This window comes from Varanus komodoensis, unplaced genomic scaffold (genome assembly GCF_004798865.1).
Source record: "Varanus komodoensis strain SLA01 unplaced genomic scaffold, ASM479886v1 scaffold15, whole genome shotgun sequence".
Lineage (NCBI taxonomy): Eukaryota > Metazoa > Chordata > Lepidosauria > Squamata > Varanidae > Varanus > Varanus komodoensis.
Window position 1 is genome coordinate 20,366,196 of NW_025335440.1, and position 144,179 is coordinate 20,510,374.

The window sequence follows — 144,179 nt, forward strand, 5'->3', positions numbered from 1 at the left end:
CAAGGAAAAATGTTTTGGATCTGATTTCTAGCTCTGCTGGCAGGTTGGAGATGACACGTCAAGTCCTTCCACTGTTTTATTGCCAGAATTTGGCAGGAACAGAGTTGCTAAATTATACCTTTAGGAAAAGCAGACAGATTTAACAGTCCGTGGTTTCCTGGCTCCCAGCCCAGCATGCCTTCCTCTCGCTCGAAGGGCACAGCTCTGTCTGTACGAAGGCACCATGCAAACTGAGAGAAGAGCTGGCAAGTGCAAAGTCAGCCTACTGAAGCTTTTCAAAATAAGACCATTACAAGCTACTCGCCAGTCAGATAAAGGCCTGGACATGCTTGGAATAGATATTTCATTTAGATCAGCATACCCATCACCTGAGTGGCATTGAAAATCAGTTTGATATTTTTCCTCTCTTCCAAAAGAGATTCAAGCAGAAAAATGTGTGTCTTAAGATGAGAGTGAGCAGTCAGAAAAGCAAGTAGGAATCGTATTGCAAGAGTCCCTCTGTTTGATGCTAGTTTACTACATGCAGCAGAGATGAGGAAGCTCAGGCCCATGGACCTGACGTGGCCCACAGGATTTGCCCATCCAGCCAACCAGCTTCCTTGGCTTAATCACCTTGGCTTAATCTCCCTGTGCCTCCATCAAGGAATTTAAAAAGCATCCAATGGTTCCAGAGGGGTTTTTCCCAGGCCTCGTTGCAGCAAGACTGGCATTTTCGGGGGAGCAGCTAACCCTCCCTAGAAGGCCCCTCGGGGTTGGACTCAGTGGCCTTACTGTCCCCTTCAAGCTCTTTTATTCTATGATTCTCTGAATACATACATTGATCTTTAAGAAGTCACAAGATTGTTTACTAGTGTTGCTGCCACAAACTGGTGCCTCTCGGGGATTTGCTGCTACGAAAGGAAATACGTTACCTTGACAGAAATCAGTCCTTTGAAAGTGCACTCTTTCTATCCGAGACAAGCTGGTATGAACCCATTTTGAGGAATTTTTAAAGTAGTAACCTGATATTGAGAGCCAATCTTCCAATAATAAACAATGAGCAGATTTCATCTAGCATCAAGATATTGGTACCCAGGGTGACAGTATTTGGCTCAGGATCTGAGCTCAATCTGATACTTCTAACATGCCATGGAAGAACAGTTTCTAGTTGTTTCCTTTAACTTCAGACCAACAGCATTTGTTGACATCTTTAGATAGCATCTGACATCACAATACTTTTTAAAGATCGTGGCTTGTGGGCCAGGCCATTCTCACTTGATTCGGGCAATTCAGTGGATGTTTTGATTTCATTTGATTTGATCAGGTTAAGAAGAGATCACCACGCCACTTAGCAACACTGGCTCGAAGCCCTTCTCTCTGCACAGTGATCTTCACCTCTTATATTCTCTAAAGTGCTTTCTTGAAATTGCAAGCATAAAAGATATAATACCCTACATTGTATCTCTGTTGGTTAAAACACCAGGAGATGGGGTTGGAGGGGTGCCTTTCAAGTGTCAGATGAGTTCCGGAGTGATGGCTATGCATCCATTGTTGAAATACAAGGAATTTATAAACAATTCCTTGGCAAATTTGTACTTGTCCAGAGCATCAGAAGTCAGCCATGGTCTATGAATTGAATCTGCACCCCAGAGCAGACTGGCTCCCATTGGCTTTACTAAAGTGAAATAAAGGTGAGAAATTTTGCTTTCATTTTCAGGTTTTAGACTTAGCCATATTCTGAGTAAACCCATTTAACTTAGTGGGACTTAAGCTGACTAAGGTACTGGGAACTTAAGCTGCATGGATCTCAGTGGGTTGAAGGCACTGCCAATCTTTTGGCTGAAGGAAAATTTCAAGAAAGGTATCTTTCTATCAATTCCACTTTGTCCCCAAATGACAACCAATTGCCTTGATCAACCCATGTGCTCTACATACAGCTTGAGCATGCGCTCTGATTTCTGATTTCTGGGTAAGAAAAGGCTTCCCAAAGAAATTGCTCTGATATGCATGCGCAATATATCATTCTCAAATGAATACCACAGGGACTCTTTATTGCTTGAACACTTCTTTTTATGATAAGAAGGCAGGGGGAAGTTGTGACCTACTTAAGGCTTTAGATCATGGGCCAATTTTATCTTTATCAAAGAATACATGTCTCTCCATCAGCTGCTGCTTCTTTGTCACAGCCCAGTGCAAACATTTCCTATGATTAGTTGTGAATGCAGATGCTTTATTATGGAAGCAGTTACTTATTGCAGACTGCATGGGTTAGAATAAGGACACATCTGTGCATTGCTAAGAGTTTATTCTAAAGCTTTGCTTTAAGTCTTTGTCACAAAAGACAACTTATGTTTGCAACAAGTTATTAGAAATTGAGATGGTTTTTCTTAAATTTCTACTATTACAAAAGTAGAGCAGAAGAGACTGTTCTGAGCCATCATCAAAAAGCAGACCATTTTTTTTGTATATAAACTGTACACCCAAAAAAAGAAAAAAAAACCAAGGCACTATACATTTTTGGGATATCAAAGTTAGATTTGGAGGGTTTCCCAAGAAACCCATGTGATAATGCTTTGTTCAGTTTAGCACCTGAAGCAGCAAAGAGACCAATTCATTGCCTATTAAAAAAAGAAACCATTCAGAATGAGAGAGAGAGAGAGAGAGAGAAACCGTGCACATATTGGTGGTTTAACTAGTCCAGAACAAGCAACCACACTGTCCAGCTACTTTCCTGAAACTTTCTTGACAGGAGTCTTGAAAGTGAATAATACATATTTGCACTGTTAAATACATCCTTGTCCTATGTGTTTCATATAAATATAAATTCTTTTTGAAAATCCACAGCTTTAACAAAATAACACTTTACAATGGGGAACTTCTTCCAGACCCAAATGGCAAATAGTGTACGTAGCCAAAATATCAGTTACAGCAGCGGTACAAGAACCTGCTGCGAAAAATACAAAGAAGAACACAATTCATCAACATGATCCACCCTCCAAGCCCTGTCCCACAGAGTAAGAGTTTGCCAGAGTTCTCTCACACATTTACAATATTATATAACTTTAGTACAGATGGTGATTTGCTTTTTGAAAATGGATGCGCACCAGTTTATCCTGCTGTTGTTCGTTTGAGAGGTGTTAAAAATGATGATTGATCCTGCTCCAGCTTTCGCCTTGATTACTTCCATCATGCTACTTAGAAAAGCCCTTTTGCCTTTTTGAGGTTCACCTGCTTCCAGGAAGGCAGTGCATTATATTCTTCTCTGGTCATCTGTAATGCAGACTGACATAAAACAGAAGGAATGGATGGCAATTATTAAAGGTGAAGCTGTAAGACTTTATGACTGCAAGGGAGAGAGACAGCTGGAAGCTCTTGCTTTCCATTTACCTCAAAGTCCTCGTCCGAAAGGTATATTTCCAGATTTAGTGGATCTACACCCTCAGGGAGGGGCCTCGCCAGGAGATCAGCCAGTGGGTACAGCTTTTTGCACAGTTTGGCCAGCACATCTTCCACAAGGATTATCTGATTAGAAGCTTCAGCATCCTAGAAGAAAGTAATTCAAGACAGGCCAATTTATTATTATTATTATTATTATTATTATTATTATTATTATTATAACACTTCTATGCCACCCCTTGCCGAAGCCTCGGGGCGGCTTACAACACAATAAAATACACTGAGATACAATAGAGCATAATAAATTACCAGAAAATACAAAAATACCAAAAAATACATTGAGTCACAAACATCATAATATAAAATTAAAATTATCAGTATAAAATAAGTAAATAAATAATATAGGAGGGGAAAAGAGAAGGAAGAAGAAGAATTTAGGGGTGAGTTTGCTGGGCTTGAACATGTCGACTGGTTTGGAACATGGGTAATAGCTAGGATGCCAACGCAAGTTTTCTACAGAGACATCAAAGTATGGACCTGCCCTTTTCACTGGGCACAGAATTTTCTTCTGGCACTTCTCTTGGTGGCTGGCAGCCACTATCCGCCCTGCAACCCACCCCCGGAATTCCTCTTGGGATGATGCTACTTGGTGAGATCCCATCGCTCCGAGGCAAGCATCGGCCCTGCAGCGCCTTTACTTCACTGGCCACATTTGCACACACAGCTTGTTTGTACTGCCTGCCTTATTCTGCTGCATCACAGATGAAACCACTGGGTGGAAACCCCCAAGCAAGCATCCAGCCCCATAGCCAGCCCAGGCCACGCGCTCCAGCAGGCATCGTGTGTGTCCATGTATTGCATGCTGGTGCTGCCCTACCGCAGTGTTTGTTCAGGTGGGCATCAGGCCTGGTGTGGCAACAGCAGACGTGGAATATGGGAGGGCAGAGCTGGGCTGCCACACGTGGCCCACCATGTATGATTTCAGCTGGCTGGGCTGGGAGTTGGAGGCACCGCTCCCACCTGACCAGCTGATTCCAGAAGGTGTCGCTGGGGGCAGCATTATGCCATGCAGTGCCGCGGGGTCCCATCCTGTCCCCCATGCTGTTCAACGTCTACATGATCACTGGGAGGGGTCATCTAGAGGTTTGGGCTGAGATGAAATCAGCACACTGATGACACCCAGCGCCTCCTCTCATTGACATCTACGCCAGGTGAGGCAGTGACTACTCTGAAGCAGTGCCTGGCTGGGGTGAGGGACTGGATGAGGGCTAACGAATTGAAGCTTAATCCAGGCACGATGGAGGTGCTATTGATGGGAGACCCTCCGTCCAGGAGGAGGATACCTGCCCTGTCCTGGAAGGGGTTGCAGTCCCCCTAAACGACAGAGTCCAGAGCTTGGGGGTGCTCCTGGACCCAGACTTGTCCCTGGAGTTCCAGGTGACTTCTATGACCAGGAGCACTTTCCATCAACTTCAGTTGATACATCAGCTGCGTCCCTATTTGGATAGGCAGAACCTAGCCATGGGAATCCATGCTCTTCTAACCTCACCTTTGAACTACTGTAATGCACTGCATAGGTTTGCCCTTGAAAGCTCAGCCCATCTGTTGACAAGGATGTGCAGATATGAACCTGTAAGCCCAGGGCTTAACCATCAGCACTGCTTACCAACTGAGGTCCAAGCTTGCTAGCTGTCCTCAGAAGATGATACCGTCCCATTACCCACACTGAAGTAAAACTCTACTGCCTGTCTCCATGAGTGTCTCCAGGGGTTTCATGTTGTCACCTGAAGTTTTACTGTGCCCTTTGCAAGTGATTTGTGACTCAGGTGATCTGCTGTGTTTTGTGGAAGCTGGAATTACCAAAACCCTGGCCTCTCACAAAGCAGGCTTCTAATACAGGCATGTAGCATCCAGCGTCCCAGTATCCAGTAGTAACGACACATCTTTCAGCTAGCTCTGCTTGAGCCCTGGAAGATTTATGCTGAATCAGTATTAAAACCTGAATCAGAATCTATCCCTTTGCATTGTTTAAAGCCCCACTCTCACAAGATGCTTCCTATGCAGGTCAATGCCCTGGGTGTTGGTGCTGCCCACTGCAATGCCCCAGCATTTCTAATGGTGCAGGAAAACTTGTGGAAGACGATGAGAAAGGTTCATTTACCATTTCGGTGATCTCAGCAATGTCTTCCCTGTGTTCCCAACTGGGAAACATATTGGTGAATGTCAGAGGCTCCAGACCAGCGTGAATTAGGTAAGATTTAGGGGGTTTCTTCACATTTTTTCCTACACATAAAAAGAAACAAAAGAAAGGTTTGCAATAGAAAGCTTTTTCTCAGCAGTGAGTAATTCACAAAAGAAGAGATAAGGAGGGTCAATTGTTTTGAGCTTAAATATGATTGCTCGCAAATTAAATTAAGGGAAGCAGAACCTAGTTCATTTTAATATCATAGCACACATTTGAAAGTATGATGGTGTCCTTCCGTGAAAGCAGCTTGAACTTGTTATGTACCATCAATTCAGGTTCAACTTATGGCTATCCTTTAAGTGAAAGCCTTCCAAAATGTCCTGCCCACAGCAGGCCAGTTCAGCTCTTCTGTATTCAAGGCTGTGCCTTCCTTTGTGGGTTCAGTCCATCTCACATTTGGTCTTCCCTTTCATCTTCTCCCTTCGACTTTCCTTAACATGACTGTCTTCTCCAGTGAATCTTGCCATCTCATGATGTGTCCAAAGTATGACAATCTCAGCTTTGCTATTTTAGCTTCTAGGAAAGTTCTGGCTTGGTTTGATCCAGGACCTCCTTGTTTATCTTTCTGACAGCCCAGGGTAATTGCAAAGCTCTTCTCCAGCACCATGTTTTGAATGTATCAGGTTTCTTTCTGTCAGTTTCTCTACTGCCCTGCTTTCTCATCCAGACACAGTGATCAGGAATACAATGGTGTGAACGAACCGGGCCTTGGTCTCCAGTGAAGCATCCTTACACTTGGAGATCTTTTCTTGTTCCTTCACTGTTGTCCTTTCAAGTCGGTCTTCTTCAAATTTCTTGGCTGCAGTCTTCCTTTGAATTGATGATCAAACCGAGGTATGTGAAATAGTTCACAATTTCAGTTTCTCCATTGTTAACAGAAAAGCTCCGTAATTCTGTAGTCACCGCTTGGACTTGCCACCAGCTTTTGGACACAAATCCAAGCTTGGCAAATATGCAAGCCTGAACAGAGGACCCCCTTCCCCTCCCCACAGCTCTCCCATGCTCCTTCAGGGTTTGCAGTTCTACAGGGGTTTGGCCCACAGACTGGCCACCAGTGAGGGTTGGGGACATTGGCAAGCTTAGCTTGTGCTGCCACTGCTCCCAAGTGCCGTGCTTTGCCCTTTTCCCTTGTAAGGTAATTGCTCAGCCGATACGTGCAGCTCAGCCAGTGCTGGCGCAAGTTCTGGAGGGACCTCTGAGGTCCCCATACCTGCCTCATTGCCAGTTGCCCCTCCTCATCTGCATTGCTCGGGACAGAGTTGGCTGATGGGTCGCGGCTACTCATGCCCACCCTCCTGCTGCCCCCTGCCATTCATTGCACCCCTCCGTATCTAAAGGGAAAGAACAGGTGGGCAGGTGAAGAATGGTGGCGGAAGAGGCCAGGTGGACTTGACAGCACCCTCTCCAGAGGAAGGTCTTGACAGGTGCTTGACCCTCTCAGCCCTACACTCTGCATTACTGGGCAAGGGCTGAGTAATCTTCTTAACCCTACAGGGCTCCATTATGGAAAATCAAGCTTACTCCCATTTGTCTGACTCCACTCGCTTTCATTAAATGCATAAACTACATAAGGGTTCAGAAGCTGCTGAAGGAAAAGGCAACAAGGTAGGGCTTGTTAAAGGCAACAGAGAGGCAGAATCGCATTGCGGCCAGAAGAGTACAGTTCATAATCTAAATCTGCATCTGTTGAAAGAAATGACAAATTCTAAGTGACAGCTGTTAACAGCAACTGTGGATAATTGCTTTTTCTGCTAAGGGAATCACCCATAATCCTTATTTAAACCAGGAGATAGAGTGCCACATTTGTTAATGAACTCTAGCCCTGAAGCTTCTCATTATGAGTTGCCTCACACTATTTTTTTAAGTAAATCAATCACTATGTTCTGTGTTTGACATGAAGTTAAAGAAACAGAAGGACATTTTAATCTCGCTTAGATCATCTCACTTTGACTTTATGGGCCACTAAAGAGGAGAAAGAGTTTTAGGAGACTCCTGGAACCAGTTTAAACATAATTAGGGCCACATGTGACTACGAGGGTCCAGGTTTATGTAGATATTCCAGAAAAGGCTGAAAAGGTATAATTTTGACCTCACAAGTATAGGCAAAGCCCAGCAGCCACCTGAATTCTCCTGAGAGGAGACAAGAGACAAGGAAAGGTTGAAGAACGTTGTCTCAGAGGGACCGTAATACCCAACAGGGCCTAGGACAGTGATGGCGAACCTTTTAGAGACCGAGTGCCCAAACAGCAAACCAAACCCCACATATTTATCACAAAGTGCCAACACTGCAATAAAACCTGAAAACTGAGGTTTTAGTTAAGAAGAAACAACTCACAGCCAGTCCAAGCAAATCCCTGGCAGCGCACTGACCAGCCATGTGAAAGCTCGGATGAGTTGCGGCTAATGAGTTGTGGCTTGTGACATCATTGCCTGGCACCGCTACTCTTTTCCGAGCATGCACATGGCCCCTATGAGCACTGCTATCTGACGCTTGGCTGCTGGGGTGACTTGGCTCACGTGCTGACAGAGAGGGCTCTGTGCGCCCGCTGTGGCACGCATGCCATAGGTTTACCACCACTACCCTAACACTTCCCTGGTGCACTCCCCTAACCCTAATATAGGGCTAAGGTTCCATTGAAAAGAGGGAGGTTTTGAAAAAGCCTTCCTTGAGTCGCTTTTTTTGTTCAGCTCAACATTTCTGCCCATTCTCAACACATCCCAACCATCAAAATCATGCCAGGACACCTCGTTTTGCTAACCCGAGCCCTACCCTGGTGCACACCCCTAACCCTAATATGAGGCTAAAGTTCCACTGAACAGAGGGCGATTTTGAAACAACCTTCCTTGTGTAGCTTTTCCCGCACTTTCCGAGTTCCTTTCCTAGCACGCGCATGGCCCCTGTGTGCGCTGTTATCCGATGCTCGGCTGTTGGGGCGATGCGGGGGCGACTTGACTCGCGTGCTGACAGAGAGGGCTCTGTGTGCCCGCTGTGGCACGCATGCCATAGGTTGACCACTATTCGCCCGGGATGTCTTCTGCCCTAACTTAGGAGGCCTAGCTCTTAAATCCTGAGGCTTAAGCAAGTCGTCGCCATCCAGTCTCAGTCTGTAGATCCTCAGTAATTCAAACGAGGGTGTTGTGTGCAAGACACGAGGGCAGTAGAACACCTACATCGTTCAAGAGCTACGGAAGATGATGGTGAGAGCAACCATCGCTGTCATCCTAACATCCATCAAACGCAGCACAATCCCAGCTCCAACAAAGTCCAGCTGCACTTACACCTGAATTGGGATCTCGGGTATACTAGCAGAAGGGCTGCTGTATCAGAGCTATTGACAAGGACGTAATTTAACGTTCAATGAAAGAGGGACCTCGTGCCCAAAAGGGCAACCCCATGTCTGGTTCTCCACCCACTCCCATAACTTTTAGTAAACTAACCCCATGCTCTCCAGTAATTTCCCCATGCATTTCCTGTCCCTGCTCTGTATCATGGGCTACTGGGTGTGAGAACCGGGAAAAGCACCAAGGAGTGAAAAGCAGAGGAAATTCCTGCACAGGAATGCCTCCCCCGCCACCTCTCTGCTATGCTCCGCTCTCTCTCTGGGATGCAAATGGACCCCTTTGTGGAAAGAAGTATTAAGGTCCTATGAGAACCAGTGTTCATCTGTTGTTACCTTTGCAGTACTGGAGGACAGTCTCCATGGCACATTTTCGGTCTGAAGCCCATCGGATCCGGGCAGATCCTGCTACTTTGTTCTCCACGGGCCACCAGCCTTGCCAGAGGTACACTTCATGGTGATTGTCAACAAGGAAGAGGGCTGCACAGGGTAAATACAAGAGTCAAATGCTACAGTTGTTCGACACACTATATACTCTCTCTGCGTGTGTCAAATATCCCCACAGTTTGAAATATCCTCACAATTCGTTCCAAGAAGTCTTCATAAACAGCTTGGCACAAAGTAGGATACTACAGACTTTGAGAGAGAATGAACAGGAAAGTACAGTGCAGACAGACCTTTTGTGCACAGGTGTGTCATGAGGCCCAAAAAGCCAGTGGATGGTTGCGTTAGTAGGGATTCTTGTTCTGGTGGGATGGAAGGCCGAACAACATCGTGATATCACGGGAGCTTTTGAGGCCATGCAGCCTTGGCCATCTCAGGCAAGGCAAAAGGGACCCAACAGGCCTTGTACTGACTGTGTCACTAGGAGGTTTCCTGTCTAATTATGAGTTACTTCCAATCAAGTAGGCAATAGGCAATCTGGTCCCTCCAATGTTTTGCACTGCAACTCCCAAAAGCCCCAGCCAGCATTACCAATGGTCAGGGAACAAAGGAATAGTAGTCTAAATCATTGGGAGGGCACTCGTTTGTCTGTCCTTGATTCACCTCACTGCAAACGAGCAAGGTCAGAGGATTGCCCTTTACACTCAAAGTGGAATATTAATCTTCTCTCACCCAGCTGTGCATTCAGGGCATAACCGTTTGGTTTTGGGTCTAATTCTCACCTCTGCAGTAAATCCAGTGACTCAGTTTCCAGTGCACAAACAACACAGACTACTGTGGCTTGTTTAAACACACCAAGTGGCAGCATGTGTTAGCTGGGCAGGTTCTGAGCACGGCTATGGCCTGTCATGTCACCTGAACCAGGTGTGGGTGTGTGTGTGGGGGGGGGTTGGGCAGTGTGAGAGTTAGATAACCTTTACATAACCCTAGAAGGCTGTGGGTTGTACGTGGGCTCTTTAGTGTCTTTGTTCTTCCTTGCACAACCCCGGGTACCTTGATTTGGATAAAACAGCAACCCATGGTTTTAATATGCATTACTTGATTATGTGAACCAGCCCAGCACACGGCTGTTGATGCGAAGCCCTTCAGGTGGTGGAAGCATCTGTCCCTCCACCCCACCACAATTTGATGAGAGAATCCCAGGAAGAAGATTGTAAAGCACTTTCAAAGCTGCTACTGGTTTGGGCTGTTGATTCTACAGCACTTAGGTTTTGCAAAATGTTGCTAGACCTTTACAATCCTGCTTTGTGCATCCATTTGCAGTTTTGGGTGGGACATAAACAAGTAACTGTGTTTGGCAGAGTCCAAGTTCACAGCAAGTCCTTCTAGAAGACCAGGCATTTCATGTGCAGAGGGTCATATTGCTATGGATCCTGCACATTGCTGCGTTGACTTACCTGGCTGGGGAGCTGTGTAGAGGTCTTCCTGCAGGAATGGCATAGAATTCACCACAGAGGGGTCTCTTGCTGGGTATATGTATTCAGTGGCTGAGAATTCCCCTGATGAACTACCAAGGATGAACAAGCGGGGTGTGAAATTAAACTTCCCTGGATCTTTTAAGAAGAGCAACAAAAGTAACTCAGTTAGCATTTTAGAAACCAACACACCTTACCTTTTTACAATAAGTATGCTAAGAAATTTATTTATTTAAAATATTTATATGCCACCTATTCCACCAACGACATCCCATTGAATTGGTGACAGATGACCTGGCTAAATAAGATAGAAAGCAGGGCAAATATCCATTGATTTCATATATACCAGTATATAAGACAACTCTTGAAACTGCAAATAGTGAAGCAAATATTGGAGGTCACTTATATGCCAGATGGAAATATTTCATCATATTATATTCATCATTTTAAAAAAGGTTAGATAATATAGACAATTGTATTTACAAGCCCATTTTTATTAATAATCCTTAAAAACATTTCTTACTGGCACCAGGGGAGCTTGTCCTATGTTGCATTGGGTTGTGAGCCTTGTGCGTGGCCACTGGCTCATTTCCAAGTCTGACACCCACCCCACTCTTGCTGGGGGGAGGGGGCAGAGTGGCATTCTGGGCTGGTGGCGGCAGCAGCTGGGAAGGGGAGCACTCTCCATGCAGTTCTCTCTGCAGAAACACAGTGCTGCCCAGGTGGGCCTCCTCTCCCTGGCGCCTGTCCATGGTACTGGCACTGGCTGTCCTCCCGACTGCTCCCAGCCAGCCAGCCGCCTTGCAGACCACCATTGGCCTCCAACTTTGCAAAAACCTTCCTGAGTGAAATTGGAGAGGGAATGTGACTATTAGGCAGAATATGGTAATGTGACATCATGCCAAGTCTAGAAGCTTTGACTGACAAATACCTATATGTACTGGAGTGTAAGAGCCAAAATATTGATCTCATCTTATATGCGAGTTGCCTTATATGCTGGTATATACGGTGTTTCCTGTTGTCTCTTGAAATCAGACATTTCATAACGTTTTCTTGCCAGTGAGTTAATGTACTAAGAGTTTCCTCCAGTTTTTATACAAGCCCTTTCTTTGGTGCAGTGCACTAGATGAGTGTTCTGAATGACCGAAGAAAGCGGCACGGATGGAACAAGCAATGCCATACCTTGCAACATGCAATCGTAGGCTTTCCGGTCTCTCCTTCCTAAGGCGTCCCAGAATCCCATTGGCTCTGACCCTTCATCACATTCATGTATTGTCACTTTGCTACTGCTGTGCAATCCTGCTTCCAATGGACATCTGGAAAGCAATATCCACCCATCAGCATCACTGTTGTGAAAATGCGAACTGACACTTTGTGTACCGACACTTGCCAAGCTGTAGCTCCTTGCCCACGCTCTTAACCGCTATGCACTGTGAATGAATTGTTCTCATCAACCTGGGTTCATATCCCTGCATCAGCATTGTCATGCATTCCGTGCTGCTTCCCAAGTTAAGAGCAAAAGCCCTGCTGGATCAGGCCCCAGGTCCACCCAGCCCAGCAGCCTGCTTCTCGCAGTAGTCATTCAGATGTGCTAATGCAGCCCGGAAGCAGGGTCAGAAAGAAACAGGCAGCCTATCATGCCCCAGTGGCTGGAATTCAGCACATGCTGCTCTCAGTGCTGATGTTCCACAGAACCAGGAGTGAAGAATGTCAAGCTGGGGGCCAATCCAGCACTCCAGCACTCTACAGAAGGACATGTCCTCTGCCCTGGCTTTTGTAGCTTTTTGGCTTTTGTGCAGTCCTTTCCCCATTCTAAAATATGGAAATAACATTCCTCAGTTACTGCCTGTAGGAGCTTTAAGTTGCACTATGCTGGTGGGTTTTTTCACGCGCTTTGGTCCTACCCCTTTGCTTTCAGCATCGCTTCCCACAGGAATGTGTTCCCTTGTGACAGTGCATGACATAAATTAATTAGGGGTTTTGTAAAGATGTAGTTTCTTGCATTTGTCTAGTCCTGCTATTGCACTCATGCCCGAATTGCTGGTTTCCCACATGCAACTGATTGGTCACTGTGAGAAAAGGATCCTGGACTAGATAGACCTCTGGTCTGATCCTGTATGGTTATTCTGCCAATCTATTTCATTGCAAGAGAGAGGGTTTTCTTTTTGGGAGGGAGGGAGGGATCACAGAATAGCAGAGTTGGAAGGGGCCATGAAGGCCATGGGGTCCAACCCCCTGCTGTTGCAGGACAACATGTTACACCTTCCCACTCAGATGGCTGCCCAGTTTTTGAATGTCTCTAGTATGGGAGAGCCCACCACCTCTCTAGGCAGCTGGTTCCACTGTTGTATTGCTCTGACAGTGGGGAAGCTTTTCCTGATGTGCAGCCTGAATCTGGGTTGTCACAACCTGACTTGATTATTCCATGTCCTACACTCTGGTATCAGCAAGAAGAGAGCTTGACTTTGCTCTTTGTGACAGCCTTTGAGGTATTTACAGAGGGAAATCATGTGCCCCACCCCCCGTCTTCTCAAAGCTGAACATGCCCAGTTCTCTCAGTCTCTCCTCATAGAGCAGTGTTTCCAAACCCTGGATCATTTTTGTTGCCCTTTTCTGGACCCTTTCTAACTTTTCTGCATCTTTCTTAAATCGAGGTGCTCAGAACTGGACACAGTATTCCAAGTATAGGGGAACTACTGCTTCTCATGATTTGGAAGTTATACTTCTATTAATGCATCTCAAAATAGCATTTGCCCTTTTTGTGGCTACATTGGACTGTTGACTTATATTTAGCCTGTTACCCACAATTAGTCCAAGGTCTTTTTCTTTTTCAGTTCTGCTGAGCCACATATTCCCCATCTTGTATCAATGCATTTGGTTTCTTTTTCCTGCTTGGAGATGGAGGACTTGGCATTTGTCCCTAATGAATCTCATTCTGTTGCTTTCAGCCTAGCATTCAAGCTTATAAAGATTGCTCTGGACCTTCATTCTGTTTTCTAGGGTGTTCGCTATTCCACCCAGTTCTGTATTGTTTGGAAATTTGATTATTGTTCCTTGAACTCCGTAATCTAAATCGTCAATAAAGATGTTGAAGAGCACTGGGCCTAGGACTGAACCCAGCGGCACCCCACTATTTACCTTCCTCGCGTATGAGAAGGTGATGTTGATGACCACTCTGTGTACAATTTAGCAGACAATTTTGGATCCACCTAACAGTTTTTCTATCTAGTCCACTTTTTGCAAATATACTTATCAGAATATAAGTAAATTATATTTTGACTATTGTGTTATTATACCATGTATGCTGCTTTGGAAAAAAGATGGGTTGCTAGACAGCCTGGAACTCTCTTACACAAATAAAATAAACAATATTAATTCTTAATAAACTTCTGCCGTGCTCCCTCAGTCATTTTTCATCTGTTCTCGGCACTTTGGTAAGAGTTCCAGACAGGTGGTAGACTGTATTCAAATGAGCAGAAAACAATAGCTTTGCAACTTACTGTTCTTTTATTTTATTGGCTGCTGTTCTTCCTACTTCCTTAGTGTGTGCTTGGGCTTTGCAGCCATGCCATAAGTAAATCAGGGCTTTGTTGATGTTGAGAACGATTGTGGAAGTCCTGGACCTCAGGCTGCTGCAATGGCAGGCCACCTCAAGCAAGTTTCCTTCAAGAGAAACTTCTCCTCTTACACAATACAGCCGCCAGTCACCTGAAATGGGAACGGATGACACAGATTCATTACACAGTCGCCAAAGCTGCTTTTAAGTTAAGCGCCAGTGTGGTGTCGTGGTTAAGAGCATGGGACTGGGACTCAGGTGATCTGGGTTCAAATCCCTGCTCAGCTATGGAGCCCACTGGGTGACTCTGGGCCAGTCACAGACTCTCCGCCCAGCCTCCCTCACAGGGTGGTTGTTGTGGGGACAAGAATGAGAGCAGCAGGTGGAGACTTATGTAAACTGCTTTCGGTAGTTATAAGAAAAAAGTGGGGTATAAATCTAAATAAATAAGAGACACGCCCAGGCTGGGCAAGATAAAACTAGCCTGAGCTATGTAAAGCCCAAGGCCTGAGAGGGGCAGGTATATCAAATCATGATTCCTGACACCTGCAGCCGATTTCTCAACTGCCCCTCCTGATCCACAGTGCTGACCACAAAGCTCAGTACCGCAGCCTCACTTCACTTGCACAATACAGCAGTTAATACTCCGGTCTCCCTCTTGCACTGTGTTACCTATTACTTTGCCTTTCTCCCTCTTTCTCCTTATGCCAAATTGATACCAAATAGTACCGTCAACATCACAGGCACCTACAGTGAGGTGTGACTCATAGGTACTGCTAATTTAGGGAGGGAAGAATGAGAATTACTACAGATGTTGTTTGTATAACAGAATCCGCATCAATTATATTTTTAGATACCCTCCTCAACAAAAAGTACCAAGGCAACAAAAAAACTTCACACTCACTCACTTGTATTCACTAGTACTATTTTCATTTCTCAGGACATTCCAAACAAATAATGTTGTAAAAGTATCGCACAGTTAAAAGTCTCCCTTCCCTCTACAGTGAGCAGAAAAATAGTAATAAGAAGCTATTTTACTCTGCGTATTTTCTTCTTCCTCTTCTCTTCTCCCAGCGTGAACAATCATTCCACCCTGAAAACACTGGAGGAAACATGGTGGTTCCTTTCCTTGAAGAACTTGCACCTGAAAAGCAGTAATTCTATATGAATCGTGCAAAATAAGTTTCATGTAAGGCCACTTTAAATATTATATAAGCATTTTGATGAACTGTTTGGATTGAAGGAACCACCTGGTACCATATGAACTACCCTTATCAGATTAGCCTTCTCTAATATCAGATTCCTGGGACATGGACAAGAGATAAGGAAGACTGAGTGTCTTCACTGGTAGAATTCTTGCTCCAAGGAAGCCTGCCAGGCTATCTGACGTGCAGAAAGCTGATAAAACCATTTGGAACACAGTATGGGAATTCTTGCCATAAGTAGCAGTGACTTTAAGCCTCCTCTGAAAGGCCTACCTTCAGGCATGAAGAAGATGATGCCATCTAATGTAGCATCTCCAAATTGCTCCCTTTGTCTTTAGCAGTGGCATCATGCTCAACTGGATCGCTTCTCTATTTAGTTCCAGATGACTGACAGTCCACCGAGCAGCTCTAGGGGGTTTCAGACAGAAGCCTTTCCTAACTCGACCAGTAATGTTATATTACTGATATAAATTGGGGGGCAGGGGAGGACTCCTTCCAGCCAAGAAATAAGCCAAAGTACCCTTGCAGCTGCCCTTGAATTCTCTTTGATGGTGCAGAAGATCAACAGTATTATTTATTTATTTATTTAGAGAACTTCTATGCCGCCCCATTTGCCAAAGCCTCGGGGCGGCTCACAATCATAAATAAATAAACACAATATAAAACAGTATAATTTAAGTTGCCCTGGCCAAAGAATAAAATAAATAAATAGTATTAACAATTAAAATAACGTTTGAATAAAAAGGTCTTTGCCTGGTGCCGAAAAACAAATAATGTACTGAGCAACGTGGCTCGTGTCTACAGAGGTTTTGCACAGAAGCGAGTGGTGTTCTGTTATTCCAGAGCAAAGCCCAGTGTGCTCCCTTTCTGCGAGTGAACATTGTTAATTTGGCAACATCTGCCCCCTCTAAACATCTGGACTGTACTAAGAAGAGGAAGAACCCCAAAGTCCTCACCTGAGCACCTCTCTCTTCATCCAGTTCCACGGTCATAAGCGCAGATGTTCCTTTCTCACTGACAGTGGAATGCCTCCCTTGCCAGAAGAAGTACACACACTTCTCTTTGCCAACAACCCTGGTCTGCAAGTCCCCCTTTTGTCTGCTTCCAACTGCAAAACAAATCCGAAAGAGGCTTGCTAATGCTGTGTCTCCAGAACACCTGCCCAGTTCAAACCTCCCCTCTGAGGTTAAGCTAACAACCAAACCAAAACAGTAAAAATAGATCCTACAAAGAAATAGCATCTAAATGATCTGGCTGGCAAAAATATGTGCAAATAAACCTCATCAGATTGGCCAGCAGCCTATACTTACTGAATCACTAGAATAAATAGCATTGCTTGAAAGAAATGAAGAAAATTGCAGTATGCATGTGATAATAAGAATCCTTATCGTGCTGCCACATTAAAATAAGCATCCTGCATCATTTGCTCTTTGACAGTTATGATTTTGTTTTGGAGGCTGAGCATCCAATATTGCTGGACGATACTGGAAGGAATTGCAGGTGGGCAGCAAAAGAATGTATGAAGTGCAAAACTCTATTGGAAAACCCTGTCCCCTCTGCAAAACCCTATTGGAAGGGAACTACTGAAAAGGTTTCCAAAATACAGAGATATGTGCTGTAACACCACATGTACTGTTTTTCCAAGTGGTCTCTCAGTTCATTATTTGTATAAAGCACTCAAGTCAGATAATGCAGAGGAGGAGAATGTTTCAGTGGCTCTGTTTTTGTAATGGCCTAATTTTAAAATGGCAGCTTCAGGCCCTCCATCGGAGCCATTTTAAGAGGTGATAAACAGACATCTTCTGAAACCTCTACAATGCTATGAAGGATTGTTTAGCACCACAGATAAACACTTATTTATAATCCTATCTTATCCTCCTTCTCAGAAGCAAGAAATTAATATCCTAAAAGCAAAAATCAATTGCTGATGTGCTTGAGTAATTCAAGTGCTTCACCAGCTGCGCAGATCAATTTTACCTGATTCAAGCATATCAATACTTCATTATAGAGAATTTGGATTTTTACTAACCTGAGGTGCTTACTAGATACTTCCATTTCACAACATACGTGTCCCCTTCATGAAACTGTCCAATGCTTTGTTTAGGGAGCCTGCTATAGTCAAATTCCAAGATATGCCAGACATCCACAGAGACAGTGATAATCTCAAATTGTCTCCCGTCATCTCCCTCAATGAATCCGTAGCCACGGCCAATATTCATTCCATCCAAGACTGTGCCAACTGTTGTCTCGGGCACTGGGACCATTCGCATGGCATCATATGGTTTCGCATCAGCCTTGGTTTCTTCCTGAAACAAGACACCAATCAGTTTTCATCTTCTACAGCAGTTTCAGAAAACCCATTAAACACATTAATATCTAAAGTCAGAGCAGGCAGCCAGATTTAGAGCACTTCTCAGAAGATTAAAAGCATACAAAAGCTTATCAATGATTCACTTAGGTTACCAATCATAAATTTAACTCCCAAAGACATGAGGAGTAGGCCCAGGTGCCAAGAGGAAGGGCTGCTATGTTTGTAGTGATAAAATGCAGTCTCAGCAAGGCAAATTTCAATTCCTTGTTTCTAAGCACCTATAAGGAATGCTATAATCATTAAGGACACACTCTGAACTTGGAGGATTACATGCATGCAATGGAGGGTGGGGGAAACACAGCGCCTATGTTGATTTCCACCCCACAAAGCACTTTGGAGGGGAAGGAAAGCCACTGCCAGGTGCCTAGTCTTGGGGCAGCACCCCCCTCTCCCCACACGCTCACCAAATCCCATGTTAGCAACCTCAGAGAAGCAGCGTGCGGTTCCTTCCATGCCGGCTGCATGGTGGGGAAAGGCTGCTCCCAGTCCCAACCCTAATATCTGAGTGAACTGAGAGTCAGTGCGGTGCTGTGGTTAAGAGGGTGGGACTGGGACCCATGCAGCCCACTGGGTGTCTCTGGGCCACTCACAGACTCTCAGCCCAGCCTCTCTCGCAGAGTTGTTGTTGTGGGAATAAGACTGAGAGCAGCAGGAGGAGATGGGTGTAAGCTGCTTTTAAAAAAGAAAAGGGTGGGATATGAATCAAATAAATAAATAACATATCTGAGGTATCCAACAATCCCATGGCTGTCTAGGGCACTCGCAGCTACAGGATTGCCCTGCCTGTCTGAGCTGGGATACTCTGGTGGCTCCAGTGTCACTTGGATGCAATGCCTATCCATCAATTCCCTAGGTAAGCACAAGGGCAGACTGATCTCTGGAGGCACAATCTTATGCATCCTTTGGGCACAAAAAGGATTACACTTCTCAATATGAGCTGTAGGCTTTTTTCACCTTCCTCTTAGATTTTTCCTCTGCAAAATCAACACAATGTAATGTCATCTCTTACAGCCGGGGAGAGCAACTCGTGCTCCTTCAGTTATTGTTGGGGCAGCTGGTTCTGTCATTCCTCACAATGGGCTATGCTGGCTGGGGCTGATAGGAGATGTAGTCCAGAAGGGCCTTTAGGAGGACCACAGACTGCTGGCCCTTGCATTTCAGCAATTAGGTCACTTCACATGCCATGATCTGCCTTGCATCTATTAACATAAATATCATTACTATACTTAAGCAAAAAGCTCTGTCACCTTCTGTGGAGATTCCCCAGAATTCTTCTCGGCAGGTTTCTTTAGTTCAGACCAATCAAGAAACTTTTCTTTAAATAGTATTGTCTCATTGTGCTCAGTGAGTCTGCCAAAAATAGCCCAGTCTGGTCGTCCTTGTCCTTTTCTATGTTATAGAAAAAACAGTACAGAAGATGCCTCTACATCAATTAACTTCATATAACCCAATAAAACAGAGCTAAAAAGAAAATTGTGTTGCATGTCTTGCTCAGCTCAACTCCCAAACCCACAATTCTTGATTTCTGAAAATTGCATGAACTTGAGATTCACATGTGAAGCATTTTATTGTCCTGATTAAGGACTGTAAATGTAAATAAAGCACTAGAGCAACAGGATGCAGGTTCATTTCCAATATTCTAAAACATCTGAAATGTTTATTTTTCCTAACCCATTTTCTGTCTCTCTTAAACTGACACAAGCCTGGTGTATGAGGCTTATGCAGTAAGAGGGGTATGCCAGGAAGAAAGCAGAACCTGTTTCCTTCCACAAGCACTTTAGAAATGGCAATTTAAGGGAATCCTTCAATCTACAAGCCATTTAAACCCTTAAAGGCTGAATGCTGCTTGTCATGGAGGTACAGCTGGGAGAGCAAATTCAGCACTGGGAGCCAGAGGGCTTCATACCTTGGAATAAGGGGGTTGCATTCACCAGGGTCCAGAGGGTTGATGTCACAGTTCGCATAGTCAAAGGTACCATTCCACAAGTGTTTGGCCAACTGGAACGCCACTTTTCTTTGTGCAAGGGTGACCTCTTTCCCATGCCAAACATACACCTCGCTCCCAAAATCAAACACCAACACCTGAAGGACAACGAAAAGGGAAGCAATGTGGATTCATTCAACCAGCAAAGGAGTGGGGTAGAAGCAGAAACACCAAGCTCTTTTACTGAGTAACAAGTACTAAGGCTGAGTATAAGAACATATAACAAATGGCAAAGCTAAAGCAAGTAAATGAACTCCTGGGATGTCGAAGGTTTCAATTCTGGGCAGTGCTTTTGCATCCTTATGCAGTGTACTTCTCTGTGACTGGTCAAGCACCCAGTGCATCAGCTACATTATGAGGCTTGTGTGCGGCCCAATCAATAAGATTTGCATGTTCTGTATGACAATTATTTGGTGTTAATGCGGGATCTAAATAAAATAAAATCCAGATTCTACATAAACGAAATCCAAACGGTGGGTGAACACACACCTGGGAAAGCACTCCACACTCAGTATTGGCTGCAAAGTTAACAAGCAAGGGAAGCTTGTACGCAGCTGGGCTGAGCTGGCTGACAACTTTAAATGCAATTGCTTGCATATCTCCTGGGGTGAGTGCATTCCAGTAAGACAGAATGCTCCCTGGCTATCTTGTCTTGAAATGTAGCATCCTAGTTTTAACTTCAAACTTCAAGAAATGCAGAGATGTGTGGGCACAGCAACCGGTAACAGGTGTGATGCTGGTCCATTCACATTTCCACGCATACGAATGTTCCTTGCTCTTCAGTGCCTTAAAACTTAAAGCACATCACGCATTTTTCATCTGCATGTTTGCAGGGAGACAGGATCCCCACAACAGTCTGGTTTGCGTCATGTGGCCTTTTAGCATTCAACTCTCTTTCTTTTGCCATGTTTTTAAGATTCTCTGGTGAGCTTCATTTTTGCTGCCGGTGCTATTTTAAAGTTTTAAAATTGTTTTAAAGTTGTCAGATTGTTCTACTGTCATTTAAATGTTTTAAATTGCTGCAAGTCTTAACTGTTAAGACCAAATGAAATGGCTCTCTAATCACACATAGCAAAGCAATGCACAATAGTTTTATTTAACTTCATGTAAGTGTATCCATCTATGATTTGAATTGGGACCATTCTGGTCTGGGACAGAGGGTTAAACCTGACCCCTACCCATTTCCATCCTGAACTGTCACTCTCCAAGAGGAGGAGGTCAAAAAAGAAAAAGAAATGTCTTATTGAAATCAATGGAGACCCCCAACACTACCCCATCTTTTTTTAAGCATTCTTAACCCCTTGTGGGAATATATGTGGAGTTTTGGGATGAAAACAGGTAGAGGGAAGGTTTAAACCTCATGAACACCTTCCAGAGCATTATGCTCCCAATCCAAGTTGTATTCACACACTTATGCAAAAATAACTAAAACATTTTGTTCCATCCTAAGTTGCCTTGTGGGCCTTATTTGGACCAAAAGACAATCCATATATTGCTAAGTAAAATGCATTTAAAAATAAAGGTCTTCTTGGCTGCCTTTTGCACAGTTGCGTGTTTACAAGTGGATGAATTCACTGAAAAACCATGAGACTGATTCATTTTTTAAACTGTCTCCAGATGATAATTCTTTAACACATGTAGCTCCGTTCTTAGCACATGCAATAGGCATCTACTGAAGGGATGCTTCTAGGTCAATTCTGACTCTGTTGGGCCATAATGAGAAAGGAGCTTAGGAAAGAGCTTGCACGCACATCTCCAGGAGCACTATAAATCTGCCGTTGAACACTGGAATGCCACTTACTATACCTCTTTTGAATTTAACAGGGTACACTTTGGCATTTTTCCCCAGTAGTCATCATCTGGAATAAGCTTATCATCAATGAGGCGGTAAATGCAGTTTGTTTCTATTATTGCTGCTTCATACATTTCATCTTCTTCTGGTCTTCCAGCAGCTGGAAGTGGCAGAGAGAAACATTACCAAAGCAGCAGAGGCATTTTAACATGGAAGAAGCCATCCAAGGTCTTCTTACAACAGGGGAGTGGCACCGAGATGGAGAAACCAAAGGTTCCTTACACTGGTAGCTTGTCTGGCCACCAAGGAGCTTCCAGAAGTCTTTGGCTGCATGGGTATGCGTGTTGATTCCTTCCTCTATTGTTTGCACATAAGTAGCTCTGCAGCCAAGTTCTCGCTTTGTCTGGATTAAAGTTGCTAGTTCTGAAGCCTAAGAAATTAAACGTGAGTTGAATAGATTAGTGGGACAACAATTCAGTTCAGGGGAGAGAGAAAGACTGGGTGTTTTCTACTATTTTCACTGAGCAAACAATGCTGCACACAGAAACTGTGCCAGATACCTATAGGTTCCCTTGTTCCCATTTAAATGTGACTATATTCCGTTTAATTTCAGAAGCCAGAAAGGACATCCTGCTATTTAAATCCACTTTTTGTGTGAATGTAGGCATTTCCTCCCAAATGATTTCCTGTGCCCAGAAAGGAAATTTTACTATTTTCTATCACATTGGCTTTAGGAAAGAAGGAATTTATAAGAGGGAGGAGAAAAAATTACTCAATTCACACAATATTTTACATGTTAGGAACAGTCATTAACTTCTGTTTTCCAACTTACGTTATTCTGTGTCTTGTCCACAGCTGATCTGCCCCAGAAGCAAATTACAGAAAAGGAAAAACAGAGCTGGGATATATTAGAGCACTAACCTTTGCTTTTTCAATGACATTTGCAAACTCCCCAGCCCAAAGAAAGCAGTAATGAGGAGTAAGTAATAGGAAACAGTCACCACTGTTAAGCGATGAAGCTCTTGGCTCCACTAATCTCGTTTGAACATGTCTTCTTCCTACACGGAGAGAAAACCCCAGACTAATTATATTCCCACAAATAAGTATTGTAAACAACTTCCAGGTTTCATCACTCCTAAATGAAAACCATTGTCTCAGATATTCCATTCTATTTTCCCAATGTCTTTTATGTAAGAAAAACTTAATGAGTAGTGGATGATTCATGTACAGGAAGAATAAGGCTATTTGACAGCTCAGCTATGAAGAAAAGTTGCAATGATTGGAGCTTTTTTAATTTGGAAAAAATGTGAGTAAAAGGAGACCATGATGGAGAGGTACACAACTATGCATGGTGTGGAGCTACAAGACTAGAACCCAGGATCCTCTGATGTCTCTCTGCTTGGTGGGAAATTCAGGACAGGCAAAAGGAAATACCGCTTCCTATACTGCATAGCTGGGACACCTCAAGGACGTTGGATGGGTTTGTGCAACCGCATCTGTAATGGATCCTCGCACTTCTTAGTATCCAGCAGAAAAGGAACAGCCAACTGGGATGGTGGGGGGGCATTGATGCTCCCTTATAAGAGGCTGTGGTGGTGATGATTACTAATTTGGAAAGCTTAAAAGGGCAATACATTAATTAATAATGGATAAGGCTAATCACTGGCTACTATAGTCAAGACAGCTATGTGTACTACCTTAAGGACACCAGCCATCTCTAATCTTCTATCTTGCTTTTGGGCTTTCTACAGGCATGATCACAGAATACTAGACTAGGTAACCTTGTTTCGATTCAGCAGGGCTCTTTCCTATGGGTTCTATCCAATATTCATTTTATTGGTTTTTTCCATTTCAATGGGCCAACTCTAAGGGTTAAGATATAACCTTATGTTCTTATGCATGTCTCTGATGTTTTGCCCTTGTTGCTTTGCTTTCGTGCTGCACTTCAAATAAAAACACAATGAAAATAAAATGCAGTGAAAGCTGTTCCCTGCCCCAACAGATGCCTCTTTACAAATTTACGTTAATTTCCACAACTCAGGTAAGTGGTACATTTTAGACATTTCAACTCACTAATACTAACAAACATTTGCTTTGACTCCTTTGACAGTTTGTTCTGGCCATGGGATTCATACATGTAGATGTTCCTTCCTGGAGGAACTGTGTGACATAAGTAGCAAATTAAATGATTCATTCATCTTTCCTTGTATGATTTATTGCTGTTTGGCACTGCTTTCTGGGAACAATATTAGACTCCTCCATTCACAGTATGGTCAATGCAAAGAAAGCCCTGGTCTAGACTGAAGAATCTAGATCCATCAACATTTAGTTTTGGAACCTCTCTCGGTATATGGATATCATTGCTGTTCAGCACGGTGAGAGGCTGGTGGAGCGAAGAAAGCTGAGTCTCTTTTCTCCATCTGTCCTGTGTTTCTACCCAGAACAAATGAAGCATCAGTCTGTGTGTGCGTGCACATGCATGTTTGTAAATTGTATCTTAAATTAATTTGATGGTATCTAAGAGCTTATTCACATACCTTTAATTTGCAAGAGCATCAGCTTCTTGTATGGCACAGCACTGTTGTTTGAGTTCTGCTCTGTTAGATTGACACTACGAAGACTAACATTGCTGAAATTCTCCTTACTTGCTAAGCCAGCAAGTGCTACTTCTGAGAAATTTGAGTTTGCAGACACTTAAAACAGATGATGTAACAAAAGACAGAAAGAAAAAGAAAAGAGAAAAGAAAAAGAAAGCCACACACAAAAAAACAACAAAGAAACTACATTATGTTTCATTTCCATATTTTATTTAGTGTGTTTTCATGCATGGCTCATTTCCAACTTTGTTTTGTTGTTGCTCCTGAAAGAGACAACAAAAAAAAGGTTGAGCTCAAATTACTCACTAATCTGAAGATCCTTACAATTTCCAGGTGGAACATTTCAAGGTAATGGTGAAAAATGGAAGCAACTCTTATATATGAAATAGCTAGTTCAACTGTCTACAAGCATCATTTCAAGCATTTTTAGTGACACATTATTTACTCAAATGGGATCCAGATATGCTTGTGATTATGTTACAGGAAAAAACATTACTTTTTCCTTAACTCACATCATAATACTTTATTAGTCAAAAAATGAAGAATTTCTCTTCATTCCTGGCTAAGCACCTGATGATGACAATAAAGCTATGGGCTCCTATTACATAGCTGCAATAGCACCCCTGGAGATAACTGACAACTCGTTTCCCTTGATTGCACCATTCCATTAATTGTTTAAAAATATGCTGTTAGGCACTGCCTGTTAAAGCCCCACAAATCTGCAAAGTCTATTCCAGGCATAACAAACTCAACCACTGAAAACAAATCTTGTGTCCTCATGCTCACACCTTGCGTCTCTCCATGCAAATCTGGCTTTGGCATGGATAGTGCAACTTTAAACAGTGTTTAAGCCCCAGTATCCCATTACATCTGAACTGGGAAGCTGTGAGTAAGACAAGCCATGGTATCAGCATCACAGTCCAGTGGCGTGAAGGGCAGAGCAAGGATGGAAGTGCCTGCACCTGGCTCGCTCCCAGTTCTGCATGACTGAAGTGGGCCCATGGTAGGTTTTTCATGGGGAAACACACGGCCAGCATGGTTACTCCTTGGAGTTAAACCACGAATTGCAAGAAAGTTGCCTTCAGGTATCTGTTGGCAGCAGCACGGGAGGGAGCCCCGGGATGCTAAACTTACTTTTTTCAACTTTCATCCGCTTGGACTCCATGAAAGCCACGTTGAGCCTTTGCTCTGTGTACTCATGCAGAATGTCCTCTCTTGCTGCCAGCATTTTCAAAGGGTTCCTGGATGCCTGGACTCTGCGCATGGGCCTCACTGCACGCTTGTGCTCCGCTACCGAGGAAATTAACCTGAGAAGCAAAAGACCCCCATGGATAAGCTCAAAGCCATTCAAGGGCTAACAAAGGTAAGCCCTTACAGACTACGCTAGTAATCAAGTGCAGGGAGAGGCAGTTCTTTCCGTATGGCAAAAAACTGCATAGATGACTGACGGGTGGAAGGGAGTGAGGCCAGGAAGCAAGCACTGCCATCTGGAGGGCACAACTGGAAGGGGACATCAAGCAGGCCCTATCCCTGTCCTAGAAGTTCCCTCGGTGAGCCTTGTTCAAAGTGCTATCTCACTTTGCCAAGTTTCTAGCTCTTCACACTCTATCCCATCAACACAGCCAAATGCTACTGATGAATAGGTAACATCCCACTGGCCACATAAGTCAGAAAAGAATCCCTGATGGAATGCACAGAGTTTGCTACATCACTGATAACTGCTTTGACATATTTCTTAGCTTCCCAACAGCAGAATGTTGCTAATACTACAGGATTCCCCCTAGACAATACGAAACGGATACATCTGCCAGCAGCTGGGCTGTATCGAGGAGGAGGAGGAGGAGGAGGAAAATCCTTAGCATTTAGAAAGAAAAAATGCCAGTGTTTGATCACAGCCAGTGTTTGATCACAGATACACAGATGAGATAACAATACAACTGATGATCCAAGCTGGTAGACGAATTATCTACACTAGGACCCTCTTGATGGATTAATGCTACATGTAGCAAAGGAGAAAGAAAGAGAATCTCAGAACTGAGATAGGATTACTCTCCTCTCCCAAAATGCTTTTAGGACTTTGAAAACAAAAGTACTCACTTTGGTGCATCTGGATCAAATATGGCATCAAAGTCCTCATCCATCTCCAAAGGTAAGGAAGAAGTGGGGTAATTCATGCAACGATAAAATTTTGAAAATGTTTCATCGTCATCCAGTTTCATCACTTCTTTCACAGATCTTCCAGTGACCGTCAGCACCGTTTCTTGCATTCCACCAACTACCCAATAAAAAGAGAAAAGGTTATCTGGAGCAGTCCTGACTCCCATTGGAATACCTAAATGTCAGCTTCTATTCTTGAGAAGCCATTTGTGGGGCTGAAATGCCCACATATAGCTGGGGCACATTTTCATTCTATATTTTGGACTTTTGCTGTACATCATGACTTCGTACTGCCTTTCTTTTTGCTACATGGGTGGGAAAACCAAGTGAGTCATATTTTTGCTGCCGCATACTGTAAAATCAGGCCTTTCCTGGGATCATGGCCCACCTGTACATTACTGAAGTTCTGATTAGGAGATAACAGGGAGGATCTGTGGCGTGGCCTTGAAGACACATACCTTGCCTTGATGGGAGACTACCTGAAAACATCAGGTTTGTCACTCCGAGCTCAAAAATGGAAGGATGCAGAATATCAATAAGAGCTGCAATTGTACTTTACATATATTGGCAAGCAAAGTGATTCAGCCCATGTCCCGAACTAAGCAAAAGCTTTGCTACAATAGAAGTAGGAAGCAATAGAAGTAGGAAGGTAAATGAAAACATGGACTGCCTTCTTAAAATAGTGCGTACCTTTGTTGTTCAGCCTTCCCAAGAAAGACTCCAGTTTATCTAACTTCATGTCTGATTCTAATTGCATATCCGGCTTAGCTTCAATCTCTAATCAAAGTAAGAATTGAAATAGTTATTGTGTGTGCTTTTTAAAAAGATTGGTAAGTGTTCTCATTAAACATCACACTTCTTATGGCTCACCTTCCAGAGGTTTTGAAATAGGTGTTGTTGACTTCAGTCTGTTGCAGAAAGGGGATGCCACTGGGGTTATGGCTGTAGGTGATGCTAAGCCTGCAGGATAAGGAGGTTTTTAGTTTTACATTACGTGACATATGTTGCAACATTTACCAAATTAATGTGCCTAAACAGTTTACCCAGAAAGTTGTCTGTCTGTACTACTCCCACATTAATATATGCATGGAACATACTGGGTAGTCACAAAGGATTGGTGCTTAAGCCCATATTTTGCAGAGGAACAAAATTTTCTGTCAAGTCCCTTCTCTATCCACATCTTACATTTCTTGCCAACTTCCAGTTCTGCATCACCTACATACAATTATTAGCTAACCTGGGTAAATTCTGCAGAGATGGTTGGAGGGGGAGTTTCAGGGAAAGGAGGCAATGGACAGACCTCAAGCAAAGCAAATCCTTTTTGTCAATCACAAAAGATCTAGGTCAAAAGATGAGGAAGTCCGAGAGGGAGTATTTGAGAAACCTTCAGAAACAAATTAATGGCCCTGCCATTGTCCTGGGACAATGTATCAGTGTGATCCTACATGTGTGATCCTGTGCTTTTCAAACATTCTTCCTTCAGGGAACAGTTTCCTTATCAAGAGTCTGACAAGAGTGCTCCATCTAAATAGTGAAACACTGAAACACGTGGCAAGAGGCGGTACTTCAGCCTCGCCTCAATCTTTCACGGCATCCATCACCCGCTACTTGTGGAAGGCTACTGTCCGAAGAGAAGGGTCAGCCTCTTCTATACAGGCTAACCCTTTGCATGAAGCCGAATGCAGGAAAAGCCTCCCAAGGTACATGAGGCTTTCCTCTTCAGAGTGTCTCTTTCCATGATTCAGTCTTCAAGGGCTCACCCCATCCAGGTACAGAATACCTGGGCAATCCCCACATATTTGGCCTAGAATCCCAGACCATTCGTCTTCAGGCATGTTCAATTGTTTCACTTGAAGAACCTAATTCACCACCCCGGTGTTGCATTACTTCATAGACTGAGGGCAGTTAACTATGGCAGGGGTGGGTAGAAGGTAGATCTCTAGATATTCTGGGCTCACCTCCAAGATGCCAGCATGGCCATTGGTCAGAATTGCTGGTAGCTAAAGGCCCATCTGCAAATCTACTTTCTGCCCACCCTGAGCTGGTGTGTACAAAGTGAAATGCTTAATGTATCAACTTTTTTTGGAGAAAAATAGCCATTGCTCTAATTCAATAGGCAAAGGGTTGACTTTATAAAATAATTGTTACCTCCATATTTACGGGACCAGAGTTTTAAAACTGAGTTTTCATAGAAAGCTGGGCTCTCAGTTCCCTCCCTGCTCCACATTCACAGCTAGGCCCACATGAGCGCATGCATCATTCCTACCTCCCACTGTTTCTTTGCTCTAAATAGAATATTTTATTTATTTATTTGATTTCCAAAACACCCAATAGCTGAAGCTCTCTGGGCAGTGTACAACAACACATTAAAATAAAGTATAAAATATACCACTTTATGAAAGGCTGTCATACAAAATTTAAAACCAAATTTAAGAAACATATAAAAATATGCTGTCCAGAGTCTTTCAGTATTGGGACGGCATATAAAAACTTTAAATAAATACATACATACAATAACTTAACGAGGTAAATTTTAAGATTTGTTTAAGCAACTAACAAAGCCCTAGTAAAATAATTAAATGCCCTGCAGCAGGGGACAGTCTTAACCTGGCACTGAAAAGACAGTAATGTTAGTGCCAAGCAGGCCTCAGTGAGAAGCTTGTTCTGCTACTGAGGAGCCACCACTGAAAAGGCCCTTCTTATTGCCACCAGCCAAAACTCCCCCTGAGGTGGCAGTTGGAGGCAGGCTCCAGATCTTGATCTTGGTGTCTGAGCAGATGGGAAGATGTTCTGCCAGGTATTGTAGTTCCAAGCCAAGAGCAGAATAGTTCATCTTAAATGTGTCTAAGATGGGAAATCACGATACAGCAGTCAGAAAGCATGTGCTTCCTGTGAACAAGATGGATATTCATTATTAAGGATCCCAACAAGATGTGATCAGAGGAGAGTTTGGCTGCGCAGTTCTTAGAGAGTTTACAAGGCAATTTGATTGCGTAGACCAAGGAAATAACAGGCTGTCAGATTCAGAAGGCACAGCTTGCTGTCGCTGCTCTATTGTCCTGCTGAGCTTTCAATATAATTGAAATGCCTCTACGAATAATGTTGGGGAAAACAAAAACGAGCAGCTTCCCGATATTAAAGTAACCGAACGGTTTTTGGCAATCCTCCCACATTTGCTTTTCATCAACAGATTTTTTAGAGCAAAGCACAAGGGACAGATAAAAGACTGACCTTTCTTTACCATTCTGCCAGCAACAGTGAACTGGGTGGAGTCGTTTGCTGCTCCTTTACCCCTCGCCTTCCAAGCTTCTTCTCGAACACTTATCAATTGCTTTCTTTCCTCAATTGTCATTTGACTTTCCCAGGGCAGGTTATCTGACATCCTCTGCTTTTTCAAACACAATGAGAGGATAATGAATAGAGGCATCTCCCCAATGGACCCCTTACAGTTCCCAAGGACCCACAGGTGCTCCTTGGGTCCTTTCAATAGCACTGATGCCACTTCTGTACATGGTGCGCCTCTGACCAACTCTTGCTTGTTTCTGTTGCAGAATTCATACAGTGCGGAATATTTTCTGTAGCCTTTTCTGCAGGCTTGTTGACAGGGCCCTACATGTTGGAAATTATTTCTTCAATATTCTTGCAAATTGTGCCAGTTGATATTTAACACTATTGACATTCAGAAGGAAGATCATTTTGTGATTTAAAAAAAAAAAGGACAAACAAGCAAATTTTCTGTCTATATAAACACAGGAAGCATAAATGTGGTATACTGGCATTTTAAGTGCTCCTCCCCAACACAGGTGATCACATTATGTTGTCAACCATCCAACTCTTGTGTTTTTGCTTTCAAAAGCTGCAAAGAGAAGCAGCTGAAAGCCAGAAACATCTAAGCACAACACACTGATCCACTTTGCACATAATGGCAACAAGCTGCAAGTAACTTAAAGTGGAAGCATGTCACTGTCTCTTTAAATATGTAACCTCTGATCAGTCTAACTGTAGCTTGTTCTGTCACATACAAATGCAGACACAGTGGCTTGTCTGTCAGTGAAACACCCCAAAGTCAACCTATGATTAGCTGCTAATTAACCCACAGGACTGCCTGCCCACTGAATCCTTGCCGTGTTATTTCATGTGTGTGCAAGCACAAGTGGTAAATGTATAGATGCACTGGCAAACTTTACTATCTGCTCACACCGCCTGATTATTGTATATGAACAATAACCATAACAAGGTATGTCCAGCACTGTCGATTTTAGTGCTCTGTGAGATAAATGAAGGCCCCTTACCAAGTGGTAACATTGCCATTTGCATTCATGATCCTTTGGGTAATCATTCTCCAAAGGTGTTTTGCCCATGTTGTGATAATTTTGCTCCCCACCCACACACATTTTTCTGACTTTCCCACTCACAACAGTGTGGCATGGGAGAACCCTCCTTGCAAAACGAACAGTTGACCCCGTCAACCGCCTTCCCATAAATTGTACGCACAATGTGCAAAGTTACTACTCTGTGAACCGTTATCTATAATTCATCTAAAGTAACCTCAAGATTTCTACAGCAGCATGACATACAGGCTAAGAAAAGGTTTGGCAACAGAGCAGGTATTCTTCTGCTTCTGCAGCTGCTAATATCGCTTTCTGTTCAAGCCAGCCAATAACTATGTTTAGCAAGTCCTGCCTTGCACAGGTGAGCTGCTGTCGACTGATTTGCGGCTATCAGGAGACATTTATCCCCCAAGGCATTTGGAATGGTAATACGAATGGCCCTGAGGGGGTGGTGACTTTAGATTTTCTGGACTGAATACACAGAGCAAATCCTAACGCGGTGCAGATTTTTAGCATAAAGCTGGTGTCTCCTGAGTAAATTAAAGCAACCCAGAGCAATTTTGAGAAGGTCCAGTAGAACAGCTTTTGCTTTCCTTTCTTGTATACACATATGACACTGCTCTGTCATGAATACAAGTGTATTCATGCTTGTGCAGTCTATCTGAATGTAAGGTAATGCTAAAAAATCAAATGTATAAAAATAAAAATGTGCTGTGGATTTCTGCAAGAGCTAAAACAGCAGAACTCTGGTTCTAACAGCTCTCTTTTACGGACTGCTGAAGGAGTGATGGGATTCGCACAACAATATTAGTGCAACAATAAATCATTAATGAAGCCCAAAGGAAAACAGACCACCAATCAGGTAAACGCATACTATTGCAACAATAGGGGAATCTGTGCAAATATGAAACATCAAACATAGCAGTACAACGAGTGCTATGGAGCATACGGTGGCTGTGGACCATTAATTTGGAAAACAAGTATGCCTCCCATTTGCTCACCGACCTGAACGCACTCAAGGCTCATTCCACCTCTACTGAACAAACCACAGCCCAGCAATAATCACAGGGACTGAAACAACTCAATGAAATCTACCTAAACTAAAGGCAAAACACAGCATACAGCACAAACCTATTGTTCTTTTTCTTTCTTATTGTTAAGTCTATGCATCTTTCCCAATCTGTTCCTTGAAGAGAGCAATATGCACTTTTACTTCATTTTGATTAATTTCTATTATCATCCTCATCAAGCCATCATCAAACAGTTCAACACAAAAAAGACATCTTTGAACATTTGGTTCAGAACTAAACCAAAGGCAGGCAAAGTCTTCTATGAAGAAAAGCTCACTGTAAGACCTGATGGGCAGGCAAAACAACTGTTCTACTATAACCAACTAAATACCTGAAGGCGACAACACAGTGGCAAGACGCTTAGCAGAATACATAGAGAACAAAGATAACAGTTTTTAGAGCTAGCAGCACATTATATAAAGGTTAATGGAAAAGTGCAGAACAAAAGTGAAAATAAATCATAGATTGATGTCTGCTTTCATGGTTACTTTCAGTATACACATATTATGGCAGTATTTCCACCCATTTAGGGAAGTTTATGTGACACCTAAGTGCAAAAATGCTTACTTAGCGCAACTCTGCAAATCTGCCAGCTAAATATGCACTTTTGCATTCTGACAAACGCCCCAAATACAATTATCACTTAAATACATTGCCTTAACAATGTGTTTCAAACCTAGATTCAGCTCGTTTCTCAGTAAGTTAAAGAAACAGGCAGAAAAGGGGGTATTTCACCTTCCATCTCCAGGGGTGACGCTCAAAGGCCAGGGGGCTTGGCTCTTTCACACTAGCACTACTGACCTTCAGGAAAAAGAAACAGAAATTCAGAAAGAGAGACAAAGCAGAGAAGCAGAAACAAGCGAGGACCTTGCCCCCATTTTCCTACCTGAATTACTAAAGAAAAACCGAACTGGACTTGTGGAAACCCCGTATTATCCAGCAATGGTTTCTTTTTGTGAAAGAGACCTCTTGAACCACCACATTGGAACTGAACTTCCCCAGGGCAGAGCAAAGCACAGCCTGGGCATCAAACCACCAAACCAGAAGTTTGCTTTGGAAAGTGACTGTCATTTATGCCACTTTCGTCTACTGCTTCACATGCTCTTCCTGGGTTTATATTTTAGATAAAAGCATGCAAGGAATGTCTAAATTGATTTAAAAAAACCTGACAGGTGAAAAATAGTGTTTACATTCCATCAAGCTGTAGCACATGCAGAGACAGCAAGCTGGGTCACTTAATTAGCTCTGCTGAAAGGGCAGCTTAATTTCACTTTTCCTTCCATTCACTTGTTCCCATTTCAGATGATGACTGAATCCTTATTTGCATTGGCCACAAGCCTTAGCCCACCAAATAAAAATATACTTTTTTAAAGGTGCATTTAAAAACTCCCTTATTGCATTCTAAATTTATATTAAGTACAAATGCCAAAATTAATACATAATCTTTTACACATAAGTGGGATAAATAGAACTTCTGCTCTATTGGAAGGTTTCAAAAGTATGGCTCTAGTAAAATAACTTTTTAATAACATTAGCTAAAAGTTCACTTTTTTTTTTTTGCATTAATGTGTTTATTTTGATTTACAAGAAGGAAGGGCACATAAACAGAAGCTGAGTGCCCTGGAATTGTTAAAAATAGTGAAGCAATCACCTCTTTTCTTAGACCTTCACAGAAAATACAAAATAATAATGCATGAGCTACTGTTTCAATACTGCTATCTCCACATGGACATAATCGATTTCTCAATAGAATTCTTTTAAATCTGCCCTCGAATATAGCTGAGGGCTGTATATGCAATCTTGCATAAATAAAAGCCCATCTATATTTTAAGATTGCCAAGTTTTTCAGATAAGATGCCAGTGTATCAGAAGATCTAAATGGGAAATAGTTGTCCCGCAGGCAGAATTTTCTTTTAATAGTGAAATGATTCTGTCCTTCAATAGCTATAAGCACTGTCTAATTCAGTCTTTTGCTTTGGTGAAGCCTAATATTAATAGTTGCTGCAGTCACAGACCCAAGGAATGATGCTTGGAAATTATGTGCTTCATCCAAGCATTCTCCTGGGAGTCCTGCAGAACCAAGGACAGTAGATCAGTGTGAATTAAGCACAGAGGGAGCCAATCATTAAGTGTCCTATACCAGCCCTGGAACAAAGCACAACATGGCACAGAAAAAAGTTGCCTTAACAACTTAGACTGAACAACTTCCACAGTTCTGGAAAAACCATCCACTCAAATGTGGGCACCATAAAATAATTGTGCTAATGATGTGGCTCTAAAAACATCAAGTGCTGACAGTCTCATTCATGCTGGTCTTTACACGAAATTTGTAACTTCTAAGAGCTGATGCCAGAGTTACTAGTTTTCCCCTTCCTTCCTTCCTTCCTTCCTTCCTTCCTTCCTTCCTTCCTTCCTTCCTTCCTTCCCTCCCTCCCTCCCTCCCATTTCCATTTTGTTTCATTTTGTTTCTTCAGATCTTAAGCCTGAGGTCAGGAGTTGCCTTGGTTGCTGTTGATCTTACAGAAGCCACTGCGGGAACTTTTTTTGCGTGAGGAGCCCATGAAATGGTGTAAATAACTGATACATACATTTCACTATGTCTAGCTTCTGTCCTTGCCTCCAGTTTCATAAAGGGATGGAAAACAGAATGAAGCCAAATGAACTGATTCACAGCACAGTGGAACCATGACCGTTTCCACACAGAAACCCCTTTATCTAAGCACAGAGGGAAGTGCAGAATGAAGCAGTAGCTATCCTAGGAGACATACAGGAAGGGGAAAACTGCAAAATACTGAAGTGTCTCACTTATTCCTCAACAATAAATGTAAAGTGCTTCATGACTAGCTGACTCTTTGCACTTCTATGGAACTCTCACAAATGATACTGACAAGGCCTTTTTCATCCTCTTGCATATTGCAAAACCAAAGCATGACCGATGCATCAAGGTCCTAGGAATTAGAGATTCTGCAAATGTCAGTCTCTGAATGGAGCTGGTTACCCTGATTCTCAGAATGGAGAATCATGATGAAGTGCATTAATGTTTTCTGATTGACATAATTACCGTACAAAAGCAAAGTACTCAGGCTCCCCTCCTATGAAGGCTGGCCGCCATGGCCTCTCCTACATTAGAGTACAGTGAGCATTTTGAGAAACAAAAAATATAGCCATTATAATGTGTATAACAGATTTCTATTGTAAATTGAAGGTCAGTTTTGGAAAGAACCTTAGGGTATCGAGTAAATTTTTAGGGGTTTGGTTTAGCTGAGGCACTTAGATTTGAGGATATTTAGGAAGAAACAAAGTTGTCTGTGTTAAAGAAAGTATATAGCTGAAATATGGATAGAGGGTATAAACAAGGAAGGGAAAGCTTGAACTCTGTTTTTCTACATAAGCTGGAGAATAATCCATGGGTTGCTTGGATGAGCAATACATCAATAACTTTCTGAAGTTAAGAACAAAAATAACACATTTTGCTATGGATTTTATGAAGTTCTTATTGCTGTATTTTAGGAAAGGAAACAGTTTTGTTTCATAGGAAAAAGCAGTTCTTATCTAAGGAATGTATTTGGGAAAAGGAGTTTTAAGACAATTATTCTGGGTGCTCATCCAAAGAAGCTGAAGGCTGTTAGACTCTAAAACAAAAACTACCCTAGCTTTTGGACACTGGTAAAATTCGGTACTCTTCCTGTTGAACATTAATAACCTTCTTACCATTCTTCCAGCAGAAACTCTTCAGTAGCGATAATAAAAAGATTATATTGCATATAGCATAAGAGCGCAACCCTGTGCAGGTTTGCATAGGATTGTGCTTTTAATCATTCTCTCACCCACACCCACCCACTTTGGCTGGTGGACAACTACTGACAAACAATGTTTTGTTATATATTGGAAGAGATTACCTAACAGCATCCAACATTTCTGTACTGCTGATTTCTAGGCATATATGACAGTGAAAGAGAAAATATATATATGAGAGAGAGAGAGAGAGAGAGAGAGAGAGAGAGAGAGAGAGAGAGAGAGAGAGAGAGAGAGAGAGAGAGAGAGAGAGAGAGGGAATGATAACTATGGGTATAAAATGGAGGCATGACGAGAGAAGGATACATCGTCTACATGAACAAGAGCTCCACAAATCGTTGCAAGACCTGTGTGCAAGATTTGCTCACCTGATTAATAGGTACAAAGGGTTGAAGTGTATGGGCAGCAGCTATAGCAGGAGAATAAGTAGAAGCATAGACAGGTTCCTATGGACAGGGGCAGAAGCATATGAAAGAATTAGAAATGGAAATAATGGGCTAGTCACAAAGGGGAGGGGAGAAGGGATGATTACTTCACTGCAAAATAAATTCATGGATGTTTTCAACATAACGTTCCCAAATTTTCTCTTTGCAAATATGCTGTAACAGTCAAATAAGAAAACACACGCACACCTTGTATGCCCCCCATGCAATAACCAAAAGGATTAGTGATAACCCGGTGCTCTGAAAGAAGGCAGCAAGCCTGGGGAACAGCCCCATTGAAGTTCAGCAACCCATTAGCCACAATAGCAATGCTTTCACCTGGCAATATATTTAGCCCTTGCTAGAACAAAGAAGTGCGCCTGATCTTGATAAACCACCACCATAAATAGACTCAAAAGATGGCTAGAAGGAAACATGGACCACACCCAGAAAAGAAGCTGTGAGCCTATTGCCTAGCATAACCTCTTCACATTCGAGTCAGGCTTACCCAAAGCAGCTTAGACATGGCATTATCATCTGTAACTCCTCCTTCTTCCTACAGGTTAAAACAAACAGGAGAGATTGCAGAGAGCAATAGAATGGAATAGCTACAGAAAGTAGCTTGCATTCCAAGCGCCACTGCTCCCAGTCGGATTCAAGCTCACAAGGGGTGCACTGCATGGAGTAAAAGCTGCAGATTCCATTAGCGAAGCAGCCGGCCGTCCAGTGGTTTAGACCCAGGTTTCATCTGCCACCCCTATTTTCAGTATTGACTCTTGATACCGGAATAGCTAAAGATCACGATATCTCTGCACACAACCCTGCGAAGATCACTCTGAACTCTCCGCTAGAGATTTAAAAACTGCTCTTGTTTTGCTTTTGCTGTTTTGCAGGAGCTCTTTGCTGGAATGAAACAATCCCCTTTGCGGATGTAATATTCAAGAGGATTGACCCGGAGCTCACTGAATAATCTGGAATGTTGAGCTGGCTAGTGAATAAGAGCACACATTTCAGTAATGAGACAGCTAACCCCACAGAGAGGATTTGAACTTCTTGCATTAGTATGGAAATAATGAGGGAGGGAAGGGAGAATGAGACCAGAAGGCAAAGCAGATATGAAAATCCATCAGCTTTACAGAGTAATTCTATGGTCCTGGGAAGTCATCCAAGAGACCATGGGATTCTTCAGAGTCTCCCTCCAATGCTGCAGGCCTGAGTGTGACCTTAGACAGAGCACTCCAGAGTCCAATCCACTGCCCTCGCCCGTCCCCTCCCAGAAGCACTGCAATGCGAGCTTCAAAATATCTCAGAGGATTTCAGTGGGGCTTGAAAGGAGGAGTGGCAGTGTGCAGGGCTGAGAGGCGAAGGGAGAAAGACTGCGGCCTCTCCTGCCCAACCCCACCTCAGCCCAGGAGGTGCAAGTTCTCTAGATGGCTCAGAGGCCGATCAACAGGAAAATTGACAAAAAATTGGATGGAGAGGCTGGACACTGGCTATTCAGATCCATACAAGTGCACACTTAGTTATCATTTTACTCCTATCCTGAGAATTTAACATAATAAACAGACACGACTTTATTAATGTATGTAATCAACTGAAATGCTGACATGGCTGGGATACTCCAAGGAAAACTGTTGCTGTTAAGATGGAGTGTACATTTTTGTCAATACAATATATTACTTCATAACCTGATTTGCAAAAACAATACATTCATTATCTATTAATAGCCCATTTTGGTACTCTAAAGGTTGGCATATACAATAAAGGGTATAAATCTACTGAAAATATTTCTTTTGAAAGAAATATGATATTATACAAGTTGTACTCTATGTAGAAAAAAGCATTTGTGCAAATTTTCAACATACTAGTATGCATAGTGCATCCTCATTTCAATTAAAAAGCCTTTTTATGTCAAAAGACCACTTAGATTTTAAGGCCATCAAATTTTAAAAATTTCTCATTCTAAAAATAATTGTTTTATGGAAAACTTCTTTCTAAGGCTTTCTGTTTTCTATATTCTTTTGAAAGAGACAACAGGCCTGAATTTTCAGGAATGGTATTTATCCCCCAGAAACAGATGATCACAAGCACAAGTCTATTTAAGCATTTGGGTGCATTAATAGTATTGCCAAAAAGCATTGCAGTTCTATCCATTCGATGGGTGCACAAGTTCACCACAGTATCAATGCTATGCAGAAATGGTACAGCCTGCCTTTGCGTGTTGCATATGAAAATTCATGCAAATGATGCTAAGCAATGTCAGCCACTTACTGCAGTCGCACAAAAAAGCATGCAGGATCAATGGCAGGCACAACTGGCATGAACGCAAGAAGGCCATACCTAGGATTGGTCACTTCCTGGACCATTCCCAGTATGACACATCTGCATGGCATCCAAGCAGCATGCAGGACTCAGCAGCCACTGCCGTTTTCATCAGCCCTAGAAATAACGCCATCATTTATAAAATATCAAAGAGACACCAGGCTTCATGTACTCAGTAGAGAAGGATCTCTGAGGCATTGAATGCTGAATCCAAAAAAGAAGACATATTTTATTTCCACACATGATGCTTGACCAGCAACCATTTTTGGAATGTAAGGCTATGATAGCAGAATTGCAATGAGAGGACATTCCAAATGAAGTAACTTCTGTTTTATGAGACCTTAAGAGAGAAAACCCTCATGAACATTTATTTCTTCCTCCAAGCACATGCAGTTTTGGCATTTTCACTATTTTATTTTTTTATTGTGAACCTCCTTTGTGTATCAACTTGTCTAGACAACACTAGACAATAACTTTCACTGTTGTTTTATGTTGTGGCCCTGTGACCTCTTTTACAGAGGCCAGTCCTCTATTTGCAGGCCTCTCTGGTGCAAGTCTAGTTTACAGATGAAGAACCGTAAGAAGAGAGGGCAGCAGGGCCCTGAAGCTGCCCCCAGTAGCACTTGGATGGCAAACTGAGCAGGCACACGCTATTGGGTGAATATGGAGAAGGATGTTGTATTTCTATGTAAATGATCGCAAAGCTTTCCAGAGTTACATTCATAGCTTTAATTGGCATGTGCCAAAGTTATATAAATCTGCATGCTCTTTTGTCCCCTTTTTTGGCAATACTTAGGTGGTTGTCCTAAGGCCAAGGAGTAGGTTTAGGCAGAGCTTTACAAAAAGAATGAGCATTTCTTAAACCTATCATACCAAAACAAAAAGAAGTGTGTGTACAGGGGAGCTAGTACTTCCAAGAGGCTGCCAATGCCCAGTATCCTCAATGCTTCCTTTTACTACTATCTCAAACTGGGCCAGATTAAGCTTAGAATAAAAATGAAGGCTGAGAGGGGATGTGTTCACAGCAGGTCATGTGATGAAAGGATGGTTAGTTGGTTAATCATGTCCCTTTAGAACTAACCCAGTTGCTCAATTAAATGCACATCAAGTGTCATACTAGAACTTTAGTTTTGTACTGGAACTTTAGTACAAATTCCTTTTTGAGATAGTGAAGGAACTGAAAGACCAATTAGAACTTGCATAACAAAAGCTGCTATTCATAGGCTGAAGGTCAGGAAGATCCTTTTCCCTGCACTACAGTTATATTAACTAATACAAAAGCCAACAGCCCAGTAGAGCCTTAACCCTGGGCCTTAATCAACCTAAACCTTGCAGCATGAGCTACGCTTGTTTATTAAGATATGAGCCCCATCGAATTCAATGGGACTCGGCAAGTGTACGCAGAGCCCCTGCTGCATAACTGGAGGAAGCACCTGTCAAAAGGACCATGTGGTGGGCAGGGTCATAGTGCGTGCGTGGGTCTCCCCCTCCCCAGGCAGCAAGGGAGCTCGTGCGGCTGCACGGGTGGTCTGGCCTGCTGGCCCCCAGCTGCTTACCTGCCTAGGCTTTGCTAAACAACCCAAGGCGGCTGCTTCCCTAGCTTGCAGCCGGTGATGTGTGAACCAGGAATTCTGGGTTGCTGAAAAAGAAACAACCCAGAATGTTGATCTATGGTTTGTTCTTGGTTTAAAACTCTGGGTTGTTTCTCCCTCAACAACAGAGTTCTGGGCTTGAGTGTCTGGGTAATGAGGCAAAGTCAAAATGGGCAAGTAGTCAGAAACCCTCATGTTCGCTCAGTCTTGTTAGCCATGACATGTATGTTGTATGTGAACTGGAAGAACTAATTGCTGTAAATAACGTAAGTAACACCATGTTTTCAGCATACGTTGAGGGGAAATATCCTAAAATCCCTGTGGAAGGGTATTTCTGTTTCTGAGGCTAAGGACAGATGGGGGATCTAACGTATTATGTTCCACACTGACCTTCTTATGAAACAATAAGGAGCAGGCTGTTAGGTCGGATTATTAATATTTTGGGGGTTGCAAAGTGGAATGTATAAACTTTTTCTTGGCAGATGAATTCCCCTGTGTTAGTTATCAAGTGGCCTTTTTTACTATGTTATCTTTTGAAATCAGAAAGCACATTTTATCCATTAATTCTCTTAGACATCTGCCAAACAGTATCTTAGACTGGCTTTAGTATACATCCATCCATCAGGTTTGTAACTGCTTTAGGCTAGTACATGCAGTTTGCTCTTATCTATCTTACGAATGTGTACGTATTTTGCTTTTGTTATGACTTGTGGTTGCAGTAACAGTAAAACTCCTTTCTTATGTAAATAAAACCTCATCTAGCTGTTTTAGATTTTACTGTGTCAAAGTTCTCTAGGCAGACTCTAGGGACTTTTGAAGGAGTCACATCTCAAAATGCTAAAGAAATTCTGGGTTACTAGTTTTCCAGAATTGCAGTTCTTTTTGTTGTGGGCAAGCTTTTCTAGCCTCCACTCATAACAAAACCATAAAATACCTAATCTGGTGCTTGAATGTTATGGTATCTTAAAGCAAGATATATTATGGCTTAAGCTTGTCTTGACTAGTTCAAAAAGCTTACTCTACAGTAAATACGTCTTAAAATTGCCACAAAACTGCTGTTACTGTGCTGAAACAGAGCAGCATGGTTTTCTGCCTGGAAGAAACTTTAAGGAAACTCAAGTATACAAGTGATTATATGGCATACTGATTGTTGTAACTTAAAGCTTAAAAAGTCTAAACACACAGGGGGAAAGAATAAGGTCATCTTCATGCAGGCAGAACACCTTGACCTTTCAGAAATTCCTCCCCACTAGGAACATGTTTGAACTTAATGAGCAAGGATCTTACCTTGGCCATCACAAAAGCTTCTTTTACATTAGATAAACTTTAAGGAACTTTGGTTCTTTTATCAGTTAATTGTGAAATTCTTCCATCAGTGAGACAACTTTCAAGTAAGCACTTACTGCTCTTCTCTTTAGGTGTAAACCTTCTGTTATCATGAGCAAATAAAGCCTTTTGTTCAGACATGAAAACAACTCTGTTCTGAGTCCCTGCTGCATGAGGAGATAGACTTTATTCTTTACAAGTTCAAGCCCTGCTGAAGGTGGATGCCATGCTAAAAGCGGAGGATGTCCCCTCAGGACAGGCGTGCTTGTCTCGTATGATGCCTGCGCAGCGCTGAAGTGCTTTCAAGTGCAATGCTTTCCCTAAGTGGACAACTTTACCTTCTTTGCAAACAGCTGCTCCATCTCTTGCAGCTGTGGGCCACGTTCAGTGACTGGCATCCGGCCACATTCCTGCTTTTTATTCAGCCTGTTTTTCCAGTCTTCTTCACCACTCTTCTTTAGGAGGGCCAGCCTGAAAACGGGGAAGGAGGAAATAAAACCGAAAGACACCGTGCTGAATGAGGTTGTAATGTATCCAACATAAGCTTTCCATGCTTTTTCAAAGCATTGTTGCACGTATTTATGCAGCAATGAATGGATTTGTGAGCGGGCTCCATTCTGTATACGCAGAAACTGCCGTCACCAGTTTCCAGTGAGAAACTATGGAGATGTCCTAACACAAAGAACAGATGCAAACATACCAAGTGACAGCCAAACAATCTGAAAAACTGTATAACAATAAAAATACTATGAGACATTTATAAGCAAGCCTTCGGTTTGATACTTAGGAAAACAAAATTTTAGCCAATATACTGAACATAGCATTCATAAACAAAAAATCAAGAAACATGGGGATAATAAAATACAGCCTATATTTTAGCCATAAATACTTTCATGCCCACTGAGTAAGCCACTGCATTAAAACCATTCAAACAGACCAGTGATAGCGAACCTTTCAGAGACCAAGTGCCCAAACTGCAACCCAAAACCCACATATTTATCGCAAAGTGCCAACACTACAACAAAACAAGAAAACTAAAGTTTTAGTTTAGAAAAAACACCTCACAGCCAGTCCAAGCAAATATACATATCCTTGGCAATACAATGACTGGCCATGCGAAAGCTCAGACAAGTCACGACTAATACGTTGTGGCTCGTGACATCATTGCCTGGCACTGCTACTCCTTTCCGAGCATGCGCATGGCCCCGAAGTGCGCTGTTATCCGATGCTCGACTGCTAACCCTAACCCTCCCATGGGGCACACCCTAACCCTAATAAAGGGCTAAAGATCCATTGAATAGAGGGTGATTTGGAAAAAGCCTTCCTTGAGTAGCTCTTTCTGTACAGCTCATCATTTCTGCCCATTCTCAACACATTCCAACCACCAAAACCATGCCAGGACACCTCCTTTTTGTAACCCTAACCCTACCCTGCAGCACACCCTAACCCTAATATATGGGTAAGTTTCCATTGAAAAGAGGACAATTTTGAAAAAGCCTTCCTTGAGTAGCTTTTTCTGCACGGTTCATCATTTCTGCCCATTCTCAACACATTCCAACCACCAAAATCATGCCAGGACACCTCATTTTTGTACCCTAACCCTACCCTGGTGCACACCCATAACCCTAATATAGGGCAAAAGTTCCATTGAAAACAAGATTTGGAAAAAGCCTTCCTTGAGTAGCTTTTTCTGCACATCTCAACATTTCTGCCCATTCTAAACACATTCCAACCATCAAAATCATATGAGGACACCACATTTTTCTATTTCCAACCCAGTGATGATGAACCCTTTATAGACCGTGTGCCCAAACTGCAACCCAAAATCCACTTATTTATCACCAAGTGCCAACACTGCAAGAAAACCTGAAAACTGAGGTTTTAGTTTAGAAAAAACAACTCACAATCAGTCCAAGCAAATATCTATTTATCCCTGGCAGCAGACTGACTGGCCATACGAAACCTCGGTCGAGACATGGATCATGAGTTGTGGCTTGTGATGTCATCGCCTGGCGCCGCTACTCCTTTCCAGGCATGCGCTTGGCCCCTATGGGCGCTGCTATCTGATGCTCGGCTGCTGGGGTGAATTGGCTTGCGTGCCGACAGACAGGACTCCATGTGCCCACTGCAGCACGCGTGCCGTAGGTTCACCACCACTGAAATATAGTATTGTCTTCTCCCATCAAACTGTAGATTGAATACACTTTGGGGCAGAGAACTGTCCTTTTGCTTATATTACTTTGTACAGTATATTCATACTGATGCCGAAATAATAACAGCTACGACTGCTCCACCCCAGTAGAGCGCTGCGATCCTTGAGCTTCCTTTTTCCTTAGGGAAATGTCCAAGTTATGAGCAATCTTCCATCCTCATCTGCAAAGTATTAAGGCACTGCAAGGGGGAATCCCAGTCCTGCCCAGGAGACCCCTATTTGGAGTCTTTGATGCATAGCATGTGCTTATTCATCAGCCTCTGGGGAAGCCGGAGGTTTTGCGGCAGCCAGAGGCTTGGGGTTAAAGTTCTCCATCATCCTTGCCTGGCGATTTGTTTTTCTGATTCTTCCTTCAGACAGGAGGGCAGCACGCCACTCCCCAAAGGACTTCTCGGCTGAATACATACATGCAGCACTAGCACCTCCTTGGTATTTTGAAAATGACACATTCTCTGTTCTCCCATGCAAGAATATGGTTACACCTGCATCTATTATCGAGACTGTGCATTTTATAAGCTAAAGGAATACCTACATTTCACACCAGGAGAAACTGAATTGTAGCTTGTAATTTATGCATATTCACACACATCCAGGGAATTTGCACAATTGATTCTGCTTCTGTTGGTCATTGGCAGGGGGTAAAGCATAAGAAAAATCTTGCTCATCCAGGTATTACTTCCATAGCTATTAAGGGCAGTTTCTGTGTTTAATAACAAAGAGCAGAGACTCAAAATATGGTGTTTTTATCATAGAATACCCACTGTTAGCTAGTCCAACAGTTTAGCAACTAGTTCAGAGTTCTGATTGACAAATATGACCTAGAATGTAATTTTCATATTGTGCATTTTAAACTTTAATTTCTATTTCCCAAATTCACAAGAATGAACAAATACCTATTTTATAGCTTCACTCTCCAACTAAGCTTTCTTTCTTTTTTTCAAACAGTCAACAAGTTCAGAATATTCTACCTAAAGTACCAATTCTGGAATCCCACAATGAATGTTCTTGCACACCACACCTAATCCATCTATGATAAAAGGCAAAACACACATTTCAAGAAAAGAGTATAGTTACCTTTCTTTAATTGACATGGTTTTGCTGGTTGTATCAAGGCTATCCTCCGTTAATTCAGCTTTGCTCTCCCTGAAGTCTAGTTTTCTGTTGAATAGCTCAGAGGTTTCCTGCTGCCTACAGGATACCACAGCTGCAGACTGAGAAAAACTCTTTGTTGTGGCTGTTCCCACAAGTTCTGAAATTGGCTCATCATGCTCTAAGGGGGAGAAATTCAGAATCAGTCCTTAACTGCCAGAAAATAAAAATAATATAAAAATCCTGCATCACTGAAATTGATAGCTAACTTCTACTTTTTATGACTAATTATACTACTCAAGTTACAAATGAGATGCTTACCATGAAAATTACTTTTATATGCTTTGCAAAACCACAGCATTGTAAATAATACTAAATTTCATGGAATGATAAGCTAATCAGAGATTCTTACTCACAGAAATTCTCCTAACACCCCAATGTAATGATACACAATTGGAAGGTGAAGGGGGGGACAGATATTTCCTAGGATGCCAGAAACCTACCATTGTGTACACATACCTAGGACATGGGAAAAGGTTATGCCTGATCCTTCAAGTTAAGAGCTTTCACTGAGCCTGGAGAACGTGTAATTGGTCCCAAATGATACAGGAGAGGAGGCAACTGTCTTTTTCATAGACTGCCAACACAGGGAAAAATGACAGAGAAATGCAGGGGGGTACATCACAATGGAGCAAGCTTCTTTTTTCAAAAGTTTCCCCTGATTTTTCAAAAGTTTTTCTGGAAACTATGCAATGCCCTGTCCAGAAAAAAGACACTCGCAGGCATTGTATTATTACAATACAGCAATATCACAGCTGAAAGTTTTCCTCCGTTCTATTAGTCTGGGCAACTGTTAATGGAAAAATATCAGGATGAACTTATTTTGTGCTTGCTTGCTATTTCTTTTCCTCCTGCAGTTTCTGGACTATTGGCTCTTCTACCTGACAATGGTCCCTTCCTTGTGATGGGGACTAGATCTGGCCAAACCTCAGACCTATACCAGCTACTTTTCATGTGTTAAATGAATGCACTGTTATCCTAGGGGAGCCTGAACAGTGGTTTCCCCCTTAAGGCACCTGCAAAGTTACTTTCTAGGTGGCCTAAAATGACAGCGACCCATCTCCCCTGCAAAATTTAAGAAGTGAATTGAGAAAAGAGGATTAGAATACAGTAGATTTTATTTTCTTCATGCTTTAAAAACACTGTTATGAGTAAACGTTGGCCTTAGATTTGTGCCTCCAACTTTGCTCAAGATGGAATAATGTCTAGTCTGGACAAAGAATTTGCTGTATAACAGCACAATGGCAAGGCCCATTACTCTGCCAGAGAATGAAACAGAAGGCCTTGTGGAGGCAGGCAAAAAGTTGACTGCATCAAGAATTTAGGACTGTGGGCAAGCCAGCTTGGGAACCAACTGAAATAGATTGCAATAAAGCAAAACAGGGATGTGGGGGAGGGTGGAATCCAAAGAAGAGAAAATAATATTGTTTATACACTGTTATATCTTCTTCATAGTGACCCCCCCTCATTTTTCTTTCAAGTCTATTTTAGTTTTTTTTTAAATACACACACATGGATTTTATGTATCCATAACAATGAAATACATATGAAATGCAGATGCAATTACTTAATAATTATGCATAGGCTTCAGTAAAAGCAGATCAGATATCCAAATAAGTGTCTATTTAAAATGGCATGTATATGGAACGCTTCAGGTCCTCAATCCACTGCATTATAGAGGTTAAATGTTTATCCTTCCAACGTTGTAATATTCATCTTTTGGCAGTCAAAAATGCACAGAGGAGTCATTGATGCTAACCATGAAGCAGATAAGTGATTTAAAGCAGTGTGCACATTCCTGTCACGAGCCTCATTCTCCTCCCTTTGCACATTCAAAGACCACAGACCATTCCTTGCCAAAAGTTCTTTATTCACCAGAGTACATCTATTAAACTCAATCACCACAGGATAAACCTTGGAGCATGGACAGAATGGTTTGTTGTACCCCGATCTATCAACTATTTTTGAGAACCCTCTTTCTGAGTATGTCTGAGAGGGATGGGTCCTCTGGAAGGGAGCACATTTCTCCATAAACCACTCCTCTAGCTGGCTAGCGCTACTCTCCCAACATGTCATGGGATCTAGACACAGACGTGCTTAGTCTGGCTCTCAAAAAGCTTCTCCCAGGCCCCCTCCTGTCAATCATACATCTCAGTTACTCTCAGAGATTGCCTTGGCACCTGAGGAGTGGCCATGAGATAAGCTGCTCTGTTTTTCCTACCTCCAGGTCTGAAGCCCCAAATTCCCAGTCCCCCCCCTCCCCCCGCACCTCCAATGAGTCTGGATCATCATGACCTGGGAAAACATGCCAAGAACAACTGTCCCTCTCATTTCCAACAATTCCCAAATATTAAAGACTGTTCTAGTACAATGTTTATCAACACGGTACGCTTCCCCAAAACAAGCAAGTACTGGATACTGCCAAACATTACGTTTAAAAGAAGTGTTAGACCAGCAGTGTTGGTTTTTTACAACAGTGGCTTGGGAACATGGGCAAAAAGGAGCTGCTGCACTCAGGTCCTGCTGTGAGTTTCACATAAATAGAAAGTTGGGCTAGATGGACCTTTGATCCAGTCCAGCTAGGCTATTATGTTCTTAATTGTACTGTACTGCCAGCAATTGGCCATACTGGTGCCCCCCGTTATGGGGCATGATTTGGCCTTAGAGATCTGCTGGACTAATCTAATTTCATTTTTTTGAATGGGTAACCTCCAAAATGCATGGTGGACATTACCTAGACTTTAGCAAAGCATTTGACAAAATGCCCCACGACACGCTCATTACCAAACTAGCAAAAAGAGGGCTAGATAGTGCAACCGTTAAGTGGATCCACAATTGGCTGCAAAATTGGACTCAAAGAATGCTCATCCATGGCACATGCTCAGTCTGGGGAGAGGTGACAAGAGAGGTGCTGCAGGGCTCTGTCTTGGGACAGGTACTCTTCACCAACTTTATTAATGATTTTGATGAGGAAGTACAAGGAAAGATAATTAAATTTGCAGATCAGACAAGGCTGGGTGGAATAGCAAATACCCTGAAATAGAGATAAGATACAGAATGATCTTGATAGGTTAGAACACTGGGCAGATAACAACAGAATGAAATTCAGTAGGGACAAATGCCAAGTCCTCCACTTAGGAACAATAAAGCAAATGCACCGCTACCAGATGGGGAATATTATTTCCATTATTATTTTAATACAACTACTTACACATACCCAGAATAATAGACGAGGCATTCTTCTTTCTTCTTTCACTCAAGAGGAATGCCTCTTAAGGTGGAGCTTTTAAAGATATATCATTTATAAATTGTTTTTCCTCCATCATGACTGTTTTATTAATTTAGAAATTCATATAGATCTAAGCATGCAATTAATTGATTAAAAGTCCTAAGATGAAGAGACCAATTTTGTTTACATTAGAGTAACAGCTGGAATTGAGGCATTTACCTCTCTGCGGGGTTCGTCTTGTCATTATTCCCTCGAACTCCACAGTATCTTCAAAGGACTGGCCTTTGACTTCTCGTTTATCCTGCAGGATGCTGGTGACAAATTCCTTCTGTTCAGCAAGGTCACAAAGAGGCTGTGTGCTAAACAATTCCATGCTGCTTTTTCTAGGGAATGCGTATTTTATCTCTTTGCTGTAGTCCTCCGTTTTATCAAAAACAGGATGTGGGTGCTCTTCCTCAAAGGAACTGTGCTTTTTTATGCCATTCCCTTCACGTTGTGCGAATCCCTTGGGCTCGGCCTCTTCAGCTTCCCTCGAATGTTGGTCACTGTCTCGCATTTCCACCGAGGGTCGCCGCCACTCTGTTTTCAGGATGTGTTTGAATGGCGTATCAGCATTTTCCACTAAGGAGTGGTATCTGGACTCGGATTTACCGACCTCGCTGCCTGTCTTATCTTCTGCTGCTTTCACATGCACATCTTTGCTATAGACTGGTGACAAGGCGTTCACCATGGTGGACACGGATGTGGCAATAGCAGCAGACAAAGGTGCGATCCGCTCACTCTCGCTCTGTACCTAGGGAGCAACATGGGGGCTTAGAACTGATAATTCACAAGCAAGGCCTTCATAACCCTGAACTTCATGAGCGCATCTGTTCAAAAATTGATCCGGGGCAGTGGCAAAGTACACAAACAATGTTTAACTTTCACAGGAACAGTAAGAAGGAATAGAAGAAGGGAATTGCGCTGCCTGTGCCTTCTCCTCCTCTGTAATTCTCAAGCTGTGTGTAGAAACTGTCGCTAATCAAAGTAGATTTCAAAGATATCAAATATATTTTCATCAATTTCCCCCCTCAATATATCACAAATTACTGGCTAATTTTGTTGACAGCCAGTGTGGTTAAAGCAAGAAAGGGAATCTTTGGCTTCTAGATGCTCACTATTTGTTTATGTATTTGTACCATTTATATACTGCTAATTTTTAAAACCTTATGCAGTTTCCAGTTAAATACTAAAATCATAATCCTCATTTCAATACACTTTTAAAACAATATAACACAATGCTAATACTACAGACACATCCAGGAACAGTAAAATAAAACCACATGGTGTAATTAAGGTCAGGGAAAGCCTGAGCGATTGGTGCATTCCTAGGAGGTGTTTGGAAGATACCAAATTTTCTGGTTCCTAAAAAGTTTAAGGAAGTTCTTTCCACAGGGTGGTGCCGCCACCGAGAAGGCCAAGATACTTCACAGAGACATTTTGACAATCTTGGAATGGTCAGCAAGATCTCCTTTGATGATTTTGGCTGTCCATTGTGTATATATAAGGAAAGGTAAGCTGGTGAGGAATGAGGGGAGTTGTGTCCCAAAATATCTGAAGGGCACCAGGTTGGAGAAAGCAGCCCTAGAAGATCTTCCTATTGGGAGATTCTTTGACAATGTTTATACTGTGTTGCTGTTATTGCCCTGGAAGTCCAGTTTCTCATACATAAAAGCCAGAAGTGTTTAAGCTGACACTGAACCTCCTATCCTTTGAAACAGCCAATAGATTTCACATTTTACCTGTTTTTAGTGAAAAACAAATGAACCCAAACACTTCCTTGCCCTAAAAAGGATATATCAAGTATTTTCTTTCAGATTACCAAAAGATTTTATAATCAGAGCAAAATTGCGGTATTTGAAGTATGTGTCTTATGGATTCTAGGAGTCTGCTTACTGAAAAGCTTCTATCTGCCCATGCTGTGACATGAATTATATTGCTATATTATGAAGGAAGCATGGTGCTTCCACTTGATCACAACCTGGACCACTCTTGTACAAGCTTACTTGACAGTTGTGATACTTGGGATTCAATTACCTGGTTCACACATCAAACCAACTTATTAATTGTTAAATTCAGGATTGTATGAAAAAGCTATGCTAATAAGCTGTGGTATGTTGACCAAAACAACCCAGAAAGTTTACATAATTTTTTGTTGACTTGTAAGTTCTGGGTTATTTAAATCATAAGTTGTTATGTGCAAATTCAGAACTATGAGGTTCTTTCACCAGCCTACAGAGATGGCAAGAGGAGTAAAGCCAAATCAAACCCAATCTTGCCAGTCACTCCACATGCCAGTACGGTAGTACTCCATAGGAAGGGAACAGGTGGAGGGACACAGGGAGGGAACAGTTAAAAGAGCACAGAACCAAACAGTCCAAAAACTTAGAAAACAATGCCTTGTTCAACCATCTGCCAGATAAAGCCACAAACCATGGGGTTAGCATAAACCAGGCCACTGTAACCAGAAGTTATCGAATAGACGCGTGTCGGTCTGAGTCGCGAGAAGAAAGCATTCTACACACATACTTGCTCAACCTCTCCAAGCGTCACGGGCTGAGTCTGGTAGCGAGCTTTCGATCTCCTCTGCCTAATGTCTGCTCTGTTCCTTGTAGAGACAGCCTTCGTAACAGGTTGGGATAATTTGTTAAATAAGGCCATCTTCTCTGCCAAACTCAGGGTGGAAGAGTCCGGTTCCCCTGACGAATCTGGTTCAGCAGCATCTTTGGCTTCCTTTATTTCTTCTTTTGCTGAAGTCTTTTGGTGCGCAGATGCCTGCAACCTTAAAACAATACTTTGAATTAATATTTAGTGTTGCTATGCAGACAGTAGCCTCATCGTAACATTGGACAGCCAGAAAAAGAAATCAGGAAAGCTTTAGACAAAGCGTGGAAAAAAAAGCTAACAAAAAGAGGTGTTGGCAGTTTGGCTTCATGTCACTGGAACAATGTTATCTGTTCTGCCAGAAGGGCTCCCAGCATAAAACAGCAGTTGCACCTTCTTTGTAAAAGCTGCTTCAGTGATGGTGCTTGCAGGCGGGCATATGCAGCCCTCGAAGCGTCATATGGGCACCCAAGCTGCCAAATCGTAGGCGCAACATTAACTCACCATGCAGGGATGCAGCTACACATAAGCACAAGTCTAAAAGCATTCTCTGCACTGCTGGGTCATTCTGTTCCGAACTCATCCTAACCTAGCCACTATGCTAGCCATGGGCAACTTGTGACCCTCCAGATGTCTTGGGCTACAACTCCCATCATCCCTCACTGCTGACTATCCTGGCTAGGACTGACAGAGGTGGTAAGCAAAATTATCCAGAGGGCCGCAAATTGCCCACACACTTCTGCACAACATTTTAGTTGGGGCTCTTCTTCAGGGATTACGTGGAGGCCAGCACACAGTTTGACAGAGGACACGTTAATGTGTAGAGGGAACCAAAGCAGTCACGGAAGAAGAAAGTGCCAACTCCTGCTCATGCTCTTTCTAAGTATCGCTGCCTAGACTTAAAGACAGCCTCTCTGGTTTCTTCCACACTGTCCGCACAAAGGATCTTCCCTAATCTAGGGAAAGGAAAGAGCAGAGGGTGAGCATTGTCTGCTAGCAGAAAGCTGGGCCAGACAGACCCTTGGTTTGATGCAGCACGGCTCTTCTTAGGTTCTTAACACTGATGACCGGACCACGTTGGCCTCTTGCATTCCTACTGCCTGTGCAGCCTTGTCCAGCTTGTACCACCCACAAAAACAAAGAAAATATTCCTCTTAGCACAGAACCACAGTTCATACAGGGCATAGCACTGGTGGTGGCAATGATTCTGTGAGGGCTACACAAAGTGCAGCATCCTCGCTGCATCATAGACCCAGAAGTCAAAACGAGCAGTAAGGACAATGTCACCGTAACACTGTGGTTTCTCTCCTCGCTTCCCCCCTCCGTTTTCTGGATCAGACTTCCCCACCTCAGTGCCTAGATGTTGTGGGCTTCAGCTCCCACCAGTTTCAACAGACCTAGAATGGTGGGAGTCAGGGCCTGGGTAGCTTTATTTATTTTTAAAAATTGTAGGCCGTCCATTACTATCGTCTCTGGACGGCTTACAACATTATTTCAATCTTCAATAAAATAAGTTAACTATTCCATTAGGCTGGGAAAAGCTGTTCTGTGCTGGTTCTGGTCTTCTGGGGACATACAGAAAATAACTGTATCCTCACAGTTTGACAGAAGGCCAGAGCATAGTATGCGCAATATTGTGCTGGCCTGACAAAGCTGACCTTTCCACCTTCCAATTGTTTAGCCTCGGTCGATATAAATAAAAGTTGGGAGTCTTCAAGTGTAGACTCAGTTTATCTATTCCAGTTCAGAACACAAAGGATTATATAAGGAGATTCAGAGAGCTAACAGGGAGGATCAAAACTACATGTCATGAAATCTCACACTGATCTTCAAACTCTGCACTCAATTGCTTGGCTTCACCAATTATGTCCCCTCTGTTTGCTTGAATTAGAGGTGCACAGAGCTTTGTTGGTTCCCAAGCAAGGAGAAACCCCAGGAAATATACAGGGGGGTGGTTAGAAAGCAGATGAGAAGAACAGAAAGGAGGAAGGCCCTTTGATTCTTTTTTGGAGAGCCAGCAAGTGGCCACAGCCTGATGGTCCAGGTGTGGCATTAGTTGAATGTTCATCTAATAACAGATCTAGATGACCAGGCCATATTGGCTGCTGTGGCAAAGGAACCTAAAGTCCACCCAGAACATCTAAATCTCTTTGGGCAGCTGAAAATAAAATTGGGTATATTGAACAAGAGCGGAAGCTGCAATAAAGCTGTTAGCATTAAAAATCACAGGTCTCCACTGGTTTTGACCCATTGCCATTTTCGGACACTGCATTTCGAACCTCTTCTCTTCTGGTTATATGCATCAGGTTATGCTAAATGCAACTGAAGCAAGCAGAGACATTTTTGATTACATCCATAGGTGGTGCAATTTCCCATCCCTCTGTTAATTCTGTAAGCTGTTAGAAGTTGGAGTGGAACAGAGGCAGATGCAAGCTGAGATCTCAAACCGTACCTGGCTTTCTCGTGTTCATTTGTGACACCAAAGAAAGCTTTATTCAAGGTTTTTATCATGCATCCCCCTCTCTTCTGTCTTTGAAAGTGGCACGCTCTAAGAGAAGCCATTGTGCTTAGCTGGAAAGCTCAATCAAATGCTCAACAAGCAGAGGTGACAAGAAAGAAAAAACTTCCTAAAAGTTCCATCCAACTACTTGGTACGCTTACAACACTTGCACTTATAGATGCATTTGCTAACAATGACCCTTGTGTTCCCTGTAGCATGCAAGTTGCACCCCCAGTACCTGGTAGGATGTACAGTGCTCTTAACTACAGTGGGATTGGGTGTTCTTGTCACTACAGAGTGGGTATTCACAGTACGTGAGGCAGGGGTGGGTTCACTTTAAAAAATAGTCAAGGGAAGGAAAAATTCACAGAGAGAGAGAAGAGAACAGTATTAAGAAAAGCACAAAGTGTTAACTACATAAAGAAGATAAACAGTATTCTCCCCCAGTCAAAGATACTTGACAAATTTTATAAAATTGCATTGCCGAATCCATAATCTCTTTAAAAAAAGATGTTCGAAGACCTGCTGGTTTCCTGTCAAGTTTAAATTAATTTGCATACTCAAATCTTGGCTGTAGAAGCAGAAAGCAATATTAGTGATTTGCAGGAACTTTACAGGGTGCCCAAAATATAGGACAGAAATGCTTTATTGTGAGGATAAACAAGTCTACAAGGCTTCTGCAGTTCTTGGAGATTCCACATGTATGTAAATTGTACAGGGCTCTTCAATGCAAGAAATCAGCTTTAAATGGCTTACAACCCAAGTTGCTACTAATGTGTTCTTACTATCGTACAACCACTATACTGTAAATCATTTTCCAGGTCACAGTGCATGGCACTTCCTCTGCTCTGTACCCAGTTCCTCTGCAAGAAGCTGCATAGCTTTTTCCTTCACCTCACCATGTACTTGTTCAGAAAGTCATCCCTTAGCAATGTGCCTTTTCTAACTGTCAAGCCAAAGGGACTTCAAGAATGAAAAAGTAAACATCCAGTTAAAACACTGAGGGAGAGACAGCACATTGCCGGGACTTACGTTGCTGCGATGACCACTTCCTCAGTTGTAACGGGTTGTGTGCGTGATCTATCCTGCATTCGCCTCAGCCTTCTCTCCACTGCAGAATTTCTTGAACGTGGCTTTGGAATACTCTTCTCATCTATTGACTTTTCCATTTCCTAGAATCAAAGGCACACAAATTAACAGTTTAAAGGAAAGAAGGATGACTGGACCAGGTGGCCTATAGCTGAGTATCCCTCACAGCTAAAAAGATGGGTAGACATTCAGTTCAGAGATTAAAAAAAAGAGGGATGTGCTGAAACAGCTGAAAGCTTTATAAATAAAAACATGAGCCAACTTGCCTTCCTCTGCCTTCACAGAGCTAAATACGACCTCCGGTGCTTTATCATCAGTCTCAAAAAGGCACCAGGAGGTTGGCTAAGCAAGGCCATTGTCCAGACTTGGCCTGAACATTTCCTTTTCAAATCCACTTAAGTCAGGGTGGGCGAAGTCTGAAGGTCCAATTCTCCCCCTGGCAATATGTAGGGGCTGGTGCAGCACCCACTGCTGCCTGGGAGGCTTCCAGGAAGGTGGCTTTGCTTTCAAAGAAGCCGCATGCTCCTTGTGTATCAGGTTTCACAGCAATTTCACCAGGATTTTTTGCTGCCACTGCCAGAATAAGCAGCAGAACTGGGGATTTGAGAGGCTGCAAAACAGGCCGAGGTGAGGAGGCACATGAGGCCTGCATGTTGCCCACCCTTTACTAGGTAGCCACAATTTTACAAAAAACCACATGAAATGGGAAACCAGTGAGACTTACAGGAAAGTTCCTGGCATATGCATAATGGCATTTTGCACACAAGCACAAACACACTGCCACTCCCTACAGGCTTGTGGCTCTGAAAGTGAGATAAGTTCCACCTCTCTCAAGACAAGGAGGTCACCTACCCTGAAAAGCATCCTTTTTGCAGCAACACTCAGCTTGGCTCTCTCATCCAACTTCTCCTCATCTACAGGAAACAAAGAACAGAACGTTGTAACATCCCCCAGGCACTTCTGAAACACTCTTGCAGCTACACATGAATAAGCCAGGGAATGACTGGCCAGGGAGCCTATCAAGCAAGCGAAGGTCTGTTCAGCTCTGGGCAGGATGGACCCAAGCCCCTTTACTGAGGATCTTAGCTGCAGCGTGTGTCACAAAGCAATTTTCAGAGAGCGAAAGAATCCCCTCCCCCTGTTCCCAATGGGGTGCTAATCCCAATTATTAAAACAAAGAAGTTATTTTCCAGTTTTCGCCTGCAATTTATACTGAAGGTAGATAAACCAGCTTCTGGTGTCTGGAGACCAGTGCTGGCCACACAGCCTCATGATTTGGCAAACATGCTTTTGTATGTTATCACTGAAATAATTGTGTGATATCATGCAATTCCTACCCCTTCTACCTGTGCCTCTGTTTTACTTTCACCTCTTTTTCCTTGCCTGTTTCAATGTCTAGATTGTAAGCCCCTCAGGGCAGGGAGCTTCCCTCTCATTTTTTGTAAAATGCCCCACTATGGGGCTCTGTGAATGAACCAATGTGAACAGGGCTGCCTTGAAGATGGCTTGAAGATGTGGCCGGGGCAAAATGCAGCAGCCGCAGCCTTAACAAGCACATATAAGGAAAATATTACACTAGTTCTTCAAAACCTGCAGTGCCTATCTGTCAATCCTTGAAGCAAGATGATCGTGCCAAAGCTCTAAATTGCTTGGGACCAAGATACTCGAAGATAGGTTTTTCCTAGATATCTTGCCAGGGCTCTTGAGGTCAGCTGGGGAGATCCTCCTGAGCAAACACTTAGGTTAACCTTGAATGCCTTGTGATATGAAATCCAGAAGCTCCTAAACTGATAGCATGAAGGTCAGTTCTTACGCTGCAGGAAAGGAGTGCTAGTGCCTGCACATGGCTAAGTTTTTCCAGGTGGATGCAAAGATTTTATAAGGCACTGATAAATGGTCACATTTTTTATAACTAAGTTACGGTGATGGGTAACAGAAAAGGATTCCCACATCTCCCTTTTTATTTAGCATTGGTACTAAAATGATGGCATAGCAGTAAGAACTTATGGAAATATTGAAGGAGTTGAAATTAACCAATATGAGGCAAAGATCATGCTATATGCAGATGATACTGTTTTTGCTTTCCAGGATCCAGTCCCGTCAGTTAGAGTTCCTATGGATAGAGTTATAGTCTGTTTCAGAGTGTTTGGATATAAGAAAAATTTAGCAAAAACTGAATATTAGATACAAACATGGAAAGACCGTGGAAGATAATGTGGCTTGAACAAGGTCAGGCAGCTTGTATGCCAAAGAACCTGAGACCTCACACTCCTATTATCCCTCAGCACGGGTTATGCTGGCTAGGCCAAAACACTGGGAAACTGCACCTGCCTGCTTGTGCCCTAACAGGAGCAAAATATATATTTGCAACCATAGCTACCCTAACAATGAATCAGATCAATACGATGTAAATATGTATGAAAAGGAATATGATGGGGAATTTATTATTTTTCTTAGTACACTATTTGGACTATTTGATATTATTGTCTCTAGTCAAGAAACTGTAAATGATGACACGCTGTAATCTGCATGAGTGCAGAATGCTCTCCCCAAGCAGATCTGCCCGCTATTGACCTGCACTGCTTTCCTGCACCACGTTAAGGCTTTTGAATTCTATCAGGCATTTGGCAGCATATGATAAGATTTGTAATGAGTGCAGAATAGCTTGTTTATTCTGCAAAACTAATGTATATTCCTGCATACAATTGGTTTATATTATAATATTTTGTATTTTAGGCTTTTAATCTTTAAATGGTATAAAATTCAACAAATGGGAAAAATCATTATATGCAAAAAAATTAAACAAAAGTTTAAGGACAGAAACCCTTTCTGACCACGTTGACAAGCCAGTCAGCAATAAATGGGCCCCCAAAAGACCTGCCGCTTATCTCCATGGTCACAGCTGTATTTCCTCTGCATGGCGCATTTCACCTCTGGGGATGATAACTGGAGGCCAGCTGCAGTATCCAGGCTCAGATTCAGCCAAGGTGTCCCGGTCGCCACCAAAAGCTTGAAGCCATGGGATTTAAAATAACCCAGAAAAACTGTGAATAGAAAAACCTCTTACCATCAGGAGCTGGCATTTCTGGGCTGAGCGCAGACCTATGGAACAGAAAGAATAAATCAACTGAAAGGAAGAACTAAATCACAACCCCCTACACTTAATCATGGTTAAGAGGGACACCTGAGAAAGCTTTTCACATTATAATATTGTTTCATTTATAATTACCATTAAAGCAGGAAGGCAAGCAATTCCAGCCAGATATAAGTTGCATAAAAAAGGATAATCTCAGATAAGGTCAAAACTTGAAATATTCTATCACTTGTACACCAATCAATTCTTGGCTGAGGTCTAGACACTGTCCCTCTCTCTTTTTTAAAACTTACCTTAAAAATATAAATAACAAACCCTTATTTTCTGTATACAGACACATTTAGGTCCATTACAGTGCTACTTTTACTTTAGAATACACTGAACATTTTAAAACATTAAAAACTGCAATAATACCCTATCTCTGGGGTGTTTCATTTCAAAAAAAAACTCTTAGGGGGTACATTCCACTGGTAGGGAAGTCTAATGCAAAGGAATTAGGATCAAAAATACCAGCATGTTTTTAGCTTAGAGCTCTTACTGCAAGTAACTAAAGCTTTAAGAAAAGTATTTAAACCTTTTACACCAAGGAAAACTGCACATCAGGTGGCAAACCACCAGTGCTTGGGGAAAGCAGCCAGGACAATGGAAAATAATATGCGGCCATTTGAAGAACTCCTGAGTCCCAGACCAGGTTCCCAGAAGATTCTGTACCCCTATCTTCACCAAATAATATTTAAGTTGCATTGAAAAAATAGCTATTTTGGAAAACCTAGACTAGGCTACTTTCATTATTGCAAAGTGTCAGTCTCGATAATGCTACACCAGCGTGCTCAGCTAAGCAAATGCCTACCTATCTGTTTCTTTTCGCTCTGCTGAAGTTATAGGTTGTGTTCTAAATCTCTCAGAAGTCTTTCTACTTTCCCCAGGAGAAAAATAGCGTCTCGGCCTGCGTGACCCTCTTTCGCGTTCAGCACTGCCAGACAAATCAGTACCTGATGTTGGCATCTCAAAATGAGGTTCCCTTTTTACCACAACAGAAGGTTAGAGAGAGGAAACAAAGAATTAGGATGGGGGGAGGGGGGAGAGAAAGAGAGAGAGAGAGAGAGAGAGAGAGAAAGGTGAAGTATATATAAGCATCCCATTAAATAAATGCATTATAAATCACTCTGCATGCTGGCAGAAAACCATGCAAAGAGGGACAAAGTCATTCCATTCCAGCCACCCAACATCAGAACTTGCACTAAGCAAGCAGAAGCACAAACAAACAAAAGAATTCAGGCCAACTCCGTTTCCAAGACACAGCAGATGAGAGTTGAACTGTGTATTTGAAGTGCTGCAGAACGCAACTGATGTTGAGTTTTCAGTGCCATTTATGCCAAGGACGTGCAAGTGTCACACCAAACAAACAAAATTCAGAAAAAGTCACCTACAGTTCAGGTTTCTTGCTGGCATTGGCAGTTTCCAAAAAGGCATTACGGAGTTGGGCAACAGAGACTTTTGTGTCAACCATGGTTATCTCACCATTGGGGGTCTTTGCTTGGGGGACCTTTGCTTCAGTACTCTGAAACTCCATTGTGTTCTTTGCAACATGCTCCTTACTTCTGAAAAGTTCTATTTTAGGCGAGCCAGAATAATCAGACAGTGATCGAGTAATGAGCTTATGCTTCGCGGGATTCTCTTCCTGAGCTTGAACCTTCCCTTTAGCCCTTTGAAGATACACAATTCTTTCACTCCTTTCAATGTTCTCTTGAGTCTTCACCTGAGGTTCAGGCATCCACTGCTTAACACAGTCTAACTCTCTCTGAGTTTCCAAAGACTTCGGCTTGCCGGTCGTAAGTTTCTTGGAGTCATCTCTTCTTAAGTGGTTCTCTCTGCTCTTGTCTTGCCTGCAGACCTCTGAAGGTAAAACAGGTTGCCTCTCCTGCTCAGCCGCCACACCAGTGTAATCACGCTTCAATGACTGAGGATCCTCAAGCAAGTCACTTTTTTCCTCCTCCATCATAGTATCTGGCAGGGACCTAATCATAAATGTGGCATTTGCTGGCACAGGGACGCTGCTAACAGAGTTGTTTTCTGGTTCTTCACATGCCACCAGTTTAGCTGTATGAGCGATTCCAGCAGGTTGGACATAACCATGTGTTGGTTGGGATACCAAACTAAATGGCTGACTGGCAACCCTATGGAAGGCAGATGATTCTGACTGAAGAGGCATGGCATTAACAGGCACTGGGCGAATCTTTCTTTGGGACACAGTGTCTGGTAGAAGTTCAGGGCTTCCACGAGCACTTTCCTCTTTCACCATTTTCTCTCTAACTTTTACTCTTTAAGAAAGAAAAATGGATTAAAAATGTGGCACAAATGTAACTAAGTTGAGGGAAGAGAGAAAGAGAAGGAGGGAGGGGGAGAGAGAGAAAAAAAAACATGCACCAAGTTTGGGAAGTTCTGACAACAATCAGTATTAAGCATTGTTAAACAAGATAATTAGCGGGAGATATTCAGAGAACCTTTCACCAAATCCCAGACCACTGACATCAGTAAGGATCAGAACACTGGTTTTAGCACAGCCGGTCGATCCACTTTGGTTTTCATGCCTTGCACAAGAACAATTATTAGTCCACTGTGTGCAACTTTCTGAACAAGAAATAGAACGTCATATGGCCAAATGGAGAATTAAGCACTTTAGTCTTTTTCATCCAGGCACTTATGCTACTGAAATTCATAAATAACTGCTTCATTCTGAAATGTTATTCAAGCTTCAGGTAGGAAACAAAATGGGATGGCTCCCTTACCCCCCATCTCACACACAGAGAGATAACTGTTATGAGAAGAAATGTGGGAAAGTGGAAAGACTCCATCTGAATTATAAACAGTGAGGTAATTTTCTAAACAGAAACAGAAGTAAAGAGAGATAACTTAACCTTGGCGTGAAAACTAAGAGCCAATTTGTAAAAAATATTTCTTTCATTTCTACTTAACTTGCTCTTTTCCTCAGCCAGGAGAAGTGAGAAACAGAAGAAGTGCTCACTTCTGCATATTATGCTGAGAAATTTAGTAATCTGAAAGGCTGTAAACTATCCACAGTTCAAGGGAGGAAAATTAGTTGTACCTCAGAACAAATGGTATAGCAGAAAAAAGGCCCTGCTGGATTAGCCCAAAGGCCATCTGCTCCAGCATCCCATTCACACAGTGGCCAACCAAGCTCCTTCTGAGGTGCCTACAGGAAGGATGAGGGTGCACTGGTACCTTCCTGCTCCTGTTCCCCAGCAATCGGCATAAGGAGGCATACTGCTTTATACTGGTGGTTATAGCCATCAGGACTAGTAGCCACTAGTGAATTTGTCTAATCTCCTTTCAACGTGTCCAGGCTGGTAGCCATCACTGCAGGCTGCAATAGCAGATTCCACAGGTACTGGAGGTCCTGTGTGGAGGACCTCCTGAATGGATAGACTGTACAACGGCATGGCAGAAATAGAAACATGTCTACATTATCTTTTGCCATGTCAGCAAAGACAGTTGAGAATTTCTTAGTAACGAAATGAAAACCAGTGAGAAATGAACATGTACATAAATAGTCATTTTCAGGGAACCCAGAGCCTGAAGACTGGCGAGAAAGGCCTGATTTAGACCCAATGGGAAGCCAGGGTGCCCTGGTGTGTAAATGAGTCTGTCTGAACTCTCAGGCTTCTCCAATCCCCTTTCCCTTCTCTTTTGTGCACCAGGAAGAGAAGACTGAAATATTCTGCTTTTAAATAAAACTGCCAGATGTTATTCTCCCCCTCCTTCCATGCAAACTGAGACAATGGCATTCTAACTAAAAGCGTTATTAATTTATGCAAGTCAATCAGGACAGCTGAAGTGACTCACAGAAGTCAACAACAAAAGCATAGATAGAATACCAACTATTAAGGAAATGTGGCCTATTGGTAAGAAGTAAATTTGAAACTGAATTTGAGACTGAATAGCCCTCCTCTTTTCGTCTAACACTTGTAAGGTGAACCCATTTGCCTCAGGGTCACTTGCCTGGCACACTGACACTTCTCAGCTGGTCTGGCGTCTTTAGCTGATGCTGGACTAGAGATCAGGGATGGCTGATCCACCCTCCTCCTCATTAACAGTTCACTTCATCTTCCCATCCTGTCCGAAGCTGTCACTCTCAACCACTGTCTGGATTATCTTAGTCCACTGGTCTTTGTAACCCAGCTACCAATTCTAACTGTTCTTCCTCAGGAGAGTCAGAATGTTCCTACATCTCTAAAAGGCATTTTTGCAGGAGACATGGACCTAATCCTTTAAAAACCTATCAAGTTGCCTGTGATGTCCAGAATCATACTTGAGTTACACTGTAGTTTAAAAACAAGCCAGGATCTGAAATCATGGTTTGATCTGGGCTTATTCACACTACATTTAGTTCATATTAAACAAGCCACAATCCTCTGAGTTGAAATGTCATGGCAAACTAGGTCATTTGAAAAAGGAAGGGCATGCTTTCAATCTCCTCCTCTTGAGTGTAAACGAAGAAGACTGGGTAAAAGGGTGAAGGTGAAAGTTGGGACAGGCTCATTTGCATAGCAGAAATATATGGCTTTTTCATACTGCAGAGGCAGGCCATTATTTTATAAAAATTACTCCCCTGATATAGTTGTGGGAATAAAAAAAAGATTTTGTTGAGACTATGAATCACTTTTGGTTATAAAGAGAGCCAGTGTGGTTTAGTGGCTAGAGTGTCGGACTGCAAAGTGGGAGGTTCAAACTCTAGTCCCCGTTCAGTCATAAAGCTCATAAAGAATCAGTCCTAATTGTCAGCTTACCTCACCTTATCTCAACCTACAGGGTTGTTGTGATAATAAAATGGAGGGGAGATGGAATATTATATAAGCTTTCTTCCTCTTGCAAGGGACACAAGGCAGCTTATATGGTTCCCTTTCTCTCCATTTTATCCTCACAACAGCCATGCTATCAAGTTGGTTAGGCTGAGAGTCTGTGACTAGGCCAGAGTAACCCAGTGGCCTTCATGGCTGAATGGGAACTAGAACCAGATTTCCTAAATCCCAGCACTCTTAACCACACCACACTGGCTGTCCTGTGATGCATGCCTTTGTGAATTGAAAATAGCGTGTCCGTGTTAACAGAGCCGTTTAACTACTTATGCATCCATTTTTATGTAACAGTACTAAGCAGCTGTGCATATCCACCAATCCAAATATTGACAATGAACATCCTAAAGATGGGAAGAAACCTAGCAGTCTGAGCTACATTATTGCCCCAAGTACAAATTTTACTACTGTCTTGAATGGTAGACAATGACTCTAACCATGAGTCACGTTGTGATATCAGCCATAGTTTAGAGCTGGAGAACAAGCTCTGATTAGCCTTAACTATATGCATCAAAAGTAACTATATGCATCTATGTGTCAGACATGTGTCAGAGTCTGGGTGGGACATGTAATCCATGCCCAACAATTCTCTTTTAAGTATTGCTGTACCCTTACTATATGGTATTTGCAAGATCTGTTACTTTCTACATGTTACTTGCTTTAGAAAGTATTACAGCTTAGGAGTGATCACATACTACATTTTTAACAAAGATATTCTCATATGCATATGACGTATAGCAATAAACAAATTAAATGTTACTGTAGCATGTTTTAGCAGCCTGGTTTATGACTACTTCACCTTTCCCATTTTCTAGGAAGATAGCAAACCTTTATGAGAATTCTATGTGTTACAAGGTGCAAGCTGTTCAGAGTTTCAAAGAAAGTCTTAAATATTAACTCTATCCTCCTACACATTTTCATATTATGAAAACTCCACAGCATGAGAAAAGAAGCTCCTATATTTGGTGCTTGCAACATTTCAGAGGCTAATCTGTTGCACTGCAGACTATAAGGAGGGCTAAACATGCTAATGACAGGCTAAATGTAATGCTTTAATTTAGCTGTGGAGCAAACATTAGAGCCCCGTCTATTGCTTCCTACCAAAATATCAATGAGGTGTAAGTGTCCAATAAATTAAAAAGAGAGGAATTCCCAAGGGAGGGTTAGTTTCATCAGAGCAGTTCATTAAATGGAAACTGCATTTTCTTATCCAGTGCCTTCAATTGATGTCGATAACATTGTTAACATGAGAGAAGGGAAACAGAAAAAGGAGAAAGTTAGCACTCTATTAGTATTTAAGTCACACAGCTACATGGCAGTATACCTGGAAGGCCAGTTGATAAGAGAAGCTGTGTCCCCATCCGAATCTTTCTGAAGAAACCAATCGAGTTTTGTTTTCCCTGCACTACTATAGAAAATAGAGCTTCAGATTTTTATTTTTTTAACAATATGTCAATGCATGCACACTTGATTTCCATGCTCATCTCCCATACCATCAGGGCACAATCTTATGCTGGTTTGTTTATTGATTAGATTTATAAACTGCCTTTTTGCTTACAAAGAACTCAAAGTGCCTTATAGCATTCTCCTCCTGCACTTAATCTTATCCCCACAGCAACCCTGTGAGGTAGGCTGGGCTGAGAGACTGTTACTGGCCCGAAGTCAGCCAGGTGGCTCCATGGCTGAGTGGGGACTAGGACCCAGGCTGCTTGAGTCCCAGTCCTGCACTGTTATCTACTACACCACACTGCCATGGCTCGGGCACGCTGGGAGTTGAAGGACTTGCTTTTCCATCCAAAGAAGCATGAGATTGTGCCCCTAATCCTAACACAGTTATCTTGTGATTAATAAAAAGACTTTTGCTCACAAAACGTAAAAAGGAAAATGGCAGTTTTAGCATAGTTGCTTCTGAACTGGAATATATCTAGAATATACACAGAAATTATAAGGACAATAATGTCCACAAGATGGACTACTTCTCCTAGGTATGTGTATGCATGCTTGGCAAAACTATCCACTGAAATTATTTCATGTCCTGCTTGATGCTTAAGCTGAGCAAGATATTCCCAAGAAATAAGCTAGCAACTGATTCAAATTAACAAATGATACCTTAAGAAAACTAATTCTGAAGAGTTGATTGGTATGTTTTAAGAGAGGTTTATTCTGAAGTTTCATTTTCAAAGTAGGAAGAAAAGATGAGAGGAAAAGAGAATGCTGTAAGTGATTAAAGAAAAGGAAGACAGATTTATCCGGAATATAAGCACTACTTTATCCTTATCTTTTACTTCTTAACTAAATTAACTAGAATCCTTTACTGGGGTTTTGTTCAAAATAAAAGCACCCTTTCATTGCTTTTGAAGAATAGCAGCCCAGGGGGAGAATGTTCTCCTTTTCTGCCAATATTTATGTATTCAATTTATATATCATCAAACAGAAAAATACCCTCAAAGCAGCTTACAATAATATAAACCCAAAACAGTAAAATCAAAACCAACACAGATGAAAATATCAAAAAGAACATTTCAAATATTAACTAGCCATCAGTAATGAATGAGGAAACGAACCCTTAGGACTCACAACCATGAGAATATGCAGTGAGTCGTTCCACATTTTAAAAAACAAGTAGCAGCTATGCAAGAAAAGCATTTAAACTGGAAATGATCCAAGCAAGTAAACGACTAATTGCCTCCTTTAAAAGTAAATTTTCAGACCAGATTCACATAACAAATACTTGCTTTCTGACTTGCACCGATAAACAACAAGTTGTGCCAGTTTTCATTCACGCAGAAATTGCACCAAACTAAATAATAATAATAGTAAGTAGAGCAATGGCTTCCACATTTGGTCCCTTGCAATACTCAGTATTCCTTTTCCAAGGAGCTGCAGATCCTGAAAAGTATGCAAGCTTGAGAGTTTGATGCCAGAGTGAACTAGCTTAATCTTTTGCATACAAGAGCTTTAGAGGGGATCATACTGACCTGAGATGAAGCCAAAATGGAAAGGATGAGGAAAATGACTATGTGAGAACGCCCTGATTTAGATTTGCTTTATGTGTACTTTGATCTATGCTAACGAGGTGTGTGCACATATACCTTAGTGTGCAAGGAACACACAGAAGGATCACGTGCCATTTGAAGAAATGATAAGAAATCATTCCAGTTGGGAGTGGTTTTAAACATACATTTTCTGGATCAAGAAGGCAAGAACTTAAAGGCATTTAAATTAGCAATCAATATTAAAATATGTTAATTATTTATCAGGTGATTCATATTTTTTAAGGATACAGTGTAACCAAAGTTCCATCACTTACTACCCTTCACTACAGGAGATCCCCCCCCCCCCCCCCGTAGATTCCCTGGAAGCCATTCAGCCCTATTGCTACTGTTTCTTTCATTCCCTTGTTTCCTGTTTCAGCTTCTTCTGCTTTCTGTTTTCTCCTGTAGCAAACACGATGACATCACCCTTCCACACAGCCTACCAGGCCAGCTTGCCTGCTAGTGCCATTGAGAGCAAATTAAGTCCGTTTAGAACTAGGGCAATGCTTCCTGAATGAGCAAACATCCCCTTGGCTCTCACAACAATCCTTCCCAAACTGCTGAAAAAAATTAAGTGGAGGGAATCTTCTACAACTGCCGAAAGTGTCCATGAAATTTCCATGCAGAGAAAATGGCTTGGATTGAATAAAGACTTCTATCAGCCTAGCTGGATAGTTGCATAATTATGTAAGAGAGAAGTGATCTTTTGAGAGCCACACTGAAAGAGATGGAATCCTGTCCCCATTGCACATAAAACCTGAAAACCACATAGTCATAGAGAATCTAATTTTCTTAGTCTTTTTACTGGTTCAGAAATTTAGACAAGTCAGTGGCAAAAAGTGCAGCCATAGCAATGACCAATTAAGAATTAACACTCATCTCATTTCTGAGTGCACAATAAAATACTGGAGAGTTAAATTGTGCAACTACGTACTATGAAGTGACATGGGAGGCCCTTGCCTGTGGCCAGCTGAAAATTCTTTTTGAACATGTTGAAAGTTACAATCTAAAACCCACTTAAACTGAAGTGCTTGCAGGCAATGTTTGTTTCTTTGACGCCAATAGTTATTTATGAACAAGTTATGAAGAAACCAGAGAAATGTAGAAACCGGCTTGTTTCCCTCATGTAGCCTTAAGCCTCAGTGTGTTTACAGCTGCCTGAGGGGGCTTTATTTAGGAGTGAAAACAATCTGAAGGTAGGACAAGCACATAAATTTGAGGCTGGGTTCTGAGAAAGTAATCTCCTTCTACTATGTGGAAATCAGTAATCTCTACTATGTGGAAAGAGCGTTCTTCCAAGTAGTCTATATATTTGAACGTGTGATACCAGAGATACCCACTCTTGTGGCTCTCTCCTCAATTCTGTTATTACGTCTCTCTCCAATTTATGGTGACCCCTTGAATGAATGTCCCCCAGAAGGTCCTGTCCTTGACAGCCCAATTCAGTTTGGATTAATCTTCTCCCTCTTGGCTTTTATGTGCTGTTACAACTAAGGCGCCATTGGGGTAGTTATTCTTGATTAGCCAACTCTATTAAGATGCCTATAAAGGAAAGAGTAGCTTCCTTCCAGTGATCTGGCTCTCTCTGCTATTGTATTTCTCTTCAACGGCCTCCCAAGTGGCGGCTCCCCAGTCCCTCAGAACTAAGGCTTTGGCAGGAGTATTCTCCTGCTACTAATCACAGCTACCTCCTGTGCTATTTTTCCTTTAGAACTAGCCTCAGGGTTCAAAGTGCTGAGAAACTCTCTTTTCTCTCTCCATCATCGCTATTGTCATATTTGCTATGAAACACAACTTTGCTTTCGCTTTCTCTCTGCTTGTAAAGAATTCAATTCAATACAAAAGAAAATGGCACATTAAAATTCTCCTTCCTTTTCTGCAAAATCTCAGGAAACTTTTTATTCTGACTACACAACACTGTGTAGCCCCAGGTAGCACCACCAGCCAGATAATAACAGGACACAGGTAAAGTTGGCCCAGATGTTCCATGGACAGGGAAGGGCTGGAACAAAGAGGCCATGCTTGTGGGTGGACAGAAAAATCCAACTGGAGTTGGATAAGAGTTATTGCACCCTTTGAATTAATATCAGGATTGTCTAAGATTTAACACTGTGTTTTTCCATAATCATTTGAGGACAAATAACATAAATTTTCCTTTCCAGACTTGTACATAATATGCTTTCTTTTTAAAAGGTATAAGCATTTTGAGCATGTTGTCCTTTCCAAAACTCCTTTCCTCAAATAGTTCTCTGCTCATTGAACAAATAGTCCTCATAAACCTCATAAATAGCAGTTCTCAGACATGCAGAATGTAAGCTTGGTCTGCTGTTACTTTCTGCCACCTTTGATCTAAAAACACTGAGACACAGTGTGTAGCTTGAACACTTTCTGCTTCCTTTGTAGATCTGCTTTCCAGTCATAAAACCTACACCATGAGATCAGCTTTCTTCTTACCATCATCACCATCATAAAATAGTAAAGATATTCCAAGGCCCTTGAAGTAGCTACCATGTATACTTACCCTAATCTGGAGTCATTGAGGGAATGACTTGGTGAAGCTTGATGTTTTGGAGAGGAAAGGGAAACCCTGCGAGTTTGCTTTGGAGAGCTTGGCACTTCACTTACGGAGGAGTCATGGCCCAAAAAGGAAAAGGATGCCGAATTCTCTGATGCAGAGGGTAGATCATTTCTATTAGAACTGGGCTCTGGGGCTTTTCTTTCATAGTCCTCATTCAAATGCAGTTTTTCCCTTTCTGGAGAACTCTCTTTCTCCTGCCCAGAATATTCCTTTGACTCTGAAGCAGCAACCCTCAGCTCCTTATTTTCAGTTCTTGCCAGATACAGAGAACCATAATCTTTGCTTTCGTCCTCTTTCTTCTCGCTCTTCTGTACTCGCTTCTCAGCCACATCCTGTTCTTTCCTTGTCCTGGTGTATTTGGATGAATATTCTGAATCCACATCTGAATCTATCGAGAGGCCGTATTTTTCAGCTAACTGACGTCGTCTTTCTGCCTTGTACCTAGCTATCCTTTCTGCTTTGGATTCAAGCCCCTGTGAATCCATGACTAATGGACTGTAAGAAGAGGCCTTTGGCTTTCCTTCAGTGGATTCTGCAGGGTATCTGGATCTACTGTGATTTTCTACTGAAGAATCCGAAGCTGCTTCTTCATTTGATCTTCCTATAACAATATAGAAGGGTCAGCAGTTTTTCCTGACTTCTCTTCAATTATTCTCTTGTTTTTTGGGAACTAACCAAAACTACAGATTTGAAGGTGTCAGTTCTCTAATCATCCACCTTTTCTCTTTCAGGGTGCTTGCAGATGCCTATAGGTTATTAGCAGTAGGAATCCTCCATCTGGAAGCACTCTAAAATTTCCTTCTATATACCTGTGTTCAGTATAACTTACAATATTTGCACTGGATGCCAAGGAATATGGGAAAACATAGGTTAGCAGGATTCCTAGAAGAACCTGTACCAAAAGCCTTTGCTTTTGGCTCTATGGATTAAGAACCTCCCCAGTGTGTAGCTAAAAATGGTCTGGGGTTACATGCATTCTTTCTTCTCTCTCCATCCCCCACTCACATAGTTCAAGGACATCAGTGGCCCACCAGTTCTTGAATCTTTCTATATCTTCCTTATGTACATCTAGAGAGACAGTTGCATTGCTGACTGAAACTGAGGGGAGTTCATCATTTGCAACATCATACCAAAACACAGTAAAATCCCCTACATGATGTGTATTTTTTCAGCTTCATTACTTCGTAAATGCAGTATCTCCATATAAAGTCTCTTCTAATCACCTTTTTGTACAGCCCACATTAAAGAATTTTTTTAAACCATACATTAGAAGAAAACAGCAGCTTGCTGCATCAGGTCCAAGGGCCAGACAAATGCATCCTGGAAGCCCACAACTGGGCATGAACGCAGCAGGCTCAGCTCTCTGCCTCCAAAATCTGGCTTCCCGGGCATACCTCTCTCAATATCCAGGCTACATTTGGCTCTTCTGGCTAATTGCAGCTGATGAGACAAGCATTTGTCCGAGCCCCTTGTAGGACCACCAGTTCTTACTTTCGGTAGCATCCAGCTATGCAGCAAGTGGAGTTCTGTTCCCACAATGCTTTTATTCAGGAGGCAATTTCATGGATGTCCTTCTTCCCACCACAGAGCCACAAATCCCTTGCAAATCTACTCCAGGGGGCTCTATAACAGTGCATGAGGGCGTAGTGAGAACTGTATGAAGATGGGAGGAGCAAAAACAACCTCCACCCCTTCATTCAGTGGGAGCCAACACTGGATCAGAGTCTGGAACGGGATTACTAAATCCAACCCAACAAGCTCAAAAAATACGCTTCTGAACTTTTTTTTTGCTAGCAGGTTACAAGGTGATAAAGTTCAAGGACTATATGATGCCCAATCATAGCTAAGCATAATTTCTACAAGTCCAAATTTGTTACACTGCTTGACTAATATTAATATTAGCCTATATTAGAAATATATTTCTTACCAAAGTGAGGACTATATGGGTCTGTGGCACGCATATATCTTGGTGTGTCTTCTTCTAGCAAGCGATGGGTAACCAGCCCAGGACAGTTCTGTAAAAGGACGGGCTGAGCATCATTTTCAATTCCCTCTAAACGCCTAGCTATCCTCTCTTTCCTGAGAAATATGAAAGAAGAGGTCAGGCCGGAGCAGTAAATGTACTTTATACTAACAAGTTTTTAAAAATAATATTTATTAAAGTGCAAAGAGGAAGTTGTAGAATTACCTCTTCATTTCTAAGGTATCCTGTTGGTTTGGTTCAAAGAGTTTTCTTAATTCAGAAACTAGAACAAAACAAAACAACACCCCCCCCCCCCAGAAAAAGGATTAAAACACTGAAGCAAGGTGTTTTGCAAATAGAAAGGGCTTACATTTTTACAAAACAATTATAAACAAAATGTTAAGTCAGATAACAATTGGTTTTGACTAAAAAAGGGGTAGCAGCTTTTTCTTCTTTGGCTTTCTTACTGTCCTTCCCCTGGGGAAAAAGAATAGTATTCAAAGTATCAAGGTAAACACTGTATGCTGAATGCCTGGGAAAAGGAGGACATTTCACTAGACATGAATGACAAAGAGAGAAAAAGGGAGAGGGAGGAGGGAAGGAGGAGGAGCCGGTGAAGGTGGCAGCCTGGCGGAGAGGATACAGTAACATCTGAGTTCCTACGGAGAGTATTCCACAATTAGGGTCCCACCATTGAAAAGGTCATGGGCACAGTTGCTACACATCTCGCTTCCACTAATAGTGTCACTCAGCACAGGGCCTCTGAGCAAAATATGGCCTACTGAACTGAAGGCAATAGCTCCTTTGGTGCTTTCAGTGAACAGGGATGCAACGTCTGTTTGTTCATCTTTTTAAAAAACCACACCTATCATGCCTCCACCAAGCCACTTCAGAATCCAACAAGCACCGGGCTTTTACTGACTGTTACTAATGCAGCTCTGACAGTACGTGACATTATGTAGTTTTGCTGCTTGGACCACGGACACCATGGCTGCTCAGCAACACTAAAGCTAAGCACAACACAGGTTTTGAAGGAGGCCTGTGGGTGCATGTGCATCACTTCTCTGTAGGCTTCAATCATTAGGTACAAGCTGAAGAAATAAGGGTCGAAGGCGTATAAGCAACGCGTAACTTGGCCAACGGTTCTGTAGGTCAGTGCTCAGGCCAGAAGCTGCCATCAGTGTAGCCACCAGCATGCAACATATACAGAAACAGCCAGGATGTTTCTTCCTTTTAAACTGAGCTATGATGCCCCAAAGCAAAATCCCCCATGTTTTATTTAAAAGTGAGACCTGCAAGAAAATGTTGTTGCTTATCCCCCACCGCCTGTGAGTGCTCCTGTTCCGAGCCGAGGGGTGGGGCGAACATACACTTCCCCCGCCTCTAGGGCCTTCCCCTTCCATGCATTCAGGGATCCCTGGCCTGTTAGGAGGTAAAACACACACTCCTAAGTATATGGGCACTGTGCTTCCTTTTGGTACCCTTAGTGTTGGGATGCAATGGCAGTTTGGCAGCCCTAAGTAAAGGCAACAGCCTGGTGGACTATCTCCTCAACACCTTCCAAAGCAAGACTGTGACAAAAATAACGCAGACCTAGGCTGTGCAGGATTACACTTTTTCCACACTTGAGATTCCAGACAGTTGTATCAGTTACAGAGGCTAAAATATTACTGGAGACTCTCCCAAAGTGACTGCGCTCCCATTCCCCTTTAAACTGAGCGAGCAGGCAGGCAGCCTGCATCCAGCTCCTCTGCGTGTTCTTGTAAGCAAAATGCACCTTCACTTATGTTTAAGGGTATTCTGTTTCCAAACAGGTTAGTAAACCCCTGAGAAAGGTGGTCAATGAGATGTTGCTGTTTCCATACGGCCTGTAATGTGTATGTTGTCTGTGCAAATCACTAGCACACTCACTATTTTCATGATTCCATTGTGAGGTATACAATTTCACGCAGGCGTGCTGGGCTGGGCTGGACATCAGGATAAATGTTTGACGGTCGAAATTAAGACTGAGCTGCAGGAAGTTACCCAGCACAGCTGCCAAATACAGAGCATTTGCAAGTGAGGGGAGAAGCATTGTTAAGAGATGTGACCCAGTCTGCATTCACACCAGCTTTGCTTAAGTTGATTACTTGCATGGATATTGCAGAGTGTGAAAGTGCCAGAACTTCACCCATCAGGGAAAGAGCAAGAGCACTTTGATTTTTAGCCTATTTTGGAATGCTGCTCAGGGTACTTTCTCAGCTATTTTGCAATAAATTCCATCAGAAATCATCTTAGCTTTGAAAGCTATATATTGTTCAAAGTGTATTTACTTAAGACACCCGTTGGATGAAGTATGCCTATGTCAGAATGTCCTAGATTCACTACAAGGGCATTAAAAAAGAAAGAAAGCTGCAATATATCTGCCTGTATTTTATTCCTGTCAAGAAGCTTTAACTTTCAGGAAGTAACAGTCTCCCTATCATGCTAGTAAATGTTTCATGATGTGGGAAACATCTTAAGGCAGGAAAAAGATATAAGACTGAGATGTAAGTCACATGACAGCCCTGTATAGTCTATTTTAGGGACTAGTTTAAGAGGAAAATTAAAAGCTTTTTGCAGCTTCTTCCACAAGGGGAAGACACAGATAGGTCTAAATTGGTACTTGGAGTATTCCGCATTTCCGAATTGTAAGACAACACTGAACTCCCTCAGCAACCTCCTGGAAACATTTTGCGCATTATAGCTGTCCATCTGTGACTCTTTTATAAAGCAAAGGGAATTTGAATGACTTGGATTGTGGCCAGTTTCAGAGCAACACTCAGGAACAAAAATGGGAATGGGATATTTTGGAGTAAACAGAAATGGCAATGGGCAGGAAGGGGCTCCTCTATCACCATGCCAGACTAAGCAGTGACCCTGGGAGTGGGAGGAGATGATCACTGCTTTCTCCTGCAGGACGCCTCTTGGCTTGTGTGGGAGTTATCTGGTGCTACTCCTCTGTAAGAGGTCTTGCGAGGGCACTGCTCCATGATCACAGCACACTGCAAATAAAATTGGAAGTCTAACCCCACAGCCTAAAGCACTTACACATGGAACCCTAAAGCCCAGTTACTAAACAGTCACATAAGCCACCCTGTGTGTAACATCTCAGTGTATTGCTAATGGTTTGTCTCACACACACACACACACACGCACCAAGCAGCCTTGTGCAGTTCTTATCTGCAGGTGCTTTTAGTTTAAAGGTGAATGAACATTGCTGGAAAATCTTGTACACTGGAATGAAATTCAGTATTTATTTCAGTATGTCATATTTTGCATGGATTGGAGTTAAAATTTCAGAATAAATTCCCTGCTTTTTCCAAGAAGATAGTTGTGTTTATAAAGAATGTGGTTTGGACCCTAGTTTAGGTGCATGAACTGGGCTAGCAGAATGGGAATTCTGACCCTCTCATCCTCATAGCAGCCCCTCAAACCCTCTGAAACGTCTGCTGCTGCTTCAAAAGGGCCTACTCAGGTTGTGGGAATAATTTCTGATTTAGAAGACAAGCAGGAGGGGAATTTGATACTGCAGTGCCAAGGTCAGCCAAACTGCGATAAGCAAAGTGCTGGGAGTGAACAGTCAGTCTGAGATACTGTGGGAAACCTGGAAGGAGCAGAAGGGGAGAATGGGAGTGACAGACCCAAGAGCGATCCATCAATTAAGGAGGCGAGATCAATGAAGAAGTGTATGGCATTCTTAGTGACTGGCTCTGAAGCAACACAAACTCTGTTATTATGCAGGCTTTTGGTGTTACGAGTATGGCATGTGATGGACACTTACTCTGAAATCCTCTTTCCTGTAAGAGGATTCATTCACCTTAATGAACATATTTTATAGAATTCTAACAAAACTTAGTTAGTGATTGCCAAATTAACATGACAGAAGATCAGTGTCTGTGCTTACCTTCTGAAGAAGAGATGGGGAGATGGCTCTGACACGGGGGACCCTGCTAAATGGGTGAGCGATAGCCTCGGTTGGAGGGGGGAATCCCTTGAAGTTGGGTGGAGGCACCTTCCATGAGCAAAGCCCTAATGCCAGAAGAAGGCAGATCCTGGAGGCCACCCTTGGTGTGCCTGTACGCAACAACCCACCCAGTACCTACCTTTTGGCAGCACTGCTAACAGGCTGGCGTCAATATCCTTGGTACTGTTTCCAAGCTCTTCTTTATCCTCAAAGGAAAACTCCTTCTGAAAACTGAAACATCATCATCATCTTACTTTAGCAAAGCTGTGGAAAGCTGAGCAAGTACTCAAGCTGTGCTAAGTGTGCACTATCGGAACCCACAACGGCATAGCTAAATGATACTTGGATAGTTCATAGTGTTGGTCTGTGTTACTGGAGAGGTTCAGATCACACAACTTCATCTGCTACAGGCAATACTTCACCACATCTCCTGTCTTCATTTGCTTGCTTCTTGGTCACTTAGCATTGCTTTTCTAAAGTTAAAGTTGGCTAGAGGCATCCACATTAATGAACCTTGAGATGGTCCTAAAAGAACCATCTTTATTGCAGTAGCCAGCCTTCTAGTTGGACATATTGTTGCAAAGGATTGGCACCCACTTCTGGTTTAGGTGCATACAAAATTAAGACAAATTGCGATTTTAAAACTTGTGTCCGTATTCCTGATGAGACCTCAGACAGATTCCTTGATTTTTAGACGTTTGCTTAAGACCACACCCCCATTTTCATGCAGGAGCTTGATTATAGTTTTATTATTTTACTGCACTTGTATTGTTGAAAACGATCAGAATTTTCTTTAACTCATTTGGTTGGAAAGTGATACATAATTTTGTGTAAAAATAAGTAAGTTTACCAATGAAGTTATCTAGATCTGTAAGTCAATCCTGCCTGCTTTTGTAATTTTCTTTTGTAAATTTTTCATCCTTCCTGACAATTTCTACAGTGTGATGTAGCCTAAAAACATTGTGGAACTTTATTAATGCAGAAAAAGTGCTTTCCAGCTATGATTTTAACAGAAAAGCATTTATAATTATTATTCTCTCCATGAAGTAGTGCTTCCTCGATTCCTAACCACTTCTATAACTTACATTGCTAACCTATACTCCCTTACCTGAAAGGAAGTTCCACTGAACTCAATGGGGATTACTCCTGAGGAGTCATTATAGGATAGTACTATTAGCGACTTGTGGCAGGCCTGTAAGATCTATACTGCTTCACAATTTTTGCATTTTCTAGTATCAGTGAAGTGAAGCAATTACATAATTTGCCCTACTTTAATCTTTCTATCTACTCCATTTGACATATTTTTATCCTTCTCTTGGTTCAAAGGGGTCTCATAGCAGATTACAAATAATCAGTAATAGAAGAAAGCTCCTGACAATAGGCTTACAATCTCAAGAGACAACACATGAGGAAAAAGGACTGGGGAGGGGAGAGAAGAGGAATTCAGACTTTCAGCAGGACTAGTGCAATGACCCTGCTTCCTACTTCCATCTCCCTCTGCAAATCCTTAGTTAAGATCTAGACACTTCACAGCAGCCACAGAAAACACCCTCAAACACTTCCAGCTTCTTTAACTGGAAAGGACCTCATGAATGAATTTCACAAAAACAACTGTAAGAATAACGGAGTCATGAGTTTAACGTCTACCCTTTTCTTTTCATACCTTTCCTTTTCCATGGCACTTTGACATTTGCAAGGTGGACATAAAAGCACATCTCACAGGAATAAGCTTTCCAGTCTTCAAACACTTTACTCTTTTAAAGCTAGCCAATTTTGAACAAACCACCAAATCTTACTGAGATCTTTTACCTGGCTGACAATTTGGGTAAAGAAGGAAGGTTTTAGGAAAAGAATAAGCATTGCTCTCTGCTGCTGGGACATGACATCTATGAATATCTGTCCTATTAACCTAATTACTACTCCCAACAGTCCACAACACCATTAAGTCAAACCCCAAGGAAACTTGTAGTTTGCCATTAGGAATCAATGTTTTTCACATCCAAAGAAGCCATCACCTTGAACTTCTACATGGAAAGGGAGCAAACATGAACACACCCTACATTTAAAATAAAATAAAACAAAGAGAAACATATGCATATCATCCATACAGTCTCCCCCAACATGGTGCCATCCAAATGTTTTAGACTACAACTCCCAGAATTCTGGCCATTGGTCATGCTGACTTCAGCTACTGAAAGCTGAAGTCCAAACCATCAGGAGGGCACCAGGTGAGAGAAGGATGATATATAATAAAAGCAATCTCATTTGTATGGTTTGTTGTCCTTGATCAGCAAAGTGGCTCCTTTTAAGCACAAGAGGGTGGTACTGGATGGCTCAAGAAAGCCCTGAAGGTTTGCCGATGACCTTTAACAAAAATATCAAGCCCTCCCCGCTCAAAATTTCAGAGAAATCCCCAATGAGTTTGAATTTCTAAAAATTTGACTGGATACTGGACTGGGTTGTTCTAAGTCAGAAAGATTCCAGAAAACTGGAAACTCATTTTTTAACATTTCCATGTATGCAAATTCAGTTGTAAAAGCATATAACATAAAAATACCAACCGAAACGTGTATTGCCCATATAAATAAAATGTGAAAATATGCATTTTGAGGATTTGCATATTTGAGAGCAATTTGTGCATTTTATACAGTGCACATTTGTACAACTCCAAATTTGCGCAAACATGCATGAATGCATTTGCACAGAATCCAACTCCACTGATGGGCAGCTGCTAGAATAAAAGTGTCCAGTCACTCCGTGAGACACATCTGTACATCCCTAGTTGAGGCCACTTTTCAGGTGCATGAGGATAAGCCATCCTTACATGGTAGAGGGAGAACAGTGTTAACAGGCCATGAAATTAGACAAGTACCAGAGGCTTGTGACATTTCTATTTGAACTTTGCATAGGAATATCTCAGAATTCCAGGGCCTTTTGGACCTTCAGTTAAATACTTCCTCCCCGCAAGCAACTGACATTAACCCTTTAAGCATCTGATGAACTGTGCTCTGCCATATGAAAAGTCAAATCTGGCTGTCCCCAAGGAAGTGCAAAACTCTGCTGTTTTGCCATGAAAATGAAATCAATGTCTTTATTCTCACTGGGCACTATCCAGTTCCATTCAAAAACAGTTAAAGAGGTTTTACCTTAGTGTCCTCCTCCTCTGAAGTATTCTTGGAGTTTTATACCTGACTGAATTTTCTTTGTCAAAATCTAGAAGGAAGGAAGGAAAATACACCACATCAACCAATGGTGTCAATCACTGCTTCAATCAGGGGTGGAGAAACGGTGCCATCACCTCCGGCCAGCCTGGCAACAGGCAGGGATGGTGAGAGGTGCACTTCTTCACCTCTGCCTTAAATACTGAGATCTCTTTTTGGAGCTGAACAAAGCAGCTAAGCACCCATGATTAAGTGTTCATAGGCACAAATTAGGCAATGCAGAATGGTGGCGGGGCAGGGGGGAACACAGCAATGGGGATGTGTAAGAACAACCTGCCTTAACAGAGTGAATTCCAGATGCGAACTACACCTCCCATCATCCTCAAGCAATGCACCCAGAATTGGAATCAGGAAAATAATTAACACAGGTGTATCTTGTTGTTGATGGCTATGTACATATGTAGGGGGCACATGCACATCAAAGAAATTGAGGGAGAGGGAGAGGGAGAGGGAGAGAGGGGGGTAATATCATTTATATTTCACATTTACATAAGAAATTCAAGGCAACACTGTATTGTTAAGCAGTTGTGCCTACTATTTAAGCATGGAATGGCCCTAATTTGAAGAGGCCATACAAAAGGAGAACAACATCAAACTTCACAGGAGTTTGGTGACAGCCCTCTGTGCATAACTAAGCTGGCCTCACTGTTATCCCAGTATGCCTTGTGAAGGAGCTGGGACAAGCAGAGTTGCCCCGACATGTACTGAGTTACACTCCAAGAAGAGACGCAACCTATAGAAAACTCTGTACAGAGAATATGAAATAATGCAAAAGCGATGGTAGAAAAACAATGACACAGACTTTGACAGCAGTCGCAACTTCAGACCATCAATGAAATCAGAAGAACCCTGTTAAACCCTGCTTTAAATCTATGCTCCATATCCACAGCACCTATATGATGTATCTTAGTTATTTTATTTTTTTAAACAGAAAACTTATCTGGAACATTCTAAGGAAGCTATATAAAAGTATGTTCCTCATTCTCCCACTTCAAATATGCCAGGGTCTCTTAGTTTTTTAAAAAAAGAGTACAGAAAAGCTTGTTGGTGTGGGGGGGGGGTTGGGGGAGAAAATCAGTAAATTATTCTTTCAAGTTACAAACATTCACAATCTTGTCAGCAAGTAAATGTCATCCTCTAACTTGGCTTCATCAAGTGTTTTCTGCTTGTTGAGTAAGATTCTTCCCATTTCTTTTATCCAAACAACAGACAGAATAGTAAAGCTTTCAGAAAAGTCAACTTAAATAAAAATGAAAATCCCAGACCCAGACCCAGTATTCAAGCCTAACACTGAATATTATTTGCTGTTTCAACTCAGTATCTTAATAGCAACCCCTCCCCAAAAAAGTGTGGGGGGGGAGACTTTTAAAAAGAGTAAATTTGTATTATTGGAAAGAGCAGCTGTTAATAATTCTCTAACAGTATAAGAGTTTTGTTAAATTAAAGCCAGGCATGCATAAAAATTTATAGTAATTCTAAATGGTGTATAACCCAACACAGCTTTTGGCATGGAAACTTCACTTCAGCATGAAAGCCTCAAGAAAGCCAAAGAGAACATTCCCCTCTGTCTCAAGCCAAACCAGGAGAGGCTCTCAACAGAGAAGAAGATGGAGGAGGACTGGGAAATAACCAAACGGAAAGGGCTATGTGATATTATGACTTAATTCTACATTGCCGATGAAGTACCAAACCATATTTCAATGCTTAAAATGCAGACAGCATCTTAAATATTGGCACACAAGGTTAGGGTCGTGCTTCCTAGAACAGACAGCAAAATGTTTCAATATGTTGTAATATCTTGCTTCAGTAACAGTCATAACTGGTCTTTTCAGTGATGTTACACATTTTTGACAAAACTCCTATTTCTTCGGTAGCATGTATTCAGCACTAAAATTACATTAAAATGTTGACCATCATTGAAAACATCTGTTTTCCAGGCTCTCCCAAAGGGTCCAGTTGCTACTGTGGCAGTTAGTTCTAAAAAGCATGCCCAAGATTCTCTCCAGAATATAAGCAGCTGCTGCAAAAGTATCAATAATTTGTTTTTTAAATGGTCACAGATTACCATTGTATTCATAAAACTTCTTAATGGAAAGCAATTTATATATCTATTTATAGACTGCTTGGTATATTTATTAAAAGCAGTATTTTTTTCTTCCAAGTTCCAACTGTTCATTATGTTATCACTCATTTTTAAAGCAAGCCTTTCCTTAACATATGCATGCCATAAGCATTATCCATTAAAAAAAAAGAATCTTAATGGTTACTCGGTATCTACAAGGCCTTAATTCAACTGCTAGCTAAGCTAATTAGAAGATTCATCTAATCGGATTTTAAAGAGTGTCCTCTGAGGAAACAATAAGTTAGATGCCAAACTGAATGCATATAACTAAAGTGGCAATGTTTTTTGAAGAGGGAGTGGAGAGAAACCCTGATATTTTTTTTGAATCTAGATTATAAATCGACTGCTATCAATCACAGTATTTTCAATGGACTTCAAACTCTTACCTTGCTCTTCAGAGTATCTGACATTTCGCAAATAGCTGGATATCCAAGGATTTCGGAACATGATTGCACAAAACAAAGCGAACCCGCAAAGGAGAAAACTACAATAGCAGCTAATTCTCAGCCAGCCACAGCCCTAGGCCCGTGCCTTAGAAATATTGTGTAAAGATTTTTCATAGCACAGGACTGGAGCTGTCAGGCTATTGCATCCCAGAGAGTACAGTAAATGCATAGCAATAGGCTGCAAACTGGAGCAGCTCAAGACAGTAATCAGATTACAAGCAGAAATTAGGCACATGCATATTAAAACAGATTGGACAATAGTGATTGGGAGATTCATTATATTACCACTTCAAAGTGTTAGTGAAATGGCTATTTATATTCCAGCAATTAAATAGTCAAAACCATTTTGCAGGAGAGGGGGTGAAAAAATCATTTCCCATAAAGCAAGGACAAATTTGCTATCTCTTATCAGAATGTACTGCAGTAAGAACTTAAACAAGAAGCAGAAACAGACAGTTTCCTTTCTGCAAGGACTAGTGCTGGGAATCATATTCATTATGCTAAACATCTGCCCCACTACAGACCAACAGCAAAATACTGAAAGAGCTCGGACAACATATGGATAGCATATTAGCAAAACAACTTATAGTTGGCAGTTGAGAAGGAAGAAAGGTGAGCCATTAAGAACCAGAAAACAGAACCAATTCCCAGAGTATTTTACATTTCAGAGGCAAGGCATAGCATAAAGTACACTAGCAAAATTGGAAGGATGCATTAATGTGACTGCTTTATGCATTAATCTAACTGCTTTATTCATTTCCAACTCAGTTTTATAGACTGCTTTCAAATTCAAATTCCTACCCCTCTATTTACTTTTATTTGTTAAATGAAGAATTGTAAATATGGTTTGTCCAATGGAGCGAGTCTAGATATTGAAGTTATCTTATTTTTAAAGGTTAGTTCTTATACCAGACATCACAGACCCATCAAAGTAACTGATGCCCTCTGGCTGCCATTCAAGAGCCAGATATATTCTGCATACACCCCATAACTTCCATCCTGACCTAACTTTTCAGGAGAAGATCCTTTAGTTATTAGTTAGCTTTGGTGCATGTAGCATGCATGCACCAACCGTGCGTACACCATAAACAGCTTTGTCATCTAATTCCCAAACTTTGGAAACTGAGAATTTTGAACCCTGGCTTATGGCTGCAAATTCTGAATGGCTATCTCTGACCAGAAAAATGGGTAAATACAGAGGACTTGTGAATGTGTGTTCGGATTCTGCCTTTTAAAATCTACAATCCATACTTCTAAAGAACATATCCATACTTATTTTGGATACCACTAATCCAGAAGTGTGGATTACTCCCTCAATACCCTATTTAAGTCATTCCAATACCAATCTTATTTTGTAAGCTATAGGGAAGGGCTGCAGTCCAGCAGTAAGGTGAACCATGCAAGTAAAGCAGGCAAAGAGTCTCAGGTTCTGTCTCTGGAATCTCTATGCAGAGCTGGCAAAGACCCTCGTCTGAAAACCTTGACAACTGCTGCCAAACTGGGTAGACAGTATTGAGGTGAACAGACTGACAGTCTGACTTTTTATGTAGCCATTTAAAAGAAACCTGGTGACTCCAGGAAAGGAACCAGTTTATAACACAAGGCTAGGTGTATCTGCAACACATCTGGATCAAACTGGTGGCATTAAAATGGTGCTTTGAGAAAGCTAGATATTACCTAGTAGTTCATTTCTTTGTTCTGTGTTTAAATCTACAAATGGGACAAGTTTTTAAGACTGATCTGCTGAGAGTATAAAGGGACTCGTATTAGGGCAGAGAGACAAACCTATCATTTTAAGCTTCCTAGCTCATCATGTGCTTAACTCAAATCCAGTCCCTTCTCAAGTGTCAAGATTAAGTAGCTAAAATGCAGATATTCCTGTGATTTTTGCAGGGAAAAAGCACACAAGAACATCCCAAAATAAGCCATCTGGTGATCATCTCACACATAAACTAAATCATCTGAGATTACTGATTTTTTAATATCAAACAGAAGCTGAGTTTCATTAGTGCCATTTTTCAACAACCAACCCTAAATCTTAAACGAAGAACTAAATCTACCCTCTATTATATTTATATCACACATTTATGCTGCACCTTTTTCCTGCAAGGAACCCAAGGTAGCAGACATAATCCTCATTCCCCAATTTAATCCTCACAACAACCTTGTGAGGTAGTTTAGGATGAGAATCGGTAACTAGCCCAATTTCTTTTGCATCTTCTGGAATACAAAGTTCACCTTTGACCAATTAGTTTAGATCAGCCTTCCGCAATCTGGTGGCCTTCAGATATTTTGGACTACAACTCTCAGCTTTCCTGACCGCTGGCTAGCTGGCAGATGAAACCTTGGGAAGACTGCTCTACATATTTCCTTAGCGATGGTCTGTAGGTTGAAAGTTGAAGCCTTTAAGCTACTGAGTCAAACGGATGTTGACCATGCCACCATATTGGATTACACTGAAGGTTTCATGCATCTCCTTTTGCAAGGAACTTAATTAGCCTGCCAAGACTTGACCCCTATTAAACTGACAAAAGGGCAAGATGAAACAAGGTTTAAGTGAAGATAATTGGCACACAGCAAGAGTCTCCAAGCTTGTTCAGACAAGAGATCAACCCTACAGCTTTCATATGAGTCAGAGAGCACTACCAGATCTACTCAAGCCTGTCCTTATTGTTACATTACATCAAACTATGTCTAAATGAATGGATATTACCCAGAATTAGTATTAGTGACTTAGTCAGTCTTGCCTTCTCTTGATGTGCCTGGAATATGACAGCCTTAGTTTTTGCTTCCAAGGAAAGTTAAGACTGGATTTGATCTAGAACTCACCTGTTTGTCTTTCTATAAATCCAGGATATTCATAAAGCTCTCCTCTATCACCATGTTTTGAATGCATCCATTTTCCACCTGTCTGCTTTCTTCACTTTCCAGCTTTCACACCCATACATAGCGATCAGTAGTATATTCCCTATTGATGATACTCCTTATTGATGATACTCAAGCCTATTGATGTCAGTCAGCATCCCTCATGGCCTAGCCTCTCTGTAGCTCTGCACTCTGCCAAAGCCAGCTAGTGATCTGTAGCAGGATGCTTCACCTTTCAGGGTTCAGGACTTCTCACAGCTGCAAGAGCAGATGGCACATTCCATTAGGATAACCCAGGACATTTGTACCGCTGAAGATCAGCAAGTGCTTCCGTGACTAAGAAGCAGGGGCATCATGCTGAATTATTGGCAGGCACACGGGGCTTCCTATTAATATTTCTGGAAATCTGAAGCTATGGCAGGGGGAATCTTCCATAGTGTGGTGGGGAGTTAAAGTTTTGGGGAAAATTGAATGATAGTAGCACTCTTTACAAATCTGTGCTACCTTAGGAACAGGGTGGGTCATTTATGGCCCTCATCATCCTTCACCACTGGCTAGGCTGGCTAAGGCCAATGGGTTTTAGGCCAGAGGAGCTGAATCATCCTAAATGCCAAAAGAAGCAGGAAAAGCTGGAAGCAAAGGAGGAACGGCATACCGTATCTGTTCCTGTTAGTGAGGAACTGGTTGGAGGAAAGTTTAGCAAAATTTGGTCTAAAGGAAAAGCTAGGGAGAACTTATTTAGTGGGGGGAGACTCTTACCTACTAATAATGCTGATAAAGCATTCTAAGATTATTTTAAGCAATCTCAACCTATTATATGAAGAATGACATTTTGTTCCCATTTGTAAAAGAAACCCCCTTTAATAAACATCTTAAACTTTAGTCATTTTGAAAGTCTATCTATAGTGGTGGTGTCAGGCTTTTTAGAAATATGTGAGGTGGGGGGGGTAATTAAGCGTATTATAGCTGAGGCATTAAGTTCAAGAGCTTGGTTAAAGAACGTGGCAGGGAGTTCCAAAGATCCAAGGCCCAAATCCCCCTCCCCCCCCTTTTTTTTAAGGAACAGGTTTTTAAATGTTTTTCACACCTTTTAAAAATGTTATTCTGCTGCATGTGGTAACAATGGTGGAATAACTTAGTGTTTCTTTCACATATACATTTTACACTACATTCACTGATGGCCACAGTAGCTAACTACAGCAAGCCTAGAAACAGCACAAAAGACACACTGCCAATTGTCAAGAATGAAAACATTCCTTGTAAGTTACGGTGTGGCAATTCTAGTCTTAGGTTGAGAAAATGAGCAGGTTTGGAGCATCTCTATATGCCTATAATCACTGGCCCTCCTGGCAGCAGCCAGTTAAGGATGAAGACCAAAACATCTGAAGGGTACAAGGTTGGGGACGGCTACATTTTTATTATCACGGAATGGAAGCAATAACTATGCTAGGAATTTACAGATGAGATTTTTAACCCCTTCCCCATTTCAAGGTTTTATGAAATTTCTGAGAAGAGTTTTCATGCCACATAACTTTATAAATCATTTTCAGGGTGACCTGAGTAGCTATATATGAATGCCGTGTCTTAAACTTTATAACATTCTAAAAGCAAAACATTTATTAATGGAGAATAGTTACTTTTTCCTTGAGTCTCAGGCACTGGCACCTGATTTCTGAGGCTGCCTTGCAACTGTCAAACTGCACGACACAGAAATACAGAGGCTGCCATATCAAGCTTTCAAATGGTGGCACTCCTTTGCCTGAAGGAAAATCATGAAGTCTCTTTTAATTTGATTTGGGGGGATACTTTAATTAATTGTTTTTAATTAATTGTTACCTGCCCAATCTTTTAGAAGATGGGTCAGGCTTACGAATATTAGAAGGGCTTTCCAAATAACACTATGTGAATATAATGTTCACATATAAAATATTTGTTGTTTTTCTATATCCTGCCTTTTTCCTACAAAGGGCTCAAGGGAGCTTACATCATTCTCCTCCTTCATCTTTATCCCCACAACAACAACCCTGTGAGGTAGGTTGGGCTGAGAGTCTGTGACTGGCCCAAAGTCACCCAGTTGGCTCCATGGCCAAGCGGGGACTAGAACCCAGATCGCCTGAGTCCCAGTCCCATGCTCTTCACCACTACACCACACTGGTTTTATCCATATACATTTCATGCCTACACTTGGAGGCAAACCTTAGACTCAAGATCCTGAAAAAGCGGCCTATTTCACCAGGAAATCTGGTGGAATTGATATAAAAATGTATCCGGGAAGAAAACATCTGCACACAATGACACAATGTTCATGGCATAGGCAAACCTTGACAGAACTAATGTCTCATACAATGCCCACATTATATTTGTTCCCTTTCCCTAGCAGGACAGTTGGCTTCTAGCAAGATCTATCCAGATGGTTCCCCAGAAAAACCAGAAGACGATGACCAAGGTTCCTGAGAATTATGCTCCCTGGTTCTTTATAGAACTGTGTTCCCTCAGTTCCTCTGCAGGCTTCTGGTCATACAATTCTGGGGGAAAGAGGCCATGTGCAACCTGCTTTCCTTGCTTCCTAGCAGCAGAGGAGGGGTGCACCTTTGGAAGTCCCCAGGGAGACCCTTAACCCCTCCAAAGGTCTAGGATATGCAGGTAACATCATGAGCTTTATTGGATTAGAGGTACTGTGAGAGTGGAGACAATGGGGGACACAGAGACAAAGCATCAAGGTTCACAAGGGACCTAGAAATCCCAGCAGTGTGTGTCATTCCTACCAGGTCAGGATGCAAAGAAAGCCAGCAAGTTTGATTCACATGGAGCAAGGCCACGTGGGCAAAGCTGTCAAAGAGGGATATTAACTCCACACCCCTTGAAAACAGCAGGTAGCAGGGCAGAAAAGCATATCCAAGCAGAGGAATCTAAGGTCTGTAACACCAAAACAAGGCTCCAAGGAGATGCAGGTCTTTCCCAAAGCAGAACAAGGGGAGTTTATCCCCATCTGAAGTGAACTATGGCATGAAATCTGTTTTCTGTGCCAGATGGAGGGGTGAAAGTGCAGCATTTCCCAGCATATTCCCTAAAGCTGTGAATGAGTGCCTCCGAACTGAGAAATAATTCCTGTCCGGCTGTTATTCAGTAAAAGGGAGTAGAAGGTCACGGAGGTCTCATAGCCGTCCATTCTGAACTGAAACCACGATCGTGAAGGAAAACCTGAAGGAGTCAAAACACATGAAGTGGCACCAGCAACTCAGTCCTAAAGCATATTCTCAATACTAAGCCCAAGTCCAATATTCCTGCTTATAGTGGAGATATATTTGGATGGAACAGAACATGAGAAAATATGCATCTAAGGGTGCAATCCTATGCAGTTTTAGACAGAAAAAAATCTACACCTGCCAGCCTTACAAAGCTAGCATGGTTAAATGAGGGACAGTATAAATTGGAGTTCTTTTCTGTGTAAGCATGCATAAGACTGAACCTTAAGTTTTTTGAAAAGAAAAGAAAGACCTTAATTAATCTTATACCATGTGGTCACTTTGTACTTCAGAAGAATCCTGCCTGCAAGACATGAAGCATGTTTACAGCACAATGACACATCAAGAATGTATTTTATGTGTGGTCATGTGAACCTCTTAAACCCTCTTCTCTACTATTAAAATACAGATATTCTGCTTCAAATAAGCTCAAGAGGAAAAAAACAACTCTTTTTAAGTGGTTTGGCTGAAGCATTTGTTATTGTGCACATTTGCGATAAAGACTTTCCAAAAATATTAACAAATATTCTTGGCATTCATTAGCAGGAAGGGTGAAAAACGTCCTCACTTGGTTGAGGGAAAACTCATTGCTATGTATTCTGAGGACAGTGGAGCTTGGAACATGCAAAGATTTTACCAACCAAAGGAGACAAGTCACAGCTGAACTACTATGCAAGCTACACTGAGAACGCACAAATTTATTTCACTGGGTTTTGCACCTGATAATATATAAAACCAGGTTCAAACAATCTTGCATCTTTGTGGTTCCTTGAAACAGCAAGGTGCATTGTCAGTGACAGCACTCTGGTACCATTGTGGGGAATTTCAAAGGTGTGGAAGGAAGCCTGTTGGTACACGCTCTTTGATCACTCCCTCTTGGCTCCTCCTGCCAGTGGAGTGGCTAAACAAGGCAAGACTCTCTGCCTAATTTGCTTAGCATGACATCCAAACAGGGAATTCTGGAAACTCCAAGAGGCTCCAGCCAGAATCATAAGCCAAGGACACATTTGGCTGATGACCCTCACTTGTTACAATGCTTGAAACTCATCCAGTGGCTATGTTTCCATCCTAATCAGTAAAGATTTCATTTCCGCATGCTATTTGCCCCAAAGTGCTGAACTCAGCATATACAGCAGTCATACAAACACAGTAACTTTGATAGGTCAGAGCAAAGGTTCATCTCATCCAACATTATGTTCTTCAGTAGCCAAACAAGCGCAACCTACAAGCCTATGACCAGGATTTGAAGCAACAGTTCTTCCCTGACATGCACCATATAGTCTTAGACTCCAACTCCCATCAGCCTCAGCCAGTGTGGCCAATACTCAGTGACGAAGGTGCAGTCCAACATCTGAAGGGCAACAGGTTCCCCATACCTGCCAGAAGCAGCATTCAGATGCATACTGTGAAACAACTTCACTCGCTGGGGGCTGTCAGGTCGAAGCTCAGCATAAGCTGGATGTTTTTCAAGCTGCGCCCCCAAGTGGTAGTGGGAGTCACATCCTTGCCCAGTGCACACAATCATATGGGGGAGACTTTGAAACATACCCTGTATTTTCAGTGCATAACATCAGAGACCTTCCCTCCTGCTTTCCCTCCCATCTCAAATGAAGAGTTGGAAGTGGCACTCTGTTTTGCTGGTGGATGTTATTTATGTAAGCTTCCAGTCTGGTATAAAGTTTCCTGACATGAGATCATCCCCCTAGTGAGGAACATGTTTAATCCATTTCACTTTCCTTCAGTCACATCTATTGTTATGCAATAATTCAAGGCAGTGTTGGAGAGTGTTGAAAGTTTGGACACATCCTTGTGTAATGAGAATTTTGCATTGCACTCCAGCAACATCAGGCTACTACTTCAAACAGCACACCAATGAAGGTCAAAATGCAGAATATTTATCCGTGAAGAGGAGCATGCAGTAACTAAGGGCACAACTACAAACTGTCAGTGTAAAATGTGTTGCAAACACACATTCTCTTGACTTGACTTGCACGCAGGCACACGCACACGTGCACATGTGTCATCCTTTGGGGAAAGGAGTCTGTGTTCCATCATCAACTCCTTGCTTGGCTTCAGCTTTATCTGTCAAAAGAATCAAGAACTGCTAAAGAAGAATAGATGCCTCCCCTGCCACCCAAAACAGTCTAGGTAAAAATTCATATGCAAATAGTTTTCCTCCAGCAAAGCTCCCCTCCCAAATTTAAACCTTTGCTTAATGCCGTGAAGCTGTTTTCAAGACCTGATTATTTTTAAAGAATATAAGATATGAAAACACTGTATTCAATTAAACACCTGGAAAATGTCATGAAACTAGAAAGAGTTCAGCGTGTAGAAACTTATGCCATGCATACCTATGCAGAAGAAGCCTACAATCCCACAAAGTCTGCATAGAAGCTGTAGCCCATTTCCTGATGGTTTGGTCTACAGCTCCCATCAGTCCTAGCCATCATGGCCAGTGATCAGAATTATGAAATCTCTAGCCCAAAAATCTGAAGAGCACCGTGTTTCCTACCTCTGAGATATAGAAGCGTAGCCTTAAACTCTTGTTAGGGGTCTTTTAAATAACCCGGATCCAGTTCCCGTAGTTGTTACACAATGTGGGACAGCCAGCGAGGTCCTGATGTAACATGATCCCCAGAGGAGGAGGAATTGACCGGATGACTGCAAATGTGTTTCCTCTTAGCTGAGTCAACAGGAATACATTTTAAAAAGGGCTTGACCTATTTGTATTTTTAAGCACCATCCTGTTTGCCAACACCCTTCATACTTCTGTGAAAGTAAAGATTCATCTTTACTATATCCTACAGGTAATTTGCTGTCTATTTCTAATTACCTACAAGCATAGTGGAAAGGGGCACATTCAAGTCAAATTTTATTGTTTGGATTTTTTTTTAATATTGATACCCTGCTCTAACCAAACATAATCCAGATTCAATATTAAACAGTAAGATATAATGCAAAACACTGATCAATTTCATATAGTTTTTCCTTCCAACTACAGCTTGCATGTTATGAGGACTATGTTTGGTTAATTGAATGGTATCCCAGTTGAATGGTAACCCAAAAGCCCCAGGAGCAGTGCCTGGCATTTCCAGGTGGGGCTAAGACAGACCTTTTCTGAAATGCTGAAGAGCCGTTGCCAAGTCAGCACAGATGATACTGAACTAAATACTGCAAGTGGTTCTCTGTGTGAGGCATTTATTGTGTATCCATGATCTGTCAGCTCCCAGAATTTGGAGAAACAATGTGTGAGGTATCTGGAACTGGGAATCTGTTTCCTCAGCTAGCTTTCATTTTGCTAGAGGTCCACCTTATCCAGAGTGTCCATGTGGGCATTTGGCAGGAAGCAAGTCCAAGCAATTCCCTGAGACTGGCTTCTGCCCGGGCCACCCACTGCACAAGTGGTTTCAGCTTCTACACACATGACTTGCTGGCCTTGCATACTTTGTACGAAGAATTGTGCACTTTACACAAAGAAGGGGTCCACTACTCCCCCAAGGTGTTCACAAAGTTGAGCTCAGCTTGGCTCTGAGCATGAGAAAGTAATCCGGTGAGCGCAGGAGAGTCAGATTCTGGCCAGACTCTAACCCTAGTTTGTGGGACCTGTTCATGACGCCATCCTCCTCCTAGGGCCTTTCTCATGAGATTTTTCTAGAGCGAGAAAAATCAGCTTTAAAATTTAAATGAGAACAAAAGCCTTGGGTAGAGTTGCAATTTCGTTATACTACCACTATACCACAATGCCATGCTGTGGTTGGTTAATATAAAATATAGAAAGACAGAGAAATACAAACCCTGGGGTGGGGGAAGCACATGTAAAGACTCATGTTTCCTCACACAATGAAAACAGAAGAAGCAGCCTCAGTACAGTGGTGGGTTAAACTGCTTGTGTAGAGAAGGCTCAGTAGCTTGACTTGACCAGAATTACTTAGGCCTGAATACAAGGAATAGTTCTTCCACAGACTGGCAACATCACCCTACAGAGAACTATCATGCACCAAGAGAACTGCACCAGTGTTAGCATCCTGGAGTCAGACTGGGCAACAGAAGCTAGTACTAATGTTTGTGGCTCCCCATTTCACCAATGCACAGGGGATCCTTGTGTATCTGGTGAACATGAACTGATCGTACTTATTGATATTATCTGCTCCACCTAACCTGTTCCTGGGCTTTAGCTGCTGCACCAATCAAACCTTCCATTCATTCAGTTCTTTGAACCGAGGCCAAGGTGGTCAACTGACCTATGTACCCACTTACTTGAAGCTAGTTCAGACAAGTAGCTCCCCCTAGTTCAGTCACAGTTCTCACTTGCTTTTCAAATGAGGCACCTAATTGGCTTGGCTGCTAGAGCTATATAAAGAGACAGACTTTTGAAGGAGCTAGGTCTCCAAGCCCAAAGAGCTCCAGTGAGGAAGCATCCGCAAACCAATGAATTAACCAACTATGCAAGTTTAACAACTGGGTGACAAGGACAGGACAGTCTTATTCCTTGGAAGATGAGTGTGGAAGAGATGGTCATGTAGGGGAGGAGGTGTTCACACTTGCTATGCATGAGGACAAGCTGGGGCTGCACTGACCTGAAATGGAACTAGACTGCTGGTGCACAACATTAGAAGTCTCCAAGCCAAATTTAAATGAAAACTTAGATGTAATACAGGACTTTACACAAACCTAATAGAATGAAAAGACCTAATGGGACATCCAGTTGACTCTGGATGTAAACTCCATAGGAAGAACAGGGGACAGTATACTGGAGGAGGTGCTGCTCTGCATGTCAGAGAAGGCATAGCGTTGAACAGACTACAAAACATAAAAGGGACAGACTCCTCCACAGAAGCAGTATGAGTGACAGTGCCAGGCTCCAAACCTAATTCAGTACTAGGAGAATGCTATCATCCCCCGGAGCAGAACACTCAAGGTGATCTTGAGATGGAAAGTGAATTCAGGGAGGCCTCCAAACAAGGAAGCGTTGCACTAATAGGTGACTTCACTCACCCTCACTGACAAATTGAAAAATGCATGTTCCATGCATGACAAAGGCATTACATTTCTCAATACCCTAACAACTGTGCCCTGGAACAGCTGGTCATGAAATGCACTAGAGGAGAAATGAGCCTGGATTTAATTCTAAGCAGTGTTGCTCAGACTTTCATACAAAATGTTTCAGTACATGTTGCTGAAGCAGTTGCAAGCAGTGATCACAGTGTTATCAGACTGAATGCAGAGTTAAGTGGAAAACTGCCAAGGAGGTCCAACACATTTACATTTGACTTCAAAAGAACTTTTCTAAAGTGAAGGAACTGGTAAAAAGGAAACTAAATGGGGAAATCAGGAGGGTGAAATCTCTTCAAAATGCTTGGAGGTTATCAAATCCACAATAACAGAAGCCAAAACTGATTGCATAGCACTGGCTAGGAAAGGTATATATATGCAAGTATAAGCTGACAGGATCTGACCAAGAAAGACATCTTGGGGCTGTGTAGGGCAGCTCAATGGAAATGTTGGCCCAGAGTGAGGCAGCTGTGAAAAGGGCACATTCCATGTTGAGCATAATTAGGAAGCACACGGAAAATAAAACTGCCAAGATCATACTCCCTTGATACAAACACATTGCCTGACCACACATAGAATTGTGCACAGTTCCGGTCAAGGCACTTAAAAACAGATATTGTAGAGTTGGTAAAAAACAGAGAAGGGCAACTAAAATGATCAAGAGGTTGGCGCAACTCCCCTATTAGGAAAGGCTGCAACAGCTTAGATCAAAAAAAGGCAAATAAGACATTAGAAGGGTACAGAATGGGGTGGAGAAGGTGGATATGGAGATATTTTCCCCTCCCTCTCATAATATCAGTATCAAGGATCATCCCATGAAGCTGATTTCTGGGAGATTCAGGACAGACAATGGAAGAGCCTCTTTATAAGTAAAGCAGTTCAACTGTGGAATTCATTTCCTCAAGATGAAGGGGCCACCAATTCAGATAGCTTTGAAAAGGGACTGGACAAATTCACGGAGGATATCAATAGCACTAGTCCTGATGGTTGTACAGTACCTCTAGAATCAGAGACACTATACCTATCTATACCAATTGCTGGGGAATTTGGGTGGGAGGGTGCTGCTGAATATTTTTCACATTCTAATTTCTAAGAGTAGTTCTTATATCGTTAATATGTGAGAAGAACCATGAATGACTAAATATCAATACTGGAAAAATACATCAACCCTGACTGAAATTTTACGTAACACAGAACTAGCTGGTGTCCACACAACAGAGGAAAAACAATACATTTAGTGCATCTACTAGTTCATGAGCCACCTTTTCACCCTTTTTCTTGATGCTTCCCAATTTAAGTTCTACTTTTACTGAAAACCAAGTGAAGAGTAATTTCAGCCCCACAAACGTCTTGTGGGCCACATCCCTGGAGTGATCGGCTGGATCCATCTCACAGAGAGATGTTCAGTTTGCCATCCAGTAAATTCTGTCCCCAGACACCATTTCCAGCAGCTTACCTAATAAGGCAATGAGCAAGTTGACTGGCTGGCTTATAGGTCATGCAGAGTTTACCTTGCATGTAACTGACAGCCTACCTTTTGGCAGACAGGAGTTCTCAGCAATCCCTGCTCAACAGCTGTAAAAGGTTTTCTGTCGTGTCATAGGAAATCTTCAGATCCACAATGCATGCTGTGGGTGGGGGAAGGATGCACAAAGCAATAATGCAGTGCAGTGATACAAACTGCTCACATTCATAAACCCCAGACCACATACAGCATCGCATTACAAGAGGCGAAAACCTGATTTCCTGTGTTGGACAGAAACTCATTTTTCAAGAGTAATTATTTCCGTGTTCAGATATTGTCAGTTTTAAGCACATAAATGATTTTGCTGTTTTCTTGAAAAAGGATCAGTTGATTGCATGAGTAGAAGCTATAAATAGAATGTATCTGCCAAATATACTCTTAGCTCAACATTAAAGAGCGGAAAGTCAGGAAGAAACAACAATTATGCTGAATACCAATATTAAAATTGCCCAAAGCTTTCCTAAGCTGTTGTGACGAGACTCTCCATCATGTCTATCCTGCTCAAAACAGCTTATAAGAATGCTAAACATGCAAAATATAAACCTTCTAAAGAACAGTGGGAATTTAGATGTCACTATGATTCCTTCCATAGGACTACCAGTCAATTTGCAGTCCAAGAAGGTAGAAGGGGCTTGTTCAGCTCAGGCACAAGGCAACTGATGGTGGTGCCGGCATGGAGTTTTTGCATAGGTGTCAGGGCAAATAGCTCTGTCAGTCTCAACATTTCATATTATGGTTACATTTGCAGTACAGCAGGAATGAACCATTTGAGTCCCTCAAGATAGTATCATACTACAGTTCCAGACTACAATACCCAGCTTCCCATGCCACTAGCCATATTGGATGAAGCAAGGGTATCCAGCAACATCTGGAGGGTGACCAGTGATTCACCATTGCAGGGGAGATTAATATATCCCTCTCTGCTCTCTCTTAACTAGAAAGTTAAGATTCTCCTTTTAGTAAAAATAATGCTCAACTGAATATGAAAGCTCACTCAAAATGGGGAAGGGTGGGAGAGAACGGACCACCTGTTTGTCAGTGGGGCTGACTACCTGCCCTTTTGCTACATCTCAGATCTGATGTCATTTTCTCCACCCACTACGTCGGGCTTCAGCTGTTGGTCCAGCTTTTATTCATCAGCTCATCCAGAAATCTGACAGCTCCCAAAGTCATTTTAAAACGGCTGCCTGCCGTCACCCTAAAGATTACTAATGGTGCCTCTATGCAAGATCAGCTGTGAGAACATGCAGTATATTTAGGATGGAGTAATGGTAAAAACAGTCCACCTTTTTTGCCAGCCTCAGGACTGAAGCAGCTTCCTATATTGGTCAAAACAGAAGCAGATCCATATAGTTGTTAAGAAAAAGACCCACAACTCACTGACATCCAGCCCGTCTCCTGTTTCTCTCCTTTCCCCCTTTGGGGTCAACTGATCTCTACTGCTATTATTGCCATGTTTCAGTCCCCAGCAACCCATTTTGCTCCCAATTCTAGTAGTAAACACTCTTTGGCCCCCTAATAATCACAGCGTGCAGGATATTGATCTCCACAACTTCATTCCTCAGGTGGCACATAGCTACAGAGTCACAGGCCCACCAATTACTCCTTCCAGTCCAGGTAGACACATTATCCAAAGGCAAGCTTTGGACAATGCTAGGATGAGCAAGAGATTGTAAACCAGGAAGGATGCGCAGGCAGTAGGTGGACTGACAAAGGTCCATGATTCACACTGCTTTCCTAGGGGACAGCAGGACAGTGGGAGGGCAACCACCCCCAAGAATCCAGGACTGAATCCAGGATTAGAGATGTGTCAACTACTTCTAGATGGGGCCACAGTCTCTGTGAAAGACTGTGTTCACAGTTTGGGGGTGTTGCTTGACCCAGCCCTTCAGATGTCAGCACAGACAGAAGCTGTGGTCAAGAGTGTCTACATCAGCTTTGGCTGATTTGCCAACAGGGCCCCTTCCTGAACAACAATGGCCTGAAAACAGAAGTGGATGTGCTGGTAACTTCTAGGCTCAATTTCTGCAATGCTCTACATAAAGCTACCCCTGTGCCAGCTCTGGCAACAGCAACTAGTACAAAATAAGATGGCCAGGCTAGTCTCTACGACATCATGGAAAACCATATATTACCAATAGTAAAGTCTTTGTACTGGCTGCCAATAAGTTTCCAGACGCAGTTAAAGGAGTTAGTAACTACCTTTAAAGCCCTTCATTATTTGAGTGCAAAAACCCTGCAGGAGCACCTCTGTCCATATATTCTGTCCATATATTCTTCTAAGGTCCTCTGGAGACACACTTCTGAAGCTCGCCTCTGCAGGATTAATGTCAACTACCCCAAAGATTTTCTTGGTGGTTGGCCCTAAACAGTAGATTGTCCTAATAGAAGACAGCTGTGTCAGATATCCCAGCTACTTTCAAGAGAGATGAAGAGGTATTTCTTCCAACAGGCCTTTCCAGATTAGTTCCCAGATTAGTTTTATGCTTATTTTTAATCTAACTTTGAATTATTGTTGGGTTTAATCTCTTGCAAACCACGCAAAGCCAATGGGGATGGTGCAGTATATAAAAATCAATCTAATTTAATATTTCCCCTTAACTTGTGAGTTCCAAGGAGGGAGACTTAGGCTTTCATGCCCCAATAAGATCAGCACTCAGCAGACAGAGATACGATGGTAAATAGTGTCCTTGCTAAGACACATGACCTTCTGGGAGCAAACCACAGTGGATCATGCAGACCTCCACATGCCCCAATGTGTGTGTAGAGAGATGGCACAAAAGGAAGCCACACTCATTGGGAATAGGCCATACCTGGCAAGTACCAGAGGGGAAACTGGACCATTCCATTATAGGACCCTCCAAGATACGTTCAGTATTCCACCATCCCAGAATACTGCTTGACTGGGTCAGATCTACAGCAGGTCTTGAATTTGGAACCTGGAGAAGTCTGGTAAGGCTCTGACTTAATTCCACTACTGATTGCACCTCTGTGAATCGGGGAAGAAATGTCACTAGAACCACTGTCTTAAAGCTGCCCTATTAATGCAGCTGTGGCAGTGAGTAGGGCAGTACTATTGTGCTCATAAGACACTGGTTGCCCATTATGGACTGGAAATTAGGCAAGCTGTAGGCCAACAGATCTGGAGAGTGACAGGATAGGAAGGGTGATTTAAAGGGTGTGCTGTCCGTGAAAAACTGCTGAAAAAAGCAGCTACAACATAGCCAGAAAAATGCCCAAAGGGTCCCTATAATTATTTAGGCCATATGCATTCAAGCCCATATCCCTGCATCCCATACCTACTCATTCTCTAAGGATCATCTTCATCTTGAGTTTAAGTGGATTCTGTATGATACATCTGACTTGACCAAACTCACACTTTTCCTGTTAGCTCAAGTAATTTGAAAGTGTGGATGCAAATACTTACACACTACAATAGCCTGACCCAATGAGTAGGAATTCCCATCAGAAGAAATTTAACATCTAGAAGGTTCTCATAACATTACAAAGGTGAACAGCAGCAAAAAGCATTTTGTAGTGGGGAACACTATTCCCATTCTAATCCTTGCCTTTCAAAGTTGCTGGACTTTGGAATCTCTCTTTGGAACGAATACTGTACAATTCTGGGCACAGTATTTCATGGCTGGCTAGCACCACTGGAAATTCATCCATGCCAAGAGTCTACAGCTCAGCACAATAATCAGAATCCATTAGTGGCAAGAAATTAACCAAACAGATCCCATGAAGATGACCACAGAACACAGTGTTGACCAAATGCAGATTTCATGACTGTTGGGACATCCAAGTGGGGACAAACAGAAGACTTGCACTGTGGGGTGCACGGTAGACCCTAAATGGGCTGGACCAATGCATAAGCTATAATCAGGCAACTGACTTCAGCACAGTGAGAAAGCACATACTGTGCATCAGGTTCAGTTACTGGCATCCCCACGAAGAACAGGTGATGGAAAGTGCCCTCTCTGCCTAAGACCTAGTGGGCAATACTGGGTTAGATGGGCCAGTGGTCTGACCTGGCTTAAGGCAATTTCCTGTGTGCTCAGATAAAAGTGTACTATATACTGATGCTGAAAGACAAAGCATGCCATAAAACAGAAGAGTTCATACAAACATTGTGCATTCCTGCCCTGTGCAAACCAATCAACTAGCTCAATAAAACCACAAAGATCAGATTATATACTTTAACCAGGTGAGCTGATCAGTCTTAGGGGACTTCAATTAATTACGCTGGACAGTGGTGTCGTAGCTGACAGCAAAACTATTTTGAACTACAGTTAAAAAATAATCACTGGTGGCACTCCAGAGAACACTTGCAGCTTAAGTGGTAATGCATCTGCAAAACTATTGCACACAGAATCCGTCTCTTTTGCTCTCAAAAGTGACTTTTGTTTCTTGAATAAACTCACCAAAAAGCAAAGGCAAGCTTCTCCTAAGTACTGACGAGCCTCCATAGAAGGGCATGATTGCCTTCACTGTGTAAGCTTCCACATCACAGCCAGCAAACTGGACACTTTCTCATGTAAGCTAGAAACTTTGGTCTATTAAACCACAGTATGAAAGGGCTGCATGCTTTTGTACTCAGCTTGATGGGTGCATGAATTAGAGACTGCCTGGGAATATAGAATGCTTGAATTCTATGGAAGAATCAGAGAGTAAAAATGAAATGAACTTGCAGTCTTGCCACCAGAATTCCTTTATTGCAGCTATGTTTCTGTTCTGGGATTCTGCCTACATGAGACCTGGCACTCATCCATCCTTAGATGTGATTATGAAAAACCAACAATTATGTGACTATGAAAAGCAATTAGGACTGCTCTCCAAAGTTTTAATATAAATAGATCCTTTCCTTCAAACAAAACTTAGTTAAAATGAAAAGAGCAGCAACCCTACTTTTTCTTCACCGTTTCTGTCTTTCTGTCTGTCTGTCTTTCTGTCTTTCTTTGAGTGGCTGCAATCTTATACATATTTTCCTGCAAATAAACCATAGTGAGATGGTTTTTACCAGGTCTTTCTTCTGAATAAATCTATACAGGATTGTACTGTCAAAACAGTAAGAGCAAAGTGAAAAATAAGCGGTGATTTGCACATAACAAATGTTACCAGGATGGTATCAATTCAGTGTAGAAAAGCAATTGTGTGTGAAGCAGCCAGAATACAGAAGAGAACCTGGAGTGGCTCACTGAAGAGAAATGATCTCACCCAAATAATTTTACTGGACAGATGCTTCAATTTCATTCTCATCTTTGAACAATAAAACCACATTTAAGTGATTTACCATGTATGTGAATAATCCCTTTTGGGTTTGGTTTTCCTGCCAAAACCTATTCAATTAGTTGTAACTTATCAGGAGGAATGTAATAATAAACTCCTCTATGGGACGCTCAACTAGGTGACATGCCAAGACTTTCCTATAGCATATGGCTGCCTTAACAGCCTACAACCCTCATAGTTCTAGCATTAGAAATGGAACATTGACTGAGTCATGAAAGTCCCAAAGTCCTCACGTCTAACTGCACTGGACTGGGGGTGGGGGAGTCGTAAACATATTCCATGCTCCACACACCCCATACTCCTCCCTCCCCCCTCCCCTCTCTCTGTGTGTTATTCCAGACACTTAATTATTCAATTAGAGCACACCAACCAAATTTAAGGAAATCAGCTTCTTACAAGTCTGAAGTTCCATTACTTCTCTTATATAGCCATTTTCCCATATAAGCAAAGACTGTGCTTGTTTACCTTATGATGTGTTCCTGTATTTAAATATGCTATGATCTCATTCATAAGTCGAAACCCAGAGGGGAAACGGCTCCTCTGCAACAGTGCTTCTCTCAAGTGTTCCTGCCTGGAAGCCCTCAAGATTTTTCCTCAATCCCCCAAATTCAAAAAGTGGTTTGGCACTTTGACACAAGCACTTTTTTAATGGGTAGTTGTGGGGAAAACATTGCTCTTTTCCCTAGCAGCAAACCTCTTTGGAAAGCTCTTTGTCAAACCCCCAAGTGGCTTTTTAAACTCTAGGGAATTGCAATGTATACTTACCCATCTGAAATTTAGTCATAGTTTATAGTTTTAAATCCCCTGCTTTCTGAGCTCTTTCAATGTTTATTACTATTGGTTATGCCTGGACATCATCTGGTGATCTTTTAAGAAAGAAGTGGAGGCTGTGTCTTTTTATGTATCAGAAAATTTCAGCTGAAAGCTAATTTTTGCACTGCCTTTTTTTATTAAACAGAAAGGGCAAATATTTCCCTTTCTCCAAACCATTAATAAAATCAATAATAATAGTGCATTCTGATTACAGCTGCATACATTTCCTTACCTTATTACTTTGGTCCACTTAGCTCAATACTGTCTATAATAGGTCAAGGAAACCTGGTGTCCTTAAAAACAAATCCCATGAGCCCCAGCAAGCATGAACAGGGAATACAGGAACTGTCGCCCAAAGCATCTGCTGACTCCTAGTCAACATGAGCTGGCTGCAGGTCTTTGAGACCTCAGGATAAAACTTGGCCTTGTTACTAAATTATGAAAAAATGGGTTTTAAGTGGTGCTTTAACATGGAATTGTACTGGCCTGATGATGCCACTGCCTCCACAGCTGGTGCACATTTATGTAAAAGAAATCTTCCAACTATGTGGTTCTAATTCCAGCATGTTTACATAAATACCAGATGAGCATGAAAAGAGGCATGAAGGCATTGGCAGCCATTCTAGTACAGGCACATGGAAAGGAAGTCTAACTGCATTTGGTAATCTTTTAAGAGAGACCTGTAACACACTGGACATGAACAAACACACACACACACAAAGCTTTGTAGTTCTGATTACAAAGAACACGGCCTAGTTCTCACACCAAGCAGGTGAAAAGGTAAATTGATTTAGATTTACCTTTAGGAAGCTTCTAAATTGATAAAGTTTCTAAAAAGGTAAATTGATTTAGATTTACCTTTAGGAAGCTTCTGTGGACATAAAATAGTATATAGAATATACATCATGAGCTTCAAAATTTAGCAAAAAGCAAACTTTTAAAGCTGGACAAAATACACAGTTAAATCAGCAAAATATAACAGAGCAGGATCATACTGTTATTACCACTAAAGATAACTGAAAACGTTTTCAGTACCACATCAGCAAGCAATACCATGGCACTTTTAAATGTCACCAACTTGGAATAACACTGTGTGAAGTCCTGTGTTGATGGAGCCATATGCATTTCACCTGGGAAGAGTTCTAGAATTTTGGGTCCACCGCCAAAAATGCCCCATCCCTCAGGCCTGCCAAGTTTATTGATCTCACAAATGGCCTCCAAAACTATCCTAAAGCATAGATCAAAGTGAACTCATCAGATAATCAGGCTCCAAATCATTTGGGCCTTAAAGGTCAATATCCGTACTGTGAATTGGGCCTGAAAACACACTGGCAACCAGTGAAAAAGCTTTGAAATGCCCTGACCACCCTGCCCCTTCCAACATATGGGTGGCTGGATCTGTACCACTTCATAGTGCAAGCAGAAAGTCAGCATGGGCAGATGTCCTACTTTCCCAAGGATGGGCCTCCATCTGAAGGGCTGTCAGGGGACAGCCCCTATATAAAAACATCTTCCATTTGGAGGGCTCTCAGGTCTAGGTCTGGTGTAAAGATAAAGTACCATAACAAGGGTGAGGAGGGGCCCTGGAAGTTGCCCACCTACAACTGACACAAAGGTAACCTTGCCATCCTTGCCCTCCGAGGTAAGATACATGGTATTTCTATTTAACATACAGAAATTCTCTCCAATTTGGTATGTAAATGTATAGACAAGTACATGCACATTTTATGCAAACTAACATCCTCTGCTGTCCTTGGCAATGTGTACACAACAATAGATAGGAAAGTGGGCAGTTTGGAAAGTTTGAGTACTAGCCCCTTAATACAAGAACTAAAACATTTTGCCAGGGTTTGGGGGACTCTAAGCAAGCTTCTCTCAAAATCCAGACTCCCACCAGCATTGCAGTCCTGTCGCCAGGGACCATCTCTCCATGCATCACCGTCAGGATTACACAGGCATGGCAGAGGCAGTGTTAGCATACTTGAAATGCTGGTGCTGGGAAGTTCAGCACGCTGCAAGCAGGGTTCTCCACTGGCCCTTACATCACTGCCTGGTCCTGCTATCCTCTGAGCCCCAACCATCGCCCAGCCAAACCACACGTTCATTTCTGTTTCTCCTATAAAACAAATGTAAAACATATGCAGGCTCCCAATTTCAGCCAAAGATTTACTTGCACTAGCTATGCCCCGCAGAGTTGGGAAAGTACAACACTTGTCAGAGCCGAACCTATGGCATCCATCCCCACAGAACAGAAGCAAGCAAGATACGGGAGTGCACGCATGTTCTGTACAGCACTGCCAACCTGGTACATTTCCAGCAAAGCCTAGACAGCCATGTATTACAGGCCACTACATCTGGAGGGTATCAGACTGGGAATCTCGTGTGAGCTGTGCATCGTGCTTCCTGTCTGAGTAATAAGGCTAGTATCTTATGCATATTTACTTCTAAGAGCGCCAGTAAAGTTGGGGTGACTTACTTCTAAAAGTATACTGCCATTGAAGAAACATTCTTTCTTCAAATTCAAGAATACTGTTGTGTGAAAAGTGGCCCCGAGAAATGGGAAATTTTTTTCCTACAAGCAAGCTGTGCTCAAGTACCATTCTGGACATTGCAAGCGGCATCTTGGGGAAGCTTTCTCAGACCTGCAGCTCTGCAAAGGGATGTGACCTGCTCTGGCCTGTACAAAAGGCACCATGTAGACTAGATTGCATTTGCAGCCAACCCTTTCTTATCACGAGAGGACCTCCTCCATGCTCTTCAGCACTTAAAATTCCTTGGCAAAGAATGTCTCTATTGCAGGGCATGTCAAAGATTACAGGCCGGCACTGCAACCGTACTTTTCATAGCTAGAGGGTTTTGTTTTATGAACTATTTAAGTTTCCTAGGTTTTGTAATTTACTACAACTGCAACTACAACACAGGAGTTTATAGCCAGAAAGTCACCTTGATTCAGCCCACAATCAAGAAGATTCATTGTCCATTCAAGGCCTGACTACTGAGACATTTTAATGAAATTCTTTTTAGCTATGCCTTTACTTAGCAACAAAATAAGAGCAACCTGTTTTTATAAAAGGCACCTGGCCACCTGCAAAGGTGCAATTGCGGGACAACTTCAGTCGGCATTAGCGGCATGGCCATGTTCTGCTGCTGCCTCCATTGTTCTCTTGTCAGCCTATTTTTCCCACCAAATTTATGTTTTACTTTTAAAATAAATGCCACTGCCTAAAATCTCCCCCCCCCCCCCGTAAAATGCATTTTTCTGAGGCTGTAAAAAAGCAAGCCGAGTAAAAGAGTCCCTGTGCTGACACGATGGCCAGATCTGCGGATATTTAGATTTGGCTTGCTCAGTGTGAATGTCAAGTTATGAAAAAAGGAAGAGCAGTGGTCAGGACAGAAATGGATACTATTAAAACTAGAAATGGGAGAGAAATTCATTTGATTCGCAATTTAATGTCACGCTACCTAATTGTGCGCTTTTAGACTAGTATGTGAATGGGAACTGTGTTAGCCAAAATTTTGCAACTGACTTCTCAAATAGAAATGCATACAAAACTGTATATTAGGGAAAACTGCATAAAAGTTTAAATATTAGAAATGTATATGTCAAGAAAAATTGTTATAAAATCTGTGTATGTTACACAGAATTATACACAGAACTGCACTCATTAGGAAAAATGCACAAAAATGAATATGGACTTTCAAACAAACTTCCCCCTCAAATTTTGCAATGAGACAACCCAAAACTGACAGATTTGCTCATCTTTATTTCAGAAAATCTCCCAGAAGCACATTTATTTTCTCCCCAACAAGTCTCCCTAGCGAATCTTAAAGCTGTTTCTAAATTACTCACACACACCATTATCAGCAGTTATTCAGAGGCTGTGAGGGAAATATAACAACAAAAACAGTTCTGACATTATTTCAGGACTGGAGTGCAAGAACAGAGGATGGTAATTCCCCACATAGACACACAAGGAACACTCAGAGATCCTCAGTCAGAGAGAATTTCTAAGCCTCTCCTTGACAGTGGAGGAGTTTCTGTGATCTCCTCAAGGGCTGAGCAATCAAACTGAAGAGCAATCACCTGTCAAAGAGAAAGAGCAGGGCCATCCAGGCTGCCATTCAGTGACAGAGCACCTGGTGCCTTGGATGCAGAAGGTCCCAGATTCAATCTCTTGTATCTCCAAACAGAAGCACTAGAGGGCCCCTGCCAGTCAGAGTCAACAACAATGGGATAGATGGGCCATTGATCTAACTTCCTAGAAGACAACTTCTTATCAGGCTGATGTGAACAGGGGAGCAAACAGAAAGACAAGGCTAAATGTCATCTTCATTTTTTAGAACTCTCCCACGATTGTGTGATGTATGTGATGTCACCACTGAAATTAATATGGAGATGGAAAGAGGCTACAACTTAAAAATGCATGGCAGGGAGCAAAATTACAACTTGCCCCCTGAAGACCTTGGGAGCAAGAGGCTGCAGCCTCTTTGGTCTCCCTATTCATTGCAATCATGCCGCTTCAGCATTCTGCAATCAAAATTAAGCAAAAGAGAAGGCAACTGGCAGCTTTATTCTCTCAGCTACCAGCCCTTCTGGTCCTTTTCAAAGCCAAGCCAAGCAAGGCTTATTTCATTTCAACCACAGATATACCTGGGGAGAGTTTCACATTAACTCCACAGCTTGCATGTATAAAGAGCAACATCAGATGTCTATTCAACCAGGTGCCATTCAGGCCAACATTTTCGTCTGGCTGGGTTTCTCCATGTGAGCTTCCAGATCCAGATCGCAGTGCAGTATAAAACAAGTTCATATCTCTGAAGTAAACAATGTTTACCTTTGGTTTCTGGCTCTGCCTCATCACCAGCAGATACAGAAAAGTCTGCTTTGAGCCCTAATCATCCAGGGGTATTACTCAGCTGCTGCCAACAAATTTCAGCTGCATTCTACCAGCTGGATTTCAGCTGGATAGCAGCAAGTAGCAGTTATCTTGATGTGCAATAGATGTTATATTTGCCAAATTAATCAGAAGGAAAATTGAAATCTTGGTATCCATGTCTTGCCCTCCTGCGCACACAGCTTTTAACCACTTGTAATGTTAGAACTGAATACAACCTTTGGGTGGAACTCAGTCTAAAGAAACTTTTGATTTTGTGGGGTTGTCTCCTCCAAACCACAAATACACTTTTCTTCTTTTTTCCTTCCTTCTTTCCTTCCATCCTTTTAAACTGCTAGGTTACAGAAACATTTCATCCGTGTTATAACACTTCTTAAATTACGAACCCTGGTAGAAGAAAAAGAGACAGCCAGTTGCTCAGATGCTTTCCGAACCAGTGATAGTCTCACTTTGCTTCCAAAGGTAATTTATACCACATGTGAAACGCGTTATCTAAAATCAGGCAGCTTTCAGTTTTGCCCTCATTTGAATCTCTAGCACAAGACATCTTCCATTCCTCTCTAGCAGTGAATTCTAAATCCATTGTTTAAAGCAGGAGATGATTCATGCTCCAAACTTTTATCAAGGTTACAGATACAGATTTGTCTTTTTTAGAATAAAGGCCATCACAATAATATTTCACAGAGAAAGGTGAAGTGCCAAACTGAATGCCGCTCCAATGCTCAATAAACCTTTTCTTTTGTATGTCCAGGCTCATGATGGAAGCAGATTTACTGGCAAGCTGGCATACAGGTGTGGAGGGCCATGCTCAGCTTGATGGGTGACAATTATAGTAACCCTGCTCTACCATTCCCAAAAGGAAAGTGCTTCTTAATAACATAAATTAAATGAAGGAAATGAAATGTACTCTCAAAACAGACTGGATTTTAGCTTTGCCTTTCTGAGGAAAAAGCACATACAAACCAAGCCAGTGGGGGAATAAATCTGACATACTTCTGCTGAAGAGAACACAAACACAAAATTCTAAACATTTATAGATGGATAATTTGTCCTTCCTATGTGTATTGAATCTGGAAAATGTTCCCCTTTTCCTTGACAGAAGCATAACACTATCATACCTGGAAATAAAGAATGCATCCACCCGAACTGGGAAATGGTTTATTAATAAGCAAGAGAAAACACATTGGGTCACTTCTTCCCATTTTGCAAATTGCATGTAAAAGATGCTGCATTTCCAATCTGCAGAGGCAAACTATACCAACAGGGCTTTGATCCAGGGGCTGCCTTCTGCCAGTAGAATGGATACACTCAGCGGAGGTGCCTCTGCCCAATTCTGGGGTTCATCAGAGATCATGTTCTGCAGGACCCCCCATCCCTCTGTTTAACATAATCAGGCTGAGGTGTTACAGTGGGATGAGCTCAATCACACATGCCTTTGGCTTCTACCCATTGGGCCTAAGGTATTTCAGGCAAAAACAATGCAAATACGACCAATGAGGCTCCATTACGTATCTTAGAAGAAAGATCAGCTACTACTAATCCCTAGGGATCTGATCCAGCCAAGGCACCTCACTTTTGATTCAAGGATACACAGGAAGAAATGAAACCATCTATGCCAAGGCATATACAGTTTTTTTCTCGACAATGATGAGCTAGGAATGCAGAATACAAACAGGAAAAAGAAGGTTCATCGTCTGCCTCTTTGTGGCGATATTAGTTCCCTGAATATGCTGGGGATGCTCTGTGGGCCTTCAAAGTTGCCTGGGCTAGTAACACATCAATGCCTCTCCCAGACCGGAGAACAAAAGACAGTGCCTCTTGCCATGGATTTTCTCTCCCCCGTTTCAGAGCCTGTCAGGGTGCACAAAGGCTCTACGCCCAGCTTCCTGAGAGACAGGGCAGCCAAGCTGCTTCAGTAAGGCAAACAGTGTCATTCTCACAACAAAAGCATCCCTTATCTACAGAATGTGCCCAGACAGATGTTGTAGCCTTCTACTGGATTTCACACACTCACTATTGCTGCACACAGGCTATCCATGTGACCCAAGAACCAAGTCCACAAGTATAATGCTCCTGATTTCCATAACGCCTCTTCCCAAATGGGACTAAAGACTGGAAACTGCACAAGCCATGTGTGAATTTATACAAGCCAAGGTTCAAGTCATGCCCTACTTCTTATATTGTCCATAGGATTCTGAAGCGGAGACAATTCCAGCTTTTCCAGTAATTGTCAGCTTTTATTTCTTTCATTTTCAACCTCTGAGCTCTCTCTCTCTCCCCCCATTACAATTTCAAGTTAACATCACCAGTCTGAATCTAGACTGCACCTGGTGCTTCCATCCAGTTCACTTGCACAGATTTAACCCCAGTAACTGAAATGTGAATCCTGCATAAGATGCCTCTACATGCCCCGCTGGATGCTTAACATGTTAATAGGCCTAGTGGCTTTTTCCCCACCCCCATCCAAAGTGGTCTGCTTATCTACTCCTCCTTCACTCTCTTCCATGTTTTCTGGGTTAAATCAACAACAGCATTCTCCACTCTCCCCTGGAAGAGCACTGAGCCGCAGGCAATTTCAATAGTTTGCATTTGTGATCTAAGCTCTTCAGTCAATTGTTGCTGCATATACAGGCTATTTTATCTTGTGCTCAAGGCCTGCCAGAAATTGGCACACTTGAAGCATCTATATCAAGCCGGTGACACACTATTCAGTGAAGCTTAATACCACGACTCATCTTAGTAACACCACAAATACTTTCAAGTTTCCTTCTGTAATCAAAAGATCGGAACTGAATGATTCATGACGCAACCACATTGTTTCTGTTGCCAGAAAGCAGCATTAATTCGCTAACTGCTCTACCTTCGCAAACAGCAGCACAGCCAACAGCATGCATGGTATTATTTGCATGGTGTTATTTTGTGCCTGCTCATAGCAGACATCATAGGATCACTCCCTAATATAGTAAACATTACGCAAACTTAAAAGCATGTTAAAGTCTCACACTATGCAAGAAAGCAAGCTGTGATCTATAAATGCAGCCTGGTACAGGTCACACTCCCATCAACTTTTCATTGTTGCCAAACCTGAGAAAGCATGCTGAAACGGTTGTGAATCTGCCAAATCTCATTTGCAACTGATGGAGCACGATATGTATAGCAGTTGACCCAACCTGGCGCCCTCTGGATGCTCTGCACAATTCCCATCAACCCAAACAGGGACAATGGTGGCAGCAGTTGATGGGAATTGTAGTCCGAAGCATCTGGAATGTGCCCAGATCTGGAAAGGGTTGTTTCTAGCACAAAAGCTGCTGACTGTCACTTAGGTCAGTATATGGAACAGCCTCTAAGTCATATGGCCTCCCAGTCTCTGGTGGAACCTGAGGTTTGTTGCTGTGACTCATTGTTTAGAGTGCGGCCAATGCAGTGTGCCATGTTTGAACTCTAAATACATTGTCCCAATTTCAGTTTCAAGCTGCATCATTATTTAGCATATCAAATGCAGCATTCCTATTTGAATGTGAACCCTGCTAATATTTATTCTGCTCCTTAGTAAAGATTCAATTTATATTTCTCTTATTTTCACGATTAATTTTTGTATGGATGCTTGTATTGTAGACCTTCAACATTGCCATATATTTGTTCTGTTTATGCCAAATTTCAGCAGGAAAATGTTCTCCTCATTCAAGTTACAGGTGAAAACAAAACCTTGAACTTTCTTCAGAAACTTACAAATGCAGACATGCAATTATTTCATTTTTTTTAATGGTTTAATTAAAAAAAAAAAAACCGCATGCTTACCTACTATGCCTGACAAGAGGAAGAAACTATGCCCTTCAGTCTGACAAGAGGGTGGACTCTCCCAGGGAAGAAATGCAGAAACTTAAGATAAGTTTTCTTCATCACCAGCAATACTTCTGGAAGTTGAGCAGCCAGAGATCCTACTACACTGGTACATTCTCAAAGCTGTATCTCATCAATAATTATAATTAATACCAACCACAAGTACTTTGCATATATAAATTCAATCAGTGAGAGAAACAAGCTTATACACTTCAGCAGATGTAAGAGATGACATTCCTTAGTTCTTCAGGGATGATAAATCCAGTCAGCTACACTGGAATGCATAATATTCATAGATTAGGAAAAACATGCTTTAGGACCCTATCGACTTCATGGATATTGGTACAGCTGCAACATGCATAGCTGTTATTCACCATAAAGTTTATTTCCAGGGTAGAATGAGTCTTGAGTAGCCATGCATCTGTTTCAGATACAGTTTACGGACTGCATTCTCTACCACCTCGCTACAACAGCCATTCCCCACAGCAAGGTCTTACCATCTAATGTGAAAGGCTGCTTAGCCTGACACTCTGACATATTCCTGAGAAGTCACCCTAATTCATGTGGAAGGGCCCAGTGCATCCCATGCTAACACCGATCAGCTGCAGGGACCATGTAAGGCCATCCTATGATCAGGAAAAGTGAAGTGTGGCTGAGCCAGTGTGGTGTAGTGGTTAAGAGCATGGGACTGGGACTCAGGCGATCTGGGTTCTAGTCCCCGCTCAGCCATAGAGCCAACTGGGTGACTTTGGGCCTGTCACAGACTCTCAGCCCAACCTACCTCACAGGGTTGTTGTTGTGGGGATAAAACGGAGGAGGAGAATGGTGTAAGCTGCCTCGAGCCCTTTGTAGGAAAAAGGCAGGATATAAATTGAAAAATAAATAAATAAAAATAAATAAATAAGTGGCAAAGTCTGGATTGCCAACAAAGACAGTAGCAGGTTGATTTGAGTTTAGCATTGGAATTTTATTTTTATTTTATTACTGTCAGAGGGGCACTGTCTGGATTAGAAAAAAAAATCTCAGGCCATTGCCTTAGCGATATGTAACAAAGCCATGCAATGCTGGCTCTCTTTCCCAAATCTGGTGCCCCCGCGAAATGCATGACTGCAACTGCAGTCATGCCAAGGGCAACTGATGTCCAACACATCTGACAGCTGCAGAAGTCTGGAGTAATAGCTAATCGCACTGCTGCTTTTTTCTGCTTCCAAATGCCTGCCTGATGTGCTGTTCATATACTGGTCCACAATGAATTGGGGCAGAATTAGCTGGTGCCCTCCATCTATTACCTGGACTGCGGATTCAGCAGCGGCCTATTAATTGTTAGAGGTTCTTTTTAATTAGTATAACACACTGCAACTCCTTTGCGTGTTAATGAGAATATTCCTGTCAAGAGCAAGTCTCTCTGTTACATGCAGAGAGTTTCTGTTAAACTCACAGAAACGAGCCAGTGCTGTTCGTGAGGAGGAATATTTGTGCTTGACAAACTGCTTTTATTTTTCCTTTGTAGATTGAATAAGTGCTGTTTCCAAAGTTGCTTTGAAGAAATGTGACATTGGAGAAGGGTTTTTGATTATTACTTGGCACTATTTAAAAACATCCAACCACTGTTTAGTCCTGGAAATGCTTTAAATTGTACAATGTTTCTTTTTGGTTTTGTTACATTCGTGGTGTCTGTGACTTACACAAGAGTACAATATACCTGGGAAAACCGAAGACAACAGGGCCGTCCAGCAGCCTTCTCCAACCTGATAGGCTCCAAATGTTCTGGACTCCCATCAGCCCCAGCTGGCACGGACATTGTTCAGGAGTTGTGGTCCAAACCATCTGGAGGCACAAGTTTGGGGAAATGAACTGCACAAGTTACAAGTTGTGTATCATGTATGCAGTTGGAATGTATCTCATAGGCCAGAGATATCATTCCTGAAGGTTTTAAGAATGGCTCTGATCCAGGACATTTAGGAGACAATTATGAGGTTTCCTTTAAATAAAATAAATTTGAACAGAAACAGTACTTTAGCTTGTAAAACAGGACAGGAAGAGACAGGAAGAAAGGAAGGAAGGAAGGAGGTTAAAAAGCACACATTTATAGTATTTATATGCTGCTTTCAGCATTTGTGAGCCACCTGTAGAACACTTGGGTTATGTAGCGGCTTAAAAATGGAATGAAATTGATTGATTAATTAATTGGTAGCAGTAGTGAAACTAGTTAACCATAGAATCACAATGCAAGTAAGAGGACATGAATCCGTAGTCTCTTTTAAACCAAGACATGTGGACATTCTTGGACTAGGGAATGCAAATGGTGCAGCCACGACAACAGGAACTGCCAGTTTTAGTCAAAGTTGTGATGTCCTTTGCAATACACCAGAGGCAGCCTGGCATCCACTGAGGGCAAAAGTAAAGGTGTGAACCACCCCTGCCAAGCAGGCAGCTCCAATAGCGCAGGAAGAGATAAGCTCTCCATAGGGCGGCTGGTAACCCTCCTGGAAAAACTCACGTGACTGGACTTGTTAGCTCCAGTTTGGGATCAGCACCACTGATGTGCTTCCCATTCTGCTGGGGCATGTGGATCGGTCAGGGCAAGAGACAGGTCCCGGCTACTGACAGCCTTTGTTTTTCTAGAAATTGGGGTCAATCATTGCTTTCTTGCTCGGCCGTGAGATTTTATCTGGTACCTGCAATACCCACCAGTGATTCACTACTCCGCCTGCACTATCTCTTTGGAATGTGAGTCTACACTGCAGACATAGTGCCCACAAGATCTGACCAACTTTGGACATTTCCGTTCTTTATTTCTTGGGGTTTTTTCTTCCTGTATCACCTTTGTCTTATACAACCTAGGCTGACAAAGGCTTCTGGAGAAATCAAGCACTTGTCATTTTTTCATCACATGTTCATCAGTCCTAAGAAAAGGATGGCTTACTGTGGGTTCTCTCCACCCAGGATACCTTATTCATGCTCCAGCAAGGTTACCTTGTTTTCCATGCTGCTAGGCACACATGCTAAAGGCGGCTCATTGACAAGGACATTCTTGCCTTCACCTATAACATTCCCTCCTGGATAAGCATGTGTGGATTGTTTAATATGAGCAAACCTGATTTTATTTGTGAATATTAAGGCTCGATCAATGCATATCAAGAATAGAGCTTAAAGATAGTTTCACTATGAGAAACAGCCCAATTCCTGTATCTTCTTTGCTTCAAGTTTTCTTGTGTTCACAATATTGTTTCTTCTCTGGAATGCTATTTTCTTCCTTACAAAGAGATTATCATCTCGACCAGTCTTTTTTTAAAGACCTGAGTATTTCCATTTCTAATCCAGACTACAACTGGTATCAGTTTGTGATAACAGCAGCTTGCATTCATTGAATAATATTTAGTATTTATTTGGTTTATATTCATTTGGTATATCTAAAATGTCAGAAGTGCTTCACACATCTGTACAACAGCCCTGTAAAGGAGGCCAGTATTGCCATCATATTGCAAGGTGGCTGAATGTTGCTAAGGCTGTGATAATAGTGTGCTTAAGGTAATCCAGGGAGCTTGTAGTTGGGATGAAATTCGAACTCAGGGCTTGCTGGTTACAGCTGGCTCTCAGTTACTACAAAAAGCAAATGTGACTAACATAGAACATTTAAGTGGATATATATTAATGATCCTTTCCCCTCTCTTCCTCCCTGCCCACCTAAAAAGGTGCTAAGTCTAGCTCGTTGAGAGCTGTAGCTAGGCTATGGTATATTTTTCCCACCTGAATTTTATTTTCCAAAGTTATTAACTCCCCCATCTCCTAGTTCCAATACACCTGGTTATCAATTCAGGGCTCACCTCCTTTGCCCCTACCCCAAAAAGTGAAGTACAGCCAGAATATGAGAGCTGGCCTAACATTAGCCTAGCGGACAACAGCCGGAGAAGATTTTACTTGCAGTTCAAAAATCACTTTTACATCATTCAGTAAAGATCATATAACTCTTCCCTCATGCAGAAAACATTTTCTATAGCATTTGTGCCATGGTACATCACAAGTGTAGTACAGGCCCAAATATTTGCGTTTAATTGTCACACAGGTCACACAAGAAGGCATTAAGTGGCAAACTTTTCATCCACAGCAAAATTAACTCACTCCATAGGCAGAAAAAAGATGCAAAATGGCTCGAATGCCTAACATGCACAGGCTTGGGGAGAGGGGGGGAGACTCGGTCACATTCCAACCTGACAAAGTTTCAAACATTCTCAAACAACTGTCTTTGAAAAGTTTTGCAGCCAACCATTCTAGTAATAGAGCTGTTACTTACTTCAAAACCTTCTGCATGCGTGCTTTAATCCTTGCCTGATATTTCAATGCAGGAAAAATAAAGGAACAGTTTTTGCACAATAAAAAAAAAATCTGTCCTAATGCTTCTATCCAACAGTTGAAGTTGAACTTCAGAAGAGGCTCCTTGCTTCAGCTAAAATTTATCTCCAAAACAAACATTCACATGCTAAGAAAACAGGAGTGACACATCACATAAGTTACTAGCACGCAGGCTTCACAAGTACAACTGTGGCCAAGATGATTCAGAGCCGGATGAATTTAGAACGGTGCTTTCCAACAGCGAGTGTGCACACCAAGCAGAGTGTGTGTACAAAAGCTATATTCCAAGGACTGAAAGACTGGACCAAAACATTACTGGCAAAAAACTCATTTTTATTGTCCTCTGACACCTGAAATCTTCAATAGAACAATTCCTCAGTTCAGCATGTCCATCCATCATTGGAATTCTTTCACAGACAACCATAGGCTTCCCAACCTTAGAGGACTAAGCCAAATGCAGTGTGGTAACTTCACACAGGACCAACCTTTTATGGGCTGAACAGTGGAGCTTTGATACCAGCTAATCTACCATAAATAGCTCTTGAAATGCAGAAGGATCAGCTCAGCTGTTACAACAGGCCCATCCCGTAGCTCCTTCAAATCCTGTTTCACTGTCAAAATTTTCAGTCCTACTCTTTGAATTTTCTGAACTTTCCAAGCAAAGAAAAGGGTATGCAGAAGACAATATAGGAAAGAAAAACCACTTAGTCATATGGGGTGGGGGGTAAAAGGACAGAAGAAGATAGTTCTGGAAAAGTGGCACTGTATAGTCTATGTTATTTTAGTAAATAAACAGGTGAATACTGTTGCATAAACCCCTCCACAAGCTGTCCTTGCCACTTTACACTCTACAAATAAACTGTGGCAGGGAAAACAAATGATCACACTCTGAGGTACAGTTGTAAAAATTAAGCACTAGGCACTGTTAATTACTATGTGTAGTTAAAGGAGGTGGAATACATTTACTGAGAAAGCTATAAAAAGCCGTGATGCAGTCATGGTTAAAATAAAACGCTTCCTCGACGTATTGGACAAATACGTTTGTTCCAGTAAAACTCAGCAACATAATTTAGAGTTCCTGTTGGAATGGAAGCCCCTGGCTGATTGCTGTTGGCTCCTTATGAAGGCAGTACAATGTAGCTTATTAAAAATATAAACAGCATTGTAAAAGAGCAACCACATATAAATTTTGTAAAGCAAAACTTCAGATTTTAAGGAAATCTTGGTCTGTACAAAATCTGTTCTTTACTTCAACAAATATGACCAACTGAGCTGGAAGTAAAGAAGTTATAAGAAAGAAGCTGTTTCACATGACTGAGGCATGCCAGAGCTTCGCAGAGGTCAGCCACATGAGGCAGCGGGAGAGGTTCTACATGGGGAAAATCTTCACACGCACGTCATTTTGGGTCTCAGGTTTTCATAGCTTTTTTTCAGATCTCCCTTTGGCAGTACAAAGCATTAACATCTTCAGTCATCTCAAGAAGCTGAAGTTCAGGAACGGAGATTCTGGAGATCGTTCTCCATTCCATGGGCGGCATCTTTGCTGACACTATCCATTATGCAAATGAGGTTGCATCAGCGTAAACAACCTCTAGTGCACAGCCAGTGGTGCCTTCTGGCATGACAGGCTTTGCAGGGAAACTGTCATGCCAGCACGTGCTGCTGGAGTTTCAGAAGAACATGTTCATACTAGTGCAACCTAACTTACATTTGTGGCAGTGTCACAGTGGATACTATCCAATTTAAGACTTCCTGGTTTACAAAGATCAATTCTTGTGCACAAGATGCTGTTGGCAGAAAAGTTGGGTTGGTGGACTCCAGTCAGGAGAATGCCTGCAGGGTTCTAAAGGCACTCAGGTACAGGCAGTCAAGAAATCGTAACATTGCTACCAAAAGTCAGGTGTATACAGTGCGGTCAGTGGACATGGTGCCCCCGCCTGCTGACTTATCGGCCGGCCATTTGCTGAGTGCACAAAGGATGGAAGCTGTGTTGCTAGCTAAAGGAAGGGACAGGGACAGCAGGAAAGACTGGGTATTTTCTCCAAGTACCTCTCACAAGATCACACATCCTTGATGTTAAACAACTGCTGCAAAAGTCTTCATCACAGGCACCAGGCAATAGTGAATTCTTGTCTGACTGGCACCTGCCGGTGGTACCTACAGGCCTCATCTGCACTAGATGGTTCCAGAGCGCAAATGCCAAACATGACGCATTTTCTGACATTGCTCACCCCCATTAGGTTTGTGCGGCCTCCATCTGACTCCATGTCTTACTGGCATGGACCAAATGCAGCCAACCATTTGGGCATCAGTCACATTCATTCATATGAATTGCAGATAAACAGCAGGAAATCAGTAGCCATCACTCACATGAGTCTAAACAAACAAATCATCCTGCACCTGCATGCTACATACAATAAAAGAATAGCAGCATGTTACAAGCATTGTACACCACACAAAACACTTCAGTTATTAGGTGATTTTAAAGTACAATTGATCAATAATAACATAGAAAAATCTTGTTTCCCATTTATTGTTCAGAAGTAGGCTCAGCCTCTACAAATCAGGCTGCATTTACCATTAACCTGCATTTTCACAGGGAAAGAGAGCCACTTGCAAATAATGGGCAACTCCAAACTCTACATAAATGACAGGGTCACGCTCCTCTTGCACTTGACATACATGGTTCGCATGCTGGAATTCCCTTAATCACTGTACTTGTTCAGAAAGAGTCACACTGGTATTTAAAGTCAACCATCTGTTTTCCATGACAAGTTAGCGGTGTTAATGCAAGGCATGTCTTTCCTGAACAGATACTTCTGTTTATTATCAGTTTAACAGTGATGGCTACCATCAAAGAACACTGGAAACCGTGGGTTTGGGAGGCCACAGACAAAGAACATTACCTCCCCACGCATCAACATGCCCACACAGACTACAGTTCCCAGGTTTCGGTGGGGAAAGGGGAATAGGTTAAACCTGTTAATGCTATGTTTAGTCAAATGTCTTATTGAGCTTGATGGAGCTTGCTCTCTAATACATGAGCTGAGAAGTGCAATTCTATGCTCATTTACTAGGGTGTAAGCTGCAGTGAACATATTGGGATTTACAATTCAGACATACTTCCAAGTACAGAAAACAAAATATGGAACATTAGAACTGATACTCCGGTTTAGTGTGAACCCACTACCTTCAAAACAGCCACAAAAACACACATTTCTCTACAGCTATAGTGCAAGTAACTGCTGTTAGAGGAATGTTTCATGTCTATTTTACCAAAACAGCTTGTACAATAACAAAGAAGACAGTCTTATGTAAAGCTTCAAATTCCGGCTTTGCACAATGCACCTGAAATTCTTCAGCAAACCACTATAAACCATTCGGGATATAAACTTCCATCTTCACTGATTCCAAAATTAAACAATTTACAAAGTATAAAGAGATGGTGCAGCTAGTCACAAAAAAAGTATAGATAGCCAACAACATTGCAACGGCCACAAGGCTTCACTTTATGTCGTTAAACTTTGCTTATTGCCAAAGGCTTCTTTCCTTTATACTTCTCAATAGTAAGGACAGATGATTCTGTGTAATGGATAAATGCCATGACTGAAATGAAAGATTGCCCATTCCAATTCCTAAACTCCTCCCAAGATCACCACACCTCCAGCTTCTGGGAGCATCAGAAAGGACATGTCACAAGTGTCCTTGATCCCAATCCAAGTAGCTGATACGGAAGAATGTATTTTCACTTCGTGTGCGCTTTTCTCTAAAGGAAGTTAGGCTCCACTGAACAGGGTTTCCATGACAAGGTGTACACTGAATAAAAACCCATAAAGAGATACTACAGCACTTTAACAAATAGAAGAATTTAAAAGATACACATTTCTTGTTCAGAGGTTGAGAAAATAAAACCATACCCGTTTCCATTGTTAGAATCATGACTCCACTTCTCTCTCTCTGTCTCTCTCTCTCTCTCTCTCTCTCTCTCTCTCTCTCTCTCTCTCTCTCTCTCTCTCTCTCTCTCTCTCTCTCTTATCCAGTGTATGTGAACGATTCAGAGACACAGCTTGGCTTTGTCTGAGCTTATATCTTCTGGCTCATTCACCCCCTCCTCCCGCTTGTGGGAAAAAACACACATTACCCATACCCTGTCCGCCTAGCCATGTCTATTGGCTCATTCACAAACAATTCTATTTAGCATATTCAAGTTTCCCTGAGAGCTTGAAATGACCCAGAGAGACATTTTTGGCCTGCCCAGTTTGTGACTCGCCCCAAGAGATCTTAAAGTTCAAACCTGCACTGCCAACAGCTATCTTTAAAGCGGCTTCTTTTCAATAGGCCAAATCTCTTCCATAACACAAAGTCCCTGGGAAACTGGTTTCCCTCTCACTAGAGAAAAAGAATAAATTCACAGAAATGCCAGGATGTGTGCAGGCCGCCATTGCCTCCTTATGCAAAACATATGAGGGTTTGTAAAGGAAGATCCTAAAAGGAAGGAATAATGGAGTAGGTTTGAGTTGAGGCTCAGTAAGAACAAATGAAAACTACCTTTGAAAACTCTTAATGTAATAGATGGAGCAGCAAGCCCAAACCTGCTGGCTTCCAGATATATCAGACTGCAACTCCCATAATCCCCATCCAGCATATTTCAAAGACCAACCTTTAGCTCTTTGCTCAGCATCGAAGCATGGAGATGACCTTATGTTTCTCTCTCTCTCTCAATCTCTCTCTCTCACACATTCACACATGTTTGCAGAAATATACAACCCTCCCTGCCTCAAGGTTGTTGTGTTGAGGGTCTGGAGGTCCATGTAGACCACCTTAAATCCCCTTAAGGAAAGGTAGGGATTAAAAAGAAGGGGAAGTATGCAGTACACTTTTTCCTTGCTTCTGAGCAAACACAAGTTACAGTCAATGCATCAGGAATTAGGGTAAAGATTTCCAGGATGGGACTACCTGGCTAGACTGAGACCCATTGCCTTTCTTTTGGCATTAGTGCACTTGTGAAGTTCTTCCCTGCAAATGCAAATTGCTACTCACCTATAAGGAGGCAAAACCCAATCACTGGAGAGTGAAGCAAGCAAAATGAACCTTTGGGGTATTAAAAGCACCCCACTGTTCTCAAAATACTTACAGCAACCCTCAGTCAGGTCAATATTTTTAGCCCCATACTGCTAAGATGGGTTGGCAGAGCTGCAATTCAAAGCAAGGACTTCATGGGTCATTCAGAAGCACACTATACAAGCTCTCTAGAAGGGGTTCAGAAACAATACCCATAGTCTCAGGTCAGATTACTTGTGAACTGGTCAGTTCTCTCACCCAGCACAACCACTAGAAAATATGTCTTCTCACAGAACTCTTAGAAGACAAGAAATGAGCAAGACTCCATAGCTGGTAGATAAGAAAACCTGGCACTCTGTACACCACACAGGAAACTCCTGAAACTCAACCCAGGAAACTCTTTCAGGATAATGCAACTCAGAAAAACTTCCTACGGGATACTAAGATTCTCCATTCATAATACGTGAAATGCAGGGGGTGGGATCATTTGTGGTTATTCATATACAACTCAGATTTCCAATGCCTATCAAGTGCATCTCATTAGCCCAAACAGTCATCCGTTCATATCTATTCTTAGAAACGACACGGTCAGGGAACAAAATGCCGCCTTCCTTTAACTGTCCTGTGACAAGACCAACTGCACCATCATTTCATTACAAATAGAGCAGTGCGGGGTGAGGATCACTTGGGCGCTGTATCTCTGCCAGCAGAAAGCCAGCAAGTGGAAATCAAAGGAGCATTGCTCTTATTAGCATACGAACATAAGAAGAGCCTTCTGGGATCAAAGGAAGGGTCCGTGACGTCCGGCATTCTAGTCGCCCTGGGGCAATCAGCTGCCTATGGAAACTCGCACACGGCACCCTCCTGGCCACTGGTATATGAAAGCGTATGCCTCCGATTTGGAAGAAGCATACAGCCACCAGATCAGGACTAGTAGCCATGAACAGCCTCCTCGCCAGCTCTTTTTCTGTATGTTTTTGGATTATTCAGTTCACACATCACAACTGAATCTCGAGTTGCTGTGAAGGAAGCAGAATGAGTAAGCATACTTGATCACTCGGGCTACACAAAGGTGGAAGAAAATAACCCAGGGCACTCTGTCTGTGATATCCAGACTCAGGGTTGTGGGTTGCTGAGGGGGCAACTACTCAGACTTAGAATCCAACAGCAAACCATGGGTTCTAACTATGGATTATCTCTCACTCAAAAATCCACAGTTCTGGTTTCAGATGTCACAGACAGCAATACATCAGGCACCCACCCAGTGTATTGCCCCCCCCCCCCACGAAAGGCTGCAGGTAAGTTTGTTTTCCCATCTGACTACACTGGACAGCTGTCAAAAGGTAAGCTTCCGAATGGCAGTTCATTTACCCTGTTTGTAGCAAGATCCTGCAAGAGGCTTGGACTTACATGTTTTAACAATGCCCTCACTTGTTCTATCACCTTGAGAACATGCAAAAGTGCAAGCTATTCCATTGATACAGTTACCTGTGACAGATGTCAAAAGCAAAGATCTATTTCCCAAGTGGGAATTAAAAATAGCTGATGTATGTACATATTTACTCTGGTAGGGTATAGATTGTATATACATGTATGTTTTCCTGCTCCCCCTAAAATTAATCCTTTCTGAATCCCTGTTGAAAAGTGAAGCTTTACCTTTGCTTTAAATACTAATAGAACAGATGAGGCTGCTTTAAAGTACTGAAATGGATCAGAACAACAATTAATCGAAGGTAATCAGCCCAGTGTCTAGTTTAATACTTCCACCACCTTTCACTTTTAATTACAATCAGCAATAAGTAGCATCTACTAGAGTAAATCCCTGGTTGCCCAAGTATGAGACACTTCTCTAAGAACTGTCGTAAGACTGACAACAGCATAGCTTGACCCATCAATGCAGAATTTTTTTAAATACAGAGAAAAAACAAAAACATAAATGCAAAGATCTGAAATACAAGTACATACCATTCAAAATATCAATAATATAAACACATGAAACCCAACTAATGAGTAAAAATAACAATTAACACTGTCCCATCGATGCAGAATTCAATGATGAGCTGTATAGCAGTACCACCAATTCCTGCTTCGAACCTTCTTGCTAGACATACTACCTGCCAAGGAATCTCTACTCTGTGGGCCCCCTCAAGGCAAACTAAGAACACAATTTGTCATCCTCACAGCAATGAATGTAGCCAGTAATTACTGCAAAACCCTTTGTTCCTTTTGATAATACATTTACATTCAGAGTGCTCTAAGTTAAGCAGAAGGATAATGTCAAAGAGTGATGCAGACTTTTTCAGAGACAAGAAAGTAGGAATAAAAATAGTTGAGCTTTTATTATTTGCTGCCTTTTCTGTTTTTGGTTTATTGTGGGCTGTTTTAGTTTTGTTTTGATATTTGTACTTAATGTTTTAATGTACACCATTCAGGGAACTTCAGTTATTGTGCTGTTTAAAAGTGCAATAAATAAATAAAGCAGGTAAAAATCCAAGAAGAAAAAATATTGCCCAAAATGCCTAACAGGCCTGAAGGTGTTTCCCCCTCCCACGTTTTTCTTCCTTTAAATAATGACTGAATAAGAAATCCTACTCACCCAGCAGTGACAAGTTTTTCTGCATGAAAGGGCAGACTCCTTAAAACTTCCAGTCAGAAACACTAAACCAAAGCTGAATTAGGATAAAACTTTTGACAAACAAGGAAGCTTGTATATTTTCAGCTCACATTACACTTTTCATCATCACAAAACCAGCACCACTTGGCAGAGGGCTACAATTAATCCTTGCCTAGATTTTGCTACTGTGTGGAGTTCTCACATTCTCAGATCTAGGCTGGGCTTCATTTCTTCCCAGCTGACTGAACAGAGCTCAGACACACAGCTGCTGAGCCTGCATACATTGTCCACACACACAAACATGCTAAGGAAGTCCACCAGTGCCAATGCCAGTGCCAGTGCTACTTTTAGGGGCCACGAACCTTTTAGGAGCCACATCTTATCCTAGCAGTCATGCTTTGCAAAATATGCTCCGAAGCCTTGGGCACAAGAAGATGAAATATGTGTGATGCATAAAAGAAGGAGCTAAGGGCCAGCTCCTTTCTAATGCCACAGCACATCCGGATGGAAACTGCCCTCTGGCAGGCGTTCTGTGCCCTGAGGCATAGCTGGTGCATACACTCACCTCATCAGACTGTGAAATGCCACACGCACCAAATGTCACGGAGAAAGTTGTGTTGAGTACGCACATGGGCATGTGTGTGGGGGTGATGACTCAGGGCAAGTAAGACATTAAGACCGCATGGGCAACTGCTGGCATAGGAAATGATGAGGCAATATGGCAAAATTCGTGATCAGTTTACATGCAAACAAGAAAAACCACAGATCAAACTACATGTAACACAACACTAAAAACATTTCGCCTTTCATCAGGTGTAAAATCAAGAGAAACGGTGGCTAGGCCATTTCCCATAGCGGATGGTAATCCCCTTCACTGCACAAACCAGGTCGGCAGTGCACAAGACCCTGTTCAAAAATCCCTGCTCTTGAACAACATAGTGCATCTCTTTGTGCTACGTGAAAGCCGCGTACCACCTGTAAAGCCCCATACGCTCGTCTAGCAGTAACCTGAGGGGAAGTGCTGAGGCTAGCAAGGAACCACAAGCAACAGGTGGCTTGTCCTAGTTGCCAAGTGACATGCAGGGTATCTTTACACCCAACCTCTGAGTTTAGAGAGTGCCAAACTGTTGGTGAAATGATTGTGCAATGAAACTTCTGGTTATACAGAATAATAAAGGTTATGGGTTTAAAAACTGTATCTTGACATTTCTTTGGGGCTGTTGATTTTAAAAGAAAGCTTTGTTAGACACTGCTTGCCTTAAGGATTCTCCATTTCTTCACAGAAGACAGCTTGCCATTACCGGTGGTCAGAAGAACTCTTTAATCCAAAGGCACCTTTTCCCTGTATGGAATGAAAAACACTGGTAAGAGGACACTGGTAAAAGCATCAAGCCATTGGAATCACCACTGCTTGGTTAACTTTGAGGGGTGCCTCAACATGCATGCTGTTCATCCATATGCCAGTTCTTTAAGCTCTCATGTAATGTGTGAACCCAGTCATTCTAACAGTGCAATCTTGTGTCACAGAAATGGCTGTGGAGAGGAGGCTGAATTAGTAATACTAATATGTTAAAAACTGTTATCAATGTACTCCATCAAAGTGTAAATTATAGGCTGAATCCAGTTGTGTCCTTCCACAACCGAAATGAACACAGCTGATGGAATCTCCACTCCCTCCTGCAGATCTTGCCTCATGTGCCCCAAATCTGCTGCAGAGGAAATTTGGTACAATAGATTTGTGGGACATTCAGAAGGGGGGGGGGGCTTCTCTAAGGAAGCGCTGTCACAAAGAGCGAACTCAAGATCTCTTCTTGCTGCTACCAGAGTGTAGGGCACTGAATAATCCAGTCAAGTTACGACAACCCAGGTTCAGGCTGGACATCAGGAAAAGTTTCATCGCTGTCAGAACAATACAACAATGGAACCAGTTGCCTAGAGAGGTGGGGGGTCTCCCACACTAGAGACATTCAAGAAGAAACAGGACAGCATCTGAGTGGGATGGTGTGAATTGGTGTCCTGGATGGCTTTCATGGCCCCTTCCAATTCTACTATTCTCTAATTCTATGATTAGGCATCTCCAATATTTGTGGTCAATAGGTGCTCCAGTCAACATTCTAGGCAGCCACAAAGAACCTACAAAAGTCACTTGCAAAGCCTACCATCCCACCTCCCCAAACTGCTGGCACAGTAGACCTCAGTTCTGGAGCAGACCAGGATGACACTGGTTTAGGGGATCTATTGGGGAATAACACACCTGGTAACTGCGGATGGCAAACTCATCAGTTGAAAGGTGATGCCTGGAGAGCAAATATCTAGGCTTTTTAGCAGTGGAGCAAAAGACCACCTTCTGTACAGACAAACCATTATTGGTACAAGCAAGGTTGGCAGGCAAGCACTGAAAGATCTATGCTTGGAGGCCAAGAAAATGACTCCAATGATTACTTGTCAGTATAGACAAGTGAGCCTCAGCAAAAACTTCTAATAGTTGCCAGGAGCAGCAGCAGGATACAAATCAGATGAGGAACAGCTGTCTAATCCTATATGGACAGGAAACCCTCATGAGAGGATTAAAGCAAGTTGCTAGGCCAGAGCAAGATCACCCACAGGCCTTGGTGTGTTTCACACTACGGTCTGAGTAATGCCAGTGTAACTAAGTGTTCATCCAACCACTTACATGAAAAAACTATTTTTTCAGAGACATTTCACCAGCAGCCATTATTTCATATACTAGATTTTTTATGTATAACAGTTTTTAAATTATTTTATTTTTGCTTGACTATCTGTTCTTTTTGCATTACTAACCTATGCCACATAGGAGCTCACTTTTTCTTCTATTTTGGTGATTTGGCTAGAGAGCTTTGGCTATTGGACAAATTAGAAATGTAATTAATAAATACTTAATCAAACACATAATATAGAAGCAGATCAAAGATTCATCTAGCCCAAGAAGGAAGAACCTATGACACCTCCAAGATTTTCCTGAATTGCAGGTCTTAGGTGTTTGTCCATGCTGGCAACATTTGGAGATCAGAGATTCCACCCATAATCTAGTCCATCATCCTGCTTCTTGGAATGATCAGCCTGATATTTCTTTATTAAGTGTCTTATACACCTTTTATACAAAAGCCCATCTACAATTTAGGTCACATAGAGATTAAAGCACAACAAACTACAAGAAACAATTACAAACTAGTACAAATAAAAGTCCAGACATGCACAGACCAGTTTGATACCAAAAAATGCACTATAGATTACAAAAGCTAAACCAGACAACAGGAAGGAGGAATTAAAACCTAACCACAGGGACTAAGCTGCGGATCCTTAAAAAGCTTGTGAAAACATGAAGGTCTTGACCTAGTGCTGCAAGAACAGTAACTTAGACGTGAGGCAGGCATCCCAGGGAAAGCGTTCCATAGTCAGGGGTCCACCAGTGAGCAAGACCTTTCTCTCATGGCCCCCCTCAAATGTCAGATTGAAGTTCACACAGAGGAGGACTTCCAAAGGTGACCTAAGAACATGGGCAAGCACCTACATCAGATAACTTTGCATCAGCTACTGGAACTCTAAGCCAATAGGGCAGTGGTGGCAAACCTTTCAGAGACCGAGTGCCCAAACTGCAACTCAGAATCCACTTATTCATCGCAAAGGGCCAACACTGTAATAAAACCTGAATTTGTTGTCCAGCAACACAAGGGGGCAACATTCCACTGACCCCCAGCTTTTGTCCAGCCCTGAAAAAGGCATCTGAGTGTATTTCCTACCTTCTGCTAAAATCACAACAGGTTGTGCAGACTCGAACCAGTGACCTTTTGATCAAACAGCCCAGTAGCACAGCAGTTTGAACCACTGCACCACCGACATCCTGCTAAAATCACAGTCCATGCAAATCTCTGGCAGCTCATTGACCAGCCGCGGGAAAGCTCTGCCAGTCGCAGCTAATGAGTGACATAGTTGCCTGGCGCCCTTAATCTTTCCGAATATGTGCATGGCTGCTGGGGCGATCGATCGTGTGCCAACAGAGAGGGCTCCGCGTGCCCCTTTGGGCACGCCTGCCATAGGTTCGCCATCACTGCAATAGGGCTTTGCAAGTCAAAACTAGTGTTTGACTTGCTCCTGGGAATGAACTGGAAACCACTTAAAGCAAGATCTGAACACAGTATGAAGGGTCTAATGCATAGCCTTACAGGCTTATCCTCTAGTCACTAAGATTTCTGGAGGTCCCATGTGCAATGCATTGCAGGAATCCAAATGGGAAGGTATTAAAGCATCACTCTCTGCCGCAGGCTGGTTCTCACACTCCACCTGAGAATCTTTGCTAGGTAACCTTGACACTGCCGTGCCCCTTGCCCTTTCCCTCCTCAGACTGGACAAATCCATTTAAGCAGACTGGGATGTGCAGGTGATGGGGCCCCTCTCTACCATTACAAGGCTTTGCTTGCTTCTTTTTTGGTTATACAGTACAAAGTATCTGCAGCTGAGCAGTACAGCTTCCCCAACCAACCGTGGTTTGAGATTCAGTCAGCGAAGAAACTCTGCACTACCTATCATCACACACTGACCTCTAGTGTTCTAAGGAAGAATCAAGATTATACAGAGGAAAGCCAAAGGCTTGTGAAAATATTTGAGAGAAGAAAGTGAGTGGACCAAGTGCTTCAAAAAGAAGTGCCATATTGTAGGCAACTGGAATCAAATTACTGCAAAAGCTGCTAATATTTATGGCACCAATTCTGGAGGAGGAGGAGGCCGTCATGAACATTTAACAGAGCAATTTGAGATTCGACCGTTTATGTTCCTCAGTGCCTGCATTTTACCCCCACCCAACAGTGTTCAAGGGGCCAGGAAAAGCACTCTTCATACTGACTGCAGGGTTTGAAAGGCACACAGCTTTTCATGACATTGGAAAATAAGGGTCTAAAAAGAAGGTACATCTGGCCAATACACCCAATTACAAAAATACACATGCCTTCTATTTACACACATACACACTCTTTCAAGAATTGTGAACATAATGCCCAACAGTCCAGAAACTGAACAGTTTGCACAAGTTTCGGAGGGCACAAAGTTATGGCCACCAGACAGAGTCCAGATGGCTACAGGAGAAGTCAGAATTCCAGCTTCAAGCTCAGAGACATGTTCCAAGGCTGAAGTTGGGATTCTGAATTCAGAGTACCCTCCCTCTGCCCCTGGCTATGGCTCTGAGGCTGTAAGGCAGACCTCTGAGTTGAAGTTGTACCGGTCTTCAAGGCGTTAGGATGGGGAGGAGTGAGGCTTTGCCATGATACGTGGTAAGCATCTTGGCAGTATCTTTTAAGTATTCTTACCTGCTGCCACTCCAGGGTAAAAAACTTAGATAGCCAAAACTTGTGCTCAGGGCCATGAAAAAGCAAACCAAAGTCCAGGGAGCCAAAGCAAGGAAATCTGGTTTCCCAGCCTAGTATGGATTCCTCCATATCCCCAGTCCAGCATTCATTACACCGTGCCACGTTTCTTCCAGGAACGAGCACAAGGCATAAGCTCCCCAGCCACTCTGGAACTGACCAGATTCAGGCCTGCTTAACTCAACAAGGTGGCTGAAAGAAGCACTTTTATCATGCTCTGGGACTGCAGGAGTCAGACATGTCTTTAAAGGTTAACCACGAAATGTTTCACTGTGCTGTAGTCCTAAAACAAGGAGAGATTAGTCTCCATTTTGACAACTTCTCTACCTGGTAAACAGTGTGCATGGGAGAAAGCAACACTCCATCCAGGAATTAACAAAACTGAGCCAAGCCTTTTCTTCCCTTTCTGCCAACTAGTCAAATAAGAAATCCCGGAAGGAGTTCACCCTTGTTGTACACAGTAGCCAGCACCTTAATTGTCTGAGAATATTAAGAATTGAAGGTTCTGGGAGAGTCCCTATTCCTTAAGTCAGTTTTACAGAAGTTAGTTAGTTAGTTAATACTTTCATTTATTTGCCACCTACTACCGTAGTCTCAGGGCGGCTTGTATTATTGTAACAACCAGAACCAAATTTTTCTTTTATGTATATCAGCCTGACATCCAGATATGAACAATCTGATTTATGACCATTAGCAGCCCAGTTTCATTCTGCATGTGTCGTCTTGTTTGCCAGAGGCAAGATCTTCTTCATCCTCATGCTCAGCTTTAAGAACAAAACAAACAAAAAAGCCCTAGGAAAAATCTCTGAACTCCAGGGCATAATTATGGCTTGCTACACCTGTGATAAATGCAAAGGCCTTGGGGTAAAACAGCTCTTTTCAGAACACAAATGTGAAAGTGAGAGCCAAGGTGCTTCTCTCTTGAAAGCAAGCTCCAGGACACTTGGATGGAGGAAGCAAGATTTTCTTTTGAGAGAAAAAAAAAGCATTACAAACAGTACGTTACAGCTGAATGACCTATGATGTTGACACGATTATGAGAACAGAGAAAGCTTGTGTGGAAGCATATCATGGGGCCCCTCCTCTATCGACTGCACATAAGTAACTGCCAGCAATTAAGGCAAAGTATGTGCAATTGCTGTTCCTGCTCGACCCTTCTTCTCCTTCCCTACCATTCCACTGGGTCTAGTTTTATGTCCTTTTTGGTACGTACACTTGCGGTTTCCAACATGGCACCTACAAACCTCTCTCTTGGTATCCATCAAACTCCCTCCACCTCCTGCCTTTTATTTCATTTTGTAATTTTTAAAATCATTTAACTGAGCCACTGGCATTCTGCAAAATGAATGGCTGCCCCCACCTCAGCACCATCTTTATTTGCGATCAAGAGAGTGGGTTTTGTAGTTTATTGCCCAGCCCCACCTCTGCCTTGCACTTAGCTGCTTGGGCAAGTGATGTTTCTATTAGTCTTACAAGCTAAGAAAAGGAGTGTTTTGTAAAAAGCTGCACTTTCCCTCGGTAGCCATTCTCCTGGATGGGGATGCCCCCACTAGCCATTTTATGAGCATGCTCATGCCATCTTCCCCAAATTGCACCTGTGTCCACCAATTGCAAAAGGCTGGGGATTCCAGATGTGCAGTGATGGACATAAATAGCCCTTCCTCTGTATAAATATCATCTCTTACCACAAATATTTTTTGTGAATCAGATATGCTTGCAGAATGAAGCGCACACAAGCCTTTAAGCACTTTCACTCCCCTCAGTTTCTTTGTGCTTTGTACCTTATTCCATCTATGATTAGAGGAGTTTAGGAAAAAGGCGATGGTGAAGGGGGAGCATCCCATTTCTGACAGCATTTCTCTATCATAATTCCTGACAATTAAGTGATAGGCAGGGCCAGATATAGGAGCTTCAATACCCAGATTTCTAGAATTAAGTGCTTGACACCTAGGAATTGAAGTTTTCAGAGAGGGCACTGGTGCGCTGAAGCCTGAAGCTGCCAACACCCCTGACCCTGGGGGGAAGCTGAGGAAGTGGCTGGGGATGTGAAGCAATTTTCCCACCCCTGGACACAAAAAAACCAGGCTCTTTTGATGTTGCACAGTCCTCCATTCTGCTGAAACCAGGCCAAAGAGCAGCATTGCCTAACCTGATCAGAGGAACAACTATTCTGACGATATATTACACTACAGTGTCTGAACCTGAGCCAAAATATGCCATCTTTCTTCCATGTCAGTGTAACAAATTAAATTCTGATCACATCATTATGAAGTAATCAATACAGCTGAAGAGAATAAATAAAATAAATGCAAATATGCCAGGGTTCAATGTGTATTGCTTGCATCTCCAGACAATACAGGGATATAAAAGTGAGCTAAGTCGGGTAGAGCTCAGACTTGGTTTAAGGCATCTTCCTAGTCGAACACCAAGGTTCAGGTGTGTGATTATGTGAACTGGAGAACAGTAGAAAGTGGTATTCTGTTCATGTGCCTCAAGCACTAAGCATTTACCTAAAACATCTCAAGACACTACTAATTAAAGCCCTACTTGGTTGGATAACAAACTATCAGACTGGCATATGTTTATACAGAATGACTGATGGCTTACAGATACAATTCACAGTTCTCCACTGCAGCATTATTAATCGTTCCATTAATTTTTACCAGCTTTGGTTCAATAGTCCTAGAATATAATGGAGGTGAAATCAAAGAAGAGATGGCACTTCACAAAAATTGAAGTTTGTTCTTTTAAGCAGCAACAAAGACTCATTCATCCAAAAAGTAACCACTTCTGAGAGTCTAGAATTCATTATCCTGGGAGCTTTGTTTATTACCTCTTGCTTCAAACTTTCATTGGTGCACACAAATCAACAGAAACATAGATTTGTATGGGTTTGCCAGGAAGAGGGATGTCATCTAAACCCAATATTCAAGCTCCTGTAAATTGTAGTGCTTTAGATATGTAAATAGAAGCCTTTGTGTACAGATTTCATATTCTACTACTGAAAGGATGACAGAGCACTTCAATTACACTGCAATCAACTTGTTAGAGCAACTCAGAAAATCAGCTGCACCTAGACACAATTTATCAAGTTTCATTTGCAAAACAGGACGTTTGTAATTCAATATCTCAGCTGAAGTGCACAAAAGAACATTTTGAACAAGTTTAAGGTGAGCCAGAAGGGAATATGAATGGCAGATATCTCAAGAAATCCACTACCATAATCCTTTCACCGCAATAACCTGAAATATTACTTCTACAGAAACAAACACTCATTTTATTTATATCGGTTTCAATCTTAGGAACAGGATGCAGTAAAGTGCATTCTAGTATTCTAGAGTTCCAAAAGAGTTATGTAAGTGTTTTAGAGTGTGGAAACATGAAATCAGTAACTACTATTTACACAACAGTGAGCAAAACCTAAATTTTCAATTTGTTTTGTACTTCAGATCCCAGAGGCATTTACCAGCATGGCCAACGGTGAGGAATGCTTGGAGTCAAAAGTCCAAAGCATGTACAGATATGCTTCCTGCCCATCTCTGGATTACAGGCCCAAGACTTCAGGTGCATGTTCTGAGTACTGAGCTTCTGGCTTTCAGGGAACAATGCTGTCCCCTTGACTCCAAGGCAGCTGACCTGGAGAAGCTAAGAGAGCCAGGGAGGTTGCTGGACCATCTGTCACCTAATAGCAGTGTCCCAGTCCCTGGGCAGAGTGTTGCTCTGCTGCCAGGGAGAATTAGGGCCCTGGGGAAGGATCATGTAATTCTACAGGAGAGAAAAATGAACCTTTAGAGGGAACCCATGCCTTGGAAGACAAGCAACAACTTTTTGCACTGAGGATGTGCCTGTGAAGGGAATCAGAATTAAAGACAGCTGGGTTGTGAAGAGTATGTAGATCACATAGCAGATATTTGGTGCAAAAGTTGTAGATATCATGTCCCAGTTGAAGTGGAGTCATTGATCCTGGTTCATGTTGATACCATGATATGCAGAAATATTGTGAGGTCCTGGAAGCCAAATTTAGGCTGCTAGGTAAAAGGTTAAAACCCAGGACCAAGGTGGCTTTCCCTGAAAGGTTAACCTGTTCAGAACACATCCAGCTACACAGGCAAAGCTGAGCACTCTCAATGTATGGATGAGATGGCCATATAGATAGGAGAGGCTCTGATTGTTAGGTGCTAGGAAATACTTTGGGAAAACCTGGACCTGTACAAGAAGAATGGCCTCCACTTTAAAATCAACCAGACTTCTGGTACTAAACATTTTAAAAGTGGCAGCAAAATGTATAAATTGAATGTGGGGAAAGACAAAAGGAGCTGGGAAGCTTCTGGATCTGGCAGAATCATTCCTAGGGGATCAAGAGGAAAATGCTTCTAATTGCCAGTGAAAGAAACATAGAAACATAGAAACAGAGTGAGTCAGAAGGGGCCTCCCGGGCCATCTAGTCTGACCTCCAGCACCAGCCAGCTCCGCTCACGTCATGCCCACCATGTGGACGTCCAGCCTATCCTTGAACACCCGCACTGATGGGGCCTCAACAACCTCTTGTGGAAGCCCATTCCACACCCTCGGGGTCCTGACTGTCAGGAAGTGCTTCCTGGCATCCAGATGGAACCTTGGCTCCCTGAGCTTTGCTCCATTGAAGCGCGTCCTGCCTTCCTCTGCAGGGGAGAACAGGTCTCTACCCATCTCCATGTGACAACCCCTCACATACCTGTATGTCGCCAACATATCCCCTCTGAGTCTCCTCTCCTCAGAAGATGAATATGCCAGGGACATGTAGGGAGGGACACCATGTGTAGATTCAACAAGAACTTGAACATTACAGAAATCTGGTAGAATGATAAGAAGCAGGGAAGAAGTCACCTCTGGATAGAAACTCAGTAGGAAGAACAAGGAAAGGCATACTGGAGGAAATATTGTTCTTTGTGTCAAGAAGGGCATAGTGTCAAGCAGACTAGAACTCCTAAAAGAGGTAGACTTGTTCAAAGAAGTGTTAGGAAGACAAAACTAGGCTCCAAAACTAATTTGGTACTGTCAGTTTCCCACTAGACCAAAATGCTCAGGGTGATCTTGAAATGGAAAATGTTATCGGGGACACCTTCAAATGAGAGAGTGTTGTAATAATGGGTGACTTTAATTACCTCCACACTGCCTGGATAAAAGCATGTTCCAGTCATGACAAATCTCTTCTAAACTTCCCAGAGCCTATGGGACTGGGGTAGTATATAAAATTAAAAATAAATAAGTAAATAACAAAGGGGTCACATTTCTCAATACCCTAAAGAACTGTGTCATAGAATCAACCAGAGTTGAGGCAATTCTGGATTTAATCCTAAGCGGTGTTGCCCAGAAACTAATACAAAATATAAATGCTGTTGACTCAGCATTTGAAATAATGATCACAGTTTATCAGATTTAATGCATCTTTAAGGAAAAGAAATGTCCAAGGAAGTCTAACACAGGCACATATGATTTCAAAAGAGAAAGCTTCTCTAAAATGAGGGAACTGGTAAAATGAAATTGAACAGAGGAATCTGGAGGGTGAAATCCCTTCTAATGCTTGGATTAAACCATAGTTCCCGAAGCTCAGCTAGAATGCCATACTACAAGTTAGAAAGGGTGGCACCATTTTAAGAGGTTTCCAGCATAGTTAATGAGCTTCCTTCAGAAAAGGAAGCCTTGCCTTAGCAAGGAAAGCAAAGGAGAACATAGCATGAACTTGCACTGAGAAGATAAACCACCAGGCCATACAGATGCAGAAATGCAATCTGAGGAACTTATTGCTGACAACATCATGGGCTATATTCTTCTATCAGAAGCAAGAAACCAGCGAGAGAGTGGTTGGATAATAACAGAGTTAAACAAGAGGTAAAGAAAATAGGCATGGCTAGGAAAATAATAAAATAATTATTACATTATTTAAACTGCCAGTGTCATGCAGCCCTCATGCAAATCAATGGTCTGCCACACTAAGCATATTGTGTACAATTCTGGCCACCACACCTAGGAAAGGGCAGTGCAGGGCTCAAAAAAGTTCACAAAAGAGCAACTGAGGGACGCCAGCAATCCCTGTATAAGGAAATATTGCGATAGCTGGAATTGTGTCAGCACCAGGATGTTACCAGGGCTCCCATAGCTAGAACAGTGGGACCAGGGTGCTGGAGTGAAAGAGAGGTCTTGGCAGGTTGCAAGAGAGCCAGAGGCAAAGGCAAGATCTAAATACAAGCTGAGGTCAATTATTGGCAGTTATGCAGGGCCAGATGCCAGGGTGAGGTCCAGATACAGCATGAGGTCAGATACCAGCAAGGCACAGCAGGTTCAAAGGCGAATGCACAGTCCAGAGGCAACCTGAGATCACATACCAGAAAGGGGAAGCTGGGTCAGGAGCCAGGCAAGGTCAGAGACAAGAAACAAGTGCCTGGCAAGACAGGGTCAGACTGAAGGGTGTGGAGCTTGCAAGAATCAAGGCATGACGAAGGATAAGGCCCAATCAGAAAGAAGATGCAGCCACTGCAAAGACTCGTGTTGCTGTACCTAAGCTGAGCAGCAGAGAGAAGCCTTTTATACAGACTTCCAGGCCTCTCAGCTACAGCACATGATTGCAGAGGCTGCAATCCTTGCAGGATCCTACAGCTCTGACACTGGCTCTGCAGGGCATTGAGTGTGCAATCATGCTGCTCTTCGGCATCAGGACACCAGGGGGAGCTGTGTCAAGACTCTGGATCCTTGCAGATTGTTTAGCTTAGAGGGAAAGAAGAGGAAGCCGGACAAAGGAAGCCAAAATGTGTGGAGAAAGTGGTTAGGGAGCCATTTCTCTCCTCCTTCATGAAGTCGAACCCAGGGTTGTCCCATGAAGCTGACTGGTGGGAGTTTTAGGACAGAAAAGGGAAATCCATCTTCACATTGTGCGTAACTAAACTATGGAACTCATCTCCACCAGACTTAGTGATGTCCACCAACCTGGGCTGCTTTAAAGGGGGATTGGACAAATTCTTGGAGGAGAAAGCTATCAATGGCTACTAGTCCTGGCAGGTATGCAGTAACTCCAGTATCAGAAGCAGGTACGTGCCCCATTGCTAGTGAACTTGGATGGGTGATTTTGAATTCCTCCTCGTGGGCTTCCTGTACGCCGTTGGACTTGACAGATCCTTGGTGTGATGCACATGCTAACAACTTATGCTCTTATGCTAAGCAAAGAGTGTTGCTTGAGGCACAACTGAAGTCTTCTTACTATGCAATCATTGAGCAAACGCAAGCAAAACATGCTTCACACAACCCAGAATTTCTGCTATCTTGACTGAGCAAGTGCCGATCCTACAGAAAATAGTTCTGTGAATTTCCTCTGAGTTACAGCTATGCAAAAGAAAATACGACATGACTCGCCAAATTGTGTCTTAGAGTGGTTTTCCGGGGTCTAAACTGCATGAGAAACTTAGTCCAAACCTTCACTACTAACCTTTTATTTGAATACACTTTATAGTAGACTGGTTTAGACCGAACACTAGTTTACTGTCTTTCATTACAGGAACCTGAACAAATGTCAAGCTCATCCATCTCTACCATGGTTGCAAAGATGAGATCATAAATATCCACTTCTGTTTTTTTAACTAATTACAGTTCGTCTTTGTATGAGAACACAGAGAACTATGGCAAGTTTAAACTAGAGATGGGAAGCTTCTAGCTCTCCAGATGTTTTGGCCTACAACTCCCATCAGCCCTAGCAGCCATGGCCAATAGTGAGAAGTTATGGTAACTGCAGGCCAAAATATCTGGAGGCCACAAGCTGCTCACTCAGTAACTATAGTCACTGAACAAATCAGGAACATGAACCACAGTATCATACACCTGCGAATAAATTAATTTTTACAATGCCAGTTGGTCCCAGATTCATTCCATATCTTCAAGAAAAGGAAGGTTTTAAGATAGTTTAAAGTTTGGAGCTAGGGAGATATTAAAAAGGGGGGTGCGAAAGAAGGAGAAGTAGGACAAGAGTGGCTACCCAAGGCAGAAGGCAACTCTGAAGATATCAGACCCAAAGAAGTTCCTGGATAATAAATAAGCAGAGGAAACATCCAAAGACTTGGTCTTTGCCCCATTGGAAAGGTGATCACTCTGGCAGTTAAACTGGGTATTTTTCCATTCAAATAAAGTCTTCAGTAAAGCCATTCAAGAGGGAGAGAGGCAACCTTTGGGAGGAGTAATGCAAGTGATAGTCAAGAGGTTTTATAACATAAGTTAAGTTTCTGGGCTTCTCTACTAGTTCACCGTTTTTCTAAATATTTTCTAAATGTTTCTTTTTGCTGCCTTGTCAAGTCCTACAATCTTCTTTTTCATCTGTTTGCTCCAGGCTGTGGACAAAAGATAAGTTTGGAAAGCAATCTACCAGAGAAGCTTGGCTGGTTGACCTTCACTGAATATTTATTTTGCTGTCATAGGAGATGCCAAGCCCTGACTTTTTATTTTTTTTTATTTGCAAAACCTGACCTCCTTATTATGCATTATGCAATAGAGAGCCAATGGTCAGGAATGCTGGGAGCATGTAGTTCAAAACACCTGGAGGGCTACAGGTTAGGCTTCTCTATACTAATCTATACCAGTGGCAAACAACATTCTTTGCATGCAGCCTTTGTTCCTGAATCCAATCCTTGGCATATCAGTAAAAAATGGGTAGGGAACCTCAGGACCAGGGGTAGATCTGGCCCTATGGGCTTCCCCTGAACACCATGCAACTTTCCTCATCCCACATCCCCTTGCCCCAAACACTAATCATCTGGTGGTTTTCCAGCTTTTGTGCATTTCCTTTCCTTTCGACTCTACTGAAGCTTAGTTACAAGCAGCAGTAGTTTTGAGCTAGAACATGCTGATATCTTTGGTCCCACCCCTTTTGCCTTTATCCCTGCCCCCTTTATCTTGGGTCCCACCCACTGCTGGTCCCAAGAGCTGAAACTGAATCTGGTCCCTAGGATGGAAGAGGCTCTCCATGCCCGAGTTAAAAGGAACTCCTGTGCAGGGCAGAAAAAGACCTCCGTACTGCCTTTACGAATGACCATCTATAACTTAGTACTGTAATGAAGAAGGATGCAGCAATACCTCCCTTCACAGCACACAATCAAGTACTTCACACCTTCCCATGTGATTCCTGGAGACATGTTGCTTGGGCTCTGCGAGTTTCACTAGTCTGTTTGCTACCATCTTTCCCTATTCACACATGTTTCTTTCTGGATTTACTCAAACGGGCTTTTCCAAAACCATTTTCAGATGCTGAACAATTCATTCGAATGGACCATCATATAATAGCAACTGAAAACTAAAGAGGTTTGCTTTCAGGTGAATCTGCTTTCTCCAACCTGGTGCCCTATAGACATTTTGAACTACAGTTCCCGAAGCAGCATGGCCAGTGGTTCTGGTGATGAGAACTGTTGTCCAGACACCTGAGGAGCACCATGTGGGGCAAGACTGACGTCAATGCATGACTGCTGCATCTGTTTTTCCCCACAGGATGAGCATTTCAGCAGGGTGAGATCAGTCTATCTTTGCGCAAAGCTTGACCAGGTTTGCAAAACACACAACAAGTGGACCCAAAGAATCAGGCCCAGCAGACCACAGGTCCCCACCCCTCCCCACAATAATGATCTCTCTTTTGCTAAACTACTTCAGAAATTGATTAATTACAGTGAAAGTAGGCATTAGCTTAAAAATGTTGATTTATTACTGGAACAGCCCCCAGGGTTAGGCCTCCTGCAAAGCAGCCGTGTTGAAAAGTGGCTGGGACCAAGCACTGTGTGCTTCCAGCCCAGCTCTGCATATAGCCAAAAGCCAGTGCAGAAACAAAACCATCTGTCGAGTGGCTGAAGGAGTGAGGACAAAGAAATTTCCTATTCCAGCTTTTGGCAGCATCTATTTAACTTTAAAATTACTTGAGCCCTTGTTGAAATTTAACATCTAGCCAAGAATTACCATGGCTGGAAGACCAGAGTAGGTAAAAAAGAAAGACTAAGAAAACCTGGGTGGGTTTTCTTAAATTTGTTTACTCAGCTGTCAAATATTCTCTATGGAGAGTCAGCCTTTTTTTTCTTTTGTATTGTGGGAAATCTTTTTCCTGAGTTTTATCCAATCTTTAAATCTTCATTACCACTGAAACTAAGCCTTGCATATGTTTCTTCACACAGACTGTATTCTTTTAAGCTTAATCATTCAGAAGGATCTGAAAACTGTTCTCTAGAAGAACTAGGTATTTTCAAAAAGTATCAAGTAGATGAACACCTTTCCTCACAGAAGCTTCATGTTATGATTCTTTTATTAGTCCAAAAAGAATAGTGGTGAACACAGGGATAGAAACTGGAGGTCTTTGAAGCATTACAGAACAGGGTATAAAACAGAAAAAGGATTCAAAAGAATGCAGGAAATGTGGAGACAAAAGTGTGAAGGAAAAGGAGAAATGAGAAAGGTGTGCATTCCTAAATGGAAAACCAGCAAGGGAGTATGCTAGCTTCTGAAAAGCAGAAATTGTTCTTAGACTAGAGAGCTGAAATACACTTTCGGTCTCCACATTAGAATAGTACCTTTATCACGTCAGCTGAAGCATTGCAAAAGAGTGGGTAAGCTCATGTTCTCCGAAGGGAGCTCATCATCAGAGTGGTTGGTAAACAAAACTAAACAAAAGAGGCTGGGAGTGGCTGGCATTGAAGCCGTGGAGCCTGCGCTGAGCATGGAGAGCGCCTAGTGCAACCAGGGGGAGGCTTCCTCCAGCAAGTCTGTCTTTTCTTTCCTGCCAACCCCCAATAAGAAAAAAGTTGGAAGCCATGCTGGGAAATCATGGGATGATTATGTACTGCAGACAACATCTAGACTCTCTGTAAACATTTTGTGAATGAGGCGGAGCAATAGCAAGACAAAAGTTTCATCTGGAAGCAGCCCCAAAATGAACATTCAGAGGCGGCTCTGGTGATGGTTATAGACTGCATATGGCTTTTATACGCATGCACACAGAGGCAGTCCCTGGGTTACGAACAAGTTCTATTCCCGAGAAAACGGAAATTGGTCCTTATGTCAAATGTGCATGTAAGCCAGACCACATATAGGCTTCCTCTCACATTCAAGGGGGTCATGGGCACAGGATCCCACTGAATATCTCTAGCCCACCCTCCCGCCCCAACTCACCAATGCTTCCTCTTTGCAGCAAGGAAATGCAGAAGAGATTTCCCTCTGTGGTTGGATGGGGCAGGAAGGCATGATTCGGCGGCCCCCCTCTTTACCCTTTTGCTTCCTCTCTCTCTATGGTGATGCTTTGCAGGTCTTCCTTCTCTCCCCTTCCGCTATCTCCCTCTCTATGGTAAGGATGTTTTCCCACAGTCATTTTTTAAAAAAATTAATAGGCTTTAAAGGCTGTTCATAAATATGGGTTGTTCATAACTCGGATGATCATAACTCAGGGACTGACTACAAATATATTCTAAATGAAAGATAAACCACAGTTTGTTTCTTCATCCCAACACTCCAAGGTGAAACCTGAAATCATCAAAACGCCTCTTCCCACATCCCATCTCAAGACGGACTAAAATGCAGACTGCCAAGCTTCGGCATCAACCACTTCTCCTTGTCCTCATTTTTTTGTTCTGTTCACCAAACAGCCTAAGGAAAAGTTCTCCAGAACAAAAAGGCTGCGTGCTATTTTGGTATTGCCCTTATATGTACTTTGGATATTTTCCCACTCATGGCCGAAATATAATGTCGCCCTTCCATGGCACTGGCAGCCACTACTGGATGCTGGATTGCTCACAAATGATGGCCCCGATTCAGGTCGTGAGTGTTGTGAAATACAATACAATGTAGGTGTTTACTGAAGATTCTCCGCTGCAACACCGACACTCACGCTAGGCTACAGTAACATGCAGCCTGGTTCTTAAAACTCAGTCTGCAGGCTATTAAGTCCAATATTACGCAACATAACTTTAAGAGCCAGGCAGTTTAAGTTTCATGAGATTTAATCCAAACACCCCAGACTTTTATTCCCAATTTAGCATGTTCTGAACAGCAGGAAACATTTTCTGTATTAAGCATTATGTGCTTTCCCAAAAGAAAAAAATCTATGCCACTCCTCCTAGAAGTGAACCAAATTCTTAATGGACAACAGTGTGAAGTTTCTGTACAACAACCAATTTCTGCCTACCCTAAAGGCTAACTTTGAACTAGGTTCAAAAGAGACGGCTGCCAAAGTTGTAGCAAAATGAGTATAAGCGTCAAGCTACATTTACTTACTTTATGGAGCACCGCTGGAGCCTACTGTTCTTTTTTTAATAATATTTATAAATTATACACTTTGTCCAATGGAACCTCAGATACATTAAAATAGGCACAATACAGAACTTACTAAAAAAGAAAAATAATTTATTCCTTGCATCCTTCAGAAAGAACGAAGCTGGGAGACCTCAAGCAGACTTGGCCTACCAGGGAGACAGATTCCACCCTTCTCAGATGGCCCTGGCCCTCCCGTGGCCCCTCCTTCTTTCCCCAACCATCCTTTAGTGGTTTCGTGGTTTCCAAGGTTCTGAACAGGTTCTGGGGAGTTTCCCTCCGATCTAACAGACTGAAATGCCTTTTCCAAGGCCCAGTTAGAATAAGAGCCGTAACACGCAATATGCTTACATTCCTCACTCATTTTGGCTTTGACCCCATCCACTCCTGCAATGTGACCACAAGGGCTTCTCCAAAATGGAATTTGGACTTCGGGCTTCCCACCCATGCCCTATGCCATGCAATGCAGCCACTCTGTTGATGCTAAGGAGATCCAGGTCTCATCCTTGTCTGTATGGAAGAGCATCCAGAAACTATATAAGCTGCCCTGAATTCCATGATGGAAAAGAAGTGGGATGTATCAAATGAATGTATTTGTTCTTCATTGTGCCACCAAACAAAATGCCATCAACTATGCCATATTGGTTTCTTCTTCACTTTATGAAGGGTCCAAAACATTTTTCTAGTCAATGTACTGCACCTCAAAGTTACATCACAAGTACTAGTTCCCCTTTACTCGGCACTGGCTAGGCCTCAACTGGGGTACTGTGTCCAGTTCTCGGCACCAGAGTTTAAGAAAGAGGCAGTCAGACTGGAGGGGGTTCGGAGGAGGATGGCAAGAATGAGCCAGGGATTGGAAGCAAAGCACTGGGAGGGGAGATTGAAAGAACTGGACATGTTTAGCCTTGAGAAGGGAAGACAGAGGGGAGATATGATAGCATTCTTCAAGTACTTGAAAGTTTATCACAAAGGAGGAGGCCAGGATCTCTTCCTGCTCATCCCAGAGTGCAGGACATGGAATAACAGGCTCAAGCTATACAAATCCAATTTCTGGGTAGATATCAGGAAAAGCAGTTGGGCAGCGGAACCCCTGACCCAGGAGGTTGTGAGCTCTCCCACTCTAGCGGCATTCAAGATGCAACTAGACAGCCATCTGAGGGGGATGGTTTAGCTTGGAGTCCTGCACTGGGCAGGGGGTTGGACTCAATGGCTCACTGGTGACCAGTGTAGGGGGCAGTGCCATGCACAGGAGAGGCAGCAAGAGTGTGTGGCATCAGCAGGAGGACCCACAAGCCTGACTATGGTGCAGAGTCAGGTTTACACTCTCCCTGCCTTGCCCAGTGGCTCAATAAAGTAGATGCAAAACCACGTCATTTAACAATGCAGATCCACACACTTTAGGCAGACTCCATCGGAGTTGGATTGCGTCATACCCTGGAGTAGACATGACACAATTGACCAAAGAGGCTGACTTGAAAAATCCAGATGAACTCTGCATTACTTGGACTATGATGATTTGGGACTACTACGTATTTTAGGCAATGTACAGTGGCTTCTTTTAGATCTCAGACACGATTTAAAGCACAAGCAACATCCAGGGGCAACAAAAATGCTAAATATAGCAACAAGTCCAGAGAAGTTATTTTTGCTTGTTGAAGCACATCACCTGCTCAGCTCATGGGTGTAACTAAGTACTTGATACCTCTAAATACATTTGCTTTATGAAAAGCATTTAGCTTTGTTCTGATCAGTGCATTGCTGTATTAATATATTGTGTATAGGAATCATCACACTTGCTTGGAAGGATGGGAAGTTCCGTAATAGTGCATGTTAGGACTGCCTTCACCTACATTAGGTTGCCTAGATTGACAGAGGTCTTTCTTGTTTGCCACCTTTGAGGGCCGTTAGGTGGGTCATTATCCAAGAGAACTGCCGCTGGAAGAACATTAGGCCTTATTACTGCAGGATTTTGGGAAAAACTCAAAGACCTATTTGCTTATTCTATCTTTTTCTGGACTGTTATGCTCTGCAGTTGCAAGTACGCTACAGGCTTTTACTGCTAGTATTGCATGAATGTTTGCTGCCTCAGTAATGTGTCTGTTGATTATTACCATTACATGAATTGTCATGCTGTAAGCCAGTCTGAAATGGCTTCTATCTTGAAAGGCAGCCTATAAATATATGTAACTGTTAAATAAATCAACATATTAAATTTTATATTTACCATATATATATATATATGATTATATTTATATTTATTTAACATATTTACAGTACATAAAAGCATACCATAAAAATTGGCAAGCTAAAAGTAAAGTTTAAATCAATTAAGAGTCAGTTATATTCAGCAAAATCTCCACAGACAGGAAAATGTTGCACCGGTTCCTGCAGTCCAAAAGCATCTGGAGGACCACTTGTTCCCCAACCCCACCCTACCAGTGTGCCCATGGAGCTCCAGTAATGAGCTGAGATGCAGCAAAAGCCAATGGCAGACACAGGAGTTAAGGAGGCCCGGAAAGTTGCCCCCACCACATCCCGTCTGCAGCCCCAACTCCTGGACCAAATGCTTCCTATCCTCAAACTCTGCTTTCAGCAGAAATTGCCTGTGCCATCACATTCCTAATTTAGAGTACGCTACCATCATGGCCCTAATGCTGGGAAAAGTTGATGGCAAGAGAAGAAGGGGATGGCAGAGAATGAGGTGGTCGGATGGAATCACTGAAGCAGTTGGTGTGAGCTTAGGTGGACTCCGGGGATGGTGGAGGAAGGCCTGGAGGAATGTTATCCATGGGGTCGCGATGGATCAGACGCAACTTTGCAACTAACAACAACAACCATCATGGCAAGGGTGAATCAGTCTTAGGGCCTTTCAACAATCCCTAAAATGACAGCAGCAGCAGCAACTTCCTCTTAGCATATGCTCCAAATCAGGGGTGTTCAACCTTTTGGCTTCTCTGGGCCACATTGGAAGAAGAAAAATTGTCTTGGGCTGCATATTAAATACACAACACTAACAAAAGCTGATGAGCAAAAAAGGGGAAAAATATGTGCATAATTTTCATGATATACGCCACTACAGGTAAGCAAAAAACAAAAAAAACCACATATAATATTCCTAATTATGTGGCATCCAAGTCAGAGGGTCTTTTAAAATCGTTGAGCAGGTACCAAATTTGTGATTATTAATACAGAAAATAAACAGATCTAAGTAATAAAACTTCATTGGAGTATTTTTTTAAGTAAAAGAAAAGGGGGCAACATAAAACTAGTGGACTATTTGGGATTGTATCTGAGAAACTAAAGCATCAATATCTGGTTCAATGGAAGTAGTTGCAATTCTCGGTGAGTTCTCAAGGTTCTCATCAGATATTTTGGTTGTAATTTTACTCTTAGTGTGCTTCATTCTTGAAAATAGTTGCTCACAAATGCAGGTGCTGCCAAAAAGCAAAGATAAGAATAAGCCGTGATTGTGAAGTGAGGGATATTTGTCTCTGGGACAATAGGACCTATAAAAGTCCATGATCAGATTTTTCTTAAATTTGAATGTCAGATTGCAGCTCTATGCATTCCATTTGAAAATTGTCAGGTAACATATTTATGTCAACTGAAAATGGAGTCACAGGTATACCAAAACAGTGATTTTTTTCCTGGAAACCTTGAAATCTGATTTTAAATTCTTGTATCAAATCAAAAAGCAAGGCTGCATATTTTTCACTGTTTGCAGTACTGTGTTTGGCCAACATGTTGAAATGTATAAAATTGTTTGCAACTGAACTGAAGCCACGCATGCATACAAATAGCAAGGGCATGCATATGTTTATTTTACGTGACATTGCAACATGATGTTGTCATCTACAAAGTTCACACTCGAGAACTGCGTACCTGAGTTACCAAAAAAAAAAAAAAAAAAAAATCTCAAAACTTCTCATAATGTTTTAAGTAAGTTTATGATCTTGTGTTGGGCCCCATTCACAGCCATCCTAGGCTGCATGTGGGCCGCAGGTTGGACACCCCTGCTCTAAATGGATATATGCAAACAGTTTATCAGCAGCAGCACTAGAACAATAGCCATTATTTCCTGATAAGCAACAAGATCAATAGAAATCCCATCCCTTCTCTTTGCCAAGGCTTTGGCCAAACCCTGTTGCAACAGCTGAAACATTAAACATTTTGGTCGAAGTCTTTGTTGAATGGTAGTTTGGGTGTGCCTCTTTGGGCCTGTTTTGGGCTTTGCCCTTTTAAAAAGGGCAGGGGAAAAAAGCTGCAACAGACTTAGCTAGAGATGCATTCATGAAGACAGATGAAGAACAAGTACAAACATGTATCAGAAAAGGACAAGGAATGCCATTGTTGGCATCATTTGGAACACAAAAATATCCAAGCACAGACTTGGAGCCTGCAACAGGATGCAATAAGCAATAGGTGATAGATATGTGGTGGCATGGGAAAAGTGCCGATATGAAGGAAGGGAAAAGGGAAAAACTGCTGCTAAAGTCCAGTTTGGATGTAATATTTTGCCTGAGGACACAAAGCTATTTTATGCTGAATCCGATCAGAACAGTGGTCCATCTCTCTCGGTATCATCTGCTCTGCAAGAGTGTTCCAAGTCTCAAGCAAAATTCTTCACCAGCCCTGTCATTTGCAGTCTTCTTAAATGAAGATCCAGGCTAGGGTCTTCCTCATGCAGAGCTGAACGGGTGAAGACAGGAAGGGAGTGGCAGCCAAGCAATCTTTCAGTGATTGCATCCCTTCTGTAGTAAAGCTGTACCTTGTCTAACGACAAAATGAATGTTAAGTGATTCCTTAAACTCAGTCTGTAAAGTTAGGGACACAGTTGGAAGGTGGTTTGTTGACGCATTAGCTTGCCGTAGCCATGGTGCTGTTGTGCCATCTGACAGAAGGTGTCATGATCTGTCACTAAAGCATCTTCAGGCATTGGCCACACATGCCAAAAACAAGAGCCCGGCTAAGGGTCTACATCAAATAGACAAACAAGGCGACCAAAGACAGAACACGTGGGCACTGCTGTTATTTCTGCTTGCCTTTTCCTCTTTCATACCCATACCTGGAAAGGCCTGTGGCTTGCAACTGCCGCTTGTGCACACACACTTTTATCCCAGCTACTGCCGACCTGTTTTCTTCTTTAATGCTGTGCCCTAGCTCACCCGTGCCTCCTTTTGTGGGCAATAGTAATTAATTAAAACTTGTTTTTTGGGGAGAGGGAGTATCGGCCGGCACAATATGTACTCTTTAATGCTGCAACCCCCGCTGTGGCATTAGAAGATGACAATTAGGCAAGCATGTCAAGAAATAAAAGAGGAACCCAACACATACAACCCGTCTCCAGATAACTGAGTGCTCCAGGGCCACAGACCAGATGTGATTTCCCTACTATTTCCTTTATTCCCTGCAGTCCACATATACCTTTCACATTTGGAGAAAGTAGAAAAAAGTCCACTTTCTGTCTACTGAAAGTGGACTTTCTGTCTTCAGATTTTTTTCCCTTTCGGTCCACTTTCTGTCTGAAAGTGGCAAAAAGGAAAAATCTAGGAGTTCTGAGCAGACACACACTTAGATCAAGATTTCTTTGGAGAGAAGCTAATGGATCAGATGTGAATATAACTTATTTGCAATAAAACTCTGCTCTGTGGAGACAATTACTAGATACCCCAGACAAATAAAGAAAAATACATGATAGCCTAGAAACTAAAGGTCTGCCGACTCTGTGGGTCCTTCTGTCCCCAGGGAAAAAATCCTTTTCTTGCATCAACTCTGAGAGAGAGACAAGTGATAGCACGTCTGAGTTATGCAGAACTGTTCCGTAGGTGAGCTCTTGCAACCCGATGTCAAGCTGCTCCAGAACACTTTGGGGCTCCCAGATAAGGGAGACATAAGATTTCCAGGTTGGTCATGGCCCAGTTCCAGTCATGGTAATGAATTTCAGCTGTAACAGACTAAGTGACCACTGCCAATATCTTTCCTCTTGCAGGGTCATCTCGGGATCAATTCAAGTGCTTCCTATACATTCTCTCAGTAGCAATGCCATTTAAATGCTGCAAGTCTTCAGGCACATCTTCCACAAAGCTTGTTGTTCCTTGCCATCAAGTCATCTCCAACTTAAGGGAACCCCATGAATGAGCGCCCTTTAGAATGTCCTGCCTTGATAGCCCTGCTCAGCTCCTGTAAACCCAAGGCTGCAGCTTCCTTTACTGAACTGAAAGCAACCCATCTCCTCTTTCATCTTTCTCTTCTTCTTCTGCCCTAGACTTTGCCCACACTACTGACTTGAACTTTCCACTGTAGGTCAGGCTTCAGAGTTAGCCTGACCTACAGTGCCAATCACAGCACCATCTCAGTGCTGCCCTCTACACATCGCACTTCAGCCTGACCTGTTAGAATAAACAGCAGCAGCCCAATTTCTCTTTTCTGGTATTTGGTAACTTCCTGTTGATGCACCGTATGAGACTGCAAAGCTACCATGCTGAGGAATAGACCCATTGCCTCACTAGCACAGATGCACAAAGGGTTTTAAAAGAAGGTGCTCCAGTCAACTTCTTCAGAGTTCTGTGTATTTCCATTCTACTGGTGGAAAGACACCAAGAGCAATCGTGGAAGTAATTTCTCCTCCACCCTGCAGGCCCCACATGAAGGTGGCTGAAGTGCGAGGCAGGCAAGAGCTGTGTGAGCAGAAGTCTGCTCATGTAACATTAGACTGAATTCAATATTCATATCTATAAGAATGATCTAAATTCTTCTCTAATTTTATTGAATACTTTTTACATGCTTGGGAGTTTAAAAGATGGGCATTGCAGACAGTGGGGGGGGTCAGATCCCCCCCCCCGTTTTGTAACAAATGAAACAATATTAACTATTCTACCATGTAGAACACTATAAATACCATTCACTTGACTTGCACATTTCGAGCACAATAATAGCCCACTCTTTAATATTGTACATGCACATTCTCCGAGTACTTACATGGTCAATGTCTTCTTTTCTAAACTCAAGGCACCTGCAAAGCTGCCCTTCAAGAACTGCAGAAAGGGTTAACGTGAAAACAAGGAGCGCAAACAGAGCTGCCATTGCCTGTGGAAAAGCATCTGACGGGTCTAGGCAGAGGAAATTTTTTGAAACAGCTGGGAAATGCAAAGCACTTTTGAGCAGGCTGCAATGTAATCCAGAATAATACTACACATTTAGAGACACACACACCATGAAGCAGCGGCAGCAAGCCGCCAAGCACAAGCCTGGCGCGCTCGTAGCAGCTGCTTCTTTCTTCAGAACAAACACACAAGTGGATAAAGCTGACGCTTGCAAAACAAATTGCCTTCCTCGAAACATCAAAGAGAGCAATACAGGCACTAAATTGATAACTACTCAGAATTCCCTTGAAATTCATTTTCTTGCAGATCAATTTCTGAATATTTATTGACCTGAAATAACTAGAAATATTTGAGAGGAGCCATTGCTTAGGG

At 42.3% G+C, this 144,179-nt stretch overlaps 1 protein-coding gene across 14 annotated transcripts; it reads right to left on the reverse strand.

The window, feature by feature from the left end:
• Window positions 1–2,267: 2,267 nt before the first annotated feature.
• SVIL (supervillin) lies at window positions 2,268–115,353 on the reverse strand. 14 transcript variants are annotated; one of them, XM_044424837.1, is made up of 43 exons: window positions 111,296–115,184; window positions 108,704–108,828; window positions 106,960–107,017; window positions 76,835–76,901; window positions 73,828–73,919; window positions 69,929–69,986; window positions 69,668–69,819; window positions 67,684–68,341; window positions 63,452–63,535; window positions 58,684–59,574; window positions 58,104–58,274; window positions 57,227–57,261; window positions 55,012–55,073; window positions 54,103–54,242; window positions 53,309–53,404; window positions 50,496–50,748; window positions 48,147–48,720; window positions 44,624–44,819; window positions 41,676–41,808; window positions 36,606–36,653; window positions 36,044–36,121; window positions 32,616–32,681; window positions 29,711–29,867; window positions 27,350–27,439; window positions 27,170–27,256; window positions 26,420–26,597; window positions 25,457–25,629; window positions 24,263–24,418; window positions 22,647–22,783; window positions 22,008–22,155; window positions 21,740–21,885; window positions 19,856–20,031; window positions 19,197–19,338; window positions 17,608–17,884; window positions 16,535–16,686; window positions 15,412–15,517; window positions 14,318–14,525; window positions 12,000–12,133; window positions 10,800–10,955; window positions 9,295–9,438; window positions 5,537–5,658; window positions 3,367–3,522; window positions 2,268–3,261 (listed from the first exon to the last, which is right to left on the reverse strand). In XM_044424837.1, exons 2-43 carry the CDS (start codon window positions 108,800–108,802, stop codon window positions 3,175–3,177), a joined length of 7,143 nt encoding a protein of 2,380 aa, XP_044280772.1. In that variant the 5' UTR covers window positions 108,803–108,828; window positions 111,296–115,184; the 3' UTR covers window positions 2,268–3,174. The 14 variants fall into 14 exon arrangements, with proteins under 14 accessions (XP_044280772.1, XP_044280774.1, XP_044280773.1 ...); XM_044424839.1 differs by having other exon boundaries at window positions 63,452–63,532; window positions 108,704–115,184; XM_044424838.1 differs by having other exon boundaries at window positions 29,711–29,864; window positions 108,704–115,183.
• Between the last annotated feature and the right edge of the window lie 28,826 nt (window positions 115,354–144,179).

Coding starts and splice junctions, on each gene's coding strand:
- SVIL (XM_044424837.1), bottom strand. CDS start 108,802: ATGTCCGTGCCAGCTGGGGCTGATGGGAGTCCAGAACATTTGGAGCCT. Junction 21,886..22,007: donor TGGCCAGACAAGCTACCAGT/GTAAGGAACCTT, acceptor TGCCACTTCCAG/CTGCTGGAAGACCAGAAGAA. Junction 9,439..10,799: donor CTACACAGCTCCCCAGCCAG/GTAAGTCAACGC, acceptor TACCCTGTGCAG/CCCTCTTCCTTGTTGACAAT.